Source organism: Paroedura picta, chromosome 10 (genome assembly GCF_049243985.1).
Source record: "Paroedura picta isolate Pp20150507F chromosome 10, Ppicta_v3.0, whole genome shotgun sequence".
Lineage (NCBI taxonomy): Eukaryota > Metazoa > Chordata > Lepidosauria > Squamata > Gekkonidae > Paroedura > Paroedura picta.
The window spans coordinates 10,517,930-10,659,350 of NC_135378.1; positions in this window are offsets into that span (position 1 = coordinate 10,517,930).

Here is a 141,421-nt window from a genome sequence, read left to right on the forward strand (position 1 = left end):
CACCTGTTTCAAGGTGGAGGTTGGCTTCCCCTATGACTCCTGGCGTTTTGTGATATCCCCCCTGCTTGTAACAGACATCCCCTCCTCACGAGGGGAACTCAGGTGAGCGCTTTGTGATATCCCCCCTGCTTGTAACAGACATCCCCTCATCTCTAGGGGAACTCAGGTGAGCGCTTTGTGATGTCATTTCAGTTGGTCACCTGTTTCTTGGTGGAGGTTGGCTTCCCCTGTGACTCCTGGTGTGTTGTGATATCCCCCCTGCTTGTAACAGACATCCCCACTTCTCCAAGTTTACTCAGGTGAGCGCTTTGTGATGTCATTTCAGTTGGTCACCTGTTTCATGGTGGAGGTTGGCTTCCGCTGTGACTCCTGGGGTGTTGTGATAACCCCCCTTCTTGTAACAGACATCCCCTCCTCTCCACGGGAACTCAGGTGAGCGCTTTGTGATGTCATTTCAGTTGGTCACCTGTTTCAAGGTGGAGGTTGGCTTCCCCTGTGACTCCTGGCGTGTTGTGATATCCCCCCTGCTTGTAACAGACATCCCCTCCTCACCAGGGGAACTCAGGTGAGCGCTTTGTGATATCCCCCCTGCTTGTAACAGAGTTCCCCTGCTCTCCAGGGGAACTCAGGTGAGCGCTTTGTGATGTCATTTCAGTTGGTCACCTGTTTCAAGGTTGAGATTGTGTTCCCCTGTGAATCCGGGCGTGTTGTGATATCCCTCCTGCTTTTAACAGACATCCCCTCATCTCTAGGGGAACTCAGGTGAGCGCTTTTTGATGTCATTTCAGTTGGTCACCTGTTTCAAGGTTGAGGTAGGCTTCCCCTGTGACTCCTGGTGTGTTGTGATATCCCCCCTGCTTGTAACAGACATCCCCTCCTCACCAGGGGAACTCAGGTGAGCGCTTTCTGATATCCCCCCTGCTTGTAACAGACATCCCCTGCTCTCCAGGGGAACTCAGGTGAGCGCTTTGTGATGTCATTTCAGTTGGTCACCTGTTTCAAGTTGGAGGTTGGCTTCCCCTGTGACTCCTGGTGTGTTGTGATATCCCCCCTCCTTGTAACAGACATTCCCTCTTCTCCAAGTTAACTCAGGTGAGCGCTTTGTGATGTCATTTCAGTTGGTCACCTGTTTGAAGGTGCAGGTTGGCTTGCCAGTGTGTTATGTTATCCCCCATGCCAGAAGAGACATTCCCTCATCTCTAGGGGAACCCAGGTGAGCGCTTTGTGATGTCATTTCAGTTGGTCACCTGTTTCATGGTGGAGGATGGCTTCCGCTGTGACTCCTGGTGTGTTGTGATAACCCCCCTTGTTGTAATAGACATCCCCTCCACTCCAGGGGAACTCAGGTGAGCGCTTTGTGATATCCCCCCTGCTTGTAACAGACATCCCCTCATCTCTAGGGGAACTCAGGTGAGCGCTTTGTGATGTCATTTCAGTTGGTCATCTGTTTCAAGTTGGAGGTTGGCTTCCCCTGTGACTCCTGGTGTGCTGTGATATCCCCCCTGCTTGTAACAGACATCACCTCTTCTCCAAGTTAACTCAGGTGAGCGCTTTGTGATGTCATTTTAGTTGGTCACCTGTTTCATGGTGGAGGTTGGCTTCCGCTGTGACTCCTGGGGTGTTGTGATAACCCCCCTTCTTGTAACAGACATCCCCTCCTCTCCACGGGAACTCAGGTGAGCGCTTTGTGATGTCATTTCAGTTGGTCACCTGTTTCAAGGTTGAGGTTGGCTTTCCCTGTGACTCCTGGTGTGTTGTGATATCCCCCCTGCTTGTAACAGACATCCCCTCCTCACCAGGGGAACTCAGTTGAGCGCTTTCTGATATCCCCCCTGCTTGTAACAGACTTCCCCTGCTCTCCAGGGGAACTCAGGTGAGCGCTTTGTGATGTCATTTCAGTTGGTCACCTGTTTCAAGGTGGAGGTTGGCTTCCCCTGTGATTCCTGGTGTGTTGTGATATCCCCCCTGCTTGTAACAGACATCCCCTCTTCACCAGGGGAACTCAGTTGAGCGCTTTCTGATATCCCCCCTGCTTGTAACAGACTTCCCCTGCTCTCCAGGGGAACTCAGGTGAGCGCTTCGTGATGTCATTTCAGTTGGTCACCTGTTTCATGGTGGAGGTTGGCTTCCGCTGTGACTCCTGGGGTGTTGTGATAACCCCCCTTCTTGTAACAGACATCCCCTCCTCTCCACGGGAACTCAGGTGAGCGCTTTGTGATGTCATTTCAGTTGGTAACCTGTTTCAAGGTGGAGGTTGGCTTCCCCTGTGACACGTGGCGTGTTGTGATATCCCCCCTGCTTGTAACAGACATCCCCTCCTCACCAGGGGAACTCAGGTGAGCGCTTTGTGATATCCCCCCTGCTTGTAACAGAGGTCCCCTGCTCTCCAGGGGAACTCAGGTGAGCGCTTTGTGATGTCATTTCAGTTGGTCACCTGTTTCAAGGTTGAGATTGTGTTCCCCTGTGCATCCGGGCGTGTTGTGATATCCCTCCTGCTTTTAACAGACATCCCCTCATCTCTAGGGGAACTCAGGTGAGCGCTTTTTGATGTCATTTCTGTTGGTCACCTGTTTCAAGGTTGAGGTAGGCTTCCCCTGTGACTCCTGGTGTGTTGTGATATCCCCCCTGCTTGTAACAGACATCCCCTCCTCACCAGGGGAACTCAAGTGAGCGCTTTGTGATATCCCCCCTGCTTGTAACAGAGGTCCCCTGCTCTCCAGGGGAACTCAGGTGAGCGCTTTGTGATGTCATTTCAGTTGGTCACCTGTTTCAAGGTTGAGATTGTGTTCCCCTGTGAATCCGGGCGTGTTGTGATATCCCTCCTGCTTTTAACAGACATCCCCTCATCTCTAGGGGAACTCAGGTGAGCGCTTTTTGATGTCATTTCAGTTGGTCACCTGTTTCAAGGTTCAGGTAGGCTTCCCCTGTGACTCCTGGTGTGTTGTGATATCCCCCCTGCTTGTAACAGACATCCCCTCCTCACCAGGGGAACTCAGGTGAGCGCTTTCTGATATCCCCCCTGCTTGTAACAGACATCCCCTGCTCTCCAGGGGAACTCAGGTGAGCGCTTTGTGATGTCATTTCAGTTGGTCACCTGTTTCAAGTTGGAGGTTGGCTTCCCCTGTGACTCCTGGTGTGTTGTGATATCCCCCCTGCTTGTAACAGACATTCCCTCCTCTCCACGGGAACTCAGGTGAGCGCTTTGTGATGTCATTTCAGTTGGTCACCTGTTTCAAGGCAGAGGTTGGCTTCCCCTCTAATTCCTGGTGTGTTTTGATATCCCACCTTCTTGTAATAGACATCCCCTCCTCTCCAGGGGAACTCAGGTGAGCGCTTTGTGATATCCCCCCTGCTTGTAACAGAGATCCCTTGCTCTCCAGGGAAACTCACTTCAGCGCTTTGTGATGTCATTTCAGTTGGTCACCTGTTTCAAGGTGGAGGTTGGCTTCCCCTGTGACTCCTGGTGTGTTGTGATATCCCCCCTGCTTGTAACAGACATCCCCTCCTCAGCAGGGGAACTCAGGTGAGCGCTTTGTGATATCATTTCAGTTGGTCACATGTTTCAAGGTTGAGGTTGGCGTCCCCTGTGACTCCTGGTGTGTTGTGATATCCCCCCTTCTTGTAACAGACATCCCCTCATCTCTCGGGGAACTCAGGTGAGCGCTTTGTGATGTCGTTTCTGTTGGTCACATGTTTCATGGTTGAGGTTGGCTTCCCCTGTGACTCCTGGTGTGTTGTGATATCCCCCCTACTTGTAACAGACATCCCCTCATCAGCAGGGGAACTCAGGTGAGCGCTTTGTGATATTCCCCCTACTTGTAACAGACATCCCCTCCTCACCAGGGGAACTCAGGTGAGCGCTTTGTGATATCCCTCCTGCTTGTAACAGACATCCCCTGCTCTCCAGGGAAACTCAGGTGAGCGCTTTGTGATGTCATTTCAGTTGGTCACCTGTTTCAAGGTGGAGGTTGGCTTCCCCTGTGACTCCTGGTGTGTTGTGATATCCCCCCTCCTTGTAACAGACATTCCCTCTTCTCCAAGTTAACTCAGGTGAGCGCTTTGTGATGTCATTTCAGTTGGTCACCTGTTTCAAGGTGCAGGTTGGCTTGCCAGTGTGTTATGTTATCCCCCATGCCAGAAGAGACATTCCCTCATCTCTAGGGGAACCCAGGTGAGCGCTTTGTGATGTCATTTCAGTAGGTCACCTGTTTCATGGTGGAGGATGGCTTCCGCTGTGACTCCTGGTGTGTTGTGATAACCCCCCTGCTTGTAACAGACATCCCCTCTTCTCCAGGGGAACTCAGGTGAGCGCTTTGTGATGTCATTTCAGTTGGTCATCTGTTTCAAGGTGGAGGTTGTCTTCCCCTGTGACTCCTGGTGTGTTATGATATCTCCCCTGCTTGTAACAGACATCCCCTTGTCTCCAGGTGTACTCTGGTGAGCGCTTTGTGATGTCATTTCAGTAGGTCACCTGTTTCAAGGTGGAGGTTGGCTTGCCAGTGTGTTATGTTATCCCCCATGCCAGAAGAGACATTCCCTCATCTCCAGGGGAACTGAGGTGAGTGCTTTGTGAGTTCATTGTAGTACGTCACAAGATTCCAGCTGGAGCTTGGCTTCCCCTCTGGTCTAGTGTGTTATGTGTTCCGCCATGCCAGTAAGAGACATTCCTTTGTCTCCATGGGAATAGAGTTGAGCGCTTTGTGATGTCATTTCAGTAGGTCTTAAGGTTCTAGTTGGAGGATGGCTTTCACGGTGACTTCTAGTGTGTTATGTTATCCGCCATGACACTAAGAGACATTTCCTCATCTCCAGGGGAAGTGAGTGAGTGAGTCATTTCAGTTGGTCACCTGTTTCAAGGTGCAGGTTGGCTGCCCCTGTGACTCCTGGTGTGTTGTGATATCCCCCCTGCTTGTAACAGACATCCCCACTTCTCCAAGTTTACTCAGGTGAGCGCTTTGTGATGTCATTTCAGTTGGTCACCTGTTTCATGGTGGAGGTTGGCTTCTGCTGTGACTCCTGGGGTGTTGTGATAACTCCCCTTCTTGTAACAGACATCCCCTCCTCTCCACGGGAACTCAGGTGAGCGCTTTGTGATGTCATTTCAGTTGGTCACCTGTTTCAAGATGGAGGTTGGCTTCCCCTGTGACTCCTGGCGTGTTGTGATATCCCCCCTGCTTGTAACAGACATCCCCTCCTCACCAGGGGAACTCAGGTGAGCGCTTTGTGATATCCCCCCTGCTTGTAACAGAGGTCCCCTGCTCTCAAGGGGAACTCAGGTGAGCGCTTTGTGATGTCATTTCAGTTGGTCACCTGTTTCAAGGTTGAGATTGTGTTCCCCTGTGAATCCGGGCGTGTTGTGATATCCCTCCTGCTTTTAACAGACATCCCCTCATCTCTAGGGGAACTCAGGTGAGCGCTTTTTGATGTCATTTCAGTTGGTCACCTGTTTCAAGGTTGAGGTAGGCTTCCCCTGTGACTCCTGGTGTGTTGTGATATCCCCCCTGCTTGTAACAGACATCCCCTCCTCACCAGGGGAACTCAGGTGAGCGCTTTCTGATATCCCCCCTGCTTGTAACAGACATCCCCTGCTCTCCAGGGGAACTCAGGTGAGCGCTTTGTGATGTCATTTCAGTTGGTCACCTGTTTCAAGATGGAGGTTGGCTTCCCCTGTGACTCCTGGTGTGTTGTGATATCCCCCCTCCTTGTAACAGACATTCCCTCTTCTCCAAGTTAACTCAGGTGAGCGCTTTGTGATGTCATTTCAGTTGGTCACCTGTTTCAAGGTGCAGGTTGGCTTGCCAGTGTGTTATGTTATCCCCCATGCCAGAAGAGACATTCCCTCATCTCTAGGGGAACCCAGGTGAGCGCTTTGTGATGTCATTTCAGTTGGTCACCTGTTTCATGGTGGAGGATGGCGTCCGCTGTGACTCCTGGTGTGTTGTGATAACCCCCCTGCTTGTAACAGACATCCCCTCCTCTCCAGGGGAACACAGGTAAGCGCTTTGTGATGTCATTACAGTTGGTCACCTGTTTCAAGGTGGAGGTTGGCTTCCCCTCTGACTCCTGGTGTGTTTTGATATCCCCCCTTGTTGTAATAGACATCCCCTCCACTCCAGGGGAACTCAGGTGAGCGCTTTGTGATATTCCCCCTGCTTGTAAGAAACATCCCCTCTTCTCCAGGGGAACTCAGGTGAGCGCTTTGTGATGTCATTTCAGTTGGTCATCTGTTTCAAGGTGGAGGTTGTCTTCCCCTGTGACTCCTGGTGTGTTATGATATCTCCCCTGCTTGTAACAGACATCCCCTCGTCTCCAGGTGTACTCTGGTGAGCGCTTTGTGATGTCATTTCAGTAGGTCACCTGTTTCAAGGTGGAGGTTGGCTTGCCAGTGTGTTATGTTATCCCCCATGCCAGAAGAGACATTCCCTCATCTCCAGGGGAACTGAGGTGAGTGCTTTGTGAGTTCATTGTAGTACGTCACAAGATTCCAGCTGGAGCTTGGCTTCCCCTCTGGTCTAGTGTGTTATGTGTTCTGCCATGCCTGTAAGAGACATTCCTTTGTCTCCATGGGAATAGAGTTGAGCGCTTTGTGATGTCATTTCAGTAGGTCTTAAGGTTCTAGTTGGAGGATGGCTTTCACTGTGACTTCTAGTGTGTTATGTTATCCGCCATGACACTAAGAGACATTTCCTCATCTCCAGGGGAAGTGAGTGAGTGAGTCATTTCAGTTGGTCACCTGTTTCAAGGTGAAGGTTGGCTGCCCCTGTGACTCCTGGTGTGTTGTGATATCCCCCCTGCTTGTAACAGACATCCCCACTTCTCCAAGTTTACTCAGGTGAGCGCTTTGTGATGTCATTTCAGTTGGTCACCTGTTTCATGGTGGAGGTTGGCTTCTGCTGTGACTCCTGGGGTGTTGTGATAACTCCCCTTCTTGTAACAGACATCCCCTCCTCTCCACGGGAACTCAGGTGAGCGCTTTGTGATGTCATTTCAGTTGGTCACCTGTTTCAAGGTGGAGGTTGGCTTCCCCTGTGACTCCTGGCGTGTTGTGATATCCCCCCTGCTTGTAACAGACATCCCCTCCTCACCAGGGGAACTCAGGTGAGCGCTTTGTGATATCCCCCCTGCTTGTAACAGAGGTCCCCTGCTCTCCAGGGGAACTCAGGTGAGCGCTTTGTGATGTCATTTCAGTTGGTCACCTGTTTCAAGGTTGAGATTGTGTTCCCCTGTGAATCCGGGCGTGTTGTGATATCCCTCCTGCTTTTAACAGACATCCCCTCATCTCTAGGGGAACTCAGGTGAGCGCTTTTTGATGTCATTTCAGTTGGTCACCTGTTTCAAGGTTGAGGTAGGCTTCCCCTGTGACTCCTGGTGTGTTGTGATATCCCCCCTGCTTGTAACAGACATCCCCTCCTCACCAGGGGAACTCAGGTGAGCGCTTTCTGATATCCCCCCTGCTTGTAACAGACATCCCCTGCTCTCCAGGGGAACTCAGGTGAGCGCTTTGTGATGTCATTTCAGTTGGTCACCTGTTTCAAGATGGAGGTTGGCTTCCCCTGTGACTCCTGGTGTTTTGTGATATCCCCCCCTCCTTGTAACAGACATTCCCTCTTCTCCAAGTTAACTCAGGTGAGCGCTTTGTGATGTCATTTCAGTTGGTCACCTGTTTCAAGGTGCAGGTTGGCTTGCCAGTGTGTTATGTTATCCCCCATGCCAGAAGAGACATTCCCTCATCTCTAGGGGAACCCAGGTGAGCGCTTTGTGATGTCATTTCAGTTGGTCACCTGTTTCATGGTGGAGGATGGCTTCCGCTGTGACTCCTGGTGTGTTGTGATAACCCCCCTGCTTGTAACAGACATCCCCTCCTCTCCAGGGGAACACAGGTAAGCGCTTTGTGATGTCATTACAGTTGGTCACCTGTTTCAAGGTGGAGGTTGGCTTCCCCTCTGACTCCTGGTGTGTTTTGATATCCCCCCTTGTTGTAATAGACATCCCCTCCACTCCAGGGGAACTCAGGTGAGCGCTTTGTGATATTCCCCCTGCTTGTAACAAACATCCCCTCTTCTCCAGGGGAACTCAGGTGAGCGCTTTGTGATGTCATTTCAGTTGGTCACCTGTTTCAAGTTGGAGGTTGGCTTCCCCTGTGACTCCTGGTGTGTTGTGATATCCCCCCTGCTTGTAACAGACATTCCCTCCTCTCCACGGGAACTCAGGTGAGCGCTTTGTGATGTCATTTCAGTTGGTCACCTGTTTCAAGGCAGAGGTTGGCTTCCCCTCTAATTCCTGGTGTGTTTTGATATCCCACCTTCTTGTAATAGACATCCCCTCCTCTCCAGGGGAACTCAGGTGAGCGCTTTGTGATATCCCCCCTGCTTGTAACAGAGATCCCTTGCTCTCCAGGGAAACTCACTTCAGCGCTTTGTGATGTCATTTCAGTTGGTCACCTGTTTCAAGGTGGAGGTTGGCTTCCCCTGTGACTCCTGGTGTGTTGTGATATCCCCCCTGCTTGTAACAGACATCCCCTCCTCAGCAGGGGAACTCAGGTGAGCGCTTTGTGATATCATTTCAGTTGGTCACATGTTTCAAGGTTGAGGTTGGCGTCCCCTGTGACTCCTGGTGTGTTGTGATATCCCCCCTTCTTGTAACAGACATCCCCTCATCTCTCGGGGAACTCAGGTGAGCGCTTTGTGATGTCGTTTCTGTTGGTCACATGTTTCATGGTTGAGGTTGGCTTCCCCTGTGACTCCTGGTGTGTTGTGATATCCCCCCTACTTGTAACAGACATCCCCTCATCAGCAGGGGAACTCAGGTGAGCGCTTTGTGATATTCCCCCTACTTGTAACAGACATCCCCTCCTCACCAGGGGAACTCAGGTGAGCGCTTTGTGATATCCCTCCTGCTTGTAACAGACATCCCCTGCTCTCCAGGGAAACTCAGGTGAGCGCTTTGTGATGTCATTTCAGTTGGTCACCTGTTTCAAGGTGGAGGTTGGCTTCCCCTGTGACTCCTGGTGTGTTGTGATATCCCCCCTCCTTGTAACAGACATTCCCTCTTCTCCAAGTTAACTCAGGTGAGCGCTTTGTGATGTCATTTCAGTTGGTCACCTGTTTCAAGGTGCAGGTTGGCTTGCCAGTGTGTTATGTTATCCCCCATGCCAGAAGAGACATTCCCTCATCTCTAGGGGAACCCAGGTGAGCGCTTTGTGATGTCATTTCAGTAGGTCACCTGTTTCATGGTGGAGGATGGCTTCCGCTGTGACTCCTGGTGTGTTGTGATAACCCCCCTGCTTGTAACAGACATCCCCTCTTCTCCAGGGGAACTCAGGTGAGCGCTTTGTGATGTCATTTCAGTTGGTCATCTGTTTCAAGGTGGAGGTTGTCTTCCCCTGTGACTCCTGGTGTGTTATGATATCTCCCCTGCTTGTAACAGACATCCCCTCTTCTCCAGGTGTACTCTGGTGAGCGCTTTGTGATGTCATTTCAGTAGGTCACCTGTTTCAAGGTGGAGGTTGGCTTGCCAGTGTGTTATGTTATCCCCCATGCCAGAAGAGACATTCCCTCATCTCCAGGGGAACTGAGGTGAGTGCTTTGTGAGTTCATTGTAGTACGTCACAAGATTCCAGCTGGAGCTTGGCTTCCCCTCTGGTCTAGTGTGTTATGTGTTCCGCCATGCCAGTAAGAGACATTCCTTTGTCTCCATGGGAATAGAGTTGAGCGCTTTGTGATGTCATTTCAGTAGGTCTTAAGGTTCTAGTTGGAGGATGGCTTTCACGGTGACTTCTAGTGTGTTATGTTATCCGCCATGACACTAAGAGACATTTCCTCATCTCCAGGGGAAGTGAGTGAGTGAGTCATTTCAGTTGGTAACCTGTTTCAAGGTGCAGGTTGGCTGCCCCTGTGACTCCTGGTGTGTTGTGATATCCCCCCTGCTTGTAACAGACATCCCCACTTCTCCAAGTTTACTCAGGTGAGCGCTTTGTGATGTCATTTCAGTTGGTCACCTGTTTCATGGTGGAGGTTGGCTTCTGCTGTGACTCCTGGGGTGTTGTGATAACTCCCCTTCTTGTAACAGACATCCCCTCCTCTCCACGGGAACTCAGGTGAGCGCTTTGTGATGTCATTTCAGTTGGTCACCTGTTTCAAGATGGAGGTTGGCTTCCCCTGTGACTCCTGGCGTGTTGTGATATCCCCCCTGCTTGTAACAGACATCCCCTCCTCACCAGGGGAACTCAGGTGAGCGCTTTGTGATATCCCCCCTGCTTGTAACAGAGGTCCCCTGCTCTCAAGGGGAACTCAGGTGAGCGCTTTGTGATGTCATTTCAGTTGGTCACCTGTTTCAAGGTTGAGATTGTGTTCCCCTGTGAATCCGGGCGTGTTGTGATATCCCTCCTGCTTTTAACAGACATCCCCTCATCTCTAGGGGAACTCAGGTGAGCGCTTTTTGATGTCATTTCAGTTGGTCACCTGTTTCAAGGTTGAGGTAGGCTTCCCCTGTGACTCCTGGTGTGTTGTGATATCCCCCCTGCTTGTAACAGACATCCCCTCCTCACCAGGGGAACTCAGGTGAGCGCTTTCTGATATCCCCCCTGCTTGTAACAGACATCCCCTGCTCTCCAGGGGAACTCAGGTGAGCGCTTTGTGATGTCATTTCAGTTGGTCACCTGTTTCAAGATGGAGGTTGGCTTCCCCTGTGACTCCTGGTGTGTTGTGATATCCCCCCTCCTTGTAACAGACATTCCCTCTTCTCCAAGTTAACTCAGGTGAGCGCTTTGTGATGTCATTTCAGTTGGTCACCTGTTTCAAGGTGCAGGTTGGCTTGCCAGTGTGTTATGTTATCCCCCATGCCAGAAGAGACATTCCCTCATCTCTAGGGGAACCCAGGTGAGCGCTTTGTGATGTCATTTCAGTTGGTCACCTGTTTCATGGTGGAGGATGGCTTCCGCTGTGACTCCTGGTGTGTTGTGATAACCCCCCTGCTTGTAACAGACATCCCCTCCTCTCCAGGGGAACACAGGTAAGCGCTTTGTGATGTCATTACAGTTGGTCACCTGTTTCAAGGTGGAGGTTGGCTTCCCCTCTGACTCCTGGTGTGTTTTGATATCCCCCCTTGTTGTAATAGACATCCCCTCTACTCCAGGGGAACTCAGGTGAGCGCTTTGTGATATTCCCCCTGCTTGTAACAAACATCCCCTCTTCTCCAGGGGAACTCAGGTGAGCGCTTTGTGATGTCATTTCAGTTGGTCATCTGTTTCAAGGTGGAGGTTGGCTTCCCCTCTGACTCCTGGTGTGTTTTGATATCTCCCCTGCTTGTAACAGACATCCCCTCGTCTCCAGGTGTACTCTGGTGAGCGCTTTGTGATGTCATTTCAGTAGGTCACCTGTTTCAAGGTGGAGGTTGGCTTGCCAGTGTGTTATGTTATCCCCCATGCCAGAAGAGAGATTCCCTCATCTCCAGGGGAACTGAGGTGAGTGCTATGTGATGTCATTGTAGTACGTCACAAGATTCCAGCTGGAGCTTGGCTTCCCCTCTGGTCTAGTGTGTTATGTGTTCCGCCATGCCAGTAAGAGACATTCCTTTGTCTCCATGGGAATAGAGTTGAGCGCTTTGTGATGTCATTTCAGTAGGTCTTAAGGTTCTAGTTGGAGGATGGCTTTCACTGTGACTTCTAGTGTGTTATGTTATCCGCCATGAGATTAAGAGACATTTCCTCATCTCCAGGGGAAGTGAGTGAGTGAGTCATTTCAGTTGGTCACCTGTTTCAAGGTGAAGGTTGGCTGCCCCTGTGACTCCTGGTGTGTTGTGATATCCCCCCTGCTTGTAACAGACATCCCCTCCTCAGCAGGGGAACTCAAGTGAGCGCTTTGTGATATCCCTCCTGCTTGTAAGAGACATCCCCTGCTCTCCAGGGGAACTCAGGTGAGCGCTTTGTGATGTCATTTCAGTTGGTCACCTGTTTCAAGGTGGAGGTTGGCTTCCCCTGTGACTCCTGGTGTATTGTGATATCCCCCCTGCTTGTAACAGACATCCCCTCTTCTCCAAGTTAACTCAGGTCAGTGCTTTGTGATGTCATTTTAGTTGGTCACCTGTTTCCAGGTGGAGGTTGGCTTCCCCTCTGACTCCTGGTGTGTTTTGATATCCCCCCTTCTTGTAATAGAAATCCCCTCCTCTCCAGGGGAACTCAGGTGAGCGCTTTGTGATATCCCCCCTGCTTGTAACAGAGATCCCCTGCGCTCCAGGGGAACTCACTTCAGCGCTTGTGATGTCATTTCAGTTAGTCACCTGTTTCAAGGTGGAGGTTGGCTTCCCCTGTGACTCCTGGTGTGTTGTGATATCCCCCCTGCTTGTAACAGACATCCTCTCCTCTCCTGGGGAACTCTGGTGAGCGCTTTGTGATGTCATTTCAGTTGGTCACCTGTTTCAAGGTGGAGGTTGGCTTCCCCTGTGACTCCTGGTGTGTTGTGATATCCCCCCTGCTTGTAACAGACATCCCCTCCTCAGCAGGTGAACTCAGGTGAGCGCTTTGTGATATCCCCCCTACTTGTAACAGACATCCCCTCCTCACCAGGGGAACTCAGGTGAGTGCTTTGTGATGTCATTTCAGTTGGTCACCTGTTTCAAGGTTGAGATTGTCTTCCCCTGTGAATCCGGGCGTGTTGTGATATCCCCCCTGCTTTTAACAGACATCCCATCATCTGTAGGGGAACTCAGGTACCACTTTTTGATGTCATTTCAGTTGGTCACCTGTTTCAAGGTTGAGGTTGGCTTCCCCTGTGACTCCTGGTGTGTTGTGATATCCCCCCTGCTTGTAACAGACATCCCCTCCTCACCAGGGGAACTCAGTTGAGCGCTTTCTGATATCCCCCCTGCTTGTAAAAGACTTCCCCTGCTCTCCAGGGGAACTCAGGTGAGCGCTTTGTGATGTCATTTCAGTTGGTCACCTGATTCAAGGTGGAGGTTGGCTTCCCCTGTGACTCCTGGTGTGTTGTGATATCCCCCCTGCTTGTAACAGACATCCCCTCTTCTCCAAGTTAACTCAGGTGAGCGCTTTGTGATGTCATTTCAGTTGGTCACCTGTTTCATGGTGGAGGTTGGGTTCCGCTGTGACTCCTGGTGTGTTTTGATATCCCCCCTTCTTGTAATAGACATCCCCTCCTCTCCAGGGGAACTCAGGTGAGCGCTTTGTGATATCCCCCCTGCTTGTAACAGACATCCCCTCTTCTCCAAGTTAACTCAGGTGAGCGCTTTGTGATGTCATTTCAGTTGGTCACCTGCTTTTAACAGACATCCCATCATTTCTAGGGGAACTCAGGTGAGCGCTTTTTGATGTCATTTCAGATGGTCACCTGATTCAAGGTGGAGGTTGGCTTCCCCTGTAACTCCTGGTGTGTTGTGATATCCCCCCTGCTTGTAACAGACATCCCCTCCTCACCAGGGGAACTCAGTTGAGCGCTTTCTGATGTCATTTCAGTTGGTCACCTGATTCAAGGTGGAGGTTGGCTTCCCCTGTGACTCCTGGTGTGTTGTGATATCCCCCCTGCTTGTAACAGACTTCCCCTGCTCTCCAGGGGAACTCAGGTGAGCGCTTTGTGATGTCATTTCAGTTGGTCACTTGTTTCATGGTGGAGGTTCGGTTCCGCTGTGACTCCTGGTGTGTTGTGATAACCCCCCTTCTTGTAACAGACATCCCCTCCTCTCCACGGGAACTCAGGTGAGCGCTTTGTGATATCCCCCCTGCTTGAAACAGAAACATTCCTCCTGCTTGTAACAAACATCCCCTCTTCTCCAGGGGAACTCAGGTGAGCGCTTTGTGATGTCATTTCAGTTGGTCACCTGTTTCAAGGTTAAGGTTGGCTTCCCCTGTGACTCCTGGTGTGTTGTGATATCCCCCCTGCTTGTAACAGACATCCCCTCCTCACCAGGGGAACTCAGTTGAGCGCTTTCTGATATCCCCCCTGCTTGTAACAGACTTCCCCTGCTCTCCAGGGGAACTCAGGTGAGCGCTTTGTGATGTCATTTCAGTTGGTCACCTGATTCAAGGTGGAGGTTGGCTTCCCCTGTGACTCCTGGTGTGTTGTGATATCGCCCCTACTTGTAACAGACATCCCCTCCTCTCCAGGGGAACTCAGGTGTGCGCTTTGTGATGTCATTACTCTTGGTCACCTGATTCAAGGTGGAGGTTGGCTTCCCCTGTGACTCCTGGTGTGTTGTGATAACCCCCCTTCTTGTAACAGACATCCCCTCCTCTCCACGGGAACTCAGGTGAGCGCTTTGTGATGTCATTTCAGTTGGTCACCTGTTTCAAGGTGGAGGTTGGCTTCCCCTCTGACTCCTGGTGTGTTTTGATATCCCCCCTTCTTGTAATAGACATCCCCTCCTCAGCAGGGGAACTCAGGTGAGCGCTTTGTGATATCCCCCGTGCTTGTAAAAGACATCCCCTCTTCTCCAAGTTAACTCAGGTGAGCGCTTTGTGATGTCATTTCAGTTGGTCACATGTTTCAAGGTTGAGGTTGGCTTCCCCTGTGACTCCTGGTGTGTTGTGATATCCCCCCTACTTGTAACAGACATCCCCTCCTCACCAGGGGAACTCAGGTGAGCGCTTTGTGATATCCCTCCTGCTTGTAACAGACATCCCCTGCTCTCCAGGGGAACTCAGGTGAGCGCTTTGTAATGTCATTTCAGTTGGTCACCTGTTTCAAGGTGGAGGTTGGCTTCCCCTGTGACTCCTGGTGTGTTGTGATATCCCCCCTGCTTGTAACAGACATCCCCTCTTCTCCAAGTTAACTCAGGTGAGCGCTTTGTGATGTCATTTCAGTTGGTCACCTGTTTCATTGTGGAGGATGGCTTCCGCTGTGACTCCTGGTGTGTTGTGATAACCCCCCTGCTTGTAACAGACATCCCCTCCTCTCCAGGGGAACTCAGGTGAGCGCTTTTTGATGTCATTACAGTTGGTCACCTGTTTCAAGGTGGAGGTTGGCTTCCCCTCTGACTCCTGGTGTGTTTTGATATCCCCCCTTGTTGTAATAGACATCCCCTCCACTCCAGGGGAACTCAGGTGAGCGCTTTGTGATATTCCCCCTGCTTGTAACAAACATCCCCTCTTCTCCAGGGGAACTCAGGTGAGCGCTTTGTGATGTCATTTCAGTTGGTCACCTATTTCAAGGTGGAGGTTGGCTTCCCCTGTGACTCCTGGCATGTTGTGATATCCCCCCTGCTTGTAACAGACATCCCCTCCTCACCAGGGGAACTCAGGTGAGCGCTTTGTGATATCCCCCCTGCTTGTAACAGAGGTCCCCTGCTCTCCAGGGGAACTCAGGTGAGCGCTTTGTGATGTCATTTCAGTTGGTCACCTGTTTCAAGGTTGAGATTGTGTTCCCCTGTGAATCCGGGCGTGTTGTGATATCCCTCCTGCTTTTAACAGACATCCCCTCATCTCTAGGGGAACTCAGGTGAGCGCTTTGTGATGTCATTTCAGTTGGTCACCTGTTTCATGGTGGAGGTTGGCTTACGCTGTGACTCCTGGTGTGTTCTGATAACCCCCCTTCTTGTAACAGTCATCCCCTCCTCTCCACGGGAACTCAGGTGAGCGCTTTGTGATGTCATTTCAGATGGTCACCTGTTTCAAGGTGGAGGTTGGCTTCCCCTCTGACTCCTGGTGTGTTTTGATATCCCCCCTTCTTGTAGTAGACATCCTCTCTTCTCCAAGTTAACTCAAGTGAGCGCTTTTTGATGTCATTTCAGTTGGTCACCTGTTTCAAGTTGGAGGTTGGCTTCCCCTGTGACTCCTGGTGTGTTGTGATATCCCCCCTGCTTGTAACGGACATCCCCTCCTCTCAATGGAAAGTCAAGTCAGCGCTTTGTGATGTCAATTCAGTTGGTCACCTGTTTCAAGGTGGAGGTTGGCTTCCCCTGTGACTCCTGGTGTGTTGTGATATCCCCCCTGCTTGTAACAGACATCCCCTCCTCAGCAGGGGAACTCAGGTGAGCGCTTTGTGATATCCCCCCTTGTTGTAACAGACATCCCCTCATCTCTTGGGGAACTCAGGTGAGCGCTTTGTGATGTCATTTCAGTTGGTCACATGTTTCAAGGTTGAGGTTGGCTTCCCCTGTGACTCCTGGTGTGTTGTGATATCCCCCCTACTTGTAACAGACATCCCCTCCTCACCAGGGGAACTCAGGTGAGCGCTTTGTGATATCCCTCCTGCTTGTAACAGACATCCCCTGCTCTCCAGGGGAACTCAGGTGAGCGCTTTGTAATGTCATTTCAGTTGGTCACCTGTTTCAAGGTGGAGGTTGGCTTCCCCTGTGACTCCTGGTGTGTTGTGATATCCCCCCTGCTTGTAACAGACATCCCCTCTTCTCCAAGTTAACTCAGGTGAGCGCTTTGTGATGTCATTTCAGTTGGTCACCTGTTTCATTGTGGAGGATGGCTTCCGCTGTGACTCCTGGTGTGTTGTGATAACCCCCCTGCTTGTAACAGACATCCCCTCCTCTCCAGGGGAACTCAGGTTAGCGCTTTTTGATGTCATTACAGTTGGTCACCTTTTTCAAGGTGGAGGTTGGCTTCCCCTCTGACTCCTGGTGTATTTTGATATCCCCCCTTGTTGTAATAGACATCCCCTCCACTCCAGGGGAACTCAGGTGAGCGCTTTGTGATATTCCCCCTGCTTGTAACAAACATCCCCTCTTCTCCAGGGGAACTCAGGTGAGCGCTTTGTGATGTCATTTCAGTTGGTCACCTGTTTCAAGGTGGAGGTTGGCTTCCCCTGTGACTCCTGGCATGTTGTGATATCCCCCCTGCTTGTAACAGACATCCCCTCCTCACCAGGGGAACTCAGGTGAGCGCTTTGTGATATCCCCCCTGCTTGTAACAGAGGTCCCCTGCTCTCCAGGGGAACTCAGGTGAGCGCTTTGTGATGTCATTTCAGTTGGTCACCTGTTTCAAGGTTGAGATTGTGTTCCCCTGTGAATCCGGGCGTGTTGTGATATCCCTCCTGCTTTTAACAGACATCCCCTCATCTCTAGGGGAACTCAGGTGAGCGCTTTTTGATGTCATTTCAGTTGGTCACCTGTTTCAAGGTTGAGGTAGGCTTCCCCTGTGACTCCTGGTGTGTTGTGATATCCCCCCTGCTTGTAACAGACATCCCCTCCTCACCAGGGGAACTCAGGTGAGCGCTTTCTGATATCCCCCCTGCTTGTAACAGACATCCCCTGCTCTCCAGGACAACTCAGGTGAGCGCTTTGTGATGTCATTTCAGTTGGTCACCTGTTTCAAGTTGGAGGTTGGCTTCCCCTGTGACTCCTGGTGTGTTGTGATATCCCCCCTGCTTGTAACAGACATCCCCACTTCTCCAAGTTAACTCAGGTGAGCGCTTTGTGATGTCATTTCAGTTGGTCACCTGTTTCAAGGTGGAGGTTGGCTTCCCCTGTGACTCCTGGCGTGTTGTGATATCCCCCCTGCTTGTAACAGACATCCCCTCCTCTCCAGGGGAACTCAGGTGAGCGCTTTGTGATGTCATTTCAGTTGGTCACCTGTTTCAAGTTGGAGGTTGGCTTCCCCTGTGACTCCTGGTGTGTTGTGATATCCCCCCTGCTTGTAACAGACATCCCCTCTTCTCCAAGTTAACTCAGGTGAGCGCCTTGTGATGTCATTTCAGTTGGTCACCTGTTTCATGGTGGAGGTTGGCTTCCGCTGTGACTCCTGGTGTGTTGTGATAACCCCCCTTCTTGTAACAGACATCCCCTCCTCTCCACGGGAACTCAGGTGAGCGCTTTGTGATGTCATTTCAGTTGGTCACCTGTTTCAAGGCGGAGGTTAGCTTCCCCTCTAATTCCTGGTGTGTTTTGATATCCCCCCTTCTTGTAATAGACATCCCCTCCTCTCCAGGGGAACTCAGGTGAGTGCTTTGTGATATCCCCCCTGCTTGTAACAGAGATCCCTTGCTCTCCAGGGAAACTTACTTCAGCGCTTTGTGATGTCATTTCAGTTGGTCACCTGTTTCAAGGTGGAGGTTGGCTTCCCCTGTGACTCCTGGTGTGTTGTGATATCCCCCCTGCTTGTAACAGACATCCCCTCCTCAGCAGGGGAACTCAGGTGAGCGCTTTGTGATGTCGTTTCTGTTGGTCACATGTTTCATGGTTGAGGTTGGCTTCCCCTGTGACTCCTGGTGTGTTGTGATATCCCCCCTACTTGTAACAGACATCCCCTCCTCAGCAGGGGAACTCAGGTGAGCGCTTTGTGATATTCCCCCTACTTGTAACAGACATCCCATCCTCACCAGGGGAACTCAGGTGAGCGCTTTGTGATATCCCTCCTGCTTGTAACAGACATCCCCTGCTCTCCAGGGGAACTCAGGTGAGCGCTTTGTGATGTCATTTCAGTTGGTCACCTGTTTCAAGGTGGAGGTTGGCTTCCCCTGTGACTCCTGGTGTGTTGTGATATCCCCCCTCCTTGTAACAGACATTCCCTCTTCTCCAAGTTAACTCAGGTGAGCGCTTTGTGATGTCATTTCAGTTGGTCACCTGTTTCAAGGTGCAGGTTGTCTTGCCAGTGTGTTATGTTATCCCCCATGCCAGAAGAGACATTCCCTCATCTCTAGGGGAACCCAGGTGAGCGCTTTGTGATGTCATTTCAGTAGGTCACCTGTTTCATGGTGGAGGATGGCTTCCGCTGTGACTCCTGGTGTGTTGTGATAACCCCCCTGCTTGTAACAGACATCCCCTCTTCTCCAGGGGAACTCAGGTGAGCGCTTTGTGATGTCATTTCAGTTGGTCATCTGTTTCAAGGTGGAGTTTGTCTTCCCCTGTGACTCCTGGTGTGTTATGATATCTCCCCTGCTTGTAACAGACATCCCCTCGTCTCCAGGTGTACTCTGGTGAGCGCTTTGTGATGTCATTTCAGTAGGTCACCTGTTTCAAGGTGGAGGTTGGCTTGCCAGTGTGTTATGTTATCCCCCATGCCAGAAGAGACATTCCCTCATCTCCAGGGGAACTGAGGTGAGTGCTTTGTGAGTTCATTGTAGTACGTCACAAGATTCCAGCTGGAGCTTGGCTTCCCCTCTGGTCTAGTGTGTTATGTGTTCCGCCATGCCAGTAAGAGACATTCCTTTGTCTCCATGGGAATAGAGTTGAGCGCTTTGTGATGTCATTTCAGTAGGTCTTAAGGTTCTAGTTGGAGGATGGCTTTCACTGTGACTTCTAGTGTGTTATGTTATCCGCCATGAGATTAAGAGACATTTCCTCATCTCCAGGGGAAGTGAGTGAGTGAGTCATTTCAGTTGGTCACCTGTTTCAAGGTGAAGGTTGGCTGCCCCTGTGACTCCTGGTGTGTTGTGATATCCCCCCTGCTTGTAACAGACATCCCCTCCTCAGCAGGGGAACTCAGGTGAGCGCTTTGTGATATCCCTCCTGCTTGTAAGAGACATCCCCTGCTCTCCAGGGGAACTCAGGTGAGCGCTTTGTGATGTCATTTCAGTTAGTCACCTGTTTCAAGGTGGAGGTTGGCTTCCCCTATGACTCCTGGCGTTTTGTGATATCCCCCCTGCTTGTAACAGACATCCCCTCCTCACGAGGGGAACTCAGGTGAGCGCTTTGTGATATCCCCCCTGCTTGTAACAGACATCCCCTCATCTCTAGGGGAACTCAGGTGAGCGCTTTGTGATGTCATTTCAGTTGGTCACCTGTTTCATGGTGGAGGTTGGCTTCCCCTGTGACTCCTGGTGTGTTGTGATATCCCCCCTGCTTGTAACAGACATCCCCACTTCTCCAAGTTTACTCAGGTGAGCGCTTTGTGATGTCATTTCAGTTGGTCACCTGTTTCATGGTGGAGGTTGGCTTCCGCTGTGACTCCTGGGGTGTTGTGATAACCCCCCTTCTTGTAACAGACATCCCCTCCTCTCCACGGGAACTCAGGTGAGCGCTTTGTGATGTCATTTCAGTTGGTCACCTGTTTCAAGGTGGAGGCTGGCTTCCCCTGTGACTCCTGGTGTGTTGTGATATCCCCCCTACTTGTAACAGACATCCCCTCCTCACCAGGGGAACTCAGGTGAGCGCTTTGTGATATCCCTCCTGCTTGTAACAGACATCCCCTGCTCTCCAGGGGAACTCAGGTGAGCGCTTTGTAATGTCATTTCAGTTGGTCACCTGTTTCAAGGTGGAGGTTGGCTTCCCCTGTGACTCCTGGTGTGTTGTGATATCCCCCCTGCTTGTAACAGACATCCCCTCTTCTCCAAGTTAACTCAGGTGAGCGCTTTGTGATGTCATTTCAGTTGGTCACCTGTTTCATTGTGGAGGATGGCTTCCGCTGTGACTCCTGGTGTGTTGTGATAACCCCCCTGCTTGTAACAGACATCCCCTCCTCTCCAGGGGAACTCAGGTGAGCGCTTTTTGATGTCATTACAGTTGGTCACCTGTTTCAAGGTGGAGGTTGGCTTCCCCTCTGACTCCTGGTGTGTTTTGATATCCCCCCTTGTTGTAATAGACATCCCCTCCACTCCAGGGGAACTCAGGTGAGCGCTTTGTGATATTCCCCCTGCTTGTAACAAACATCCCCTCTTCTCCAGGGGAACTCAGGTGAGCGCTTTGTGATGTCATTTCAGTTGGTCACCTGTTTCAAGGTGGAGGTTGGCTTCCCCTGTGACTCCTGGCGTGTTGTGATATCCCCCCTGCTTGTAACAGACATCCCCTCCTCACCAGGGGAACTCAGGTGAGCGCTTTGTGATATCCCCCCTGCTTGTAACAGAGGTCCCCTGCTCTCCAGGGGAACTCAGGTGAGCGCTTTGTGATGTCATTTCAGTTGGTCACCTGTTTCAAGGTTGAGATTGTGTTCCCCTGTGAATCCGGGCGTGTTGTGATATCCCTCCTGCTTTTAACAGACATCCCCTCATCTCTAGGGGAACTCAGGTGAGCGCTTTTTGATGTCATTTCAGTTGGTCACCTGTTTCAAGGTTGAGGTAGGCTTCCCCTGTGACTTCTGGTGTGTTGTGATATCCCCCCTGCTTGTAACAGACATCCCCTCCTCACCAGGGGAACTCAGGTGAGCGCTTTCTGATATCCCCCCTGCTTGTAACAGACATCCCCTGCTCTCCAGGACAACTCAGGTGAGCGCTTTGTGATGTCATTTCAGTTGGTCACCTGTTTCAAGGTGGAGGTTGGCTTCCCCTGTGACTCCTGGTGTGTTGTGATATCCCCCCTGCTTGTAACAGACATCCCCACTTCTCCAAGTTAACTCAGGTGAGCGCTTTGTGATGTCATTTCAGTTGGTCACCTGTTTCATGGTGGAGGTTGGCTTCCGCTGTGACTCCTGGGGTGTTGTGATAACCCCCCTTCTTGTAACAGACATCCCCTCCTCTCCACGGGAACTCAGGTGAGCGCTTTGTGATGTCATTTCAGTTGGTCACCTGTTTCAAGGTGGAGGTTGGCTTCCCCTGTGACTCCTGGCGTGTTGTGATATCCCCCCTGCTTGTAACAGACATCCCCTCTTCTCCAAGTTAACTCAGGTGAGCGCCTTGTGATGTCATTTCAGTTGGTCACCTGTTTCATGGTGGAGGTTGGCTTCCGCTGTGACTCCTGGTGTGTTCTGATAACCCCCCTTCTTGTAACAGACATCCCCTCCTCTCCACGGGAACTCAGGTGAGCGCTTTGTGATGTCATTTCAGTTGGTCACCTATTTCAAGGCGGAGGTTGGCTTCCCCTCTAATTCCTGGTGTGTTTTGATATCCCGCCTTCTTGTAATAGACATCCCCTCCTCTCCAGGGGAACTCAGGTGAGTGCTTTGTGATATCCCCCCTGCTTGTAACAGAGATCCCTTGCTCTCCAGGGAAACTCACTTCAGCGCTTTGTGATGTCATTTCAGTTGGTCACCTGTTTCAAGGTGGAGGTTGGCTTCCCCTGTGACTCCTGGTGTGTTGTGATATCCCCCCTGCTTGTAACAGACATCCCCTCCTCAGCAGGGGAACTCAGGTGAGCGCTTTGTGATATCATTTCAGTTGGTCACATGTTTCAAGGTTGAGGTTGGCTTCCCCTGTGACTCCTGGTGTGTTGTGATATCCCCCCTTCTTGTAACAGACATCCCCTCATCACTCGGGGAACTCAGGTGAGCGCTTTGTGATGTCGTTTCTGTTGGTCACATGTTTCATGGTTGAGGTTGGCTTCCCCTGTGACTCCTGGTGTGTTGTGATATCCCCCCTACTTGTAACAGACATCCCCTCCTCAGCAGGGGAACTCAGGTGAGCGCTTTGTGATATTCCCCCTACTTGTAACAGACATCCCATCCTCACCAGGGGAACTCAGGTGAGCGCTTTGTGATATCCCTCCTGCTTGTAACAGACATCCCCTGCTCTCCAGGGGAACTCAGGTGAGCGCTTTGTGATGTCATTTCAGTTGGTCACCTGTTTCAAGGTGGAGGTTGGCTTCCCCTGTGACTCCTGGTGTGGTTTGATATCCCCCCTCCTTGTAACAGACATTCCCTCTTCTCCAAGTTAACTCAGGTGAGCGCTTTGTGATGTCATTTCAGTTGGTCACCTGTTTCAAGGTGCAGGTTGGCTTGCCAGTGTGTTATGTTATCCCCCATGCCAGAAGAGACATTCCCTCATCTCTAGGGGAACCCAGGTGAGCGCTTTGTGATGTCATTTCAGTTGGTCACCTGTTTCAAGGTGGAGGTTGGCTTCCCCTGTGACTCCTGGCATGTTGTGATATCCCCCCTGCTTGTAACAGACATCCCCTCCTCACCAGGGGAACTCAGGTGAGCGCTTTGTGATATCCCCCCTGCTTGTAACAGAGGTCCCCTGCTCTCCAGGGGAACTCAGGTGAGCGCTTTGTGATGTCATTTCAGTTGGTCACCTGTTTCAAGGTGGAGGTTGGCTTCCCCTGTGACTCCTGGCATGTTGTGATATCCCCCCTGCTTGTAACAGACATCCCCTCCTCACCAGGGGAACTCAGGTGAGCGCTTTGTGATATCCCCCCTGCTTTTAACAGAGGTCCCCTGCTCTCCAGGGGAACTCAGGTGAGCGCTTTGTGATGTCATTTCAGTTCGTCACCTGTTTCAAGGTTGAGATTGTGTTCCCCTGTGAATCCGGGCGTGTTGTGATATCCCTCCTGCTTTTAACAGACATCCCCTCATCTCTAGGGGAACTCAGGTGAGCGCTTTTTGATGTCATTTCAGTTGGTCACCTGTTTCAAGGTTGAGGTAGGCTTCCCCTGTGACTCCTGGTGTGTTGTGATATCCCCCCTGCTTGTAACAGACATCCCCTCCTCACCCGGGGAACTCAGGTGAGCGCTTTCTGATATCCCCCCTGCTTGTAACAGACATCCCCTGCTCTCCAGGGGAACTCAGGTGAGCGCTTTGTGATGTCATTTCAGTTGGTCACCTGTTTCAAGGTGGAGGTTGGCTTCCCCTGTGACTCCTGGTGTGTTGTGATATCCCCCCTCCTTGTAACAGACATTCCCTCTTCTCCAAGTTAACTCAGGTGAGCGCTTTGTGATGTCATTTCAGTTGGTCACCTGTTTCAAGGTGCAGGTTGGCTTGCCAGAGTGTTATGTTATCCCCCATGCCAGAAGAGACATTCCCTCATCTCTAGGGGAACCCAGGTGAGCGCTTTGTGATGTCATTTCAGTTGGTCACCTGTTTCATGGTGGAGGATGGCTTCCGCTGTGACTCCTGGTGTGTTGTGATAACCCCCCTTGTTGTAATAGACATCCCCTCCACTCCAGGGGAACTCAGGTGAGCGCTTTGTGATATCCCCCCTGCTTGTAACAGACATCCCCTCATCTCTAGGGGAACTCAGGTGAGCGCTTTGTGATGTCATTTCAGTTGGTCACCTGTTTCAAGTTGGAGGTTGGCTTCCCCTGTGACTCCTGGTGTGTTGTGATATCCCCCCTGCTTGTAACAGACATCCCCTCTTCTCCAAGTTAACTCAGGTGAGCGCTTTGTGATGTCATTTTAGTTGGTCACCTGTTTCATGGTGGAGGTTGGCTTCCGCTGTGACTCCTGGGGTGTTGTGATAACCCCCCTTCTTGTAACAGACATCCCCTCCTCTCCACGGGAACTCAGGTGAGCGCTTTGTGATGTCATTTCAGTTGGTCACCTGTTTCAAGGTTGAGGTTGGCTTTCCCTGTGACTCCTGGTGTGTTGTGATATCCCCCCTGCTTGTAACAGACATCCCCTCCTCACCAGGGGAACTCAGTTGAGCGCTTTCTGATAGCCCCCCTGCTTGTAACAGACTTCCCCTGCTCTCCAGGGGAACTCAGGTGAGCGCTTTGTGATGTCATTTCAGTTGGTCACCTGTTTCAAGGTGGAGGTTGGCTTCCCCTGTGATTCCTGGTGTGTTGTGATATCCCCCCTGCTTGTAACAGACATCCCCTCTTCACCAGGGGAACTCAGTTGAGCGCTTTCTGATATCCCCCCTGCTTGTAACAGACTTCCCCTGCTCTCCAGGGGAACTCAGGTGAGCGCTTTGTGATGTCATTTCAGTTGGTCACCTGTTTCAAGTTGGAGGTTGGCTTCCCCTGTGACTCCTGGTGTGTTGTGATATCCCCCCTGCTTGTAACAGACATCCCCTCTTCTCCAAGTTAACTCAGGTGAGCGCTTTGTGATGTCATTTTAGTTGGTCACCTGTTTCATGGTGGAGGTTGGCTTCCGCTGTGACTCCTGGGGTGTTGTGATAACCCCCCTTCTTGTAACAGACATCCCCTCCTCTCCACGGGAACTCAGGTGAGCGCTTTGTGATGTCATTTCAGTTGGTCACCTGTTTCAAGGTTGAGGTTGTGTTCCCCTGTGAATCCGGGCGTGTTGTGATATCCCTCCTGCTTTTAACAGACATCCCCTCATCTCTAGGGGAACTCAGGTGAGCGCTTTTTGATGTCATTTCAGTTGGTCACCTGTTTCAAGGTTGAGGTAGGCTTCCCCTGTGACTCCTGGTGTGTTGTGATATCCCCCCTGCTTGTAACAGACATCCCCTCCTCACCCGGGGAACTCAGGTGAGCGCTTTCTGATATCCCCCCTGCTTGTAACAGACATCCCCTGCTCTCCAGGGGAACTCAGGTGAGCGCTTTGTGATGTCATTTCAGTTGGTCACCTGTTTCAAGGTGGAGGTTGGCTTCCCCTGTGACTCCTGGTGTGTTGTGATATCCCCCCTCCTTGTAACAGACATTCCCTCTTCTCCAAGTTAACTCAGGTGAGCGCTTTGTGATGTCATTTCAGTTGGTCACCTGTTTCAAGGTGCAGGTTGGCTTGCCAGAGTGTTATGTTATCCCCCATGCCAGAAGAGACATTCCCTCATCTCTAGGGGAACCCAGGTGAGCGCTTTGTGATGTCATTTCAGTTGGTCACCTGTTTCATGGTGGAGGATGGCTTCCGCTGTGACTCCTGGTGTGTTGTGATAACCCCCCTTGTTGTAATAGACATCCCCTCCACTCCAGGGGAACTCAGGTGAGCGCTTTGTGATATCCCCCCTGCTTGTAACAGACATCCCCTCATCTCTAGGGGAACTCAGGTGAGCGCTTTGTGATGTCATTTCAGTTGGTCACCTGTTTCAAGTTGGAGGTTGGCTTCCCCTGTGACTCCTGGTGTGTTGTGATATCCCCCCTGCTTGTAACAGACATCCCCTCTTCTCCAAGTTAACTCAGGTGAGCGCTTTGTGATGTCATTTTAGTTGGTCACCTGTTTCATGGTGGAGGTTGGCTTCCGCTGTGACTCCTGGGGTGTTGTGATAACCCCCCTTCTTGTAACAGACATCCCCTCCTCTCCACGGGAACTCAGGTGAGCGCTTTGTGATGTCATTTCAGTTGGTCACCTGTTTCAAGGTTGAGGTTGGCTTTCCCTGTGACTCCTGGTGTGTTGTGATATCCCCCCTGCTTGTAACAGACATCCCCTCCTCACCAGGGGAACTCAGTTGAGCGCTTTCTGATATCCCCCCTGCTTGTAACAGGCTTCCCCTGCTCTCCAGGGGAACTCAGGTGAGCGCTTTGTGATGTCATTTCAGTTGGTCACCTGTTTCAAGGTGGAGGTTGGCTTCCCCTGTGATTCCTGGTGTGTTGTGATATCCCCCCTGCTTGTAACAGACATCCCCTCTTCACCAGGGGAACTCAGTTGAGCGCTTTCTGATATCCCCCCTGCTTGTAACAGACTTCCCCTGCTCTCCAGGGGAACTCAGGTGAGCGCTTTGTGATGTCATTTCAGTTGGTCACCTGTTTCAAGTTGGAGGTTGGCTTCCCCTGTGACTCCTGGTGTGTTGTGATATCCCCCCTGCTTGTAACAGACATCCCCACTTCTCCAAGTTAACTCAGGTGAGCGCTTTGTGATGTCATTTCAGTTGGTCACCTGTTTCATGGTGGAGGTTGGCTTCCGCTGTGACTCCTGGGGTGTTGTGATAACCCCCCTTCTTGTAACAGACATCCCCTCCTCTCCACGGGAACTCAGGTGAGCGCTTTGTGATGTCATTTCAGTTGGTCAACTGTTTCAAGGTGGAGGTTGGCTTCCCCTGTGACTCCTGGCGTGTTGTGATATCCCCCCTGCTTGTAACAGACATCCCCTCCTCTCCACGGGAACTCAGGTGAGCGCTTTGTGATGTCATTTCAGTTGGTCACCTGTTTCAAGGTGGAGGTTGGCTTCCCCTGTGACTCCTGGCGTGTTGTGATATCCCCCCTGCTTGTAACAGACATCCCCTCCTCACCAGGGGAACTCAGGTGAGCGCTTTGTGATATCCCCCCTGCTTGTAACAGAGGTCCCCTGCTCTCCAGGGGAACTCAGGTGAGCGCTTTGTGATGTCATTTCAGTTGGTCACCTGTTTCAAGGTTGAGATTGTGTTCCCCTGTGAATCCGGACGTGTTGAGATATCCCTCCTGCTTTTAACAGACATCCCCTCATCTCTAGGGGAACTCAGGTGAGCGCTTTTTGATGTCATTTCAGTTGGTCACCTGTTTCAAGGTTCAGGTAGGCTTCCCCTGTGACTCCTGGTGTGTTGTGATATCCCCCCTGCTTGTAACAGACATCCCCTCCTCACCAGGGGAACTCAAGTGAGCGCTTTCTGATATCCCCCCTGCTTGTAACAGACATCCCCTGCTCTCCAGGGGAACTCAGGTGAGCGCTTTGTGATGTCATTTCAGTTGGTCACCTGTTTCAAGTTGGAGGTTGGCTTCCCCTGTGACTCCTGGTGTGTTGTGATATCCCCCCTGCTTGTAACAGGCATCCCCTCTTCTCCAAGTTAACTCAGGTGAGCGCCTTGTGATGTCATTTCAGTTGGTCACCTGTTTCATGGTGGAGGTTGGCTTCCGCTGTGACTCCTGGTGTGTTGTGATAACCCCCCTTCTTGTAACAGAAATCCCCTCCTCTCCACGGGAACTCAGGTGAACGCTTTGTGATGTCATTTCAGTTGGTCACCTGTTTCAAGGTGGAGGTTGGCTTCCCCTGTGATTCCTGGTGTGTTGTGATATCCCCCCTGCTTGTAACAGACATCCCCTCTTCACCAGGGGAACTCAGTTGAGCGCTTTCTGATATCCCCCCTGCTTGTAACAGACTTCCCCTGCTCTCCAGGGGAACTCAGGTGAGCGCTTTGTGATGTCATTTCAGTTGGTCACCTGTTTCAAGTTGGAGGTTGGCTTCCCCTGTGACTCCTGGTGTGTTGTGATATCCCCCCTGCTTGTAACAGACATCCCCACTTCTCCAAGTTAACTCAGGTGAGCGCTTTGTGATGTCATTTCAGTTGGTCACCTGTTTCATGGTGGAGGTTGGCTTCCGCTGTGACTCCTGGGGTGTTGTGATAACCCCCCTTCTTGTAACAGACATCCCCTCCTCTCCACGGGAACTCAGGTGAGCGCTTTGTGATGTCATTTCAGTTGGTCAACTGTTTCAAGGTGGAGGTTGGCTTCCCCTGTGACTCCTGGCGTGTTGTGATATCCCCCCTGCTTGTAACAGACATCCCCTCCTCTCCACGGGAACTCAGGTGAGCGCTTTGTGATGTCATTTCAGTTGGTCACCTGTTTCAAGGTGGAGGTTGGCTTCCCCTGTGACTCCTGGCGTGTTGTGATATCCCCCCTGCTTGTAACAGACATCCCCTCCTCACCAGGGGAACTCAGGTGAGCGCTTTGTGATATCCCCCCTGCTTGTAACAGAGGTCCCCTGCTCTCCAGGGGAACTCAGGTGAGCGCTTTGTGATGTCATTTCAGTTGGTCACCTGTTTCAAGGTTGAGATTGTGTTCCCCTGTGAATCCGGACGTGTTGAGATATCCCTCCTGCTTTTAACAGACATCCCCTCATCTCTAGGGGAACTCAGGTGAGCGCTTTTTGATGTCATTTCAGTTGGTCACCTGTTTCAAGGTTCAGGTAGGCTTCCCCTGTGACTCCTGGTGTGTTGTGATATCCCCCCTGCTTGTAACAGACATCCCCTCCTCACCAGGGGAACTCAAGTGAGCGCTTTCTGATATCCCCCCTGCTTGTAACAGACATCCCCTGCTCTCCAGGGGAACTCAGGTGAGCGCTTTGTGATGTCATTTCAGTTGGTCACCTGTTTCAAGTTGGAGGTTGGCTTCCCCTGTGACTCCTGGTGTGTTGTGATATCCCCCCTGCTTGTAACAGGCATCCCCTCTTCTCCAAGTTAACTCAGGTGAGCGCCTTGTGATGTCATTTCAGTTGGTCACCTGTTTCATGGTGGAGGTTGGCTTCCGCTGTGACTCCTGGTGTGTTGTGATAACCCCCCTTCTTGTAACAGAAATCCCCTCCTCTCCACGGGAACTCAGGTGAACGCTTTGTGATGTCATTTCAGTTGGTCACCTGTTTCAAGGTGGAGGTTGGCTTCCCCTGTGATTCCTGGTGTGTTGTGATATCCCCCCTGCTTGTAACAGACATCCCCTCTTCACCAGGGGAACTCAGTTGAGCGCTTTCTGATATCCCCCCTGCTTGTAACAGACTTCCCCTGCTCTCCAGGGGAACTCAGGTGAGCGCTTTGTGATGTCATTTCAGTTGGTCACCTGTTTCAAGTTGGAGGTTGGCTTCCCCTGTGACTCCTGGTGTGTTGTGATATCCCCCCTGCTTGTAACAGACATCCCCACTTCTCCAAGTTAACTCAGGTGAGCGCTTTGTGATGTCATTTCAGTTGGTCACCTGTTTCATGGTGGAGGTTGGCTTCCGCTGTGACTCCTGGGGTGTTGTGATAACCCCCCTTCTTGTAACAGACATCCCCTCCTCTCCACGGGAACTCAGGTGAGCGCTTTGTGATGTCATTTCAGTTGGTCAACTGTTTCAAGGTGGAGGTTGGCTTCCCCTGTGACTCCTGGCGTGTTGTGATATCCCCCCTGCTTGTAACAGACATCCCCTCCTCTCCACGGGAACTCAGGTGAGCGCTTTGTGATGTCATTTCAGTTGGTCACCTGTTTCAAGGTGGAGGTTGGCTTCCCCTGTGACTCCTGGCGTGTTGTGATATCCCCCCTGCTTGTAACAGACATCCCCTCCTCACCAGGGGAACTCAGGTGAGCGCTTTGTGATATCCCCCCTGCTTGTAACAGAGGTCCCCTGCTCTCCAGGGGAACTCAGGTGAGCGCTTTGTGATGTCATTTCAGTTGGTCACCTGTTTCAAGGTTGAGATTGTGTTCCCCTGTGAATCCGGACGTGTTGAGATATCCCTCCTGCTTTTAACAGACATCCCCTCATCTCTAGGGGAACTCAGGTGAGCGCTTTTTGATGTCATTTCAGTTGGTCACCTGTTTCAAGGTTCAGGTAGGCTTCCCCTGTGACTCCTGGTGTGTTGTGATATCCCCCCTGCTTGTAACAGACATCCCCTCCTCACCAGGGGAACTCAAGTGAGCGCTTTCTGATATCCCCCCTGCTTGTAACAGACATCCCCTGCTCTCCAGGGGAACTCAGGTGAGCGCTTTGTGATGTCATTTCAGTTGGTCACCTGTTTCAAGTTGGAGGTTGGCTTCCCCTGTGACTCCTGGTGTGTTGTGATATCCCCCCTGCTTGTAACAGGCATCCCCTCTTCTCCAAGTTAACTCAGGTGAGCGCCTTGTGATGTCATTTCAGTTGGTCACCTGTTTCATGGTGGAGGTTGGCTTCCGCTGTGACTCCTGGTGTGTTGTGATAACCCCCCTTCTTGTAACAGAAATCCCCTCCTCTCCACGGGAACTCAGGTGAACGCTTTGTGATGTCATTTCAGTTGGTCACCTGTTTCAAGGCGGAGGTTGGCTTCCCCTCTAATTCCTGGTGTGTTTTGATATCCCCCCTTCTTGTAATAGACATCCCCTCCTCTCCAGGGGAACTCAGGTGAGCGCTTTGTGATATCCCCCCTGCTTGTAACAGAGATCCCTTGCTCTCCAGGGAAACTCACTTCAGCGCTTTGTGATGTCATTTCAGTTGGTCACCTGTTTCAAGGTGGAGGTTGGCTTCCCCTGTGACTCCTGGTGTGTTGTGATATCCCCCCTGCTTGTAACAGACATCCCCTCCTCAGCAGGGGAACTCAGGTGAGCGCTTTGTGATATCATTTCAGTTGGTCACATGTTTCAAGGTTGAGGTTGGCTTCCCCTGTGACTCCTGGTGTGTTGTGATATCCCCCCTTCTTGTAACAGACATCCCCTCATCTCTCGGGGAACTCAGGTGAGCGCTTTGTGATGTCGTTTCTGTTGGTCACATGTTTCATGGTTGAGGTTGGCTTCCCCTGTGACTCCTGGTGTGTTGTGATATCTCCCCTACTTGTAACAGACATCCCCTCCTCAGCAGGGGAACTCAGGTGAGCGCTTTGTGATATTCCCCCTACTTGTAACAGACATCCCCTCCTCAACAGGGGAACTCAGGTGAGCGCTTTGTGATATCCCTCCTGCTTGTAACAGACATCCCCTGCTCTCCCGGGGAACTCAGGTTAGCGCTTTCTGATATCCCCCCTGCTTGTAACAGACATCCCCTGCTCTCCAGGGGAACTCAGGTGAGCGCTTTGTGATGTCATTTCAGTTGGTCACCTGTTTCAAGGTGGAGGTTGGCTTCCCCTGTGACTCCTGGTGTGTTGTGATATCCCCCCTCCTTGTAACAGACATTCCCTCTTCTCCAAGTTAACTCAGGTGAGCGCTTTGTGATGTCATTTCAGTTGGTCACCTGTTTCAAGGTGCAGGTTGGCTTGCCAGTGTGTTATGTTATCCCCCATGCCAGAAGAGACATTCCCTCATCTCTAGGGGAACCCAGGTGAGCGCTTTGTGATGTCATTTCAGTTGGTCACCTGTTTCATGGTGGAGGATGGCTTCCGCTGTGACTCCTGGTGTGTTGTGATAACCCCCCTTGTTGTAATAGACATCCCCTCCACTCCAGGGGAACTCAGGTGAGCGCTTTGTGATATCCCCCCTGCTTGTAACAGACATCCCCTCATCTCTAGGGGAACTCAGGTGAGCGCTTTGTGATGTCATTTCAGTTGGTCACCTGTTTCAAGGTGGAGGTTGGCTTCCCCTGTGACTCCTGGTGTGTTGTGATATCCCCCCTGCTTGTAACAGACATCCCCTCTTCTCCAAGTTAACTCAGGTGAGCGCTTTGTGATGTCATTTTAGTTGGTCACCTGTTTCATGGTGGAGGTTAGCTTCCGCTGTGACTCCTGGGGTGTTGTGATAACCCCCCTTCTTGTAAAAGACATCCCCTCCTCTCCACGGGAACTCAGGTGAGCGCTTTGTGATGTCATTTCAGTTGGTCACCTGTTTCAAGGTTGAGGTTGGCTTTCCCTGTGACTCCTGGTGTGTTGTGATATCCCCCCTGCTTGTAACAGACATCCCCTCCTCACCAGGGGAACTCAGTTGAGCGCTTTCTGATATCCCCCCTGCTTGTAACAGACTTCCCCTGCTCTCCAGGGGAACTCAGGTGAGCGCATTGTGATGTCATTTCAGTTGGTCACCTGTTTCAAGGTGGAGGTTGGCTTCCCCTGTGATTCCTGGTGTGTTGTGATATCCCCCCTGCTTGTAACAGACATCCCCTCTTCACCAGGGGAACTCAGTTGAGCGCTTTCTGATATCCCCCCTGCTTGTAACAGACTTCCCCTGCTCTCCAGGGGAACTCAGGTGAGCGCTTTGTGATGTCATTTCAGTTGGTCACCTGTTTCAAGTTGGAGGTTGGCTTCCCCTGTGACTCCTGGTGTGTTGTGATATCCCCCCTGCTTGTAACAGACATCCCCACTTCTCCAAGTTAACTCAGGTGAGCGCTTTGTGATGTCATTTCAGTTGGTCACCTGTTTCATGGTGGAGGTTGGCTTCCGCTGTGACTCCTGGGGTGTTGTGATAACCCCCCTTCTTGTAACAGACATCCCCTCCTCTCCACGGGAACTCAGGTGAGCGCTTTCTGATGTCATTTCAGTTGGTCAACTGTTTCAAGGTGGAGGTTGGCTTCCCCTGTGACTCCTGGCGTGTTGTGATATCCCCCCTGCTTGTAACAGACATCCCCTCCTCTCCACGGGAACTCAGGTGAGCGCTTTGTGATGTCATTTCAGTTGGTCACCTGTTTCAAGGTGGAGGTTGGCTTCCCCTGTGACTCCTGGCGTGTTGTGATATCCCCCCTGCTTGTAACAGACATCCCCTCCTAACCAGGGGAACTCAGTTGAGCGCTTTCTGATATCCCCCCTGCTTGTAACAGACTTCCCCTGCTCTCCAGGGGAACTCAGGTGAGCGCTTTGTGATGTCATTTCAGTTGGTCACCTGTTTCGAGGTGGAGGTTGGCTTCCCCTGTGATTCCTGGTGTGTTGTGATATCCCCCCTGCTTGTAACAGACATCCCCTCTTCACCAGGGGAACTCAGTTGAGCGCTTTCTGATACCCCCCCTGCTTGTAACAGACTTCCCCTGCTCTCCAGGGGAACTCAGGTGAGCGCTTTGTGATGTCATTTCAGTTGGTCACCTGTTTCAAGTTGGAGGTTGGCTTCCCCTGTGACTCCTGGTGTGTTGTGATATCCACCCTGCTTGTAACAGACATCCCCACTTCTCCAAGTTAACTCAGGTGAGCGCTTTGTGATGTCATTTCAGTTGGTCACCTGTTTCATGGTGGAGGTTGGCTTCCGCTGTGACTCCTGGGGTGTTGTGATAACCCCCCTTCTTGTAACAGACATCCCCTCCTCTCCACGGGAACTCAGGTGAGCGCTTTGTGATGTCATTTCAGTTGGTCAACTGTTTCAAGGTGGAGGTTGGCTTCCCCTGTGAATCCTGGCGTGTTGTGATATCCCCCCTGCTTGTAACAGACATCCCCTCCTCTCCACGGGAACTCAGGTGAGCGCTTTGTGATGTCATTTCAGTTGGTCACCTGTTTCAAGGTGGAGGTTGGCTTCCCCTGTGACTCCTGGCGTGTTGTGATATCCCCCCTGCTTGTAACAGACATCCCCTCCTCACCAGGGGAACTCAGGTGAGCGCTTTGTGATATCCCCCCTGCTTGTAACAGAGGTCCCCTGCTCTCCAGGAGAACTCAGGTGAGCGCTGTGTGATGTCATTTCAGTTGGTCACCTGTTTCAAGGTTGAGATTGTGTTCCCCTGTGAATCCGGGCGTGTTGTGATATCCCTCCTGCTTTTAACAGACATCCCCTCATCTCTAGGGGAACTCAGGTGAGCGCTTTTTGATGTCATTTCAGTTGGTCACCTGTTTCAAGGTTCAGGTAGGCTTCCCCTGTTACTCCTGGTGTGTTGTGATATCCCCCCTGCTTGTAACAGACATCCCCTCCTCACCAGGCGAACTCAGGTGAGCGCTTTCTGATATCCCCCCTGCTTGTAACAGACATCCCCTGCTCTCCAGGGGAACTCAGGTGAGCGCTTTGTGATGTCATTTCAGTTGGTCACCTGTTTCAAGGTGGAGGTTGGCTTCCCCTGTGACTCCTGGTGTGTTGTGATATCCCCCCTCCTTGTAACAGACATTCCCTCTTCTCCAAGTTAACTCAGGTGAGCGCTTTGTGATGTCATTTCAGTTGGTCACCTGTTTCAAGGTGCAGGTTGGCTTGCCAGTGTGTTATGTTATCCCCCATGCCAGAAGAGACATTCCCTCATCTCTAGGGGAACCCAGGTGAGCGCTTTGTGATGTCATTTCAGTTGGTCACCTGTTTCATGGTGGAGGATGGCTTCCGCTGTGACTCCTGGTGTGTTGTGATAACCCCCCTTGTTGTAATAGACATCCCCTCCACTCCAGGGGAACTCAGGTGAGCGCTTTGTGATATCCCCCCTGCTTGTAACAGACATCCCCTCATCTCTAGGGAAACTCAGGTGAGCGCTTTGTGATGTCATTTCAGTTGGTCACCTGTTTCAAGGTGGAGGTTGGCTTCCCCTGTGACTCCTGGTGTGTTGTGATATCCCCCCTGCTTGTAACAGACATCCCCTCTTCTCCAAGTTAACTCAGGTGAGCGCTTTGTGATGTCATTTCAGTTGGTCACCTGTTTCATGGTGGAGGATGGCTTCCGCTGTGACTCCTGGTGTGTTGTGATAACCCCCCTGCTTGTAACAGAGATCCCCTCCTCTCCAGGGGAACTCAGGTGAGCGCTTCGTGATGTCATTACAGTTGGTCACCTGTTTCAAGGTGGAGGTTGGCTTCCCCTCTTACTCCTGGCGTGTTGTGATATCCCCCCTGCTTGTAACAGACATCCCCTCCTCTCCACGGGAACTCAGGTGAGCGCTTTGTGATGTCATTTCAGTTGGTCACCTGTTTCAAGGTGGAGGTTGGCTTCCCCTGTGACTCCTGGCGTGTTGTGATATCCCCCCTGCTTGTAACAGACATCCCCTCCTAACCAGGGGAACTCAGTTGAGCGCTTTCTGATATCCCCCCTGCTTGTAACAGACTTCCCCTGCTCTCCAGGGGAACTCAGGTGAGCGCTTTGTGATGTCATTTCAGTTGGTCACCTGTTTCGAGGTGGAGGTTGGCTTCCCCTGTGATTCCTGGTGTGTTGTGATATCCCCCCTGCTTGTAACAGACATCCCCTCTTCACCAGGGGAACTCAGTTGAGCGCTTTCTGATACCCCCCCTGCTTGTAACAGACTTCCCCTGCTCTCCAGGGGAACTCAGGTGAGCGCTTTGTGATGTCATTTCAGTTGGTCACCTGTTTCAAGTTGGAGGTTGGCTTCCCCTGTGACTCCTGGTGTGTTGTGATATCCACCCTGCTTGTAACAGACATCCCCACTTCTCCAAGTTAACTCAGGTGAGCGCTTTGTGATGTCATTTCAGTTGGTCACCTGTTTCATGGTGGAGGTTGGCTTCCGCTGTGACTCCTGGGGTGTTGTGATAACCCCCCTTCTTGTAACAGACATCCCCTCCTCTCCACGGGAACTCAGGTGAGCGCTTTGTGATGTCATTTCAGTTGGTCAACTGTTTCAAGGTGGAGGTTGGCTTCCCCTGTGAATCCTGGCGTGTTGTGATATCCCCCCTGCTTGTAACAGACATCCCCTCCTCTCCACGGGAACTCAGGTGAGCGCTTTGTGATGTCATTTCAGTTGGTCACCTGTTTCAAGGTGGAGGTTGGCTTCCCCTGTGACTCCTGGCGTGTTGTGATATCCCCCCTGCTTGTAACAGACATCCCCTCCTCACCAGGGGAACTCAGGTGAGCGCTTTGTGATATCCCCCCTGCTTGTAACAGAGGTCCCCTGCTCTCCAGGAGAACTCAGGTGAGCGCTGTGTGATGTCATTTCAGTTGGTCACCTGTTTCAAGGTTGAGATTGTGTTCCCCTGTGAATCCGGGCGTGTTGTGATATCCCTCCTGCTTTTAACAGACATCCCCTCATCTCTAGGGGAACTCAGGTGAGCGCTTTTTGATGTCATTTCAGTTGGTCACCTGTTTCAAGGTTCAGGTAGGCTTCCCCTGTTACTCCTGGTGTGTTGTGATATCCCCCCTGCTTGTAACAGACATCCCCTCCTCACCAGGCGAACTCAGGTGAGCGCTTTCTGATATCCCCCCTGCTTGTAACAGACATCCCCTGCTCTCCAGGGGAACTCAGGTGAGCGCTTTGTGATGTCATTTCAGTTGGTCACCTGTTTCAAGGTGGAGGTTGGCTTCCCCTGTGACTCCTGGTGTGTTGTGATATCCCCCCTCCTTGTAACAGACATTCCCTCTTCTCCAAGTTAACTCAGGTGAGCGCTTTGTGATGTCATTTCAGTTGGTCACCTGTTTCAAGGTGCAGGTTGGCTTGCCAGTGTGTTATGTTATCCCCCATGCCAGAAGAGACATTCCCTCATCTCTAGGGGAACCCAGGTGAGCGCTTTGTGATGTCATTTCAGTTGGTCACCTGTTTCATGGTGGAGGATGGCTTCCGCTGTGACTCCTGGTGTGTTGTGATAACCCCCCTTGTTGTAATAGACATCCCCTCCACTCCAGGGGAACTCAGGTGAGCGCTTTGTGATATCCCCCCTGCTTGTAACAGACATCCCCTCATCTCTAGGGAAACTCAGGTGAGCGCTTTGTGATGTCATTTCAGTTGGTCACCTGTTTCAAGGTGGAGGTTGGCTTCCCCTGTGACTCCTGGTGTGTTGTGATATCCCCCCTGCTTGTAACAGACATCCCCTCTTCTCCAAGTTAACTCAGGTGAGCGCTTTGTGATGTCATTTTAGTTGGTCACCTGTTTCATGGTGGAGGTTAGCTTCCGCTGTGACTCCTGGGGTGTTGTGATAACCCCCCTTCTTGTAAAAGACATCCCCTCCTCTCCACGGGAACTCAGGTGAGCGCTTTGTGATGTCATTTCAGTTGGTCACCTGTTTCAAGGTTGAGGTTGGCTTTCCCTGTGACTCCTGGTGTGTTGTGATATCCCCCCTGCTTGTAACAGACATCCCCTCCTCACCAGGGGAACTCAGTTGAGCGCTTTCTGATATCCCCCCTGCTTGTAACAGACTTCCCCTGCTCTCCAGGGGAACTCAGGTGAGCGCTTTGTGATGTCATTTCAGTTGGTCACCTGTTTCAAGGTGGAGGTTGGCTTCCCCTGTGATTCCTGGTGTGTTGTGATATCCCCCCTGCTTGTAACAGACATCCCCTCTTCACCAGGGGAACTCAGTTGAGCGCTTTCTGATATCCCCCCTGCTTGTAACAGACTTCCCCTGCTCTCCAGGGGAACTCAGGTGAGCGCTTTGTGATGTCATTTCAGTTGGTCACCTGTTTCAAGTTGGAGGTTGGCTTCCCCTGTGACTCCTGGTGTGTTGTGATATCCCCCCTGCTTGTAACAGACATCCCCACTTCTCCAAGTTAACTCAGGTGAGCGCTTTGTGATGTCATTTCAGTTGGTCACCTGTTTCATGGTGGAGGTTGGCTTCCGCTGTGACTCCTGGGGTGTTGTGATAACCCCCCTTCTTGTAACAGACATCCCCTCCTCTCCACGGGAACTCAGGTGAGCGCTTTCTGATGTCATTTCAGTTGGTCAACTGTTTCAAGGTGGAGGTTGGCTTCCCCTGTGACTCCTGGCGTGTTGTGATATCCCCCCTGCTCGTAACAGACATCCCCTCCTCTCCACGGGAACTCAGGTGAGCGCTTTGTGATGTCATTTCAGTTGGTCACCTGTTTCAAGGTGGAGGTTGGCTTCCCCTGTGACTCCTGGCGTGTTGTGATATCCCCCCTGCTTGTAACAGACATCCCCTCCTAACCAGGGGAACTCAGTTGAGCGCTTTCTGATATCCCCCCTGCTTGTAACAGACTTCCCCTGCTCTCCAGGGGAACTCAGGTGAGCGCTTTGTGATGTCATTTCAGTTGGTCACCTGTTTCAAGGTGGAGGTTGGCTTCCCCTGTGATTCCTGGTGTGTTGTGATATCCCCCCTGCTTGTAACAGACATCCCCTCTTCACCAGGGGAACTCAGTTGAGCGCTTTCTGATACCCCCCCTGCTTGTAACAGACTTCCCCTGCTCTCCAGGGGAACTCAGGTGAGCGCTTTGTGATTTCATTTCAGTTGGTCACCTGTTTCAAGTTGGAGGTTGGCTTCCCCTGTGACTCCTGGTGTGTTGTGATATCCCCCCTGCTTGTAACAGACATCCCCACTTCTCCAAGTTAACTCAGGTGAGCGCTTTGTGATGTCATTTCAGTTGGTCACCTGTTTCATGGTGGAGGTTGGCTTCCGCTGTGACTCCTGGGGTGTTGTGATAACCCCCCTTCTTGTAACAGACATCCCCTCCTCTCCACGGGAACTCAGGTGAGCGCTTTGTGATGTCATTTCAGTTGGTCAACTGTTTCAAGGTGGAGGTTGGCTTCCCCTGTGACTCCTGGCGTGTTGTGATATCCCCCCTGCTTGTAACAGACATCCCCTCCTCACCAGGGGAACTCAGGTGAGCGCTTTGTGATATCCCCCCTGCTTGTAACAGAGGTCCCCTGCTCTCCAGGAGAACTCAGGTGAGCGCTGTGTGATGTCATTTCAGTTGGTCACCTGTTTCAAGGTTGAGATTGTGTTCCCCTGTGAATCCGGGCGTGTTGTGATATCCCTCCTGCTTTTAACAGACATCCCCTCATCTCTAGGGGAACTCAGGTGAGCGCTTTTTGATGTCATTTCAGTTGGTCACCTGTTTCAAGGTTCAGGTAGGCTTCCCCTGTTACTCCTGGTGTGTTGTGATATCCCCCCTGCTTGTAACAGACATCCCCTCCTCACCAGGCGAACTCAGGTGAGCGCTTTCTGATATCCCCCCTGCTTGTAACAGACATCCCCTGCTCTCCAGGGGAACTCAGGTGAGTGCTTTGTGATGTCATTTCAGTTGGTCACCTGTTTCAAGTTGGAGGTTGGCTTCCCCTGTGACTCCTGGTGTGTTGTGATATCCCCCCTGCTTGTAACAGACATCCCCACTTCTCCAAGTTAACTCAGGTGAGCGCTTTGTGGTGTCATTTCAGTTGGTCACCTGTTTCATGGTGGAGGTTGACTTCCGCTGTGACTCCTGGGGTGTTGTGATAACCCCCCTTCTTGTAACAGACATCCCCTCCTCTCCACGGGAACTCAGGTGAGCGCTTTGTGATGTCATTTCAGTTGGTCAACTGTTTCAAGGTGGAGGTTGGCTTCCCCTGTGACTCCTGGCGTGTTGTGATATCCCCCCTGCTTGTAACAGACATCCCCTCCTCTCCACGGGAACTCAGGTGAGCACTTTGTGATTTCATTTCAGTTGGTCACCTGTTTCAAGGTGGAGGTTGGCTTCCCCTGTGACTCCTGGCGTGTTGTGATATCCCCCCTGCTTGTAACAGACATCCCCTCCTCACCAGGGGAACTCAGGTGAGCGCTTTGTGATATCCCCCCTGCTTGTAACAGAGGTCCCCTGCTCTCCAGGAGAACTCAGGTGAGCGCTTTGTGATGTCATTTCAGTTGGTCACCTGTTTCAAGGTTGAGATTGTGTTCCCCTGTGAATCCGGGCGTGTTGTGATATCCCCCCTGCTTGTAACAGACATCCCCACTTCTCCAAGTTAACTCAGGTGAGCGCTTTGTGATGTCATTTCAGTTGGTCACCTGTTTCATGGTGGAGGTTGGCTTCCGCTGTGACTCCTGGGGTGTTGTGATAACCCCCCTTCTTGTAACAGACATCCCCTCCTCTCCACGGGAACTCAGGTGAGCGCTTTCTGATGTCATTTCAGTTGGTCAACTGTTTCAAGGTGGAGGTTGGCTTCCCCTGTGACTCCTGGCGTGTTGTGATATCCCCCCTGCTTGTAACAGACATCCCCTCCTCTCCACGGGAACTCAGGTGAGCGCTTTGTGATGTCATTTCAGTTGGTCACCTGTTTCAAGGTGGAGGTTGGCTTCCCCTGTGACTCCTGGCGTGTTGTGATATCCCCCCTGCTTGTAACAGACATCCCCTCCTAACCAGGGGAACTCAGTTGAGCGCTTTCTGATATCCCCCCTGCTTGTAACAGACTTCCCCTGCTCTCCAGGGGAACTCAGGTGAGCGCTTTGTGATGTCATTTCAGTTGGTCACCTGTTTCAAGGTGGAGGTTGGCTTCCCCTGTGATTCCTGGTGTGTTGTGATATCCCCCCTGCTTGTAACAGACATCCCCTCTTCACCAGGGGAACTCAGTTGAGCGCTTTCTGATACCCCCCCTGCTTGTAACAGACTTCCCCTGCTCTCCAGGGGAACTCAGGTGAGCGCTTTGTGATTTCATTTCAGTTGGTCACCTGTTTCAAGTTGGAGGTTGGCTTCCCCTGTGACTCCTGGTGTGTTGTGATATCCCCCCTGCTTGTAACAGACATCCCCACTTCTCCAAGTTAACTCAGGTGAGCGCTTTGTGATGTCATTTCAGTTGGTCACCTGTTTCATGGTGGAGGTTGGCTTCCGCTGTGACTCCTGGGGTGTTGTGATAACCCCCCTTCTTGTAACAGACATCCCCTCCTCTCCACGGGAACTCAGGTGAGCGCTTTGTGATGTCATTTCAGTTGGTCAACTGTTTCAAGGTGGAGGTTGGCTTCCCCTGTGACTCCTGGCGTGTTGTGATATCCCCCCTGCTTGTAACAGACATCCCCTCCTCTCCACGGGAACTCAGGTGAGCGCTTTGTGATGTCATTTCAGTTGGTCACCTGTTTCAAGGTGGAGGTTGGCTTCCCCTGTGACTCCTGGCGTGTTGTGATATCCCCCCTGCTTGTAACAGACATCCCCTCCTCACCAGGGGAACTCAGGTGAGCGCTTTGTGATATCCCCCCTGCTTGTAACAGAGGTCCCCTGCTCTCCAGGAGAACTCAGGTGAGCGCTGTGTGATGTCATTTCAGTTGGTCACCTGTTTCAAGGTTGAGATTGTGTTCCCCTGTGAATCCGGGCGTGTTGTGATATCCCTCCTGCTTTTAACAGACATCCCCTCATCTCTAGGGGAACTCAGGTGAGCGCTTTTTGATGTCATTTCAGTTGGTCACCTGTTTCAAGGTTCAGGTAGGCTTCCCCTGTTACTCCTGGTGTGTTGTGATATCCCCCCTGCTTGTAACAGACATCCCCTCCTCACCAGGCGAACTCAGGTGAGCGCTTTCTGATATCCCCCCTGCTTGTAACAGACATCCCCTGCTCTCCAGGGGAACTCAGGTGAGTGCTTTGTGATGTCATTTCAGTTGGTCACCTGTTTCAAGTTGGAGGTTGGCTTCCCCTGTGACTCCTGGTGTGTTGTGATATCCCCCCTGCTTGTAACAGACATCCCCACTTCTCCAAGTTAACTCAGGTGAGCGCTTTGTGGTGTCATTTCAGTTGGTCACCTGTTTCATGGTGGAGGTTGGCTTCCGCTGTGACTCCTGGGGTGTTGTGATAACCCCCCTTCTTGTAACAGACATCCCCTCCTCTCCACGGGAACTCAGGTGAGCGCTTTGTGATGTCATTTCAGTTGGTCAACTGTTTCAAGGTGGAGGTTGGCTTCCCCTGTGACTCCTGGCGTGTTGTGATATCCCCCCTGCTTGTAACAGACATCCCCTCCTCTCCACGGGAACTCAGGTGAGCACTTTGTGATTTCATTTCAGTTGGTCACCTGTTTCAAGGTGGAGGTTGGCTTCCCCTGTGACTCCTGGCGTGTTGTGATATCCCCCCTGCTTGTAACAGACATCCCCTCCTCACCAGGGGAACTCAGGTGAGCGCTTTGTGATATCCCCCATGCTTGTAACAGAGGTCCCCTGCTCTCCAGGAGAACTCAGGTGAGCGCTTTGTGATGTCATTTCAGTTGGTCACCTGTTTCAAGGTTGAGATTGTGTTCCCCTGTGAATCCGGGCGTGTTGTGATATCCCTCCTGCTTTTAACAGACATCCCCTCATCTCTAGGGGAACTCAGGTGAGCGCTTTTTGATGTCATTTCAGTTGGTCACCTGTTTCAAGGTTCAGGTAGGCTTCCCCTGTGACTCCTGGTGTGTTGTGATATCCCCCCTGCTTGTAACAGACATCCCCTCCTCACCAGGGGAACTCAGGTGAGCGCTTTTTGATGTCATTTCAGTTGGTCACCTGTTTCAAGGTTCAGGTAGGCTTCCCCTGTTACTCCTGGTGTGTTGTGATATCCCCCCTGCTTGTAACAGACATCCCCTCCTCACCAGGCGAACTCAGGTGAGCGCTTTCTGATATCCCCCCTGCTTGTAACAGACATCCCCTGCTCTCCAGGGGAACTCAGGTGAGTGCTTTGTGATGTCATTTCAGTTGGTCACCTGTTTCAAGTTGGAGGTTGGCTTCCCCTGTGACTCCTGGTGTGTTGTGATATCCCCCCTGCTTGTAACAGACATCCCCACTTCTCCAAGTTAACTCAGGTGAGCGCTTTGTGGTGTCATTTCAGTTGGTCACCTGTTTCATGGTGGAGGTTGGCTTCCGCTGTGACTCCTGGGGTGTTGTGATAACCCCCCTTCTTGTAACAGACATCCCCTCCTCTCCACGGGAACTCAGGTGAGCGCTTTGTGATGTCATTTCAGTTGGTCAACTGTTTCAAGGTGGAGGTTGGCTTCCCCTGTGACTCCTGGCGTGTTGTGATATCCCCCCTGCTTGTAACAGACATCCCCTCCTCTCCACGGGAACTCAGGTGAGCACTTTGTGATTTCATTTCAGTTGGTCACCTGTTTCAAGGTGGAGGTTGGCTTTCCCTGTGACTCCTGGCGTGTTGTGATATCCCCCCTGCTTGTAACAGACATCCCCTCCTCACCAGGGGAACTCAGGTGAGCGCTTTGTGATATCCCCCCTGCTTGTAACAGAGGTCCCCTGCTCTCCAGGAGAACTCAGGTGAGCGCTTTGTGATGTCATTTCAGTTGGTCACCTGTTTCAAGGTTGAGATTGTGTTCCCCTGTGAATCCGGGCGTGTTGTGATATCCCTCCTGCTTTTAACAGACATCCCCTCATCTCTAGGGGAACTCAGGTGAGCGCTTTTTGATGTCATTTCAGTTGGTCACCTGTTTCAAGGTTCAGGTAGGCTTCCCCTGTGACTCCTGGTGTGTTGTGATATCCCCCCTGCTTGTAACAGACATCCCCTCCTCACCAGGGGAACTCAGTTGAGCGCTTTCTGATATCCCCCCCTGCTTGTAACAGACATCCCCTGCTCTCCAGGGGAACTCAGGTGAGCGCTTTGTGATGTCATTTCAGTTGGTCACCTGTTTCAAGTTGGAGGTTGGCTTCCCCTGTGACTCCTGGTGTGTTGTGATATCCCCCCTGCTTGTAACAGACATCCCCTCTTCTCCAAGTTAACTCAGGTGAGCGCCTTGTGATGTCATTTCAGTTGGTCACCTGTTTCATGGTGGAGGTTGGCTTCCGCTGTGACTCCTGGTGTGTTGTGATAACCCCCCTTCTTGTAACAGACATCCCCTCCTCTCCACGGGAACTCAGGTGAGCGCTTTGTGATGTCATTTCAGTTGGTCACCTGTTTCAAGGCGGAGGTTGGCTTCCCCTCTAATTCCTGGTGTGTTTTGATATCCCCCCTTCTTGTAATAGACATCCCCTCCTCTCCAGGGGAACTCAGGTGAGTGCTTTGTGATATCCCCCTGCTTGTAACAGAGATCCCTTGCTCTCCAGGGAAACTCACTTCAGCGCTTTGTGATGTCATTTCAGTTGGTCACCTGTTTCAAGGTGGAGGTTGGCTTCCCCTGTGACTCCTGGTGTGTTGTGATATCCCCCCTGCTTGTAACAGACATCCCCTCCTCAGCAGGGGAACTCAGGTGAGCGCTTTGTGATATCATTTCAGTTGGTCACATGTTTCAAGGTTGAGGTTGGCTTCCCCTGTGACTCCTGGTGTGTTGTGATATCCCCCCTTCTTGTAACAGACATCCCCTCATCTCTCGGGGAACTCAGGTGAGCGCTTTGTGATGTCGTTTCTGTTGGTCACATGTTTCATGGTTGAGGTTGGCTTCCCCTGTGACTCCTGGTGTGTTGTGATATCCCCCCTACTTGTAACAGACATCCCCTCCTCAGCAGGGGAACTCAGGTGAGCGCTTTGTGATATTCCCCCTACTTGTAACAGACATCCCCTCCTCACCAGGGGAACTCAGGTGAGCGCTTTGTGATATCCCTCCTGCTTGTAACAGACATCCCCTGCTCTCTAGGGGAACTCAGGTGAGCGCTTTGTGATGTCATTTCAGTTGGTCACCTGTTTCAAGTTGGAGGTTGGCTTCCCCTGTGACTCCTGGTGTGTTGTGATATCCCCCCTCCTTGTAACAGACATTCCCTCTTCTCCAAGTTAACTCAGGTGAGCGCTTTGTGATGTCATTTCAGTTGGTCACCTGTTTCAAGGTGCAGGTTGGCTTGCCAGTGTGTTATGTTATCCCCAATGCCAGAAGAGACATTCCCTCATCTCTAGGGGAACCCAGGTGAGCGCTTTGTGATGTCATTTCAGTAGGTCACCTGTTTCATGGTGGAGGATGGCTTCCGCTGTGACTCCTGGTGTGTTGTGATAACCCCCCTGCTTGTAACAGACATCCCCTCTTCTCCAGGGGAACTCAGGTGAGCGCTTTGTGATGTCATTTCAGTTGGTCACCTGTTTCAAGTTGGAGGTTGTCTTCCCCTGTGACTCCTGGTGTGTTATGATATCTCCCCTGCTTGTAACAGACATCCCCTCGTCTCCAGGTGTACTCTGGTGAGCGCTTTGTGATGTCATTTCAGTAGGTCACCTGTTTCAAGGTGGAGGTTGGCTTGCCAGTGTGTTATGTTATCCCCCATGCCAGAAGAGACATTCCCTCATCTCCAGGGGAACTGAGGTGAGTGCTTTGTGAGTTCATTGTAGTACGTCACAAGATTCCAGCTGGAGCTTGGCTTCCCCTCTGGTCTAGTGTGTTATGTGTTCCGCCATGCCAGTAAGAGTCATTCCTTTGTCTCCATGGGTATAGAGTTGAGCGCTTTGTGATGTCATTTCAGTAGGTCTTAAGGTTCTAGTTGGAGGATGGCTTTCACTCTGACTTGTAGTGTGTTATGTTATCCGCCATGACATTAAGAGACATTTCCTCATCTCCAGGGGAAGTGAGTGAGTGAGTCATTTCAGTTGGTCACCTGTTTCAAGGTGAAGGTTGGCTGCCCCTGTGACTCCTGGTGTGTTGTGATATCCCCCCTGCTTGTAACAGACATCCCCTCCTCAGCAGGGGAACTCAGGTGAGCGCTTTGTGATATCCCTCCTGCTTGTAAGAGACATCCCCTGCTCTCCAGGGGAACTCAGGTGAGCGCTTTGTGATGTCATTTCAGTTAGTCACCTGTTTCAAGGTGGAGGTTGGCTTCCCCTATGACTCCTGGCGTTTTGTGATATCCCCCCTGCTTGTAACAGACATCCCCTCCTCACGAGGGGAACTCAGGTGAGCGCTTTGTGATATCCCCCCTGCTTGTAACAGACATCCCCTCATCTCTAGGGGAACTCAGGTGAGCGCTTTGTGATGTCATTTCAGTTGGTCACCTGTTTCATGGTGGAGGTTGGCTTCCCCTGTGACTCCTGGTGTGTTGTGATATCCCCCCTGCTTGTAACAGACATCCCCACTTCTCCAAGTTTACTCAGGTGAGCGCTTTGTGATGTCATTTCAGTTGGTCACCTGTTTCAAGGTTGAGGTTGGCTTCCGCTGTGACTCCTGGGGTGTTGTGATAACCCCCCTTCTTGTAACAGACATCCCCTCCTCTCCACGGGAACTCAGGTGAGCGCTTTGTGATGTCATTTCAGTTGGTCACCTGTTTCAAGGTGGAGGTTGGCTTCCCCTGTGACTCCTGGCGTGTTGTGATATCCCCCCTGCTTGTAACAGACATCCCCTCCTCACCAGGGGAACTCAGGTGAGCGCTTTGTGATATCCCCCCTGCTTGTAACAGAGGTCCCCTGCTCTCCAGGGGAACTCAGGTGAGCGCTTTGTGATGTCATTTCAGTTGGTCACCTGTTTCAAGGTTGAGATTGTGTTCCCCTGTGAATCCGGGCGTGTTGTGATATCCCTCCTGCTTTTAACAGACATCCCCTCATCTCTAGGGGAACTCAGGTGAGCGCTTTTTGATGTCATTTCAGTTGGTCACCTGTTTCAAGGTTGAGGTAGGCTTCCCCTGTGACTCCTGGTGTGTTGTGATATCCCCCCTGCTTGTAACAGACATCCCCTCCTCACCAGGAGAACTCAGGTGAGCGCTTTCTGATATCCCCCCTGCTTGTAACAGACATCCCCTGCTCTCCTGGGGAACTCAGGTGAGCGCTTTGTGATGTCATTTCAGTTGGTCACCTGTTTCAAGGTGTAGGTTGGCTTCCCCTGTGACTCCTGGTGTGTTGTGATATCCCCCCTCCTTGTAACAGACATTCCCTCTTCTCCAAGTTAACTCAGGTGAGCGCTTTGTGATGTCATTTCAGTTGGTCACCTGTTTCAAGGTGCAGGATGGCTTGCCAGTGTGTTATGTTATCCCCCATGCCAGAAGAGACATTCCCTCATCTCTAGGGGAACCCAGGTGAGCGCTTTGTGATGTCATTTCAGTTGGTCACCTGTTTCATGGTGGAGGATGGCTTCCGCTGTGACTCCTGGTGTGTTGTGATAACCCCCCTGCTTGTAACAGACATCCCCTCCTCTCCAGGGGAACTCAGGTGAGCGCTTTGTGATGTCATTACAGTTGGTCACCTGTTTCAAGGTGGACGTTGGCTTCCCCTCTGACTCCTGGTGTGTTTTGATATCCCCCCTTGTTGTAATAGACATCCCCTCCACTCCAGGGGAACTCAGGTGAGCGGTTTGTGATATTCCCCCTGCTTGTAACAAACATCCCCTCTTCTCCAGGGGAACTTAGGTGAGCGCTTTGTGATGTCATTTCAGTTGGTCACCTGTTTCAAGGTGGAGGTTGGCTTCCCCTGTGACTCCTGGTGTGTTGTGATATCCCCCCTCCTTGTAACAGACATTCCCTCTTCTCCAAGTTAACTCAGGTGAGCGCTTTGTGATGTCATTTCAGTTGGTCACCTGTTTCAAGGTGCAGGTTGGCTTGCCAGTGTGTTATGTTATCCCCCATGCCAGAAGAGACATTCCCTCATCTCTAGGGGAACCCAGGTGAGCGCTTTGTGATGTCATTTCAGTAGGTCACCTGTTTCATGGTGGAGGATGGCTTCCGCTGTGACTCCTGGTGTGTTGTGATAACCTCCCTGCTTGTAACAGACATCCCCTCTTCTCCAGGGGAACTCAGGTGAGCGCTTTGTGATGTCATTTCAGTTGGTCATCTGTTTCAAGGTGGAGGTTGTCTTCCCCTGTGACTCCTGGTGTGTTATGATATCTCCCCTGCTTGTAACAGACTTCCCCTCGTCTCCAGGTGTACTCTGGTGAGCGCTTTGTGATGTCATTTCAGTAGGTCACCTGTTTCAAGGTGGAGGTTGGCTTGCCAGTGTGTTATGTTATCCCCCATGCCAGAAGAGACATTCCCTCATCTCCAGGGGAACTGAGGTGAGTGCTTTGTGAGTTCATTGTAGTACGTCACAAGATTCCAGCTGGAGCTTGGCTTCCCCTCTGGTCTAGTGTGTTATGTGTTCCGCCATGCCAGTAAGAGACATTCCTTTGTCTCCATGGGAATAGAGTTGAGCGCTTTGTGATGTCATTTCAGTAGGTCTTAAGGTTCTAGTTGGAGGATGGCTTTCACTGTGACTTCTAGTGTGTTATGTTATCCGCCATGACATTAAGAGACATTTCCTCATCTCCAGGGGAAGTGAGTGAGTGAGTCATTTCAGTTGGTCACCTGTTTCAAGGTGAAGGTTGGCTGCCCCTGTGACTCCTGGTGTGTTGTGATATCCCCCCTGCTTGTAACAGACATCCCCTCCTCAGCAGGGGAACTCAGGTGAGCGCTTTGTGATATCCCTCCTGCTTGTAAGAGACATCCCCTGCTCTCCAGGGGAACTCAGGTGAGCGCTTTGTGATGTCATTTCAGTTAGTCACATGTTTCAAGGTGGAGGTTGGCTTCCCCTATGACTCCTGGCGTTTTGTGATATCCCCCCTGCTTGTAACAGACATCCCCTCCTCACGAGGGGAACTCAGGTGAGCGCTTTGTGATATCCCCCCTGCTTGTAACAGACGTCCCCTCATCTCTAGGGGAACTCAGGTGAGCGCTTTGTGATGTCATTTCAGTTGGTCACCTGTTTCATGGTGGAGGTTGGCTTCCCCTGTGACTCCTGGTGTGTTGTGATATCCCCCCTGCTTGTAACAGACATCCCCACTTCTCCAAGTTTACTCAGGTGAGCGCTTTGTGATGTCATTTCAGTTGGTCACCTGTTTCAAGGTTGAGGTTGGCTTCCGCTGTGACTCCTGGGGTGTTGTGATAACCCCCCTTCTTGTAACAGACATCCCCTCCTCTCCACGGGAACTCAGGTGAGCGCTTTGTGATGTCATTTCAGTTGGTCACCTGTTTCAAGGTGGAGGTTGGCTTCCCCTGTGACTCCTGGCGTGTTGTGATATCCCCCCTGCTTGTAACAGACATCCCCTCCTCACCAGGGGAACTCAGGTGAGCGCTTTGTGATATCCCCCCTGCTTGTAACAGAGGTCCCCTGCTCTCCAGGGGAACTCAGGTGAGCGCTTTGTGATGTCATTTCAGTTGGTCACCTGTTTCAAGGTTGAGATTGTGTTCCCCTGTGAATCCGGGCGTGTTGTGATATCCCTCCTGCTTTTAACAGACATCCCCTCATCTCTAGGGGAACTCAGGTGAGCGCTTTTTGATGTCATTTCAGTTGGTCACCTGTTTCAAGGTTGAGGTAGGCTTCCCCTGTGACTCCTGGTGTGTTGTGATATCCCCCCTGCTTGTAACAGACATCCCCTCCTCACCAGGAGAACTCAGGTGAGCGCTTTCTGATATCCCCCCTGCTTGTAACAGACATCCCCTGCTCTCCAGGGGAACTCAGGTGAGCGCTTTGTGATGTCATTTCAGTTGGTCACCTGTTTCAAGGTGTAGGTTGGCTTTCCCTGTGACTCCTGGTGTGTTGTGATATCCCCCCTCCTTGTAACAGACATTCCCTCTTCTCCAAGTTAACTCAGGTGAGCGCTTTGTGATGTCATTTCAGTTGGTCACCTGTTTCAAGGTGCAGGTTGGCTTGCCAGTGTGTTATGTTATCCCCCATGCCAGAAGAGACATTCCCTCATCTCTAGGGGAACCCAGGTGAGCGCTTTGTGATGTCATTTCAGTTGGTCACCTGTTTCATGGTGGAGGATGGCTTCCGCTGTGACTCCTGGTGTGTTGTGATAACCCCCCTGCTTGTAACAGACATCCCCTCCTCTCCAGGGGAACTCAGGTGAGCGCTTTGTGATGTCATTACAGTTGGTCACCTGTTTCAAGGTGGAGGTTGGCTTCCCCTCTGACTCCTGGTGTGTTTTGATATCCCCCCTTGTTGTAATAGACATCCCCTCCACTCCAGGGGAACTCAGGTGAGCGCTTTGTGATATTCCCCCTGCTTGTAACAAACATCCCCTCTTCTCCAGGGGAACTCAGGTGAGCGCTTTTTGATGTCATTTCAGTTGGTCATCTGTTTCAAGGTGGAGGTTGTCTTCCCCTGTGACTCCTGGTGTGTTATGATATCTCCCCTGCTTGTAACAGACATCCCCTCGTCTCCAGGTGTACTCTGGTGAGCGCTTTGTGATGTCATTTCAGTAGGTCACCTGTTTTAAGGTGGAGGTTGGCTTGCCAGTGTGTTATGTTATCCCCCATGCCAGAAGAGACATTCCCTCATCTCCAGGGGAACTGAGGTGAGTGCTTTGTGAGTTCATTGTAGTACGTCACAAGATTCCAGCTGGAGCTTGGCTTCCCCTCTGGTCTAGTGTGTTATGTGTTCCGCCATGCCAGTAAGAGACATTCCTTTGTCTCCATGGGAATAGAGTTGAGCGCTTTGTGATGTCATTTCAGTAGGTCTTAAGGTTCTAGTTGGAGGATGGCTTTCACTGTGACTTCTAGTGTGTTATGTTATCCGCCATGAGATTAAGAGACATTTCCTCATCTCCAGGGGAAGTGAGTGAGTGAGTCATTTCAGTTGGTCACCTGTTTCAAGGTGAAGGTTGGCTGCCCCTGTGACTCCTGGTGTGTTGTGATATCCCCCCTGCTTGTAACAGACATCCCCTCCTCACGAGGGGAACTCAGGTGAGCGCTTTGTGATATCCCTCCTGCTTGTAAGAGACATCCCCTGCTCTCCAGGGGAACTCAGGTGAGCGCTTTGTGATGTCATTTCAGTTAGTCACCTGTTTCAAGGTGGAGGTTAGCTTCCCCTGTGACTCCTGGCGTTTTGTGATATCCCCCCTGCTTGTAACAGACATCCCCTCCTCACGAGGGGAACTCAGGTGAGCGCTTTGTGATGTCATTTCAGTTGGTCACCTGTTTCAAGGTGGAGGTTGGCTTCCCCTGTGACTCCTGGTGTGTTGTGATATCCCCCCTGCTTGTAACAGACATCCCCTCTTCTCCAAGTTAACTCAGGTCAGTGCTTTGTGATGTCATTTTAGTTGGTCACCTGTTTCCAGGTGGAGGTTGGCTTCCCCTCTGACTCCTGGTGTGTTTTGATATCCCCCCTTCTTGTAATAGAAATCCCCTCCTCTCCAGGGGAACTCAGGTGAGCGCTTTGTGATATCCCCCCTGCTTGTAACAGAGATCCCCTGCCCTCCAGGGGAACTCACTTCAGCGCTTTGTGATGTCATTTCAGTTGGTCACCTGTTTCAAGGTGGAGGTTGGCTTCCCCTGTGACTCCTGGTGTGTTGTGATATCCCCCCTGCTTGTAACAGACATCCCCTCCTCTCCAGGGGAACTCTGGTGAGCGCTTTGTGATGTCATTTCAGTTGGTCACCTGTTTCAAGGTGGAGGTTGGCTTCCCCTGTGACTCCTGGTGTGTTGTGATATCCCCCCTGCTTGTAACGGACATCCCCTACTCTCAAGGGAAAGTCAAGTCAGCGCTTTGTGATGTCAATTCAGTTGGTCACCTGTTTCAAGGTGGAGGTTTGCTTCCTCTGTGACTCCTGGTGTGTTGTGATATCCCCCCTGCTTGTAACAGACATCCCCTCCTCAGCAGGGGAACTCAGGTGAGCGCTTTGTGATATCCCCCCTTCTTGTAACAGACATCCCCTCATCTCTAGGGCAACTCAGGTGAGCGCTTTGTGATGTCATTTCAGTTGGTCACCTGTTTCAAGGTTGAGGTTGGCTTCCCCTGTGACTCCTGGTGTGTTATGATATCTCCCCTGCTTGTAACAGACATCCCCTCCTCACCAGGAGAACTCAGGTGAGCGCTTTCTGATATCCCCCCTGCTTGTAACAGACATCCCCTGCTCTCCAGGGGAACTCAGGTGAGCGCTTTGTGATGTCATTTCAGTTGGTCACCTGTTTCAAGGTGGAGGTTTGCTTCCTCTGTGACTCCTGGTGTGTTGTGATATCCCCCCTGCTTGTAACAGACATCCCCTCCTCACCAGGAGAACTCAGGTGAGCGCTTTCTGATATCCCCCCTGCTTGTAACAGACATCCCCTGCTCTCCAGGGGAACTCAGGTGAGCGCTTTGTGATGTCATTTCAGTTGGTCACCTGTTTCAAGGTGTAGGTTGGCTTCCCCTGTGACTCCTGGTGTGTTGTGATATCCCCCCTCCTTGTAACAGACATTCCCTCTTCTCCAAGTTAACTCAGGTGAGCGCTTTGTGATGTCATTTCAGTTGGTCACCTGTTTCAAGGTGCAGGTTGGCTTGCCAGTGTGTTATGTTATCCCCCATGCCAGAAGAGACATTCCCTCATCTCTAGGGGAACCCAGGTGAGCGCTTTGTGATGTCATTTCAGTTGGTCACCTGTTTCATGGTGGAGGATGGCTTCCGCTGTGACTCCTGGTGTGTTGTGATAACCCCCCTGCTTGTAACAGACATCCCCTCCTCTCCAGGGGAACTCAGGTGAGCGCTTTGTGATGTCATTACAGTTGGTCACCTGTTTCAAGGTGGACGTTGGCTTCCCCTCTGACTCCTGGTGTGTTTTGATATCCCCCCTTGTTGTAATAGACATCCCCTCCACTCCAGGGGAACTCAGGTGAGCGCTTTGTGATATTCCCCCTGCTTGTAACAAACATCCCCTCTTCTCCAGGGGAACTCAGGTGAGCGCTTTGTGATGTCATTTCAGTTGGTCACCTGTTTCAAGGTGGAGGTTGGCTTCCCCTGTGACTCCTGGTGTGTTGTGATATCCCCCCTCCTTGTAACAGACATTCCCTCTTCTCCAAGTTAACTCAGGTGAGCGCTTTGTGATGTCATTTCAGTTGGTCACCTGTTTCAAGGTGCAGGTTGGCTTGCCAGTGTGTTATGTTATCCCCCATGCCAGAAGAGACATTCCCTCATCTCTAGGGGAACCCAGGTGAGCGCTTTGTGATGTCATTTCAGTAGGTCACCTGTTTCATGGTGGAGGATGGCTTCCGCTGTGACTCCTGGTGTGTTGTGATAACCTCCCTGCTTGTAACAGACATCCCCTCTTCTCCAGGGGAACTCAGGTGAGCGCTTTGTGATGTCATTTCAGTTGGTCACCTGTTTCATGGTGGAGGTTGGCTTACGCTGTGACTCCTGGTGTGTTCTGATAACCCCCCTTCTTGTAACAGACATCCCCTCCTCTCCACGGGAACTCAGGTGAGCGCTTTGTGATGTATTTCCGGTGGTCACCTGTTTCAAGGTTGAGGTTGGCTTCCCCTGTGACTCCTGGTGTGTTGTGATATCCCCCCTACTTGTAACAGACATCCCCTCCTCACCAGGGAAACTCAGGTGAGCGCTTTGTGATATCCCTCCTGCTTGTAACAGACATCCCCTGCTCTCCAGGGGAACTCAGGTGAGCGCTTTGTAATGTCATTTCAGTTGGTCACCTGTTTCAAGGTGGAGGTTGGCTTCCCCTGTGACTCCTGGTGTGTTGTGATATCCCCCCTGCTTGTAACAGACATCCCCTCTTCTCCAAGTTAACTCAGGTGAGCGCTTTGTGATGTCATTTCAGTTGGTCACCTGTTTCATTGTGGAGGATGGCTTCCGCTGTGACTCCTGGTGTGTTGTGATAACCCCCCTGCTTGTAACAGACATCCCCTCCTCTCCACGGGAACTCAGGTGAGCGCTTTGTGATGTAATTTCAGATGGTCACCTGTTTCAAGGTGGAGGTTGGCTTCCCCTCTGACTCCTGGTGTGTTTTGATATCCCCCCTTCTTTTAGTAGACATCCCCTCTTCTCCAAGTTAACTCAGGTGAGCGCTTTGTGATGTCATTTCAGTTGGTCACCTGTTTCAAGGTTGAGGTTGGCTTCCCCTGTGACTCCTGGTGTGTTGTGATATCCCCCCTACTTGTAACAGACATCCCCTCCTCACCAGGGAAACTCAGGTGAGCGCTTTGTGATATCCCTCCTGCTTGTAACAGACATCCCCTGCTCTCCAGGGGAACTCAGGTGAGCGCTTTGTAATGTCATTTCAGTTGGTCACCTGTTTCAAGGTGGAGGTTGGCTTCCCCTGTGACTCCTGGTGTGTTGTGATATCCCCCCTGCTTGTAACAGACATCCCCTCTTCTCCAAGTTAACTCAGGTGAGCGCTTTGTGATGTCATTTCAGTTGGTCACCTGTTTCATTGTGGAGGATGGCTTCCGCTGTGACTCCTGGTGTGTTGTGATAACCCCCCTGCTTGTAACAGACATCCCCTCCTCTCCAGGGGAACTCAGGTGAGCGCTTTTTGATGTCATTACAGTTGGTCACCTGTTTCAAGGTGGAGGCTGGCTTCCCCTCTGACTCCTGGTGTGTTTTGATATCCCCCCTGCTTGTAACAGACATCCCCTCCTCTCCAGGGGAACTCAGGTGAGCGCTTTTTGATGTCATTACAGTTGGTCACCTGTTTCAAGGTGGAGGCTGGCTTCTCCTCTGACTCCTGGTGTGTTTTGATATCCCCCCTTGTTGTAATAGACATCCGCTCCACTCCAGGGGAACTCAGGTGAGCGCTTTGTGATATTCCCCCTGCTTGTAACAAACATCCCCTCTTCTCCAGGGGAACTCAGGTGAGCGCTTTGTGATATTCCCCCTGCTTGTAACAAACATCCCCTCTTCTCCAGGGGAACTCAGGTGAGCGCTTTGTGATGTCATTTCAGTTGGTCACCTGATTCAAGGTGGAGGTTGGCTTCCCCTGTGACTCCTGGTGTGTTGTGATATCGCCCCTGCTTGTAACAGACAACCCCCCCTCTCCAGGGGAACTCAGGTGTGCGCTTTGTGATGTCATTACCCTTGGTCACCTGTTTCATGGTGGAGGTTCGGTTCCGCTGTGACTCCTGGTGTGTTGTGATAACCCCCCTTCTTGTAACAGACATCCCCTCCTCTCCACGGGAACTCAGGTGAGCGCTTTGTGATGTCATTTCAGTTGGTCACCTGTTTCAAGGTGGAGGTTGGCTTACCCTCTGACTCCTGGTGTGTTTTGATATCCCCCCTTCTTGTAATAGACATCCCCTCCTCTCCAGGGGAACTCAGGTGTGCGCTTTGTGATGTCATTACCCTTGGTCACCTGTTTCAAGGTGGAGGTTGGCTTCCCCTCTGACTCCTGGTGTGTTTTGATATCCCCCCTTCTTGTAATAGACATCCCCTCCTCTCCAGGGGAACTCAAGTGAGCGCTTTGTGATATCCCCCCTGCTTGTAACAGACATCCCCTCTTCTCCAAGTTAACTCAGGTGAGCGCTTTGTGATATCATTTCAGTTGGTCACCTGTTTCATGGTGGAGGTTGGCTTCCGCTGTGACTCCTGGTGTGTTGTGATAACCCCCCTGCTTGTAACAGACATCCCCTCCTCTCCAGGGGAACTCAGGTGTGCGCTTTGTGATGTCATTACCCTTGGTCACCTGTTTCAAGGTGGAGGTTGGCTTCCCCTCTGACTCCTGGTGTGTTTTGATATCCCCCCTTCTTGTAATAGACATCCCCTCCTCTCCAGGGGAACTCAGGTGAGCGTTTTGTGATATGCCCCCTGCTTGTAACAAACATCCCCTCTTCTCCAGGGGAACTCAGGTGAGCGCTTTCTGATGTCATTTCAGTTGGTCATCTCTTTCAAGGTAGAGGTTGTCTTCCTCTGTGACTCCTGGTGTGTTGTAATATCCCCCATGCTTGTAACAGACATCCCCTATTCTCCAAGTTAACTCAGGTGAGCGCTTTGTGATGTCATTTCAGTTGGTCACCTGTTTCATGGTGGAGGTTGGCTTACGCTGTGACTCCTGGTGTGTTCTGATAACCCCCCTTCTTGTAACAGACATCCCCTCCTCACCAGGGGAACTCAGGTGAGCGCTTTGTGATATCCCTCCTGCTTGTAACAGACGTCCCCTGCTCTCCAGGGGAACTCAGGTGAGTGCTTTGTAATGTCATTTCAGTTGGTCACCTGTTTCAAGGTGGAGGTTGGCTTCCCCTGTGACTCCTGGTGTGTTGTGATATCCCCCCTGCTTGTAACAGACATCCCCTCTTCTCCAAGTTAACTCAGGTGAGCGCTTTGTGATGTCATTTCAGTTGGTCACCTGTTTCATTGTGGAGGATGGCTTCCGCTGTGACTCCTGGTGTGTTGTGATAACCCCCCTGCTTGTAACAGACATCCCCTCCTCTCCAGGGGAACTCAGGTGAGCGCTTTTTGATGTCATTACAGTTGGTCACCTGTTTCAAGGTGGAGGTTGGCTTCCCCTCTGACTCCTGGTGTGTTTTGATATCCCCCCTTGTTGTAATAGACATCCGCTCCACTCCAGGGGAACTCAGGTGAGCGCTTTGTGATATTCCCTCTGCTTGTAACAAACATCCCCTCTTCTCCAGGGGAACTCAGGTGAGCGCTTTGTGATGTCATTTCAGTTGGTCACCTGATTCAAGGTGGTGGTTGGCTTCCCCTGTGACTCCTGGTGTGTTGTGATATCGCCCCTGCTTGTAACAGACAACCCCCCCTCTCCAGGGGAACTCAGGTGTGCGCTTTGTGATGTCATTAAGCTTGGTCACCTGTTTCATGGTGGAGGTTCGGTTCCGCTGTGACTCCTGGTGTGTTGTGATAACCCCCCTTCTTGTAACAGACATCCCCTCCTCTCCACGGGAACTCAGGTGAGCGCTTTGTGATGTCATTTCAGTTGGTCACCTGTTTCAAGGTGGAGGTTGGCTTACCCTCTGACTCCTGGTGTGTTTTGATATCCCCCCTTCTTGTAATAGACATCCCCTCCTCTCCAGGGGAACTCAGGTGTGCGCTTTGTGATGTCATTACCCTTGGTCACCTGTTTCAAGGTGGAGGTTGGCTTCCCCTCTGACTCCTGGTGTGTTTTGATATCCCCCCTTCTTGTAATAGACATCCCCTCCTCTCCAGGGGAACTCAAGTGAGCGCTTTGTGATATCCCCCCTGCTTGTAACAGACATCCCCTCTTCTCCAAGTTAACTCAGGTGAGCGCTTTGTGATATCATTTCAGTTTGGTCACCTGTTTCATGGTGGAGGTTGGCTTCCGCTGTGACTCCTGGTGTGTTGTGATAACCCCCCTGCTTGTAACAGACATCCCCTCCTCTCCAGGGGAACTCAGGTGTGCGCTTTGTGATGTCATTACCCTTGGTCACCTGTTTCAAGGTGGAGGTTGGCTTCCCCTCTGACTCCTGGTGTGTTTTGATATCCCCCCTTCTTGTAATAGACATCTCCTCCTCTCCAGGGGAACTCAGGTGAGCGTTTTGTGATATGCCCCCTGCTTGTAACAAACATCCCCTCTTCTCCAGGGGAACTCAGGTGAGCGCTTTCTGATGTCATTTCAGTTGGTCATCTCTTTCAAGGTAGAGGTTGTCTTCCTCTGTGACTCCTGGTGTGTTGTAATATCCCCCATGCTTGTAACAGACATCCCCTATTCTCCAAGTTAACTCAGGTGAGCGCTTTGTGATGTCATTTCAGTTGGTCACCTGTTTCATGGTGGAGGTTGGCTTACGCTGTGACTCCTGGTGTGTTCTGATAACCCCCCTTCTTGTAACAGACATCCCCTCCTCACCAGGGGAACTCAGGTGAGCGCTTTGTGATATCCCTCCTTCTTGTAACAGACGTCCCCTGCTCTCCAGGGGAACTCAGGTGAGTGCTTTGTAATGTCATTTCAGTTGGTCACCTGTTTCAAGGTGGAGGTTGGCTTCCCCTGTGACTCCTGGTGTGTTGTGATATCCCCCCTGCTTGTAACAGACATCCCCTCTTCTCCAAGTTAACTCAGGTGAGCGCTTTGTGATGTCATTTCAGTTGGTCACCTGTTTCATTGTGGAGGATGGCTTCCGCTGTGACTCCTGGTGTGTTGTGATAACCCCCCTGCTTGTAACAGACATCCCCTCCTCTCCAGGGGAACTCAGGTGAGCGCTTTTTGATGTCATTACAGTTGGTCACCTGTTTCAAGGTGGAGGTTGGCTTCCCCTCTGACTCCTGGTGTGTTTTGATATCCCCCCTTGTTGTAATAGACATCCGCTCCACTCCAGGGGAACTCAGGTGAGCGCTTTGTGATATTCCCCCTGCTTGTAACAAACATCCCCTCTTCTCCAGGGGAACTCAGGTGAGCGCTTTGTGATGTCATTTCAGTTGGTCACCTGATTCAAGGTGGAGGTTGGCTTCCCCTGTGACTCCTGGTGTGTTGTGATATCGCCCCTGCTTGTAACAGACAACCCCCCCTCTCCAGGGGAACTCAGGTGTGCGCTTTGTGATGTCATTACCCTTGGTCACCTGTTTCATGGTGGAGGTTCGGTTCCACTGTGACTCCTGGTATGTTGTGATAACCCCCCTTCTTGTAACAGACATCCCCTCCTCTCCACGGGAACTCAGGTGAGCGCTTTGTGATGTCATTTCAGTTGGTCACCTGTTTCAAGGTGGAGGTTGGCTTCCCCTCTGACTCCTGGTGTGTTGTGATATCCCCCCTGCTTGTAACAGACATCCCCTCTTCTCCAAGTTAACTCAGGTGAGCGCTTTGTGATGTCATTTCAGTTGGTCACCTGTTTCATGGTGGAGGTTGGCTTCTGCTGTAACTCCTGGTGTGTTGTGATATCCCCCCTGCTTGTAACAGAGATCCCGTGCTCTCCAGGGGAACTCAGGTCAGCGCTTTGTGATGTCATTACAGTTGGTCACCTGTTTCAAGGTGGAGGTTGGCTTCCCCTGTGACTCCTGGTGTGTTGTGATATCCCCCCTGCTTGTAACGGACATCCCCTCCTCTCAATGGAAAGTCAAGTCAGCGCTTTGTGATGTCAATTCAGTTGGTCACCTGTTTCAAGGTGGAGGTTGGCTTCCCCTGTGACTCCTGGTGTGTTGTGATATCCCCCCTGCTTGTAACAGACATCCCCTCCTCTCCAGGGGAACTCAGGTGTGCGCTTTGTGATGTCATTACCCTTGGTCACCTGTTTCAAGGTGGAGGTTGGCTTCCCCTCTGACTCCTGGTGTGTTTTGATATCCCCCCTTCTTGTAATAGACATCCCCTCCTCTCCAGGGGAACTCAGGTGAGCGTTTTGTGATATCCCCCCTGCTTGTAACAAACATCCCCTCTTCTCCAGGGGAACTCAGGTGAGCGCTTTCTGATGTCATTTCAGTTGGTCATCTCTTTCAAGGTAGAGGTTGTCTTCCTCTGTGACTCCTGGTGTGTTGTAATATCCCCCATGCTTGTAACAGACATCCCCTATTCTCCAAGTTAACTCAGGTGAGCGCTTTGTGACTCCTGGTGTGTTGTGATAACCCCCCTGCTTGTAACAGACATCCCCTCCTCTCCAGGGGAACTCAGGTGAGCGCTTTGTGATGTCATTTCAGTTGGTCACCTGTTTCATGGTGGAGGTTGGCTTACGCTGTGACTCCTGGTGTGTTCTGATAACCCCCCTTCTTGTAACAGACATCCCCTCCTCACCAGGGGAACTCAGGTGAGCGCTTTGTGATATCCCTCCTGCTTGTAACAGACATCCCCTGCTCTCCAGGGGAACTCAGGTGAGCGCTTTGTAATGTCATTTCAGTTGGTCAAGAGCTCCCGCCAGAACTTGGCAACGAACTGGGGGCCCCGATCCGTCAGCAGGCGCCCCGGGATCCCGTGCAGCCGTAGTATGTGGGTCACGAATAATGAAGCCAATTTTGCAGCTGAAGGCAAGCCAGCGCAAGGGATGAAATGGGCTTGTTTGGAAAAAGCGTCCACCACCACCCAAATGACAGTTTTCCCCTGGCTGGGAGGCAGGTCCGTGATAAAGTCCATTGTGACATCAGTCCACGGACGGGATGGGGTGGGCTGGGGCTGCAATAATCCCTTTTTCTTTCCACCAGCTGGTTTTGAAACGATGCAAGTGGGGCACCCCTGTACGTATTTTTCCACATCCTTGCGCAGAGTTGGCCACCAATAATGTCTCCGGATCAGGTGCAAGGTTTTCACAAACCCAAAATGTCCAGCGGTTTTTGCATCATGACAAAGTTTTAAAACGTCCCCGCGCGCCGCTGTGGGGACAAAAAGCCGCTCGCCTTTAAAAAACAACCCCCCTTTCTCAGTCAGGTCTGGGCGGAGGGAGTGAAATTCAGAGTCCTGTAACACCTCCTTTTGGACCCAACCCCCCGGGATGGACGTCCCAGGTTTTGCTTGGCTGCGCGTCACCGCGGCCATCCCCAGTTGGGCGGGGGTAAAAACTGTATCCACCAATGGGTCACGTTTGCTGTTGTACTGGGGCAGGCGCGACAAGGCATCCGCCAGAAAGTTCATTTTGCCTGGCAGATGCTTGAGGGAGAAGTTGAACCGGGAAAAAAACTCCGCCCACCGCATCTGTTTCGCTGAGAGCGAGCGGGGCTGCTTGAGCGCCTGGAGGTTTTTATGGTCTGTCCATACGACAAAGGGAACTGCGGACCCTTCCAACCAATGCCTCCAGGTGGATAAGGCCAATTTCACTGCAGCTGCCTCTTTCTCCCAAATCGCCCAGTTTCTTTCAGCCCCGGAGAACTTTTTTGACAAATAGGCCAGTGGATGCAACCTCCCATCTTCCCCCTCCTGTAGGATTACGGCCCCCATTGCTACATACGAAGAATCTACTTGCACGGTGAATTGCTTGGTGGGGTCGGCATGGGCCAGCACCGGCTCAGAGGTAAACAGTAGTTTCAACCTCTCAAACGCGTCCTGACACTGGGGGGTCCATTGAAGCGGCGCGCTAGGGCGACACGCTGCCTTTCCCCCCTGTTTCGTTTTTAACAAGTCAGTGAGAGGCAATGCCACCTTGGCGAAATTAGGAATGAACGTTCTATAAAAATTTGCAAATCCTAAGAAACTTTGCAATTGCCTCCTTGTGCGAGGGGGTTCCCAAGCCAACAAATCGCGCACTTTGCCCGGATCCATTTCAACCCCTGCTTGGGAAACCCGGAAGCCCAAGAATTCCACCGCATCTCGGTGGAACTCACATTTTGAAAGTTTGGCAAACAATTGGTGCTTCCGCAGACGGCGGAGCACTTCACGGACCAAATCTGCATGACTCTCAACATTTTCAGAATACACCAAAATATCATCAATGTACACCAACACCCCCTGATACAATAAATCATGCATAATTTCATTGATCATATTCATGAACACGCCCGGAGCGCCGGCGAGGCCGAACGGCATTACAGTGTACTCAAATTGCCCCAGGGGGGTGTTAAAAGCAGTCAAATATTCATGACCCTTTTTTATCCGGACCCGGTAGTAAGCCTCCCTCAAGTCCAATTTCGTGAAAACCCGTGCCCTCCCCAAGTGGCCAAGCAAGTCTTTTATCAGAGGCAGCGGGTAGGCATTACAAGTAGACACAGCATTCAGACCCCGGTAGTCCGTGCAAAGGCGCAAGGACCCGTCTTTCTTTTTCACAAAAAGGACCGGGGCCGCCAAGGGTGACGTAGCGGGTCTGATGAATCCCCGGGCAAGATTTTTGTCCAAGAACTCCCTGAGTTCAGCCATCTCCCTTGGGCTCATTGAATAGAGTTTGGCTTTCGGGAGTGACTCTCCCTTTTTTAGTTCAATGGCACAATCAGTCTTTCGGTGGGGGGGAAGTTGGTTGCACTCAGATTCCGCGAACACATCAGCAAAGTCCCGGTACTCCGGAGGGAGAGTCCCTTTCCCCACGGATCCCAACGCGGCCACTACCCCTTTGTCAGGTGGGGATCGAGGCCGCGCGTGTTGTTTGCAACCCGGGGATGTGAACTCCACGGTCCCCTTCTTCCACTTCACCGTGGGGTCATGTTCCCTCAACCAATCTAGCCCCAACACACATGGGAATGCAGAGTGGGGCGCTACCAGGGGTTGAATCTGCTCCCAGTGTTTTTTTACGTCCAAGTCCATGGGCCGCGTCTTCACCGTCGCTTCCCCCCCGGGAGCGCACTTCCCGTCTAGTTGGGTGATTGGCAGGGGTTCCCCCAAAGGTACCTTGCCCACCCCCAGAGTCTCGGCCAGTGCTGGGCTTACTAAGGACTGGGTGCACCCTGAGTCCACAATGCACCGGACTCCCACCTTCTTCCCGGATTTGGGGTTGGAGAGAGTGGCAGGTAGCAGTATCAAGGGGGAATCACTCACCACGCGTTTGCCCCTATTGGCGGCCTGCTGGCGGGGCGCCTTTACAGCAGACCGTCTTCGTTTCCCGACTGCTCCTCAGCTTGATCCTCGCCATCCGGACCGCTGCCCTCCTCTGAGTCTTCCACGGTTGATGCTGTGACCACAGGCACCAGTAGGGACTTGGCACTTTTCTTCGGGGCCGTTTTCTTGGCGGGTTGGGCTTTCGCCGGGGAGCTGCCAGTAGATTTTGCTCCGGTCACCGTCTTTGAGGGGCATTGAGCAAGGAAGTGGCCGGCTTGGCCACATCCCAGGCACAGCCCTTTCTCCATGCGCCGGGTGCGCTCAGTCGGCTCCAACTTTGCTTTCGGCTTGACTTTCGCGGGGGTAGAGGTTTTCGCTCCGGCCTTCCCCGCCATTCCCTGGAACACTGCCGCCCTCTCTAGACGATTCTCCATCTCCCCGGCCAGATGGATCCATCCGTCAACCGTGAGCGGGTCGTCTAACAGCAGGCATTTGCTGGACAAGTCGGGCGAGAGACCCCCCACGAACGCCAGCACGCGTTGGGGCTCGGTCCAGTCTGGCACCGAGGAGGCAAGCTCTTTGAATTCCCTGGCGTACTCGACCACCGACAATTTCCCTTGCTTCAGGGCTTTGAGCTTTTTCTCCGCGGTCTCCCTCTCAAATGGCTCCACATACATCTGGCGCATGGACCGCAGGAAATGGTTATAATTTCGGATGGCTCGTGGGTTGTAACGGTACAAGTCCAGGAACCACTTTGCTGCCTTGCCCTCCAGGGCTTCCCCCACAAACCGGACGCGCTCGGCGTCGTCGTTAAAAGTGAACCCCATGTCCATCATGTAGGCTTGGAGATGCACCAGGAACGTTGGAAAGGCTGTGGGGTCCCCCGAAAACTTAGCCTTGAACTTGTAGGTGTTCCGCATTTCCACTCCCCAGAGGTGAGGAGGTAGGCGTCCCGGACCCCAACCCGGCTGGGCCGGTAGTCTCCCTCCACGGCCGATGCCTCGTCCTACTCCTGCCGCCGCCCTCGCCTCCGCTGCAGCCCTTGCTGCCTCCGCCGCTCGCGCGGCCGCCGCCGCCGCCTCTCGTGCCGCCGCCGCTGCCGCCGCTTCGGCTCCCGCAACGTTCGCTGCCGCCGCCGCTGCTCCGTCCGCTGCTCCTGCACCGTCCGCCGCTCCGGCGCCTTCTGCCGCTCCGCCGCCCCCGGCGCCTTCGCGCTCCTCGTCTTCGTCTTCCCTCTGCGCTCTGGCCAGGGCCGCCGCCTCGGCCTCCGCAGCTGCTTGCATCGCAGCCGTCTCGCGTTCCCGCAGGGTGAACAGACTTCCCGATCTCCGACCACCGGGTTCGCGGGCACCTCCGCTGTGCACCTCGCGCAGCAGGCGTTGCGTGCGGCGTTGCTCCTCCGGATCCAGCCGACCCGAGAGGTCCTGCAGCCAGTTGGTCACCCTGTCCAGCTTGCACTGCAGGTCCTGTGTCTCACCGGCGGGCTCCAGCCCGTAGCTAGGCATTCCAAGATTATCCGGCCACTGCTCGTCCCCAGTTGGTCGGTCATACTTCGATAAACGCCTGCGTTCGGTGACGTGCCTTTCCAAAAAATCCTCGGGCCCAGGAGTTGCTCCTGTCACGGCCCTGAGCATGCCCGAGCTGTACGGTCCTACCCCGGCACCGTCGCCCTGGGAGAGGTCCCAATCCAGGCCCTCTCCTTGCTCAGTGAAAGTATTTCCTTCGCCCTGCATGATGGCAGGTGAAAGGAGTTGTGAGATTTGACTTAATGTCAAACGTACAAGAAACTCACAACAAACTTCTTAATAAAGAGTTTTATTGGATAGTACTATACGCAAGAGACTGAAAGTCAAATCTGACCAGAGGCCAGATTTGCCCCAGCTTATCAATACATTTCTCCCGCCCAAAACTTGACAGTTCCCAGGGGAGGGGGGCAGGAGAGAGAAGGAGAAAAAAGACATATGTGTAACATAAACAGGATTTCACTCTCACAACCTTGAGAAGGTGACAACAATCCCGCGAGCCCACAACAAGATAAGGTTAACATAACATCACTACTCACTTTTATGGCTAAAAAAACTACAAGGCTTGGAGCAAGCAGGCGCCAGGTCCAATAAAGTAATATAACTGACATGGAGGAACTCAGGCTAATTTATGACAGAGATTCTACAATCCTGACAGTGCGCTTTGTGATGTCATTACCCTTGGTCACCTGTTTCAAGGTGGAGGTTGGCTTCCCCTCTGACTCCTGGTGTGTTTTGATATCCCCCCTTCTTGTAATAGACATCCCCTCCTCTCCAGGGGAACTCAGGTGAGCGTTTTGTGATATCCCCCCTGCTTGTAACAAACATCCCCTCTTCTCCAGGGGAACTCAGGTGAGCGCTTTCTGATGTCATTTCAGTTGGTCATCTCTTTCAAGGTAGAGGTTGTCTTCCTCTGTGACTCCTGGTGTGTTGTAATATCCCCCATGCTTGTAACAGACATCCCCTATTATCCAAGTTAACTCAGGTGAGCGCTTTGTGATGTCATTTCAGTTGGTCACCTGTTTCATGGTGGAGGTTGGCTTACGCTGTGACTCCTGGTGTGTTCTGATAACCCCCCTTCTTGTAACAGACATCCCCTCCTCTCCACGGGAACTCAGGTGAGCGCTTTGTGATGTCATTTCAGATGGTCACCTGTTTCAAGGTGGAGGTTGGCTTCCCCTCTGACTCCTGGTGTGTTTTGATATCCCCCCTTCTTGTAGTAGACATCCCCTCTTCTCCAAGTTAACTCAGGTGAGCGCTTTGTGATGTCATTTCAGTTGGTCACCTGTTTCAAGTTGGAGGTTGGCTTCCCCTGTGACTCCTGGTGTGTTGTGATATCCCCCCTGCTTGTAACAGACATCCCCTCTTCTCCAAGTTAACTCAGGTGAGCGCTTTGTGATGTCATTTCAGTTGGTCACCTGTTTCATGGTGGAGGTTGGCTTCTGCTGTAACTCCTGGTGTGTTGTGATATCCCCCCTGCTTGTAACAGAGATCCCGTGCTCTCCAGGGGAACTCAGGTCAGCGCTTTGTGATGTCATTACAGTTGATCACCTGTTTCAAGGTGGAGGTTGGCTTCCCCTGTGACTCCTGGTGTGTTGTGATATCCCCCCTGCTTGTAACGGACATCCCCTCCTCTCAATGGAAAGTCAAGTCAGCGCTTTGTGATGTCAATTCAGTTGGTCACCTGTTTCAAGGTGGAGGTTGGCTTCCCCTGTGACTCCTGGTGTGTTGTGATATCCCCCCTACTTGTAACAGACATCCCCTCCTCACCAGGGGAACTCAGGTGAGCGCTTTGTGATATCCCTCCTGCTTGTAACAGACATCCCCTGCTCTCCAGGGGAACTCAGGTGAGCGCTTTGTAATGTCATTTCAGTTGGTCACCTGTTTCAAGGTGGAGGTTGGCTTCCCCTGTGACTCCTGGTGTGTTGTGATATCCCCCCTGCTTGTAACAGACATCCCCTCTTCTCCAAGTTAACTCAGGTGAGCGCTTTGTGATGTCATTTCAGTTGGTCACCTGTTTCATTGTGGAGGATGGCTTCCGCTGTGACTCCTGGTGTGTTGTGATAACCCCCCTGCTTGTAACAGACATCCCCTCCTCTCCAGGGGAACTCAGGTGAGCGCTTTTTGATGTCATTACAGTTGGTCACCTGTTTCAAGGTGGAGGTTGGCTTCCCCTCTGACTCCTGGTGTGTTTTGATATCCCCCCCTTGTTGTAATAGACATCCCCTCCACTCCAGGGGAACTCAGGTGAGCGCTTTGTGATATTCCCCCTGCTTGTAACAAACATCCCCTCTTCTCCAGGGGAACTCAGGTGAGCGCTTTGTGATGTCATTTCAGTTGGTCACCTGTTTCAAGGTTGAGGTTGGCTTCCCCTGTGACTCCTGGTGTATTGTGATATCCCCCCTGCTTGTAACAGACATCCCCTCCTCACCAGGGGAACTCAGTTGAGCGCTTTCTGATATCCCCCCTGCTTGTAACAGACTTCCCCTGCTCTCCAGGGGAACTCAGGTGAGCGCTTTGTGATGTCATTTCAGTTGGTCCCCTGATTCAAGGTGGAGGTTGGCTTCCCCTGTGACTCCTGGTGTGTTGTGATATCGCCCCTGCTTGTAACAGACAACCCCCCCTCTCCAGGGGAACTCAGGTGTGCGCTTTGTGATGTCATTACCCTTGGTCACCTGTTTCATGGTGGAGGTTCGGTTCCGCTGTGACTCCTGGTGTGTTGTGATAACCCCCCTTCTTGTAACAGACATCCCCTCCTCTCCACGGGAACTCAGGTGAGCGCTTTGTGATGTCATTTCAGTTGGTCACCTGTTTCAAGGTGGAGGTTGGCTTCCCCTCTGACTCCTGGTGTGTTTTGATATCCCCCCTTCTTGTAATAGACATCCCCTCATCTCCAGGGGAACTCAAGTGAGCGCTTTGTGATATCCCCCCTGCTTGTAACAGACATCCCCTATTCTCCAAGTTAACTCAGGTGAGCGCTTTGTGATGTCATTTCAGTTGGTCACCTGTTTCATGGTGGAGGTTGGCTTACGCTGTGACTCCTGGTGTGTTTTGATATCCCCCCTTCTTGTAGTAGACATCCCCTCCTCTCCAGCGGAACTCAGGTGAGCGCTTTGTGATGTCATTTCAGTTGGTCACCTGTTTCAAGTTGGAGGTTGGCTTCCCCTGTGACTCCTGGTGTGATATCCCCCCTGCTTGTAACAGACATCCCCTCCTCTCCACGGGAACTCAGGTGAGCGCTTTGTGATGTCATTTCAGATGGTCACCTGTTTCAAGGTGGAGGTTGGCTTCCCCTCTGACTCCTGGTGTGTTTTGATATCCCCCCTTCTTGTAGTAGACATCCCCTCCTTTCCAGGGGAACTCAGGTGAGCGCTTTGTGATGTCATTTCAGTTGGTCACCTGTTTCAAGTTGGAGGTTGGCTTCCCCTGTGACTCCTGGTGTGTTGTGATATCCCCCCTGCTTGTAACAGACATCCCCTCTTCTCCAAGTTAACTCAGGTGAGCGCTTTGTGATGTCATTTCAGTTGGTCACCTGTTTCATGGTGGAGGTTGGCTTCTGCTGTGACTCCTGGTGTGTTGTGATATCCCCCCTGCTTGTAACAGAGATCCCGTGCTCTCCATGGGAACTCAGGTCAGCGCTTTGTGATGTCATTACAGTTGGTCACCTGTTTCAAGGTGGAGGTTGGCTTCCCCTGTGTCTCCTGGTGTGTTGTGATATCCCCCGTGCTTGTAACAGACATCCCCTCCTCTCAAGGGAAAGTCAAGTCAGCGCTTTGTGATGTCAATTCAGTTGGTCACCTGTTTCAAGGTGGACGTTGGCTTCCCCTGTGACCCCTGGTGTGTTGTGATATCCCCCCTGCTTGTAACAGACATCCCCTCCTCAGCAGGGGAACTCAGGTGAGCGCTTTGTGATATCCCCCCTTGTTGTAACAGACATCCCCTCATCTCTAGGGGAACTCAGGTGAGCGCTTTGTGATGTCATTTCAGTTGGTCACCTTTTTCAAGGTGGAGGTTGGCTTCCCCTGTGACTCCTGGCGTGTTGTGATATCCCCCCTGCTTGTAACAAACATCCCCTCCTCACCAGGGGAACTCAGGTGAGCGCTTTGTGATGTCATTTCAGTTGGTCACCTGTTTCATGGTGGAGGATGGCTTCCGCTGTGACTCCTGGTGTGTTGTGATAACCTCCCTGCTTGTAACAGACATCCCCTCCTCTCCAGGGGAACTCAGGTGAGCGCTTTGTGATGTCATTACAGTTGGTCACCTGTTTCAAGGTGGAGGTTGGCTTCCCCTCTGACTCCTGGTGTGTTTTGATATCCCCCCTTGTTGTAATAGACATCCCCTCCACTCCAGGGGAACTCAGGTGAGCGCTTTGTGATATTCCCCCTGCTTGTAACAAACATCCCCTCTTCTCCAGGGGAACTCAGGTTAGCGCTTTGTGATGTCATTTCAGTTGGTCATCTGTTTCATGGTGGAGGTTGTCTTCCCATGTGACTCCTGGTGTGTTATGATATCCCCACTGCTTGTAACAGACATCCACTCGTCTCCAGGGGAACTCAGGTGAGCGCTTTGTGATGTCATTTCAGTAGGTCACCTGTTTCAAGGTGGAGGTTGGCTTGCCAGTGTGTTATGTTATCCCCCATGCCAGAAGAGACATTCCCTCATCTCCAGGGGAACTGAGGTGAGTGCTTTGTGATGTCATTGTAGTACGTCACAAGATTCCAGCTGGAGCTTGGCTTCCCCTCTGGTCTAGTGTGTTATGTGTTCCGCCATGCCAGTAAGAGACATTCCTTTGTCTCCATGGGAATAGAGTTGAGCGCTTTGTGATGTCATTTCAGTAGGTCTTAAGGTTCTAGTTGGAGGATGGCTTTCAGTCTGACTTGTAGTGTGTTATGTTATCCGCCCTGACATTAAGAGACATTTCCTCATCTCCAGGGGAAGTAAGTGAGTGAGTCATTTCAGTTGGTCACCTGTTTCAAGGTGAAGGTTGGCTTCCCCTGTGACTCCTGGTGTGTTGTGATATCCCCCCTGCTTGTAACAGACATCCCCTCTTCTCCAAGTTAACTCAGGTGAGCCCTTTGTGATGTCATTTCAGTTGGTCACCTGTTTCATGGTGGAGGTTGGCTTCCGCTGTGACTCCTGGGGTGTTGTGATAACCCCCCTTCTTGTAACAGACATCCCCTCCTCTCCACGGGAACTCAGGTGAGCGCTTTGTGATGTCATTTCAGTTGGTCACCTTTTTCAAGGTGGAGGTTGGCTTCCCCTGTGACTCCTGGCGTGTTGTGATATCCCCCCTGCTTGTAACAGAGATCCCGTGCTCTCCAGGGGAACTCAGGTCAGCGCTTTGTGATGTCATTACAGTTGGTCACCTATTTCAAGGTGGAGGTTGGCTTCCCCTGTGTCTCCTGGTGTGTTGTGATATCCCCCCTGCTTGTAACGGACATCCCCTCCTCTCAAGGGAAAGTCAAGTCAGCGCTTTGTGATGTCAATTCAGTTGGTCACCTGTTTCAAGGTGGACGTTGGCTTCCCCTGTGACCCCTGGTGTGTTGTGATATCCCCCCTGCTTGTAACAGACATCCCCTCCTCAGCAGGGGAACTCAGGTGAGCGCTTTGTGATATCCCCCCTGCTTGTAACAGACATCCCCTCTTCTCCAAGTTAACTCTGGTGAGCCCTTTGTGATGTCATTTCAGTTGGTCACCTGTTTCATGGTGGAGGTTGGCTTCCGCTGTGACTCCTGGGGTGTTGTGATAACCCCCCTTCTTGTAACAGACATCCCCTCCTCTCCACGTCAACTCAGGTGAGCGCTTTGTGATGTCATTTCAGTTGGTCACCTTTTTCAAGGTGGAGGTTGGCTTCCCCTGTGACTCCTGGCGTGTTGTGATATCCCCCCTGCTTGTAACAGACATCCCCCATGCCAGAAGAGACATTCCCTCATCTCTAGGGGAACCCAGGTGAGCGCTTTGTGATGTCATTTCAGTTGGTCACCTGTTTCATGGTGGAGGATGGCTTCCGCTGTGACTCCTGGTGTGTTGTGATAACCCCCCTGCTTGTAACAGACATCCCCTCCTCTCCAGGGGAACTCAGGTGAGCGCTTTGTGATATCCCTCCTGCTTGTAACAGACATCCCCTCTTCTCCAGGGGAACTCAGGTGAGCGCTTTGTGATGTCATTTCAGTTGGTCACCAGTTTCAAGGTGGAGGTTGGCTTCCCCTGTGACTCCTGGTGTGTTGTGATATCCCCCCTCCTTGTAACAGACATTCCCTCTTCTCCAAGTTAACTCAGGTGAGCGCTTTGTTATGTCATTTCAGTTGGTCACCTGTTTCAAGGTGCAGGTTGGCTTGCCAGTGTGTTATGTTATCCCCCATGCCAGAAGAGACATTCCCTCATCTCTAGGGGAACCCAGGTGAGCGCTTTGTGATGTCATTTCAGTTGGTCACCTGTTTCAAGGTTGAGATTGTCTTCCCCTGTGAATCCGGGCGTGTTGTGATATCCCTCCTGCTTTTAACAGACATCCCATCATCTCTAGGGGAACTCAGGTGAGCGCTTTTTGATGTCATTTCAGTTGGTCACCTGTTTCAAGGTGGACGTTGGCTTCCCCTGTGACCCCTGGTGTGTTGTGATATCCCCCCTGCTTGTAACAGACATCCCCTCCTCAGCAGGGGAACTCAGGTGAGCGCTTTGTGATATCCCCCCTGCTTGTAACAGACATCCCCTCTTCTCCAAGTTAACTCTGGTGAGCCCTTTGTGATGTCATTTCAGTTGGTCACCTGTTTCATGGTGGAGGTTGGCTTCCGCTGTGACTCCTGGGGTGTTGTGATAACCCCCCTTCTTGTAACAGACATCCCCTCCTCTCCACGTCAACTCAGGTGAGCGCTTTGTGATGTCATTTCAGTTGGTCACCTTTTTCAAGGTGGAGGTTGGCTTCCCCTGTGACTCCTGGCGTGTTGTGATATCCCCCCTGCTTGTAACAGACATCCCCCATGCCAGAAGAGACATTCCCTCATCTCTAGGGGAACCCAGGTGAGCGCTTTGTGATGTCATTTCAGTTGGTCACCTGTTTCATGGTGGAGGATGGCTTCCGCTGTGACTCCTGGTGTGTTGTGATAACCCCCCTGCTTGTAACAGACATCCCCTCCTCTCCAGGGGAACTCAGGTGAGCGCTTTGTGATATCCCTCCTGCTTGTAACAGACATCCCCTCTTCTCCAGGGGAACTCAGGTGAGCGCTTTGTGATGTCATTTCAGTTGGTCACCAGTTTCAAGGTGGAGGTTGGCTTCCCCTGTGACTCCTGGTGTGTTGTGATATCCCCCCTGCTTGTAACAGACATCTCCTCCTCTCCAAGTTAACTCAGGTGAGCGCTTTGTTATGTCATTTCAGTTGGTCACCTGTTTCAAGGTGCAGGTTGGCTTGCCAGTGTGTTATGTTATCCCCCATGCCAGAAGAGACATTCCCTCATCTCTAGGGAAACCCAGGTGAGCGCTTTGTGATGTCATTTCAGTTGGTCACCTGTTTCATGGTGGAGGATGGCTTCCGCTGTGACTCCTGGTGTGTTGTGATAACCCCCCTGCTTGTAACAGACATAACCTCCTCTCCAGGGGAACTCAGGTGAGCGCTTTGTGATGTCATTACAGTTGGTCACCTGTTTCAAGGTGGAGGTTGGCTTCCCCTCTGACTCCTGGTGTGTTTTGATATCCCCCCTTGTTGTAATAGACATCCCCTCCACTCCAGGGGAACTCAGGTGAGCGCTTTGTGATATTCCCCCTGCTTGTAACAAACATCCCCTCTTCTCCAGGGGAACTCAGGTGAGCGCTTTGTGATGTCATTTCAGTTGGTCATCTGTTTCAAGGTGGAGGTTGTCTTCCCCTGTGACTCCTGGTGTGTTATGATATCCCCCCTGCTTGTAACAGACATCCCCTCGTCTCCAGGTGTACTCTGGTGAGCGCTTTGTGATGTCATTTTAGTAGGTCACCTGTTTCAAGGTGGAGGTTGGCTTGCCAGTGTGTTATGTTATCCCCCATGCCAGAAGAGACATTCCCTCATCTCCAGGGGCACTGAGGTGAGTGCTTTGTGATGTCATTGTAGTACGTCACAAGATTCCAGCTGGAGCTTGGCTTCCCCTCTGGTCTAGTGTGTTATGTGTTCCGCCATGCCAGTAAGAGACATTCCTTTGTCTCCATGGGAATAGAGTTGAGCGCTTTGTGATGTCATTTCAGTAGGTCTTAAGGTTCTAGTTGGACGATGGCTTTCACTCTGACTTCTAGTGTGTTATGTTATCCGCCATGACATTAAGAGACATTTCCTCATCTCCAGGGGAAGTGAGTGAGTGAGTCATTTCAGTTGGTCACCTGTTTCAAGGTGAAGGTTGGCTGCCCCTGTGACTCCTGGCGTGTTGTGATATCCCCCCTGCTTGTAACAGACATCCCCTCATCTCTAGGGGAACTCAGGTGAGCGCTTTGTGATGTCATTTCAGTTGGTCACCTGTTTCAAGTTGGAGGTTGTCTTCCCCTGTAACTCCTGGTGTGTTGTGATATCCCCCCTGCTTGTAACAGACATCCCCTCCTCTCCATGGGAACTCAGGTGAACGCTTTGTGATGTCATTTCAGTTGGTCACCTGTTTCATGGTGGAGGTTGACTTCCCCTGTGACTCCTGGTGTGTTGTGATATCCCCCCTGCTTGTAACAGACATCCCCTCCTCTCCACGGGAACTCAGGTGAGCGCTTTGTGATGTCATTTCAGTTGGTCACCTGTTTCAAGGTGGAGGTTGGCTTCCCCTGTGACTCCTGGCGTGTTGTGATATCCCCCCTACTTGTAACAGACATCCCCTCCTCACCAGGGGAACTCAGTTGAGCGCTTTCTGATATCCCCTCTGCTTGTATCAGACTTCCCCTGCTCTCCAGGGGAACTCAGGTGAGCGCTTTGTGATGTCATTTCAGTTGGTAACCTGTTTCAAGTTGGAGGTTGGCTTCCCCTGAGACTCCTGGTGTGTTGTGATATCCCCCCTGCTTGTAACAGACATCCCCACTTCTCCAAGTTAACTCAGGTGAGCGCTTTGTGATGTCATTTCAGTTGGTCACCTGTTTCATGGTGGAGGTTGGCTTCCCCTATGACTCCTGGTGTGTTGTGATATCCCCCCTGCTTGTAACAGACAGACCCTCCTCACCAGGGGAACTCAGTTGAGCGCTTTCTGATATCCCCCCTGCTTGTAACAGACTTCCCCTGCTCTCCAGGGGAACTCAGGTGAGCGCTTTGTGATGTCATTTCAGTTGGTCACCTGTTTCAAGTTGGAGGTTGGCTTCCCCTGTGACTCCTGGTGTGTTGTGATATCCCCCCTGCTTGTAACAGACATCCCCTCCTCACCAGGGGAACTCAGGTGAGCGCTTTGTGATATCCCCCCTGCTTTTAACAGAGGTCCCCTGCTCTCCAGGGGAACTCAGGTGAGCGCTTTGTGATGTCATTTCAGTTGGTCACCTGTTTCAAGGTTGAGATTGTCTTCCCCTGTGAATCCGGGCGTGTTGTGATATCCCTCCTGCTTTTAACAGACATCCCATCATCTCTAGGGGAACTCAGGTGAGCGCTTTTTGATGTCATTTCAGTTGGTCACCTGTTTCAAGGTTGAGGTTGGCTTCCCCTGTGACTCCTGGTGTGTTGTGATATCCCCCCTGCTTGTAACAGACATCCCCTCCTCACCAGGGGAACTCAGGTGAGCGCTTTCTGATATCCCCCCTGCTTGTAACAGACATCCCCTGCTCTCCAGGGGAACTCAGGTGAGCGCTTTTTGATGTCATTTCAGTTGGTCACCTGTTTCAAGGTTGAGGTTGGCTTCCCCTAAGACTCCTGGTGTGTTGTGATATCCCCCCTGCTTGTAACAGACATCCCCTCCTCACCAGGGGAACTCAGTTGAGCGCTTTCTGATATCCCCTCTGCTTGTAACAGACTTCCCCTGCTCTCCAGGGGAACTCAGGTGAGCGCTTTGTGATGTCATTTCAGTTGGTCACCTGTTTCAAGTTGGAGGTTGGCTTCCCCTGTGACTCCTGGTGTGTTGTGATATCCCCCCTGCTTGTAACAGACATCCCCACTTCTCCAAGTTAACTCAGGTGAGCGCTTTGTGATGTCATTTCAGTTGGTCACCTGTTTCATGGTGGAGGTTGGCTTCCGCTGTGACTCCTGGGGTGTTGTGATAACCCCCCTTCTTGTAACAGACATCCCCTCCTCTCCACGGGAACTCAGGTGAGCGCTTTTTGATGTCATTTCAGTTGGTCACCTGTTTCAAGGTTGAGGTTGGCTTCCCCTATGACTCCTGGTGTGTTGTGATATCCCCCCTGCTTGTAACAGACATCCCCTCCTCACCAGGGGAACTCAGTTGAGCGCTTTCTGATATCCCCCCTGCTTGTAACAGACTTCCCCTGCTCTCCAGGGGAACTCAGGTGAGCGCTTTGTGATGTCATTTCAGTTGGTCACCTGTTTCAAGTTGGAGGTTGGCTTCCCCTGTGACTCCTGGTGTGTTGTGATATCCCCCCTGCTTGTAACAGACATCCCCTCTTCTCCAAGTTAACTCAGGTGAGCGCTTTGTGATGTCATTTCAGTTGGTCACCTGTTTCATGGTGGAGGTTTGCTTCCGCTGTGACTCCTGGTGTGTTGTGATATCCCCCCTGCTTGTAACAGACATCCCCTCCTCACCAGGGGAACTCAGGTGAGCGCTTTCTGATATCCCCCCTGCTTGTAACAGACATCCCCTGCTCTCCAGGGGAACTCAGATGAGCGCTTTGTGATGTCATTTCAGTTGGTCACCTGATTCAAGGTGGAGGTTGGCTTCCACTGTGACTCCTGGTGTGTTGTGATATCCCCCCTGCTTGTAATAGACATCCCCTCCTCTCCAGGGGAACTCAGGTGAGCGCTTTTTGATGTCATTTCAGTTGGTCACCTGTTTCAAGGTTGAGGTTGGCTTCCGCTGTGACTCCTGGTGTGTTGTGATATCCCCCCTGCTTGTAACAGACATCCCCTCCTCACCAGGGGAACTCAGTTGAGCGCTTTCTGATATCCCCCCTGCTTGTAACAGACTTCCCCTGCTCTCCAGGGGAACTCAGGTGAGCGCTTTGTTATGTCATTTCAATTGGTCACCTGTTTCAAGGTGGAGGTTGGCTTGCCAGTGTTTTATGTTATCCCCCATGCCAGAAGAGACATTCCCTCATCTCTAGGGGAACCCAGGTGAGCGCTTTGTGATGTCATTACAGTTGGTCACCTGTTTCAAGGTGGAGGTTGGCTTCCCCTCTGACTCCTGGTGTGTTTTGGTATCCCCCCTTGTTATAATAGACATCCCCTCCACTCCAGGGGAACTCAGGTGAGCGCTTTGTGATATTCCCCCTGCTTGTAACAAACATCCCCTCTTCTCCAGGGGAACTCAGGTGAGCGCTTTGTGATGTCATTTCAGTTGGTCATCTGTTTCAAGGTGGAGGTTGTCTTCCCCTGTGACTCCTGGTGTGTTATGATATCCCCCCTGCTTGTAACAGACATCCCCTCGTCTCCAGGTGTACTCTGGTGAGCGCTTTGTGATGTCATTTCAGTAGGTCACCTGTTTCAAGGTGGAGGTTGGCTTGCCAGTGTGTTATGTTATCCACCATGCCAGAAGAGACGTTCCCTCATCTCCAGGGGAACTGAGGTGAGTGCTTTGTGATGTCATTGTAGTACGTCACAAGATTCCAGCTGGAGCTTGGCTTCCCCTCTGGTCTAGTGTGTTATGTGTTCCGCCATGCCAGTAAGAGACATTCCTTTGTCTCCACGGGAATAGAGTTGAGCGCTTTGTGATGTCATTTCAGTAGGTCTTAAGGTTCTAGTTGGACGATGGCTTTCACTCTGACTTCTAGTGTGTTATGTTATCCGCCATGACATTAAGAGACATTTCCTCATCTCCAGGGGAAGTGAGTGAGTGAGTCATTTCAGTTGGTCACCTGTTTCAAGGTGAAGGTTGGCTGCCCCTGTGACTCCTGGCGTGTTGTGATATCCCCCCTGCTTGTAACAGACATCCCCTCATCTCTAGGGGAACTCAGGTGAGCGCTTTGTGATATCCCCCCTGCTTTTAACAGAGGTCCCCTGCTCTCCAGGGGAACTCAGGTGAGCGCTTTGTGATGTCATTTCAGTTGGTCACCTGTTTCATGGTTGAGATTGTCTTCCCCTGTGAATCCGGGCGCGTTGTGATATCCCTCCTGCTTTTAACAGACATCCCATAATCTCTAGGGGAACTCAGGTGAGCGCTTTTTGATGTCATTTCAGTTGGTCACCTGTTTCAAGGTTGAGGTTGGCTTCCCCTGTGACTCCTGGTGTGTTGTGATATCCCCCCTGCTTGTAACAGACATCCCCTCCTCACCAGGGGAACTCAGGTGAGCGCTTTCTGATATCCCCCCTGCTTGTAACAGACATCCCCTGCTCTCCAGGGGAACTCAGGTGAGCGCTTTGTGTTGTCATTTCAGTTGGTCACCTGATTCAAGGTGGAGGTTGGCTTCCCCTGTGACTCCTGGTGTGTTGTGATATCCCCCCTGCTTGTAATAGACATCCCCTGCTCTCCAGGGGAACTCAGGTGAGCGCTTTGTGTTGTCATTTCAGTTGGTCACCTGATTCAAGGTGGAGGTTGGCTTCCCCTGTGACTCCTGGTGTGTTGTGATATCCCCCCTGCTTGTAATAGACATCCCCTGCTCTCCAGGGGAACTCAGGTGAGCGCTTTGTGTTGTCATTTCAGTTGGTCACCTGTTTCATGGTGGAGGTTGGCTTCCCCTGTGACTCCTGGTGTGTTGTGATATCCCCCCTGCTTGTAATAGACATCCCCTGCTCTCCAGGGGAACTCAGGTGAGCGCTTTGTGTTGTCATTTCAGTTGGTCACCTGATTCAAGGTGGAGGTTGGCTTCCCCTGTGACTCCTGGTGTGTTGTGATATCCCCCCTGCTTGTAATAGACATCCCCTCCTCTCCAGGGGAACTAAGGTGAGCGCTTTTTGATGTCATTTCAGTTGGTCACCTGTTTCAAGGTTGAGGTTGGCTTCCCCTATGACTCCTGGTGTGTTGTGATATCCCCCCTGCTTGTAACAGACATCCCCTCCTCACCAGGGGAACTCAGTTGAGCGCTTTCTGATATCCCCCCTGCTTGTAACAGCCTTCCCCTGCTCTCCAGGGGAACTCAGGTGAGCGCTTTGTGATGTCATTTCTGTTGGTCACCTGTTTCAAGGTGGAGGTTGGCTTGCCAGTGTGTTATGTTATCCCCCATGCCAGAAGAGACATTCCCTCATCTCTAGGGGAACCCAGGTGAGCGCTTTGTGATGTCATTTCAGTTGGTCACCTGTTTCATGGTGGAGGATGGCTTCCGCTGTGACTCCTGGTGTGTTGTGATATCCCCCCTGCTTGTAACAGACATCCCCTCCTCTCCAGGGGAACTCAGGTGAGCGCTTTGTGATATCCCTCCTGCTTGTAACAGACATCCCCTGCTCTCCAGGGGAACTCAGGTGAGCGCTTTGTGATGTCATTTCAGTTGGTCACCTGTTTCAAGGTGGAGGTTGGCTTCCCCTGTGACTCCTGGTGTGTTGTGATATCCCCCCTCCTTGTAACAGACATTCCCTCTTCTCCAAGTTAACTCAGGTGAGCGCTTTGTGATGTCATTTCAGTTGGTCACCTGTTTCAAGGTGCAGGTTGGCTTGCCAGTGTGTTATGTTATCCCCCATGCCAGAAGAGACATTCCCTCATCTCTAGGGGAACCCAGGTGAGCGCTTTGTGATGTCATTTCAGTTGGTCATCTGTTTCAAGGTGGAGGTTGTCTTCCCCTGTGACTCCTGGTGTGTTATGATATCCCCCCTGCTTGTAACAGACATCCCCTCGTCTCCAGGTGTACTCTGGTGAGCGCTTTGTGATGTCATTTCAGTAGGTCACCTGTTTCAAGGTGGAGGTTGGCTTGCCAGTGTGTTATGTTATCCACCATGCCAGAAGAGACATTCCCTCATCTCCAGGGGAACTGAGGTGAGTGCTTTGTGATGTCATTGTAGTACGTCACAAGATTCCAGCTGGAGCTTGGCTTCCCCTCTGGTCTAGTGTGTTATGTGTTCCGCCATGCCAGTAAGAGACATTCCTTTGTCTCCATGGGAATAGAATTGAGCGCTTTGTGATGTCATTTCAGTAGGACTTAAGGTTCTAGTTGGACGATGGCTTTCACTCTGACTTCTAGTGTGTTATGTTATCCGCCATGACATTAAGAGACATTTCCTCATCTCCAGGGGAAGTGAGTGAGTGAGTCATTTCAGTTGGTCACCTGTTTCAAGGTGAAGGTTGGCTGCCCCTGTGACTCCTGGCGTGTTGTGATATCCCCCCTGCTTGTAACAGACATCCCCTCATCTCTAGGGGAACTCAGGTGAGCGCTTTGTGATGTCATTTCAGTTAGTCACCTGTTTCAAGTTGGAGGTTGTCTTCCCCTGTAACGCCTGGTGTGTTGTGATATCCCCCCTGCTTGTAACAGACATCCCCTCTTCTCCAAGTTAACTCAGGTGAGCGCTTTGTGATGTCATTTCAGTTGGTCACCTGTTTCATGGTGGAGGTTGGCTTCCGCTGTGACTCCTGGGGTGTTGTGATAACCCCCCTTCTTGTAACAGACATCCCCTCCTCTCCAAGTTAACTCAGGTGAGCGCTTTGTGATGTCATTTCAGTTGGTCACCTGTTTCATGGTGGAGGTTGGCTTCCCCTGTGACTCCTGGTGTGTTGTGATATCCCCCCTGCTTGTAACAGACATCCCCTCCTCTCCACGGGAACTCAGGTGAGCGCTTTGTGATGTCATTTCAGTTGGTCACCTGTTTCAAGGTGGAGGTTGGCTTCCCCTTTGACTCCTGGCGTGTTGTGATATCCCCCCTGCTTGTAACAGACATCCCCTCCTCACCAGGGGAACTCAGGTGAGCTCTTTGTGATATCCCCCCTGCTTGTAACAGAGGTCCCCTGCTCTCCAGGGGAACTCAGGTGAGCGCTTTGTGATGTCATTTCAGTTGGTCACCTGTTTCAAGGTTGAGATTGTCTTCCCCTGTGAATCCGGGCGTGTTGTGATATCCCTCCTGCTTTTAACAGACATCCCCTCATCTCTAGGGGAACTCAGGTGAGCGCTTTTTGATGTCATTTCAGTTAGTCACCTGTTTCAAGGTTGAGGTTGGCTTCCCCTGTGACTCCTGGTGTGTTGTGATATCCCCCCTGCTTGTAACAGACATCCCCTCTTCTCCAAGTTAACTCAGGTGAGCGCTTTGTGATGTCATTTCAGTTGGTCACCTGTTTCATGGTGGAGGTTGGCTTCCGCTGTGACTCCTGGGGTGTTGTGATAACCCCCCTTCTTGTAACAGACATCCCCTCCTCTCCACGGGAACTCAGGTGAGCGCTTTTTGATGTCATTTCAGTTGGTCACCTGTTTCAAGGTTGAGGTTGGCTTCCCCTATGACTCCTGGTGTGTTGTGATATCCCCCCTGCTTGTAACAGACATCCCCTCCTCACCAGGGGAACTCAGTTGAGCGCTTTCTGATATCCCCCCTGCTTGTAACAGACTTCCCCTGCTCTCCAGGGGAACTCAGGTGAGCGCTTTGTGATGTCATTTCAGTTGGTCACCTGTTTCAAGTTGGAGGTTGGCTTCCCCTGTGACTCCTGGTGTGTTGTGATATCCCCCCTGCTTGTAACAGACATCCCCTCTTCTCCAAGTTAACTCAGGTGAGCGCTTTGTGATGTCATTTCAGTTGGTCACCTGTTTCATGGTGGAGGTTGGCTTCTTCTGTGACTCCTGGTGTGTTGTGATATCCCCCCTGCTTGTAACAGACATCCCCTCCTCACCAGGGGAACTCAGTTGAGCGCTTTCTGATATCCCCCCTGCTTGTAACAGACTTCCCCTGCTCTCCAGGGGAACTCAGGTGAGCGCTTTGTGATGTCATTTCTGTTGGTCACCTGTTTCAAGGTGGAGGTTGGCTTGCCAGTGTGTTATGTTATCCCCCATGCCAGAAGAGTCATTCCCTCATCTCTAGGGGAACCCAGGTGAGCGCTTTGTGATGTCATTTCAGTTGGTCACCTGTTTCATGGTGGAGGATGGCTTCCGCTGTGACTCCTGGTGTGTTGTGATAACCCCCCTGCTTGTAACAGACATCCCCTCCTCTCCAGGGGAACTCAGTTGAGCGCTTTCTGATATCCCCCCTGCTTGTAACAGACTTCCCCTGCTCTCCAGGGGAACTCAGGTGAGCGCTTTGTGATGTCATTTCAGTTGGTCACCTGTTTCAAGTTGGAGGTTGGCTTCCCCTGTGACTCCTGGTGTGTTGTGATATCCCCCCTGCTTGTAACAGACATCCCCTCTTCTCCAAGTTAACTCAGGTGAGCGCTTTGTGATGTCATTTCAGTTGGTCACCTGTTTCATGGTGGAGGTTGGCTTCTTCTGTGACTCCTGGTGTGTTGTGATATCCCCCCTGCTTGTAACAGACATCCCCTCCTCACCAGGGGAACTCAGTTGAGCGCTTTCTGATATCCCCCCTGCTTGTAACAGACTTCCCCTGCTCTCCAGGGGAACTCAGGTGAGCGCTTTGTGATGTCATTTCTGTTGGTCACCTGTTTCAAGGTGGAGGTTGGCTTGCCAGTGTGTTATGTTATCCCCCATGCCAGAAGAGTCATTCCCTCATCTCTAGGGGAACCCAGGTGAGCGCTTTGTGATGTCATTTCAGTTGGTCACCTGTTTCATGGTGGAGGATGGCTTCCGCTGTGACTCCTGGTGTGTTGTGATAACCCCCCTGCTTGTAACAGACATCCCCTCCTCTCCAGGGGAACTCAGGTGAGCGCTTTGTGATATCCCTCCTGCTTGTAACAGACATCCCCTGCTCTCCAGGGGAACTCTGGTGAGCGCTTTGTGATGTCATTTCAGTTGGTCACCTGTTTCATGGTGGAGGTTGGCTTCCCCTCTGACTCCTGGTGTGTTTTGATATCCCCCCTTGTTGTAATAGACATCCCCTCCACTCCAGGGGAACTCAGGTGAGCGCTTTGTGATATTCCCCCTGCTTGTAACAAACATCCCCTCTTCTCCAGGGGAACTCAGGTGAGCGCTTTGTGATGTCATTTCAGTTGGTCATCTGTTTCAAGGTGGAGGTTGTCTTCCCCTGTGACTCCTGGTGTGTTATGATATCCCCCCTGCTTGTAACAGACATCCCCTCGTCTCCAGGTGTACTCTGGTGAGCGCTTTGTGATGTCATTTTAGTAGGTCACCTGTTTCAAGGTGGAGGTTGGCTTGCCAGTGTGTTATGTTATCCACCATGCCAGAAGAGACATTCCCTCATCTCCAGGGGAACTGAGGTGAGTGCTTTGTGATGTCATTGTAGTACGTCACAAGATTCCAGCTGGAGCTTGGCTTCCCCTCTGGTCTAGTGTGTTATGTGTTCCGCCATGCCAGTAAGAGACATTCCTTTGTCTCCATGGGAATAGAGTTGAGCGCTTTGTGATGTCATTTCAGTAGGTCTTAAGGTTCTAGTTGGAGGATGGCGTTGACTCTGACTTGTAGTGAGTTATGTTATCCACCCTGACATTAAGAGACATGTCCTCATCTCCAGGGGAAGTGAGTGAGTGAGTCATTTCAGTTGGTCACCTATTTCAAGGTGAAGGTTGGCTGCTCCTGTGACTCCTGGCGTGTTGTGATATCCCCCCTGCTTGTAACAGACATCCCCTCATCTCTAGGGGAACTCAGGTGAGCGCTTTGTGATGTCATTTCAGTTGGTCACCTGTTTCAAGTTGGAGGTTGTCTTCCCCTGTAACTCCTGGTGTGTTGTGATATCCCCCCTGCTTGTAACAGACATCCCCTCTTCTCCAAGTTAACTCAGGTGAGCGCTTTGTGATGTCATTTCAGTTGGTCACCTGTTTCATGGTGGAGGTTGGCTTCCGCTGTGACTCCTGGGGTGTTGTGATAACGCCCCTTCTTGTAACAGACATCCCCTCCTCTCCACGGGAACTCAGGTGAGCGCTTTGTGATGTCATTTCAGTTGGTCACCTGTTTCAAGGTGGAGGTTGGCTTCCCCTGTGACTCCTGGCGTGTTGTGATATCCCCCCTGCTTGTAACAGACATCCCCTCCTCACCAGGGGAACTCAGGTGAGCGCTTTGTGGTATCCCCCCTGCTTGTAACAGAGGTCCCCTGCTCTCCAGGGGAACTCAGGTGAGCGCTTTGTGATGTCATTTCAGTTGGTCACCTGTTTCAAGTTGGAGGTTTGCTTCCCCTGTGACTCCTGGTGTGTTGTGATATCCCCCCTGCTTGTAACAGACATCCCCTCTTCTCCAAGTTAACTCAGGTGAGCGCTTTTTGATGTCATTTCAGTTGGTAACCTGTTTCAAGGTTGAGGTTGGCTTCCCCAGTGACTCCTGGTGTGTTGTGATATCCCCCCTGCTTGTAACAGACATCCCCTCCTCACCAGGGGAACTCAGGTGAGCGCTTTGTGATGTCATTTCAGTTGATCACCTGATTCAAGGTGGAGGTTGGCTTCCCCTGTGATTCCTGGTGTGTTGTGATATCCCCCCTGCTTGTAATAGACATCCCCTCCTCTCCAGGGGAACTCAGGTGAGCGCTTTGTGATATCCCCCCTGCTTCTAACAGAGATCCCCTGCTCTCCAGGGGAACTCACTTCAGCACTTTGTGATGTCATTTCAGTTGGTCACCTGATTCAAGGTGGAGGTTGGCTTCCCCTGTGACTCCTGGCGTGTTGTGATATCCCCCCTGCTTGTAACAGACATCCCCTCCTCACCAGGGGAACTCAGGTGAGCGCTTTGTGATATCCCCCCTGCTTGTAACAGACATCCCCTGCTCTCTAGGGGAACTCAGGTGAGCGCTTTGTGATGTCATTTCAGTTGGTCACCTGTTTCAAGGTTAAGATTGTCTTCCCCTGTGAATCCGGGCGTGTTGTGATATGCCTCCTGCTTTTAACAGACATCCCCTCATCTCTAGGGGAACTCAGGTGAGCGCTTTGTGATGTCATTTCAGTTGGTCACCTGTTTCAAGGTTGAGGTTGGCTTCCCCTGTGACTCCTGGTGTGTTGTGATATCCCCCCTGCTTGTAACAGACATCCCCTCCTCACTAGGGGAACTTAGGTGAGCCCTTTCTGACATCCCCCCTGCTTGTAACAGACATCCCCTGCTCTCCAGGGGAACTCAGGTGAGCGCTTTGTGATGTCATTTCAGTTGGTCACCTGTTTCAAGTTGGAGGTTGGCTTCCCCTGTGACTCCTGGAGTGTTGTGATATCCCCCCTGCTTGTAACAGACATCCCCTCTTCTCCAAGTTAACTCAGGAGAGCGCTTTGTGATGTCATTTCAGTTGGTCACCTGTTTCATGGTGGAGGTTGGCTTCCGCTTTGACTCCTGGTGTGTTGTGGTATCCCCCCTGCTTGTAACAGACATCCCCTGCTCTCCAGGGGAACTCAGGTGAGCGCTTTGTGATGTCATTTCAGTTGGTCACCTGTTTCAAGGTTGAGATTGTCTTCCCCTGTGAATCCGGGCGTGTTCTGATATCCCTCCTGCTTTTAACAGACATCCCCTCATCTCCACGGGAACTCAGGTGAGCGCTTTGTGATGTCATTTCAGTTGGTCACCTGTTTCAAGGTGGAGGTTGGCTTCCCCTGTGACTCCTGGTGTGTTGTGGTATCCCCCCTACTTGTAACAGACATCCCCTGCTCTCCAGGGGAACTCAGGTGAGCGCTTTGTGATGTCATTACAGTTGGTCACCTGTTTCAAGGTTGAGATTGTCTTCCCCTGTGACTCCTGGTGTGTTTTGATATCCCCCCTTCTTGTAACAGACATCCCCTCCTCTCCACGGGAACTCAGGTGAGCGCTTTGTGATGTCATTTCAGTTGGTCACCTGTTTCAAGTTGGAGGTTGGCTTCCCCTCTGACTCCTGGTGTGTTTTGATATCCCCCCTGCTTATAACAGACATCCCCTCAACTCTAGGGGAACTCAGGTGAGCGCTTTGTGATGTCATTTCAGTTGGTCACCTGTTTCAAGGTGGAGGTTGGCTTCCCCTGTGACTCCTGGCGTGTTGTGATATCCCCCCTGCTTGTAACAGACATCCCCTCCTCACCAGGGGAACTCAGGTGAGCGCTTTGTGATATCCCCCCTGCTTGTAACAGACATCCCCTGCTCTCCAGGGGAACTCAGGTGAGCGCTTTGTGATGTAATTTCAGTTGGTCACCTGTTTCAAGGTTGAGGTTGGCTTCCCCTGTGACTCCCGGTGTGTTGTGATATCCCCCCTGCTTGTAACAGACATCCCCTCCTCACTAGGGGAACTGAGGTGAGCCCTTTCTGATATCCCCCCTGCTTGTAACAGACATCCCCTGCTCTCCAGGGGAACTCAGGTGAGCGCTTTGTGATGTCATTTCAGTTGGTCACCTGTTTCAAGTTGGAGGTTGGCTTCCCCTGTGACTCCTGGTGTGTTGTGATATCCCCCCTGCTTGTAACAGACATCCCCTCTTCTCCAAGTTAACTCAGGAGAGCGCTTTGTGATGTCATTTCAGTTGGTCACCTGTTTCATGGTGGAGGTTGGCTTCCGCTTTGACTCCTGGTGTGTTGTGGTATCCCCCCTGCTTGTAACAGACATCCCCTGCTCTCCAGGGGAACTCAGGTGAGCGCTTTGTGATGTCATTTCAGTTGGTCACCTGTTTCAAGGTTGAGATTGTCTTCCCCTGTGAATCCGGGCGTGTTCTGATATCCCTCCTGCTTTTAACAGACATCCCCTCATCTCCACGGGAACTCAGGTGAGCGCTTTGTGATGTCATTTCAGTTGGTCACCTGTTTCAAGGTGGAGGTTGGCTTCCCCTGTGACTCCTGGTGTGTTGTGGTATCCCCCCTACTTGTAACAGACATCCCCTGCTCTCCAGGGGAACTCAGGTGAGCGCTTTGTGATGTCATTACAGTTGGTCACCTGTTTCAAGGTTGAGATTGTCTTCCCCTGTGACTCCTGGTGTGTTTTGATATCCCCCCTTCTTGTAACAGACATCCCCTCCTCTCCACGGGAACTCAGGTGAGCGCTTTGTGATGTCATTTCAGTTGGTCACCTGTTTCAAGTTGGAGGTTGGCTTCCCCTCTGACTCCTGGTGTGTTTTGATATCCCCCCTGCTTATAACAGACATCCCCTCCTCACCAGGGGAACTCAGGTGAGCGCTTTGTGATATCCCCCCTGCTTGTAACAGACATCCCCTGCTCTCCAGGGGAACTCAGGTGAGCGCTTTGTGATGTCATTTCAGTTGGTCAACTGTTTCAAGGTTGAGGTTGGCTTCCCCTGTGACTCCCGGTGTGTTGTGATATCCCCCCTGCTTGTAACAGACATCCCGTCTTCTCAAAGTTAACTCAGGTGAGCGCTTTGTGATGTCATTTCAGTTGGTCACCTGTTTCATGGTGGAGGTTGGCTTCCGCTGTGACTCCTGGTGTGTTGTGATAACCCCCATTCTTGTAACAGACATCCCCTCCTCTCCAGGGGAACTCAGGTGAGCGCTTTGTGATGTCATTTCAGTTGGTCACCTGTTTCAAGGTGGAGGTTGGCTTCCCCTCTGACTCCTGGTGTGTTTTGATATCCCCCCTTCTTGTAATAGACATCCCCTCCTCTCCAGGGGAACTCAGGTGAGCGCTTTGTGATGTCATTTCAGTTGGTCACCTCTTTCAAGGTTGAGATTGTCTTCCCCTGTGAATCCGGGCGTGTTTTGATATCCCCCCTGCTTGTAACAGACATCCCCTCCTCACCAGGGGAACTCAGGTGAGCGCTTTCTGATATCCCTCCTGCTTTTAACAGACATCCCATCATCTCTAGGGGAACTCAGGTGAGCGCTTTTTGATGTCATTTCAGTTGGTAACCTGTTTCAAGGTTGAGGTTGGCTTCCCCAGTGACTCCTGGTGTGTTGTGATATCCCCCCTGCTTGTAACAGACATCCCCTCCTCACCAGGGGAACTCAGGTGAGCGCTTTCTGATATCCCCCCTGCTTGTAACAGACATCCCCTGCTCTCCTGGGGAACTCAGGTGAGCGCTTTGTGATGTCATTTCAGTTGATCACCTGATTCAAGGTGGAGGTTGGCTTCCCCTGTGATTCCTGGTGTGTTGTGATATCCCCCCTGCTTGTAATAGACATCCCCTCCTCTCCAGGGGAACTCAGGTGAGCGCTTTGTGATATCCCCCCTGCTTGTAACAGAGATCCCCTGCTCTCCAGGGGAACTCACTTCAGCACTTTGTGATGTCATTTCAGTTGGTCACCTGATTCAAGGTGGAGGTTGGCTTCCCCTGTGACTCCTGGCGTGTTGTGATATCCCCCCTGCTTGTAACAGACATCCCCTCCTCACCAGGGGAACTCAGGTGAGCGCTTTGTGATATCCCCCCTGCTTGTAACAGACATCCCCTGCTCTCTAGGGGAACTCAGGTGAGCGCTTTGTGATGTCATTTCAGTTGGTCACCTGTTTCAAGGTTAAGATTGTCTTCCCCTGTGAATCCGGGCGTGTTGTGATATGCCTCCTGCTTTTAACAGACATCCCCTCATCTCTAGGGGAACTCAGGTGAGCGCTTTGTGATGTCATTTCAGTTGGTCACCTGTTTCAAGGTTGAGGTTGGCTTCCCCTGTGACTCCTGGTGTGTTGTGATATCCCCCCTGCTTGTAACAGACATCCCCTCCTCACTAGGGGAACTTAGATGAGCCCTTTCTGACATCCCCCCTGCTTGTAACAGACATCCCCTGCTCTCCAGGGGAACTCAGGTGAGCGCTTTGTGATGTCATTTCAGTTGGTCACCTGTTTCAAGTTGGAGGTTGGCTTCCCCTGTGACTCCTGGAGTGTTGTGATATCCCCCCTGCTTGTAACAGACATCCCCTCTTCTCCAAGTTAACTCAGGAGAGCGCTTTGTGATGTCATTTCAGTTGGTCACCTGTTTCATGGTGGAGGTTGGCTTCCGCTTTGACTCCTGGTGTGTTGTGGTATCCCCCCTGCTTGTAACAGACATCCCCTGCTCTCCAGGGGAACTCAGGTGAGCGCTTTGTGATGTCATTTCAGTTGGTCACCTGTTTCAAGGTTGAGATTGTCTTCCCCTGTGAATCCGGGCGTGTTCTGATATCCCTCCTGCTTTTAACAGACATCCCCTCATCTCCACGGGAACTCAGGTGAGCGCTTTGTGATGTCATTTCAGTTGGTCACCTGTTTCAAGGTGGAGGTTGGCTTCCCCTGTGACTCCTGGTGTGTTGTGGTATCCCCCCTACTTGTAACAGACATCCCCTGCTCTCCAGGGGAACTCAGGTGAGCGCTTTGTGATGTCATTACAGTTGGTCACCTGTTTCAAGGTTGAGATTGTCTTCCCCTGTGACTCCTGGTGTGTTTTGATATCCCCCCTTCTTGTAACAGACATCCCCTCCTCTCCACGGGAACTCAGGTGAGCGCTTTGTGATGTCATTTCAGTTGGTCACCTGTTTCAAGTTGGAGGTTGGCTTCCCCTCTGACTCCTGGTGTGTTTTGATATCCCCCCTGCTTATAACAGACATCCCCTCAACTCTAGGGGAACTCAGGTGAGCGCTTTGTGATGTCATTTCAGTTGGTCACCTGTTTCAAGGTGGAGGTTGGCTTCCCCTGTGACTCCTGGCGTGTTGTGATATCCCCCCTGCTTGTAACAGACATCCCCTCCTCACCAGGGGAACTCAGGTGAGCGCTTTGTGATATCCCCCCTGCTTGTAACAGACATCCCCTGCTCTCCAGCGGAACTCAGGTGAGCGCTTTGTGATGTAATTTCAGTTGGTCACCTGTTTCAAGGTTGAGGTTGGCTTCCCCTGTGACTCCCGGTGTGTTGTGATATCCCCCCTGCTTGTAACAGACATCCCCTCCTCACTAGGGGAACTGAGGTGAGCCCTTTCTGATATCCCCCCTGCTTGTAACAGACATCCCCTGCTCTCCAGGGGAACTCAGGTGAGCGCTTTGTGATGTCATTTCAGTTGGTCACCTGTTTCAAGTTGGAGGTTGGCTTCCCCTGTGACTCCTGGTGTGTTGTGATATCCCCCCTGCTTGTAACAGACATCCCCTCTTCTCCAAGTTAACTCAGGAGAGCGCTTTGTGATGTCATTTCAGTTGGTCACCTGTTTCATGGTGGAGGTTGGCTTCCGCTTTGACTCCTGGTGTGTTGTGGTATCCCCCCTGCTTGTAACAGACATCCCCTGCTCTCCAGGGGAACTCAGGTGAGCGCTTTGTGATGTCATTTCAGTTGGTCACCTGTTTCAAGGTTGAGATTGTCTTCCCCTGTGAATCCGGGCGTGTTCTGATATCCCTCCTGCTTTTAACAGACATCCCCTCATCTCCACGGGAACTCAGGTGAGCGCTTTGTGATGTCATTTCAGTTGGTCACCTGTTTCAAGGTGGAGGTTGGCTTCCCCTGTGACTCCTGGTGTGTTGTGGTATCCCCCCTACTTGTAACAGACATCCCCTGCTCTCCAGGGGAACTCAGGTGAGCGCTTTGTGATGTCATTACAGTTGGTCACCTGTTTCAAGGTTGAGATTGTCTTCCCCTGTGACTCCTGGTGTGTTTTGATATCCCCCCTTCTTGTAACAGACATCCCCTCCTCTCCACGGGAACTCAGGTGAGCGCTTTGTGATGTCATTTCAGTTGGTCACCTGTTTCAAGTTGGAGGTTGGCTTCCCCTCTGACTCCTGGTGTGTTTTGATATCCCCCCTGCTTATAACAGACATCCCCTCAACTCTAGGGGAACTCAGGTGAGCGCTTTGTGATGTCATTTCAGTTGGTCACCTGTTTCAAGGTGGAGGTTGGCTTCCCCTGTGACTCCTGGCGTGTTGTGATATCCCCCCTGCTTGTAACAGACATCCCCTCCTCACCAGGGGAACTCAGGTGAGCGCTTTGTGATATCCCCCCTGCTTGTAACAGACATCCCCTGCTCTCCAGGGGAACTCAGGTGAGCGCTTTGTGATGTAATTTCAGTTGGTCACCTGTTTCAAGGTTGAGGTTGGCTTCCCCTGTGACTCCCGGTGTGTTGTGATATCCCCCCTGCTTGTAACAGACATCCCCTCCTCACTAGGGGAACTGAGGTGAGCCCTTTCTGATATCCCCCCTGCTTGTAACAGACATCCCCTGCTCTCCAGGGGAACTCAGGTGAGCGCTTTGTGATGTCATTTCAGTTGGTCACCTGTTTCAAGTTGGAGGTTGGCTTCCCCTGTGACTCCTGGTGTGTTGTGATATCCCCCCTGCTTGTAACAGACATCCCCTCTTCTCCAAGTTAACTCAGGAGAGCGCTTTGTGATGTCATTTCAGTTGGTCACCTGTTTCATGGTGGAGGTTGGCTTCCGCTTTGACTCCTGGTGTGTTGTGGTATCCCCCCTGCTTGTAACAGACATCCCCTGCTCTCCAGGGGAACTCAGGTGAGCGCTTTGTGATGTCATTTCAGTTGGTCACCTGTTTCAAGGTTGAGATTGTCTTCCCCTGTGAATCCGGGCGTGTTCTGATATCCCTCCTGCTTTTAACAGACATCCCCTCATCTCCACGGGAACTCAGGTGAGCGCTTTGTGATGTCATTTCAGTTGGTCACCTGTTTCAAGGTGGAGGTTGGCTTCCCCTGTGACTCCTGGTGTGTTGTGGTATCCCCCCTACTTGTAACAGACATCCCCTGCTCTCCAGGGGAACTCAGGTGAGCGCTTTGTGATGTCATTACAGTTGGTCACCTGTTTCAAGGTTGAGATTGTCTTCCCCTGTGACTCCTGGTGTGTTTTGATATCCCCCCTTCTTGTAACAGACATCCCCTCCTCTCCACGGGAACTCAGGTGAGCGCTTTGTGATGTCATTTCAGTTGGTCACCTGTTTCAAGTTGGAGGTTGGCTTCCCCTCTGACTCCTGGTGTGTTTTGATATCCCCCCTGCTTATAACAGACATCCCCTCCTCACCAGGGGAACTCAGGTGAGCGCTTTGTGATATCCCCCCTGCTTGTAACAGACATCCCCTGCTCTCCAGGGGAACTCAGGTGAGCGCTTTGTGATGTCATTTCAGTTGGTCAACTGTTTCAAGGTTGAGGTTGGCTTCCCCTGTGACTCCCGGTGTGTTGTGATATCCCCACTGCTTGTAACAGACATCCCGTCTTCTCAAAGTTAACTCAGGTGAGCGCTTTGTGATGTCATTTCAGTTGGTCACCTGTTTCATGGTGGAGGTTGGCTTCCGCTGTGACTCCTGGTGTGTTGTGATAACCCCCATTCTTGTAACAGACATCCCCTCCTCTCCAGGGGAACTCAGGTGAGCGCTTTGTGATGTCATTTCAGTTGGTCACCTGTTTCAAGGTGGAGGTTGGCTTCCCCTCTGACTCCTGGTGTGTTTTGATATCCCCCCTTCTTGTAATAGACATCCCCTCCTCTCCAGGGGAACTCAGGTGAGCGCTTTGTGATGTCATTACCGTTGGTCACCTGTTTCAAGGTGGAGGTTGGCTTCCCCTGTGACTTCGGGTGTGTTGTGATATCCCCCCTGCTTGTAACAGACATCCCCTCCTCAGCAGGGGAACTCAGGTGAGCGCTTTGTGATATCCCCCCTGCATGTAACAGACATCCCCTCATCTCTAGGGGAACTCTGGTGAGCGCTTTGTGATGTCATTTCAGTTGCTCACCAGTTTCAAGGTGGAGGTTGGCTTCCCCTGTGACTCCTGGTGTGTTTTGATATCCGCCCTTCTTGTTACAGACATTCCCTCCTCACCAGGGGAACTCAGGTGAGCGCTTTGTGATAGCCCCCCTGCTTGTAACAGACATCCCCTGCTCTCCAGGGGAACTCAGGTGAGCGCTTTGTGATGTCATTTCAGTTGGTCACCTGTTTCAAGGTGGAGGTTGGCTTCCGCTGTGACTCCTGGTGTGTTGTGATATCCCCCCTGCTTATAACAGACATCCCCTCATCTCTAGGGGAACTCAGGTGAGCGCTTTGTGATGTCATTTCAGTTGGTCACCTGTTTCAAGGTGGAGGTTGGCTTCCCCTGTGACTCCTGGCGTGTTGTGATATCCCCCCTGCTTGTAACAGACATCCCCTCCTCACCAGGGGAACTCAGGTGAGCGCTTTGTGATAGCCTCCCTGCTTGTAACAGACATCCCCTGCGCTCCAGGGGAACTCAGGTGAGCGCTTTGTGATGTCATTTCAGTTGGTCACCTGATTCAAGGTTGAGATTGTCTTCCCCTGTGAATCCGGGCATGTTGTGATATGCCTCCTGCTTTTAACAGACATCCCCTCATCTCTAGGGGAACTCAGGTGAGCGCTTTGTGATGTCATTTCAGTTGGTCATCTGTTTCAAGGTTGAGGTTGGCTTCCCCTGTGACTCCCGCTGTGTTGTGATATCCCCCCTGCTTGTAACAGACATCCCCTCCTCACCAGAGGAACTCAGGTGAGCCCTTTCTGATATCCCCCCTGCTTGTAACAGACATCCCCTGCTCTCCAGGGGAACTCAGGTGAGCGCTTTGTGATGTCATTTCAGTTGGTCACCTGTTTCAAGTTGGAGGTTGCCTTCCCCTGTGACTCCTGGCGTTTTGTGATATCCCCCCTGCTTGTAACAGACATCCCCTCCTCACCAGGGGAACTCAGGTGAGCCCTTTCTGATATCCCCCCTGCTTGTAACAGACATCCCATGCTCTCGAGGGGAACTCAGGTGAGCTTTTTGTGATGTCATTTCAGTTGGTCACCTGTTTCAAGGTGGAGGTTGGCTTCCGCTGTGACTCCTGGTGTGTTGTGATATCCCCCCTGCTTATAACAGACATCCCCTCAACTCTAGGGGAACTCAGGTGAGCGCTTTGTGATGTCATTTCAGTTGGTCACCTGTTCAAGGTGGAGGTTGGCTTCCCCTGTGACTCCTGGCGTGTTGTGATATCCCCCCTTCTTGTAACAGACATCCCCTCCTCACCAGGGGAACTCAGGTGAGCGCTTTGTGATAGCCCCCCTGCTTGTAACAGACATCCCCTGCTCTCCAGGGGAACTCAGGTGAGCGCTTTGTGATGTCATTTCAGTTGGTCACCTGTTTCAAGGTGGAGGTTGGCTTCCGCTGTGACTCCTGGTGTGTTGTGATATCCCCCCTGCTTATAACAGACATCCCCTCATCTCTAGGGGAACTCAGGTGAGCGCTTTGTGATGTCATTTCAGTTGGTCACCTGTTTCAAGGTGGAGGTTGGCTTCCCCTGTGACTCCTGGCGTGTTGTGATATCCCCCCTGCTTGTAACAGACATCCCCTCCTCACCAGGGGAACTCAGGTGAGCGCTTTGTGATAGCCTCCCTGCTTGTAACAGACATCCCCTGCGCTCCAGGGGAACTCAGGTGAGCGCTTTGTGATGTCATTTCAGTTGGTCACCTGTTTCAAGGTTGAGATTGTCTTCCCCTGTGAATCCGGGCATGTTGTGATATGCCTCCTGCTTTTAACAGACATCCCCTCATCTCTAGGGGAACTCAGGTGAGCGCTTTGTGATGTCATTTCAGTTGGTCACCTGTTTCAAGGTTGAGGTTGGCTTCCCCTGTGACTCCCGGTGTGTTGTGATATCCCCCCTGCTTGTAACAGACATCCCCTCCTCACCAGAGGAACTCAGGTGAGCCCTTTCTGATATCCCCCCTGCTTGTAACAGACATCCCCTGCTCTCCAGGGGAACTCAGGTGAGCGCTTTGTGATGTCATTTCAGTTGGTCACCTGTTTCAAGTTGGAGGTTGGCTTCCCCTGTGACTCCTGGCGTTTTGTGATATCCCCCCTGCTTGTAACAGACATCCCCTCCTCACCAGGGGAACTCAGGTGAGCCCTTTCTGATATCCCCCCTGCTTGTAACAGACATCCCATGCTCTCCAGGGGAACTCAGGTGAGCGCTTTGTGATGTCATTTCAGTTGGTTACCTGTTTCAAGTTGGAGGTTGGCTTCCGCTGTGACTCCTGGTGTGTTGTGATAACCCCCCTGCTTGTAACAGACATCCCCTCCTCTCCAGGGGAACTCAGGTGTGCGCTTTGTGATGTCATTACACTTGGTCACCTGTTTCAAGGTAGAGGTCGGCTTCCCCTCTGACTCCTGGTGTGTTTTGATATCCCCCCTTCTTGTAACAGACATCCCCTGCTCTCCAGGGGAACTCAGGTGAGCGCTTTGTGATGTCATTTCAGTTGGTCACCTGTTTCAAGGTGGAGGTTGGCTTCCGCTGTGACTCCTGGTGTGTTGTGATATCCCCCCTGCTTATAACAGACATCCCCTCATCTCTAGGGGAACTCAGGTGAGCGCTTTGTGATGTCATTTCAGTTGGTCACCTGTTTCAATGTGGAGGTTGGCTTCCCCTGTGACTCCTGGCGTGTTGTGATATCCCCCCTGCTTGTAACAGACATCCCCTCCTCACCAGGGGAACTCAGGTGAGCGCTTTGTGATAGCCCCCCTGCTTGTAACAGACATCCCCTGCTCTCCAGGGGAACTCAGGTGAGCGCTTTGTGATGTCATTTCGGTCACCTGTTTCAAGGTTGAGATTGTCTTCCCCTGTGAATCCGGGCGTGTTGTGATATGCCTCCTGCTTTTAACAGACATCCCCTCATCTCTAGGGTAACTCAGGTGAGCGCTTTGTGATGTCATTTCAGTTGGTCACCTGTTTCAAGGTTGAGGTTGGCTTCCCCTGTGACTCCCGGTGTGTTGTGATATCCCCCCTGCTTGTAACAGACATCCCCTCCTCACCAGAGGAACTCAGGTGAGCGCTTTCTGATATCCCCCCTGCTTGTAACAGACATCCCCTCCTCTCCAGGGGAACTCAGGTGAGCGCTTTGTGATGTCATTACCGTTGGTCACCTGTTTCAAGGTGGAGGTTGGCTTCCCCTGTGACTTCGGGTGTGTTGTGATATCCCCCCTGCTTGTAACAGACATCCCCTCCTCAGCAGGGGAACTCAGGTGAGCGCTTTGTGATATCCCCCCTGCATGTAACAGACATCCCCTCATCTCTAGGGGAACTCTGGTGAGCGCTTTGTGATGTCATTTCAGTTGCTCACCAGTTTCAAGGTGGAGGTTGGCTTCCCCTGTGACTCCTGGTGTGTTTTGATATCCGCCCTTCTTGTTACAGACATCCCCTGCTCTCCAGGGGAACTCAGGTGAGCACTTTGTGATAGCCCCCCTGCTTGTAACAGACATCCCCTGCTCTCCAGGGGAACTCAGGTGAGCGCTTTGTGATGTCATTTCAGTTGGTCACCTGTTTCAAGGTTGAGGTTGTCTTCCCCTGTGACTCCCGGTGTGTTGTGATATCCCCCCTGCTTGTAACAGACATCCCCTCCTCACCAGAGGAACTCAGGTGAGCCCTTTCTGATATCCCCCCTGCTTGTAACAGACATCCCCTGCTGTCCAGGGGAACTCAGGTGAGCGCTTTGTGATGTCATTTCAGTTGGTCACCTGTTTCAAGTTGGAGGTTGGCTTCCCCTCTGACTCCTGGTGTGTTTTGATATCCGCCCTTCTTGTAACAGACATCCCCTGCTCTCCAGGGGAACTCAGGTGAGCGCTTTGTGATGTCATTTCAGTTGGTCACCTGTTTCAAGGTGGAGGTTGGCTTCCGCTGTGACTCCTGGTGTGTTGTGATATCCCCCCTGCTTATAACAGACATCCCCTCAACTCTAGGGGAACTCAGGTGAGCGCTTTGTGATGTCATTTCAGTTGGTCACCTGTTTCAAGGTGGAGGTTGGCTTCCCCTGTGACTCCTGGCGTGTTGTGATATCCCCCCTGCTTTTAACAGACATCCCCTCCTCACCAGGGGAACTCAGGTGAGCGCTTTGTGATAGCCCCCCTGCTTGTAACAGACATCCCCTGCTCTCCAGGGGAACTCAGGTGAGCGCTTTGTGATGTTATTTCAGTTGGTCACCTGTTTCAAGGTGGAGGTTGGCTTCCGCTGTGACTCCTGGTGTGTTGTGATATCCCCCCTGCTTATAACAGACATCCCCTCATCTCTAGGGGAACTCAGGTGAGCGCTTTGTGATGTCATTTCAGTTGGTCACCTGTTTCAAGGTGGAGGTTGGCTTCCCCTGTGACTCCTGGCGTGTTGTGATATCCCCCCTGCTTGTAACAGACATCCCCTCCTCACCAGGGGAACTCAGGTGAGCGCTTTGTGATAGCCTCCCTGCTTGTAACAGACATCCCCTGCGCTCCAGGGGAACTCAGGTGAGCGCTTTGTGATGCCATTTCAGTTGGTCACCTGTTTCAAGGTTGAGATTGTCTTCCCCTGTGAATCCGGGCATGTTGTGATATGCCTCCTGCTTTTAACAGACATCCCCTCATCTCTAGGGGAACTCAGGTGAGCGCTTTGTGATGTCATTTCAGTTGGTCACCTGTTTCAAGGTTGAGGTTGGCTTCCCCTGTGACTCCCGGTGTGTTGTGATATCCCCCCTGCTTGTAACAGACATCCCCTCCTCACCAGAGGAACTCAGGTGAGCCCTTTCTGATATCCCCCCTGCTTGTAACAGACATCCCCTGCTCTCCAGGGGAACTCAGGTGAGCGCTTTGTGATGTCATTTCAGTTGGTCACCTGTTTCAAGTTGGAGGTTGGCTTCCCCTGTGACTCCTGGCGTTTTGTGATATCCCCCCTGCTTGTAACAGACATCCCCTCCTCACCAGGGGAACTCAGGTGAGCCCTTTCTGATATCCCCCCTGCTTGTAACAGACATCCCATGCTCTCCAGGGGAACTCAGGTGAGCGCTTTGTGATGTCATTTCAGTTGGTTACCTGTTTCAAGTTGGAGGTTGGCTTCCGCTGTGACTCCTGGTGTGTTGTGATAACCCCCCTGCTTGTAACAGACATCCCCTCCTCTCCAGGGGAACTCAGGTGTGCGCTTTGTGATGTCATTACACTTGGTCACCTGTTTCAAGGTAGAGGTCGGCTTCCCCTCTGACTCCTGGTGTGTTTTGATATCCCCCCTTCTTGTAACAGACATCCCCTGCTCTCCAGGGGAACTCAGGTGAGCGCTTTGTGATGTCATTTCAGTTGGTCACCTGTTTCAAGGTGGAGGTTGGCTTCCGCTGTGACTCCTGGTGTGTTGTGATATCCCCCCTGCTTATAACAGACATCCCCTCATCTCTAGGGGAACTCAGGTGAGCGCTTTGTGATGTCATTTCAGTTGGTCACCTGTTTCAATGTGGAGGTTGGCTTCCCCTGTGACTCCTGGCGTGTTGTGATATCCCCCCTGCTTGTAACAGACATCCCCTCCTCACCAGGGGAACTCAGGTGAGCGCTTTGTGATAGCCCCCCTGCTTGTAACAGACATCCCCTGCTCTCCAGGGGAACTCAGGTGAGCGCTTTGTGATGTCATTTCGGTCACCTGTTTCAAGGTTGAGATTGTCTTCCCCTGTGAATCCGGGCGTGTTGTGATATGCCTCCTGCTTTTAACAGACATCCCCTCATCTCTAGGGGAACTCAGGTGAGCGCTTTGTGATATCATTTCAGTTGGTCACCTGTTTCAAGGTTGAGGTTGGCTTCCCCTGTGACTCCCGGTGTGTTGTGATATCCCCCCTGCTTGTAACAGACATCCCCTCCTCACCAGAGGAACTCAGGTGAGCGCTTTCTGATATCCCCCCTGCTTGTAACAGACATCCCCTGCTCTCCAGGGGAACTCAGGTGAGCGCTTTGTGATGTCATTTCAGTTGGTCACCTGTTTCAAGTTGGAGGTTGGCTTCTCCTGTGACTCATGGTGTGTTGTGATATCCCCCCTGCTTGTACCAGACATTCCCTCTTCTCCAAGTTAACTCAGGTGAGCGCTTTGTGATGTCATTTCAGTTGGTCACCTGTTTCATGGTGGAGGTTGGCTTCCGCTGTGACTCCTGGTGTGTTGTGATAACCCCCCTTCTTGTAACAGACATCCCCTCCTCTCCAGGGGAACTCAGGTGAGCGCTTTGTGATGTCATTTCAGTTGGTCACCTGTTTCAAGGTGGAGGTTGGCTTCCCCTGTGACTCCTAGTGTGTTTTGATATCCCCCCTTCTTGTAATAAAGGTAAAGGTAAAGGTATCCCCTGTGCAAGCACCGAGTCATGTCTGACCCTTGGGGTGACGCCCTCTAGCGTTTTCATGGCAGACTCGATACGGGGTGGTTTGCCAGTGCCTTCCCCAGTCATCACCGTTTACCCCCCAGCAAGCTGGGTACTCATTTTACCGACCTCGGAAGGATGGAAGGCTGAGTCAACCTTGAGCCGGCTGCTGGGATTGAACTCCCAGCCTTATGGGCAAAGCTTTCAGACGGCTGCCTTACCACTCTGCGCCACAAGAGGCTCTATAAGAGGCTCCTTCTTGTAATAGACATCCCCTAATCTCTAGTGGAACTCAGGTGAGCGCTTTGTTATATCCCCCCTACTTATAACAGACATCCCCTCCTCTCCAGGGGAACTCAGGTGAGCGCTTTGTGATGTCATTTCAGTTGGTCACCTGTTTCAAGGTGGAGGCTGGCTTCCCCTGTGACTCCTGGTGTGTTGTGATATCCCCCCTGCTTGTAACAGACATCCCCTGCTCTCCAGGGGAACTCAGGTGAGCGCTTTGTGATGTCATTTCAGTTGGTCACCTGTTTCAAGGTGGAGGTTGGCTTCCGCTGTGACTCCTGGTGTGTTGTGATATCCCCCCTGCTTATAACAGACATCCCATCATCTCTAGGGGAACTCAGGTGAGCGCTTTGTGATGTCATTTCAGTTGGTCACCGTTTTCAAGGTTGAGGTTGGCTTCCCCTGTGACTCCTGGTGTGTTGTGATATCCCCCCTGCTTGTAACAGACATCCCCTCCTCACCAGGGGAACTCAGGTGAGCCCTTTCTGATATCCCCCCTGCTTGTAACAGACATCCCCTAATCTCTAGTGGAACTCAGGTGAACGATTTGTGGTGCCATTTCAGTTGGTCACCTGTTTCAAGGTGGAGGTTGGCTTCCCCTGTGACTCCTGGTGTGTTGTGATATCCCCCCTGCTTGTAACAGACATCCCCTAATCTCTAGTGGAACTCAGGTGAGCGCTTTGTTATATCCCCCCTGCTTGTAACAGACATCCCCTCATCTCTAGGGGAACTCAGGTGAGCGCTTTGTAATGTCATTTCAGTTGGTCACATGTTTCAAGGTTGAGGTTTGCTTCCCCTGTGACTCCTGGTGTGTTGTGATATCCCCCCTGCTTGTAACAGACATCCCCTCCTCTCCAGGGAAACTCAGGTGAGCGTTTGTGATATCCCCCCTGCATGTAACAGACATCCCCACCTCTCCAGGTGAACTCAGGTGAGCGCTTTGTGATGTCATTTCAGTTGATCACCTGTTTCAAGGTGGAGGTTGGCTTCCCCTGTGACTCCTGGTGTGTTGTGATATCCCCCCTGCTTGTAACAGACATCCCTTCCTCAGCAGGGGAACTCAGGTGCGCGCTTTGTGATGTCATTTCAGTTGGTCACATGTTTAAATGTTGAGGTTGGCTTCTCCTGTGACTCCTGGTGTGTTGTGATATCCCCCCTGCTTGTAACAGACATTCCCTCCTCTCCAGGGGAACTCAGGTGAGCGCTTTGTGATATCCCCCTGCTTGTAACAGAGATCCCCTGCTCTCCAGGGGAACTCAGGTCAGCGCTTTGTGATGTCATTTCAGTTGGTCACCTGTTTCAAGGTGGAGTTTGGCTTCCCCTGTGACTCCTGGTGTGTTGTGATATCCCTCCTGCTTTTAACAGACATCCCCTCATCTCTAGGGGAACTCAGGTGATCGCTTTGTGATGTCATTTCAGTTGGTCACCTGTTTCAAGGTGGAGGTTGGCTTCCCCTGTGACTCCTGGTGTGTTGTGATATCCCCCCTGCTTGTAACAGACATCCCCTCTTCTCCAAGTTAACTCAGGTGAGCGCTTTGTGATGTCATTTCAGTTGGTCACCTGTTTCATGGTGGAGGTTGGCTTCCGCTGTGACTCCTGGTGTGTTGTGATAACCCCCCTTCTTGTAACAGACATCCCCTCCTCTCCAGGGCAACTCAGGTGAGCGCTTTGTGATGTCATTTCAGTTGGTCACCTGTTTCAAGGTGGAGGTTGGCTTCCCCTCTGACTCCTGGTGTGTTTTGATATCCCCCCTTCTTGTAATAGACATCCCCTGCTCTCCAGGGGAACTCAGGTGAGCGCTTTGTGATGTCATTTCAGTTGGTCACCTGTTTCAAGGTGGAGGTTGGCTTCCGCTGTGACTCCTGGTGCGTTGTGATATCCCCCCTGCTTGTAACGGACATCCCCTCCTCTCCAGGGGAACTCTGGTGAGCGCTTTGTGATGTCATTTCAGGTGGTCACCTGTTTCAAGGTGGAGGTTGGCTTCCCCTGTGACTCCTGGTGTGTTGTGATATCCCCCCTGCTTGTAACAGACATCCCCTCCTCAGCAGGGGAACTCAGGTGAGCGCTTTGTGATATCCCCCCTGCTTGTAACAGACATCCCCTCCTCTCCAGGGTAACTCTGGTGAGCGCTTTGTGTTATCCCCCCTGCTTGTAACAGACATCCCCTCATCTCTAGGGGAACTCAGGTGAGCGCTTTGTGATGTAATTTCAGTTGGTCACATGTTTCTAGGTTGAGGTTGGCTTCCCCTGTGACTCCTGGTGTGTTGTGATATCCCCCCTGCTTGTAACAGACATCCCCTCCTCACCAGGGGAACTCAGGTGAACGCTTTGTGATATCCCCCCTGCTTGTAACAGACATCCCCTGCTCTCCAGGGGAACTCAGGTGAACGCTTTGTGATGTCATTTCAGTTGGTCACCTGTTTCAAGGTGGAGGTTGGCTTCCCCTGTGACTCCTGGTGTGTTGTGATATCCCCTCTGCTTGTAACAGACATCCCCTCTTCTCCAAGTTAACTCAGGTGAGCGCTTTGTGATGTCATTTCAGTTGGTCACCTGTTTCATGGTGGAGGTTGGCTTCCGCTGTGACTCCTGATGTGTTGTGATAACCCCCCTTCTTGTAACAGACAACCCCTCCTCTCCACGGGAACTCAGGTGAGCGCTTTGTGACGTCATTTCAGTTGGTCACCTGTTTCAAGGTGGAGGTTGGCTTCCCCTCTGACTCCTGGTGTGTTTTGATATCCCCCCTTCTTGTAATAGAAATCCCCTCCTCTCCAGGGAAACTCAGGTGAGCGCTTTGTGATATCCCCCTGCTTGTAACAGAGATCCCCTGCTCTCCAGGGGAACTCAGGTCAGCGCTTTGTGATGTCATTTCAGTTGGTCACCTGTTTCAACGTGGAGGTTGGCTTCCCCTGTGACTCCTGGTGTGTTGGGATATCCCCCCTGCTTGTAACAGACATCCCCTCCTCTCCAGGGTAACTCTGGTGAGCGCTTTGTGTCATCCCCCCTGCTTGTAACAGACATCCCCTCATCTCTAGGGGAACTCAGGTGAGCGCTTTGTGATGTCATATCAGTTGGTCACATGTTTCTAGGTTGAGGTTGGCTTCCCCTGTGACTCCTGGTGTGTTGTGATATCCCCCCTGCTTGTAACAGACATCCCCTCCTCACCAGGGGAACTCAGGTGAACGCTTTGTGTTATCCCCCCTGCTTGTAACAGACATCCCCTGCTCTCCAGGGGAACTCAGGTGAACGCTTTGTGATGTCATTTCAGTTGGTCACCTGTTTCAAGGTGGAGGTTGGCTTCCCCTGTGACTCCTGGTGTGTTGTGATATCCCCCCTGCTTGTAACAGACATCCCCTCTTCTCCAAGTTAACTCAGGTGAGCGCTTTGTGATGTCATTTCAGTTGGTCACCTGTTTCATGGTGGAGGTTGGCTTCCGCTGTGACTCCTGATGTGTTGTGATAACCCCCCTGCTTGTAACAGACATCCCCTCCTCTCCACGGGAACTCAGGTGAGCGCTTTGTGACGTCATTTGAGTTGGTCACCTGTTTCAAGGTGGAGGTTGGCTTCCCCTCTGACTCCTGGTGTGTTTTGATATCCCCCCTTCTTGTAATAGAAATCCCCTCCTCTCCAGGGAAACTCAGGTGAGCGCTTTGTGATATCCCCCTGCTTGTAACAGAGATCCCCTGCTCTCCAGGGGAACTCAGGTCAGCGCTTTGTGATGTCATTTCAGTTGGTCACCTGTTTCAACGTGGAGGTTGGCTTCCCCTGTGACTCCTGGTGTGTTGGGATATCCCCCCTGCTTGTAACAGACATCCCCTCCTCTCCAGGGTAACTCTGGTGAGCGCTTTGTGTTATCCCCCCTGCTTGTAACAGACATCCCCTCATCTCTAGGGGAACTCAGGTGAGCGCTTTGTGATGTCATTTCAGTTGGTCACATGTTTCTAGGTTGAGGTTGGCTTCCCCTGTGACTCCTGGTGTGTTGTGATATCCCCCCTGCTTGTAACAGACATCCCCTCCTCACCAGGGGAACTCAGGTGAACGCTTTGTGATATCCCCCCTGCTTGTAACAGACATCCCCTGCTCTCCAGGGGAACTCAGGTGAACGCTTTGTGATGTCATTTCAGTTGGTCACCTGTTTCAAGGTGGAGGTTGGCTTCCCCTGTGACTCCTGGTGTGTTGTGATATCCCCCCTGCTTGTAACAGACATCCCCTCTTCTCCAAGTTAACTCAGGTGAGCGCTTTGTGATGTCATTTCAGTTGGTCACCTGTTTCATGGTGGAGGTTGGCTTCCGCTGTGACTCCTGGTGTGTTGTGATATCCCCCCTGCTTGTAACAGACATCCCCTCCTCTCCAGGGGAACTCAGGTGAGCGCTTTGTGATATCCCCCCTGCTTGTAACAAACATCCCCTCTTCTCCAGGGGAACTCAGGTGAGCGCTTTGTGATGTCATTTCAGTTGGTCATCTGTTTCAAGGTGGAGGTTTTCTTCCTCTGTGACTCCTGGTGTGTTGTGATATCCCCCCTGCTTGTAACAGACATCCCCTCCTCTCCAGGGTAACTCTGGTGAGCGCTTTGTGATATCCCCCTGCTTGTAACAGACATCCCCTCCTCTCCAGTGGAACTCAGGTGAGCGCTTTGTGATGTCATTACAGTTGGTCACCTGTTTCAAGGTGGAGGTTGGCTTCCCCTCTGACTCCTGGTGTGTTTTGATATCCCCACTTCTTGTAATAGACATCCCCTCCTCTCCAGGGGAACTCAGGTGAGCGCTTTGTGATATCCCCCCTGCTTGTAACAAACATCCCCTCTTCTCCAGGGGAACTCAGGTGAGCGCTTTGTGATGTCATTTCAGTTGGTCATCTGTTTCAAGGTGGAGGTTTTCTTCCTCTGTGACTCCTGGTGTGTTGTGATATCCCCCCTGCTTGTAACAGACATCCCCTCCTCTCCAGGGTAACTCTGGTGAGCGCTTTGTGATATCCCCCTGCTTGTAACAGAGATCCCCTGCTCTCCAGGGGAACTCAGGTGAGCACTTTGTGATGTCATTTCAGTTGGTCACCTGTTTCAAGGTGGAGTTTGGCTTCCCCTCTGACTCCTGGTGTGTTTTGATATCCCCACTTCTTGTAATAGACATCCCCTCCTCTCCAGGGGAACTCAGGTGAGCGCTTTGTGATATCCCCCCTGCTTGTAACAAACATCCCCTCTTCTCCAGGGGAACTCAGGTGAGCGCTTTGTGATGTCATTTCAGTTGGTCATCTGTTTCAAGGTGGAGGTTTTCTTCCTCTGTGACTCCTGGTGTGTTGTGATATCCCCCCTGCTTGTAACAGACATCCCCTCCTCTCCAGGGTAACTCTGGTGAGCGCTTTGTGATATCCCCCTGCTTGTAACAGACATCCCCTCCTCTCCAGTGGAACTCAGGTGAGCGCTTTGTGATGTCATTACAGTTGGTCACCTGTTTCAAGGTGGAGGTTGGCTTCCCCTCTGACTCCTGGTGTGTTTTGATATCCCCACTTCTTGTAATAGACATCCCCTCCTCTCCAGGGGAACTCAGGTGAGCGCTTTGTGATATCCCCCCTGCTTGTAACAAACATCCCCTCTTCTCCAGGGGAACTCAGGTGAGCGCTTTGTGATGTCATTTCAGTTGGTCATCTGTTTCAAGGTGGAGGTTTTCTTCCTCTGTGACTCCTGGTGTGTTGTGATATCCCCCCTGCTTGTAACAGACATCCCCTCCTCTCCAGGGTAACTCTGGTGAGCGCTTTGTGATATCCCCCTGCTTGTAACAGAGATCCCCTGCTCTCCAGGGGAACTCAGGTGAGCGCTTTGTGATGTCATTACAGTTGGTCACCTGTTTCAAGGTGGAGGTTGGCTTCCCCTCTGACTCCTGGTGTGTTTTGATATCCCCCCTTCTTGTAACAGACATCCCCTCCTCTCCAGGGTAACTCTGGTGAGCGCTTTGTGTTATCCCCCCTGCTTGTAACAGACATCCCCTCATCTCTAGGGGAACTCAGGTGAGCGCTTTGTGATGTCATTTCAGTTGGTCACATGTTTCTAGGTTGATGTTGGCTTCCCCTGTGAATCCTGGTGTGTTGTGATATCCCCCCTGCTTGTAACAGACATCCCCTGCTCTCCAGGGGAACTCAGGTGAACGCTTTGTGATGTCATTTCAGTTGGTCACCTGTTTCAAGGTGGAGGTTGGCTTCCCCTGTGACTCCTGGTGTGTTGTGATATCCCCCCGGCTTGTAACAGACATCCCCTCCTCTCCAGGGGAACTCTGGTGAGCGCTTTGTGATGTCATTTCAGTTGGTCACCTGTTTCAAGGTGGAGGTTGGCTTCCCCTGTGACTCCTGGTGTGTTGTGATATCCCCCCTGCTTGTAACAGACATCCTCTCGTCTCCAGGTGTACTCTGGTGAGCGCTTTGTGATGTCATTTCAGTTAGTCACCTGTTTCAAGGTGGAGGCTGGCTTGCCAGTGTGTTATGTTATCCCCCATGCCAGAAGAGACATTCCCTCATCTCCAGGGGAACTGAGGTGAGGGCTTTGTGATGTCATTGTAGTACGTCACAAGATTCCAGCTGGAGCTTGGCTTCCCCTCTGGTCTAGTGTGTTATGTGTTCCGCCATGCCTGTAAGAGACATTCCTTTGTCTCCATGGGAATAGTGTTGAGCGCTTTGTGATGTCATTTCAGTAGGTCTTAAGGTTCTAGTTGGAGGATGGCTTTGACTCTGACTTGTAGTGTGTTATGTTATCCGCCCTGACATTAAGAGACATGTCCTCAACTCCAGGGGAAGTAAGTGAGTGAGTCATTTCAGTTGGTGAGCGCTTTGTGATGTCATTTCAGTTGGCCACATGTTTCAAGGTTGAGGTTGGCTTCCCCTGTGACTCCTGGTGTGTTGTGATATCCCCCCTGCTTGTAACAGACATCCCCTCCTCACCAGGGGAACTCAGGTGAGCGCTCTGTGATATCCCCCCTGCTTATAACAGACATCCCCTGCTCTCCAGGGGAACTCAGGTGAGCGCTTTGTGATGTCATTTCAGTTGGTCACCTGTTTCAAGGTGGAGGTTGGCTTCCCCTGTGACTCCTGGTGTGTTGTGATATCCCCCCTGCTTGTAACAGACATCCCCTCTTCTCCAAGTTAACTCAGGTGAGCGCTTTGTGATGTCATTTCAGTTGGTCACCTGATTCATGGTGGAGGTTGGCTTCCGCTGTGACTCCTAGGGTGTTGTGAAAACCCCCCTTCTTGTAACAGTCATCCCCTCCTCTCCACGGGAACTCAGGTCAGCGCTTTGTGATGTCATTTCAGTTGGTCACATGTTTCAAGGTTGAGGTTGGCTTCCCCTGTAACTCCTGGTGTGTTATGATATCCCCCCTGCTTGTAACAGACATCCCCTCCTCACCAGGGGAACTCAGGTGAGCGCTTTGTGATATCCCCCCTGCTTGTAACAGACATCCCCTGCTCTCCAGGGGAACTCAGGTGAGCGCTTTGTGATGTCATTTCAGTTGGTCACCTGTTTCAAGGTGGAGGTTGGGTTCCCCTGTGTCTCCTGGTGTGTTGTGATATCCCCCCTGGTTGTAACAGACATCCCCTCTTCTTCAAGTTAACTCAGGTGAGCGCTTTGTGATGTCACTACAATTGGTCACCTGTTTCAAGGTGGAGGTTGGCTTCCCCTCTGACTCCTGGTGTGTTGTGATATCCCCCCTGCTTGTAACAAACATCCCCTCTTCTTCAAGTTAACTCAGGTGAGCGCTTTGTGATATCCCCCCGGCTTGTAACAGACATCCCCTCCTCTCCAGGGGAACTCTGGTGAGCGCTTTGTGATGTCATTTCAGTTGGTCACCTGTTTCAAGGTGGAGGTTGGCTTCCCCTGTGACTCCTGGTGTGTTGTGATATCCCCCCTGCTTATAACAGACATCCCCTCCTCACCAGGGGAACTCAGGTGAGCCCTTTCTGATATCCCCCCTGCTTGTAACAGACATCCCCTGCTCTCTAGGGGAACTCAGGTGAGCGCTTTGTGATGTCATTTCAGTTGGTCACCTGTTTCAAGTTGGAGGTTGGCTTCCCCTGTGACTCCTGGTGTGTTGTGATATCCCCCCTGCTTGTAACAGATATCCCCTCTTCTCCAAGTTAACTCAGGTGAGCGCTTTGTGATGTCATTTCAGTTGGTCACCTGTTTCATTGTGGAGGTTGGCTTCCGCTGTGACTCCTGGTGCGTTGTGATATCCCCCCTGCTTTAACGGACATCCCCTCCTCTCCAGGGGAACTCTGGTGAGCGCTTTGTGATGTCATTTCAGTTGGTCACCTGTTTCAAGGTGGAGGTTGGCTTCCCCTGTGACTCCTGGTGTGTTGTGATATCCCCCCTGCTTGTAACAGACATCCCCTCCTCAGCAGGGGAACTCAGGTGAGCGCTTTGTGATATCCCCCCTCCTTGTAACAGACATCCCCTCATCTCTAGGGGAACTCAGGTGAGCGCTTTGTGATGTCATTACAGTTGGTCACCTGTTTCAAGGTGGAGGTTGGCTTCCCCTCTGACTCCTGGTGTTTTTTGAAATCCCCCCTTCTTGTAATAGACATCCCCTCCACTCCAGGGGAACTCAGGTGAGCGCTTTGTGATATCCCCCCTGCTTGTAACAAACATCCCCTCTTCTCCAGGGGAACTCAGTTGAGCGCTTTGTGATGTCATTTCAGTTGGTCATCTGTTTCAAGGTGGAGGTTGTCTTCCCCTGTGACTCCTGGTGTGTTATGATATCCCCCCTGCTTGTAACAAACATCCCCTCTTCTCCAGGGGAACTCAGGTGAGCGCTTTGTGATGTCATTTCAGTTGGTCATCTGTTTCAAGGTGGAGGTTGTCTTCCCCTGTGACTCCTGGTGTGTTATGATATCCCCCCTGCTTGTAACAGACATCCCCTCGTCTCCAGGTGTACTCTGGTGAGCGCTTTGTGATGTCATTTCAGTTGGTCACCTGTTTCAAGGTGGAGGCTGGCTTGCCAGTGTGTTATGTTATCCCCCATGCCAGAAGAGACATTCCCTCATCTCCAGGGGAACTGAGGTGAGTGCTTTGTGATGTCATTGTAGTACGTCACAAGATTCCAGCTGGAGCTTGGCTTCCCCTCTGGTCTAGTGTGTTATGTGTTGCGCCATGCCGGTAAGAGACATTCCTTTGTCTCCATGCGAATAGAGTTCAGCGCTTTGTGATGTCATTTCAGTAGGTCTTAAGGTTCTAGTTGGAGGATGGCTTCTAGTGTGTTATGTTATCCGCCCTGACATTAAGAGACATGTCCTCATCTCCAGGGGAAGTAAGTGAGTGAGTCATTTCAGTTGGTCACCTGTTTCAAGGTGAAGGTTGGCTGCCCCTGTGACTCCTGGTGTGTTGTGATATCCCCCCTGCTTGTAACAGACATCCCCTCTTCTCCAAGTTAACTCAGGTGAGCGCTTTGTGATGTCATTTCAGTTGGTCACCTGATTCATGGTGGAGGTTGGCTTCCGCTGTGACTCCTAGGGTGTTGTGAAAACCCCCCTTCTTGTAACAGTCATCCCCTCCTCTCCACGGGAACTCAGGTGAGCGCTTTGTGATGTCATTTCAGTTGGTCACCTGTTTCAAGGTGGAGGTTGGCTTCCCCTCTGACTCCTGGTGTGTTTTGATTTCCCCCCTTCTTGTAATAGACATCCCCTCCTCTCCAGGGGAACTCAGGTGAGCGCTTTGTGATATCCCCCCTGCTTGTAACAGACATCCCCTCATCTCTAGGGGAACTCAGGTGAGGGCTTTGTGATGTCATTTCAGTTGGCCACATGTTTCAAGGTTGAGGTTGGCTTCCCCTGTGACTCCTGGTGTGTTGTGATATCCCCCCTGCTTGTAACAGACATCCCCTCCTCACCAGGGGAACTCAGGTGAGCGCTTTGTGATATCCCCCCTGCTTCTAACAGACATCCCCTGCTCTCCAGGGGAACTCAGGTGAGCGCTTTGTGATGTCATTTCAGTTGGTCACCTGTTTCAAGATGGAGGTTGGCTTCCCCTGTGACTCCTGGTGTGTTGTGATATCCCCCCTGCTTGTAACAGACATCCCCTCTTCTCCAAGTTAACTCAGGTGAGCGCTTTGTGATGTCATTTCAGTTGGTCACCTGTTTCATGGTGGAGGTTGGCTTCCGCTGTGACTCCTGGTGTGTTGTGATAACCCCCCTGCTTGTAACAGACATCCCCTCCTCTCCAGGGGAACTCAGGTGAGCGCTTTGTGATGTCATTACAGTTGGTCACCTGTTTCAAGGTGGAGGTTGGCTTCCCCTCTGACTCCTGGTGTGTTTTGATATCCCCACTTCTTGTAATAGACATCCCCTCCTCTCCAGGGGAACTCAGGTGAGCGCTTTGTGATGTCATTTCAGTTGGTCATCTGTTTCAAGGTGGAGGTTGTCTTCCTCTGTGACTCCTGGTGTGTTGTGTTATCAACCCTGCTTGTAACAGACATCCCCTCTTCTCCAAGTTAACTCAGTTGAGCGCTTTGTGATGTCATTTCAGTTGGTCACCTGTTTCATGGTGGAGGTTGGCTTCCCCTCTGACTCCTGGTGTGTTTTGATATCCCCCCTTCTTGTAATAGAAATGCCCTCCTCTCCCGGGAAACTCAGGTGAGCGCTTTGTGATATCCCACTGCTTGTAACAGAGATCCCCTGCTCTCCAGGGGAACTCAGGTCAGCGCTTTGTGATGTCATTTCAGTTGGTCACATGTTTCAAGGTTGAGGTTGGCTTCCCCTGTAACTCCTGGTGTGTTTTGATATCCCCCCTGCTTGTAACAGACATCCCCTCCTCACCAGGGGAACTCAGGTGAACGCTTTGTGATATCCCCCCTGCTTGTAACAGACATCCCCTCATCTCTAGGGGAACTCAGGTGAGCGCTTTGTGATGTCATTTCAGTTGGTCACATGTTTCAAGGTTGAGGTTGGCTTCCCCTGTGACTCCTGGTGTGTTGTGATATCCCCCCTGCTTGTAACAGACATCCCCTCCTCACCAGGGGAACTCAGGTGAACGCTTTGTGATATCCCCCCTGCTTGTAACAGACATCCCCTGCTCTCCAGGGGAACTCAGGTGAACGCTTTGTGATGTCATTTCAGTTGGTCACCTGTTTCAAGGTGGAGGTTGGCTTCCCCTGTGACTCCTGGTGTGTTGTGATATCCCTCCTGCTTGTAACAGACATCCCCTCATCTCTATGGGAACTCAGGTCAGCGCTTTGTGATGTCATTTCACTTGGTCACATGTTTCAAGGTTGAGGTTGGCTTCCCCTGTAACTCCTGGTGTGTTATGATATCCCCCCTGCTTGTAACAGACATCCCCTCCTCACCAGGGGAACTCAGGTGAGCGCTTTGTGATGTCATTTCAGTTGGTCACCTGTTTCAAGGTGGAGGTTGGGTTCCCCTGTGTCTCCTGGTGTGTTGTGATATCCCCCCTGGTTGTAACAGACATCCCCTCTTCTTCAAGTTAACTCAGGTGAGCGCTTTGTGATGTCATTTCAGTTGGTCACCTGTTTCATGGTGGAGGTTGGCTTCCGCTGTGACTCCTGGTGTGTTGTGATATCCCCCCTGCTTGTAACAGACATCCCCTCCTCTCCAGGGGAACTCCGGTGAGCGCTTTGTGATGTCATTTCAGTTGGTAACCTGTTTCAAGGTGGAGGTTGGCTTCCCCTGTGACTCCTGGTGTGTTATGATATCCCCCCTGCTTGTAACAGACATTCCCTCCTCTCCAGGGGAACTCAGGTGAGAGCTTTGTGATATCCCCCCTGCTTGTAACAGACATCCCCTCCTCACCAGGGGAACTCAGGTGAGCGCTTTGTGATATCCCCCCTGCTTATAACAGACATCCCCTGCTCTCCAGGGGAACTCAGGTGAGCGCTTTGTGATGTCATTTCAGTTGGTCACCTGTTTCAAGGTGGAGGTTGGCTTCCCCTGTGACTCCTGGTGTGTTGTGATATCCACCCTGCTTGTAATAGACATCCCCTCCTCTCCAGGAGAACTCAGGTGAGCGCTTTGTGATATCCCCCCTGCTTGTAACAGACATCCCCTCATCTCTAGGGGAACTCAGGTGAGCGCTTTGTGATGTCATTTCAGTTGGTCACCTGTTTCAAGGTGGAGGTTGGCTTCCCCTGTGACTCCTGGTGTGCTGTGATATCCCCCCTGCTTGTAACAGACATCCCCTCTTCTCCAAGTTAACTCAGGTGAGCGCTTTGTGATGTCATTTCAGTTGGTCACCTGTTTCATGGTGGAGGTTGGCTTCCGCTGTGACTCCTGGTGTGTTGTGATAACCCCCCTGCTTGTAACAGACATCCCCTCCTCTCCAGGGGAACTCAGGTGAGCGCTTTGTGATGTCATTACAGTTGGTCACCTGTTTCAAGGTGGAGGTTGGCTTCCCCTCTGACTCCTGGTGTGTTTTGATATCCCCACTTCTTGTAATAGACATCCCCTCCTCTCGAGGGGAACTCAGGTGAGCGCTTTGTGATATCCCCCCTGCTTGTAACAAACATCCCCTCTTCTCCAGGGGAACTCAGGTGAGCGCTTTGTGATGTCATTTCAGTTGGTCATCTGTTTCAAGGTGGAGGTTGTCTTCCTCTGTGACTCCTGGTGTGTTGTGATATCCCCCCTGCTTGTAACAGACATCCCCTCTTCTCCAAGTTAACTCAGGCGAGCGCTTTGTGATGTCATTACAGTTGGTCACCTGTTTCAAGGTGGAGGTTGGCTTCCCCTCTGACTCCTGGTGTGTTGTGATATCCCCCCTGCTTGTAACAAACATCCCCTCTTCTTCAAGTTAACTCAGGTGAGCGCTTTGTGATGTCATTACAGTTGGTCACCTGTTTCAAGGTGGAGGTTGGCTTCCCCTCTGACTCCTGGTGTGTTGTGATATCCCCCCTGCTTGTAACAAACATCCCCTCTTCTCCAGGGGAACTCAGGTGAGCGCTTTGTGATGTCATTTCAGTTGGTCATCTGTTTCAAGGTGGAGGTTGTCTTCCTCTGTGACTCCTGGTGTGTTGTGATATCCCCCCTGCTTGTAACAGACATCCCCTCTTCTCCAAGTTAAAGCAGGTGAGCGCTTTGTGATGTCATTACAGTTGGTCACCTGTTTCAAGGTGGAGGTTGGCTTCCCCTCTGACTCCTGGTGTGTTTTGATATCCCCACTTCTTGTAATAGACATCCCCTCCTCTCCAGGGGAACTCAGGTGAGCGCTTTGTGATGTCATTTCAGTTGGTCATCTGTTTCAAGGTGGAGGTTGTCTTCCTCTGTGACTCCTGGTGTGTTGTGATATCAACCCTGCTTGTAACAGACATCCCCTCTTCTCCAAGTTAACTCAGTTGAGCGCTTTGTGATGTCATTTCAGTTGGTCACCTGTTTCATGGTGGAGGTTGGCTTCCGCTGTGACTCCTGATGTGTTGTGATAACCCCCCTTCTTGTAACAGACATCCCCTCCTCTCCACGGGAACTCAGGTGAGCGCTTTGTGACGTCATTTCAGTTGGTCACCTGTTTCAAGGTGGAGGTTGGCTTCCCCTCTGACTCCTGGTGTGTTTTGATATCCCCCCTTCTTGTAATAGAAATGCCCTCCTCTCCCGGGAAACTCAGGTGAGCGCTTTGTGATATCCCACTGCTTGTAACAGAGATCCCCTGCTCTCCAGGGGAACTCAGGTCAGCGCTTTGTGATGTCATTTCAGTTGGTCACCTGTTTCAACGTGGAGGTTGGCTTCCCCTGTGACTCCTGGTGTGTTGTGATATCCCCCCTGCTTGTAACAGACATCCCCTCCTCTCCAGGGTAACTCAGGTGAACGCTTTGTGATATCCCCCCTGCTTGTAACAGACATCCCCTCATCTCTAGGGGAACTCAGGTGAGCGCTTTGTGATGTCATTTCAGTTGGTCACATGTTTCAAGGTTGAGGTTGGCTACCCCTGTGACTCCTGGTGTGTTGTGATATCCCCCCTGCTTGTAACAGACATCCCCTCCTCACCAGGGGAACTCAGGTGAACGCTTTGTGATATCCCCCCTGCTTGTAACAGACATCCCCTGCTCTCCAGGGGAACTCAGGTGAACGCTTTGTGATGTCATTTCAGTTGGTCACCTGTTTCAAGGTGGAGGTTGGCTTCCCCTGTGACTCCTGGTGTGTTGTGATATCCCCCCTGCTTGTAACAGACATCCCCTCATCTCTATGGGAACTCAGGTCAGCGCTTTGTGATGTCATTTCAGTTGGTCACATGTTTCAAGGTTGAGGTTGGCTTCCCCTGTAACTCCTGGTGTTTTATGATATCCCCCCTGCTTGTAACAGACATCCCCTCCTCACCAGGGGAACTCAGGTGAGCGCTTTGTGATATCCCCCCTGCTTGTAACAGACATCCCCTGCTCTCCAGGGGAACTCAGGTGAGCGCTTTGTGATGTCATTTCAGTTGGTCACCTGTTTCAAGGTGGAGGTTGGGTTCCCCTGTGTCTCCTGGTGTGTTGTGATATCCCCCCTGGTTGTAACAGACATCCCCTCTTCTTCAAGTTAACTCAGGTGAGCGCTTTGTGATATCATTTCAGTTGGTCACCTGTTTCATGGTGGAGATTGGCTTCCGCTGTGACTCCTGGTGTGTTGTGATATCCCCCCTGCTTGTAACAGACATCCCCTCCTCTCCAGGGGAACTCCGGTGAGCGCTTTGTGATGTCATTTCAGTTGGTAACCTGTTTCAAGGTGGAGGTTGGCTTCCCCTGTGACTCCTGGTGTGTTGTGATATCCCCCCTGCTTGTAACAGACATTCCCTCCTCTCCAGGGGAACTCAGGTGAGAGCTTTGTGATATCCCCCCTGCTTGTAACAGACATCCCCTCCTCACCAGGGGAACTCAGGTGAGCGCTTCGTGATATCCCCCCTGCTTATAACAGACATCCCCTGCTCTCCAGGGGAACTCAGGTGAGCGCTTTGTGATGTCATTTCAGTTGGTCACCTGTTTCAAGGTGGAGGTTGGCTTCCCCTGTGACTCCTGGTGTGTTGTGATATCCACCCTGCTTGTAATAGACATCCCCTCCTCTCCAGGGGAACTCAGGTGAGCGCTTTGTGATATCCCCCCTGCTTGTAACAGACATCCCCTCATCTCTAGGGGAACTCAGGTGAGGGCTTTGTGATGTCATTTCAGTTGGCCACATGTTTCAAGGTTGAGGTTGGCTTCCCCTGTGACTCCTGGTGTGTTGTGATATCCCCCCTGCTTATAACAGACATCCCCTGCTCTCCAGGGGAACTCAGGTGAGCGCTTTGTGATGTCATTTCAGTTGGTCACCTGTTTCAAGGTGGAGGTTGGCTTCCCCTGTGACTCCTGGTGTGTTGTGATATCCCCCCTGCTTGTAACAGACATCCCCTCTTCTCCAAGTTAACTCAGGTGAGCGCTTTGTGATGTCATTTCAGTTGGTCACCTGTTTCATGGTGGAGGTTGGCTTCCGCTGTGACTCCGGGTGTGTTGTGATAACCCCCCTGCTTGTAACAGACATCCCCTCCTCTCCAGGGGAACTCAGGTGAGCGCTTTGTGATGTCATTACAGTTGGTCACCTGTTTCAAGGTGGAGGTTGGCTTCCCCTCTGACTCCTGGTGTGTTTTGATATCCCCACTTCTTGTAATAGACATCCCCTCCTCTCCAGGGGAACTCAGGTGAGCGCTTTGTGATATCCCCCCTGCTTGTAACAAACATCCCCTCTTCTCCAGGGGAACTCAGGTGAGCGCTTTGTGATGTCATTTCAGTTGGTCATCTGTTTCAAGGTGGAGGTTGTCTTCCTCTGTGACTCCTGGTGTGTTGTGATATCCCCCCTGCTTGTAACAAACATCCCCTCTTCTTCAAGTTAACTCAGGTGAGCGCTTTGTGATGTCATTACAGTTGGTCACCTGTTTCAAGGTGGAGGTTGGCTTCCCCTCTGACTCCTGGTGTGTTGTGATATCCCCCCTGTTTGTAACAAACATCCCCTCTTCTCCAGGGGAACTCAGGTGAGCGCTTTGTGATGTCATTTCAGTTGGTCATCTGTTTCAAGGTGGAGGTTGTCTTCCTCTGTGACTCCTGGTGTGTTGTGATATCCCCCCTGCTTGTAACAGACATCCCCTCTTCTCCAAGTTAACTCAGGTGAGCGCTTTGTGATGTCATTACAGTTGGTCACCTGTTTCAAGGTGGAGGTTGGCTTCCCCTCTGACTCCTGGTGTGTTTTGATATCCCCACTTCTTGTAATAGACATCCCCTCCTCTCCAGGGGAACTCAGGTGAGCGCTTTGTGATGTCATTTCAGTTGGTCATCTGTTTCAAGGTGGAGGTTGTCTTCCTCTGTGACTCCTGGTGTGTTGTGATATCAACCCTGCTTGTAACAGACATCCCCTCTTCTCCAAGTTAACTCAGTTGAGCGCTTTGTGATGTCATTTCAGTTGGTCACCTGTTTCATGGTGGAGGTTGGCTTCCGCTGTGACTCCTGATGTGTTGTGATAACCCCCCTTCTTGTAACAGACATCCCCTCCTCTCCACGGGAACTCAGGTGAGCGCTTTGTGACGTCATTTCAGTTGGTCACCTGTTTCAAGGTGGAGGTTGGCTTCCCCTCTGACTCCTGGTGTGTTTTGATATCCCCCCTTCTTGTAATAGAAATGCCCTCCTCTCCCGGGAAACTCAGGTGAGCGCTTTGTGATATCCCACTGCTTGTAACAGAGATCCCCTGCTCTCCAGGGGAACTCAGGTCAGCGCTTTGTGATGTCATTTCAGTTGGTCACCTGTTTCAACGTGGAGGTTGGCTTCCCCTGTGACTCCTGGTGTGTTGTGATATCCCCCCTGCTTGTAACAGACATCCCCTCCTCTCCATGGTAACTCAGGTGAACGCTTTGTGATATCCTCCCTGCTTGTAACAGACATCCCCTGCTCTCCAGGGGAACTCAGGTGAACGCTTTGTGATGTCATTTCAGTTGGTCACCTGTTTCAAGGTGGAGGTTGGCTTCCCCTGTGACTCCTGGTGTGTTGTGATATCCCCCCTGCTTGTAACAGACATCCCCTCATCTCTATGGGAACTCAGGTCAGCGCTTTGTGATGTCATTTCAGTTGGTCACATGTTTCAAGGTTGAGGTTGGCTTCCCCTGTAACTCCTGGTGTGTTATGATATCCCCCCTGCTTGTAACAGACATCCCCTCCTCACCAGGGGAACTCAGGTGAGCGCTTTGTGATATCCCCCCTGCTTGTAACAGACATCCCCTGCTCTCCAGGGGAACTCAGGTGAGCGCTTTGTGATGTCATTTCAGTTGGTCACCTGTTTCAAGGTGGAGGTTGGGTTCCCCTGTGTCTCCTGGTGTGTTGTGATATCCCCCCTGGTTGTAACAGACATCCCCTCTTCTTCAAGTTAACTCAGGTGAGCGCTTTGTGATGTCATTTCAGTTGGTCACCTGTTTCATGGTGGAGGTTGGCTTCCGCTGTGACTCCTGGTGTGTTGTGATATCCCCCCTGCTTGTAACAGACATCCCCTCCTCTCCAGGGGAACTCCGGTGAGCGCTTTGTGATGTCATTTCAGTTGGTCACCTGTTTCAAGGTGGAGGTTGGCTTCCCCTGTGACTCCTGGTGTGTTGTGATATCCCCCCTGCTTGTAACAGACATCCCCTCTTCTCCAAGTTAACTCAGGTGAGCGCTTTGTGATGTCATTTCAGTTGGTCACCTGTTTCATGGTGGAGGTTGGCTTCCGCTGTGACTCCGGGTGTGTTGTGATAACCCCCCTGCTTGTAACAGACATCCCCTCCTCTCCAGGGGAACTCAGGTGAGCGCTTTGTGATGTCATTACAGTTGGTCACCTGTTTCAAGGTGGAGGTTGGCTTCCCCTCTGACTCCTGGTGTGTTTTGATATCCCCACTTCTTGTAATAGACATCCCCTCCTCTCCAGGGGAACTCAGGTGAGCGCTTTGTGATATCCCCCCTGCTTGTAACAAACATCCCCTCTTCTCCAGGGGAACTCAGGTGAGCGCTTTGTGATGTCATTTCAGTTGGTCATCTGTTTCAAGGTGGAGGTTGTCTTCCTCTGTGACTCCTGGTGTGTTGTGATATCCCCCCTGCTTGTAACAAACATCCCCTCTTCTTCAAGTTAACTCAGGTGAGCGCTTTGTGATGTCATTACAGTTGGTCACCTGTTTCAAGGTGGAGGTTGGCTTCCCCTCTGACTCCTGGTGTGTTGTGATATCCCCCCTGCTTGTAACAAACATCCCCTCTTCTCCAGGGGAACTCAGGTGAGCGCTTTGTGATGTCATTTCAGTTGGTCATCTGTTTCAAGGTGGAGGTTGTCTTCCTCTGTGACTCCTGGTGTGTTGTGATATCCCCCCTGCTTGTAACAGACATCCCCTCTTCTCCAAGTTAACTCAGGTGAGCGCTTTGTGATGTCATTACAGTTGGTCACCTGTTTCAAGGTGGAGGTTGGCTTCCCCTCTGACTCCTGGTGTGTTTTGATATCCCCACTTCTTGTAATAGACATCCCCTCCTCTCCAGGGGAACTCAGGTGAGCGCTTTGTGATGTCATTTCAGTTGGTCATCTGTTTCAAGGTGGAGGTTGTCTTCCTCTGTGACTCCTGGTGTGTTGTGATATCAACCCTGCTTGTAACAGACATCCCCTCTTCTCCAAGTTAACTCAGTTGAGCGCTTTGTGATGTCATTTCAGTTGGTCACCTGTTTCATGGTGGAGGTTGGCTTCCGCTGTGACTCCTGATGTGTTGTGATAACCCCCCTTCTTGTAACAGACATCCCCTCCTCTCCACGGGAACTCAGGTGAGCGCTTTGTGACGTCATTTCAGTTGGTCACCTGTTTCAAGGTGGAGGTTGGCTTCCCCTCTGACTCCTGGTGTGTTTTGATATCCCCCCTTCTTGTAATAGAAATGCCCTCCTCTCCCGGGAAACTCAGGTGAGCGCTTTGTGATATCCCACTGCTTGTAACAGAGATCCCCTGCTCTCCAGGGGAACTCAGGTCAGCGCTTTGTGATGTCATTTCAGTTGGTCACCTGTTTCAACGTGGAGGTTGGCTTCCCCTGTGACTCCTGGTGTGTTGTGATATCCCCCCTGCTTGTAACAGACATCCCCTCCTCTCCAGGGTAACTCAGGTGAACGCTTTGTGATATCCCCCCTGCTTGTAACAGACATCCCCTCATCTCTAGGGGAACTCAGGTGAGCGCTTTGTGATGTCATTTCAGTTGGTCACATGTTTCAAGGTTGAGGTTGGCTTCCCCTGTGACTCCTGGTGTGTTGTGATATCCCCCCTGCTTGTAACAGACATCCCCTCCTCACCAGGGGAACTCAGGTGAACGCTTTGTGATATCCCCCCTGCTTGTAACAGACATCCCCTGCTCTCCAGGGGAACTCAGGTGAACGCTTTGTGATGTCATTTCAGTTGGTCACCTGTTTCAAGGTGGAGGTTGGCTTCCCCTGTGACTCCTGGTGTGTTGTGATATCCCCCCTGCTTGTAACAGACATCCCCTCATCTCTATGGGAACTCAGGTCAGCGCTTTGTGATGTCATTTCAGTTGGTCACATGTTTCAAGGTTGAGGTTGGCTTCCCCTGTAACTCCTGGTGTGTTATGATATCCCCCCTGCTTGTAACAGACATCCCCTCCTCACCAGGGGAACTCAGGTGAGCGCTTTGTGATATCCCCCCTGCTTGTAACAGACATCCCCTGCTCTCCAGGGGAACTCAGGTGAGCGCTTTGTGATGTCATTTCAGTTGGTCACCTGTTTCAAGGTGGAGGTTGGGTTCCCCTGTGTCTCCTGGTGTGTTGTGATATCCCCCCTGGTTGTAACAGACATCCCCTCTTCTTCAAGTTAACTCAGGTGAGCGCTTTGTGATGTCATTTCAGTTGGTCACCTGTTTCATGGTGGAGGTTGGCTTCCGCTGTGACTCCTGGTGTGTTGTGATATCCCCCCTGCTTGTAACAGACATCCCCTCCTCTCCAGGGGAACTCCGGTGAGCGCTTTGTGATGTCATTTCAGTTGGTCATCTGTTTCAAGGTGGAGGTTGTCTTCCTCTGTGACTCCTGGTGTGTTGTGATATCCCCCCTGCTTGTAACAGACATCCCCTCTTCTCCAAGTTAACTCAGGCGAGCGCTTTGTGATGTCATTACAGTTGGTCACCTGTTTCAAGGTGGAGGTTGGCTTGCCCTCTGACTCCTGGTGTGTTGTGATATCCCCCCTGCTTGTAACAAACATCCCCTCTTCTTCAAGTTAACTCAGGTGAGCGCTTTGTGATGTCATTACAGTTGGTCACCTGTTTCAAGGTGGAGGTTGGCTTCCCCTCTGACTCCTGGTGTGTTGTGATATCCCCCCTGCTTGTAACAAACATCCCCTCTTCTCCAGGGGAACTCAGGTGAGCGCTTTGTGATGTCATTTCAGTTGGTCATCTGTTTCAAGGTGGAGGTTGTCTTCCTCTGTGACTCCTGGTGTGTTGTGATATCCCCCCTGCTTGTAACAGACATCCCCTCTTCTCCAATTTAACTCAGGTGAGCGCTTTGTGATGTCATTACAGTTGGTCACCTGTTTCAAGGTGGAGGTTGGCTTCCCCTCTGACTCCTGGTGTGTTGTGATATCCCCCCTGCTTGTAACAAACATCCCCTCTTATCCAGGGGAACTCAGGTGAGCGCTTTGTGATGTCATTTCAGTTGGTCACCTGTTTCATGGTGGAGGTTGGCTTCCGCTGTGACTCCTGGTGTGTTGTGATATCCCCCCTGCTTGTAACAGACATCCCCTCCTCTCCAGGGGAACTCTGGTGAGCGCTTTGTGATGTCATTTCAGTTGGTCACCTGTTTCAAGGTGGAGGTTGGCTTCCCCTGTGACTCCTGCTGTGTTGTGATATCCCCCCTGCTTGTAACAGACATCCCTTCCTCAGCAGGGGAACTCAGGTGAGCGCTTTGTGATATCCCCCCTGCTTGTAACAGACATTCCCTCATCTCTAGGGGAACTCAGGTGAGCGCTTTGTGATGTCATTTCAGTTGGTCACCTGTTTCATGGTGGAGGTTGGCTTCCGCTGTGACTCCTGGTGTGTTGTGATATCCCCTCTGCTTGTAACAGACATCCCCTCCTCTCCAGAGGAACTCTGGTGAGCGCTTTGTGATGTCATTTCAGTTGGTCACCTGTTTCAAGGTGGAGGTTGGCTTCCCCTGTGACTCCTGCTGTGTTGTGATATCCCCCCTGCTTGTAACAGATATCCCTTCCTCAGCAGGGGAACTCAGGTGAGCGCTTTGTGATATCCCCCCTGCTTGTAACAGACATCCCCTCATCTCTAGGGGAACTCAGGTGAGCGCTTTGTGATGTCATTTCAGTTGGTCACCTGTTTCATGGTGGAGGTTGGCTTCCGCTGTGACTCCTGGTGTGTTGTGATATCCCCTCTGCTTGTAACAGACATCCCCTCCTCTCCAGAGGAACTCTGGTGAGCGCTTTGTGATGTCATTTCAGTTGGTCACCTGTTTCAAGGTGGAGGTTGGCTTCCCCTGTGACTCCTGCTGTGTTGTGATATCCCCCCTGCTTGTAACAGATATCCCTTACTCAGCAGGGGAACTCAGGTGAGCGCTTTGTGATATCCCCCCTGCTTGTAACAGACATCCCCTCATCTCTAGGGGAACTCAGGTGAGCGCTTTGTGATGTCATTTCAGTTGGTCACCTGTTTCAAGGTTGAGGTTGGCTTCCCCTGTGACTCCTGGTGTGTTGTGATATCCCCCCTGCTTGTAACAGACATCCCCTCATCTCTAGGGGATCTCTGGTGAGCGCTTTGTGATGTCATTTCAGTTGGTCACCTGTTTCAAGGTGGAGGTTGGCTTCCCCTGTGACTACTGCTGTGTTGTGATATCCCCCCTGCTTGTAACAGATATCCCTTCCTCAGTAGGGGAACTCAGGTGAGCGCTTTGTGATATCCCCCCTGCTTGTAACAGACATCCCCATATCTCTAGGGGAACTCAGGTGAGCGCTTTGTGATGTCATTTCAGTTGGTCAACTGTTTCAAGGTGGAGGTTGGCTTCCCCTGTGACTCCTGGTGTGATTTGTTATCCCCCCTGCTTGTAACAGACATCCCCTCTTCTCCAAGTTAACTCTGGTGAGCGCTTTGTGATGTCATTTCAGTTGGTCACCTGTTTCAAGGTTGAGGTTGGCTTCCCCTGTGACTCCTGGTGTGTTGTGATATCCCGCCTGCTTGTAACAGACATCCCCTCCTCTCCAGGGGAACTCAGGTGAGCGCTTTGTGATATCCCCCCTGCTTGTAACAAACATCCCCTCTTATCCAGGGGAACTCAGGTGAGCGCTTTGTGATGTCATTTCAGTTGGTCACCTGTTTCATGGTGGAGGTTGGCTTCCGCTGTGACTCCTGGTGTGTTGTGATATCCCCCCTGCTTGTAACAGACATCCCCTCCTCTCCAGGGGAACTCTGGTGAGCGCTTTGTGATGTCATTTCAGTTGGTCACCTGTTTCAAGGTGGAGGTTGGCTTCCCCTGTGACTCCTGGTGTGTTGTGATATCCCCCCTGCTTGTAACAGACATCCCCTCCTCTCCAGGGGAACTCTGGTGAGCGCTTTGTGATGTCATTTCAGTTGGTCACCTGTTTCAAGGTGGAGGTTGGCTTCCCCTGTGACTCCTGCTGTGTTGTGATATCCCCCCTGCTTGTAACAGACATCCCTTCCTCAGCAGGGGAACTCAGGTGAGCGCTTTGTGATATCCCCCCTGCTTGTAACAGACATTCCCTCATCTCTAGGGGAACTCAGGTGAGCGCTTTGTGATGTCATTTCAGTTGGTCACCTGTTTCATGGTGGAGGTTGGCTTCCGCTTTGACTCCTGGTGTGTTGTGATATCCCCTCTGCTTGTAACAGACATCCCCTCCTCTCCAGGGGAACTCTGGTGAGTGCTTTGTGATGTCATTTCAGTTGGTCACCTGTTTCAAGGTGGAGGTTGGCTTCCCCTGTGACTCCTGCTGTCTTGTGATATCCCCCCTGCTTGTAACAGATATCCCTTACTCAGCAGGGGAACTCAGGTGAGCGCTTTGTGATATCCCCCCTGCTTGTAACAGACATCCCCTCATCTCTAGGGGAACTCAGGTGAGCGCTTTGTGATGTCATTTCAGTTGGTCACCTGTTTCAAGGTTGAGGTTGGCTTCCCCTGTGACTCCTGGTGTGTTGTGATATCCCCCCTGCTTGTAACAGACATACCCTCATCTCTAGGGGATCTCTGGTGAGCGCTTTGTGATGTCATTTCAGTTGGTCACCTGTTTCAAGGTGGAGGTTGGCTTCCCCTGTGACTCCTGCTGTGTTGTGATATCCCCCGTGCTTGTAACAGATATCCCTTCCTCAGCAGGGGAACTCAGGTGAGCGCTTTGTGATATCCCCCCTGCTTGTAACAGACATCCCCATATCTCTAGGGGAACTCAGGTGAGCGCTTTGTGATGTCATTTCAGTTGGTCAACTGTTTCAAGGTGGAGGTTGGCTTCCCCTGTGACTCCTGGTGTGATTTGTTATCCCCCCTGCTTGTAACAGACATCCCCTCTTCTCCAAGTTAACTCAGGTGAGCGCTTTGTGATGTCATTTCAGTTGGTAACCTGTTTCATGGTGGAGGTTGGCTTCCGCTGTGACTCCTGGTGTGTTGTGATAACCCCCCTGCTTGTAACAGACATCCCCTCCTCTCCAGGGGAACTCAGGTGAGCGCTTTGTGATGTCATTACAGTTGGTCACCTGTTTCAAGGTGGAGGTTGGCTTCCCCTCTGACTCCTGGTGTGTTTTGATATCCCCCCTTCTTGTAATAGACATCCCCTCCTCTCCAGGGGAACTCAGGTGAACGCTTTGTGATGTCATTTCAGTTGGTCATCTGTTTCAAGTTGGAGGTTGTCTTCCTCTGCGACTCCTGGTGTGTTATGATATCCCCCCTGCTTGTAACAGACATCCCCTCGTCTCCAGGTGTACTCTGGTGAGCGCTTTGTGATGTCATTTCAGTAGGTCACCTGTTTCAAGGTGGAGGTTGGCTTGCCAGTGTGTTATGTTATCCACCATGCCAGAAGAGACATTCCCTCATGTCCAGGGGAACTGAGGTGAGTGCTTTGTGATGTCATTGTAGTACGTCACAAGATTCCAGCTGGAGCTTGGCTTCCCCTCTGGTCTAGTGTGTTATGTGTTCCGCTATGCCAATAAGAGACATTCCTTTGTCTCCATGGGAATAGAGTTGAGCGCTTTGTCATTTCAGTAGGTCTTAAGGTTCTAGTTGGAGGATGGCTTTGACTCTGACTTGTAGTGTGTTATGTTATCCGCCCTGACATCCCTCCTCTCCAGGGGAACTCAGGTGAGAGCTTTGTGATATCCCCCCTGCTTGTAACAGACATCGCCTCCTCACCAGGGGAACTCAGGTGAGCGCTTTGTGATATCCCCCCTGCTTATAACAGACATCCCCTGCTCTCCAGGGGAACTCAGGTGAGCGCTTTGTGATGTCATTTCAGTTGGTCACCTGTTTCAAGGGGGAGGTTGGCTTCCCCTGTGACTCCTGGTGTGTTGTGATATCCCCCCTGCTTGTAACAGACATCCCCTCTTCTCCAAGTTAACTCAGGTGAGCGCTTTGTGATGTCATTTCAGTTGGTCACCTGTTTCATGGTGGAGGTTGGCTTCCGCTGTGACTCCTGAGGTGTTGTGATATCCCCCCTGCTTGTAACAGAGATCCCCTGCTCTCCAGGGGAACTCAGGTGAGCGCTTTGTGATGTCATTTCAGTTGGTCACCTGTTTCAAGGTGGAGGTTGGCTTCCCCTGTGACTCCTGGTGTGTTGTGATATCCCCCCTGCTTGTAACAGACATCCCCTCCTCTCCAGCGGAACTCAGGTGAGCGCTTTGTGATGTCATTACAGTTGGTCACCTGTTTCAAGGTGGAGGTTGGCTTCCCCTCTGACTCCTGGTGTGTTTTGATATCCCCCCTTCTTGTAATAGACATCCCCTCCTCTCCCGGGGAACTCAGGTGAGCGCTTTGTGATATCCCCCCTGCTTGTAACAAACATCCCCTCTTCTCCAGGGGAACTCAGGTGAGCGCTTTGTGATGTCATTTCAGTTGGTCACCTGTTTCATGGTGGAGGTTGGCTTCCTCTGTGACTCCTGGTGTGTTGTGATATCCCCCCTGCTTGTAACAGACATCCCCTCCTCTCCAGGGGAACTCTGGTGAGCGCTTTGTGATGTCATTTCAGTTGGTCACCTGTTTCAAGGTGGAGGTTGGCTTCCCCTGTGACTCCTGGTGTGTTGTGATATCCCCCCGGCTTGTAACAGACATCCCCTCCTCTCCAGGGGAACTCTGGTGAGCGCTTTGTGATGTCATTTCAGTTGGTCACCTGTTTCAAGGTGGAGGTTGGCTTCCCCTGTGACTCCTGGTGTGTTGTGTTATCCCCCCTGCTTGTAACAGACATCCCCTCATCTCTAGGGGAACTCAGGTCAGCGCTTTGTGATGTCATTTCAGTTGGTCACATGTTTCAAGGTTGAGGTTGGCTTCCCCTGTAACTCCTGGTTTGTTGTGATATCCCCCCTGCTTGTAACAGACATCCCCTCCTCACCAGGGGAACTCAGGTGAGCGCTTTGTGATATCCCCCCTGCTTGTAACAGACATCCCCTGCTCTCCAGGGGAACTCAGGTGAGCGCTTTGTGATGTCATTTCAGTTGGTCACCTGTTTCAAGGTGGAGGTTGGCTTCCCCTGTGACTCCTGGTGTGTTGTGACATTCCCCCCTGCTTGTAACAGACATCCCCTCTTCTCCTAGTTAACTCAGGTGAGCGCTTTGTGATGTCATTTCTGTTGGTCACCTGTTTCATGGTGGAGGTTGGGTTCCGCTGTGACTCCTGGTGTGTTGTGATAACCCCCCGGCTTGTAACAGACATCCCCTCCTCTCCAGGGGAACTCAGGTGAGCGCTTTGTGATGTCATTACAGTTGGTCACCTGTTTCAAGGTGGAGGTTGGCTTACCCTCTGACTCCTGGTGTGTTTTGATATCCCCCCTTCTTGTAATAGACATCCGCTCCTCTCCAGGGGAACTCAGGTGAGCGCTTTGTGATATCCCCCCTGCTTGTAACAAACATCCTCTCTTCTCCAGGGGAACTCAGGTGAGCGCTTTGTGATGTCATTTCAGTTGGTCACCTGTTTCATGGTGGAGGTTGGCTTCCGCTGTGACTCCTGGTGTGTTGTGATATCCCCCCTGCTTGTAACAGACATCCCCTCCTCTCCAGGGGAACTCTGGTGAGCGCTTTGTGATGTCATTTCACTAGGTCACCTGTTTCAAGGTGGAGGTTGGCTTCCCCTGTGACTCCTGGTGTGTTGTGATATCCCCCCTGCTTGTAACAGACATCCCTTCCTCAGCAGGGGAACTCAGGTGAGCGCTTTGTGATATCCCTCCTGCTTGTAACAGACATCCCCTCATCTCTAGGGGAACTCAGGTGAGCGCTTTGTGATGTCATTTCAGTTGGTCACATGTTTCAAGGTTGAGGTTGGCTTCCCCTGTGACTCCTGGTGTGTTGTGATATCCCCCCTGCTTGTAACAGACATTCCCTCCTCTCCAGGGGAACTCAGGTGAGAGCTTTGTGATATCCCCCCTGCTTGTAACAGACATCCCCTCCTCACCAGGGGAACTCAGGTGAGCGCTTTGTGATATCCCCCCTGCTTATAACAGACATCCCCTGCTCTCCAGGGGAACTCAGGTGAGCGCTTTGTGATGTCATTTCAGTTGGTCACCTGTTTCAAGGGGGAGGTTGGCTTCCCCTGTGACTCCTGGTGTGTTGTGATATCCCCCCTGCTTGTAACAGACATCCCCTCTTCTCCAAGTTAACTCAGGTGAGCGCTTTGTGATGTCATTTCAGTTGGTCACCTGTTTCATGGTGGAGGTTGGCTTCCGCTGTGACTCCTGGTGTGTTGTGATAACCCCCCTGCTTGTAACAGACATCCCCTCCTCTCCAGGGGAACTCAGGTGAGCGCTTTGTGATGTCATTACAGTTGGTCACCTGTTTCAAGGTGGAGGTTGGCTTCCCCTCTGACTCCTGGTGTGTTTTGATATCCCCCCTTCTTGTAATAGACATCCCCTCCTCTCCAGGGGAACTCAGGTGAACGCTTTGTGATGTCATTTCAGTTGGTCATCTGTTTCAAGGTGGAGGTTGTCTTCCTCTGTGACTCCTGGTGTGTTGTGATATCCCCCCTGCTTGTAACAGACATCCCCTCGTCTCCAGGTGTACTCTGGTGAGCGCTTTGTGATGTCATTTCAGTAGGTCACCTGTTTCAAGGTGGAGGTTGGCTTGCCAGTGTGTTATGTTATCCCCCATGCCAGAAGAGACATTCCCTCATCTCCAGGGGAACTGAGGTGAGTGCTTTGTGATGTCATTGTAGTACGTCACAAGATTCCAGCTGGAGCTTGGCTTCCCCTCTGGTCTAGTGTGTTATGTGTTCCCCCATGCCAGTAAGAGACATTCCTTTGTCTCCATGGGAATAGAGTTGAGCGCTTTGTCATGTCATTTCAGTAGGTCTTAAGGTTCTAGTTGGAGGATGGCTTTGACTCTGACTTGTAGTGTGTTATGTTATCCGCCCTGACATTAAGAGACATTTCCTCATCTCCAGGGGATGTAAGTGAGTGAGTCATTTCAGTTGGTCACCTGTTTCAAGGTGAAGGTTGGCTTCCCCTGTGACTCCTGGTGTGTTGTGATATCCCCCCTGCTTGTAAAAGACATCCCCTCCTCTCCAGGGGAACTCAGGTGAGCGCTTTGTGATATCCCCCCTGCTTGTAACAAACATCCCCTCTTCTCCAGGGGAACTCAAGTGAGCGCTTTGTGATGTCATTTCAGTTGGTCACCTGTTTCATGGTGGAGGTTGGCTTCCTCTGTGACTCCTGGTGTGTTGTGATATCCCCCCTGCTTGTAACAGACATCCCCTCCTCTCCAGGGGAACTCTGGTGAGCGCTTTGTGATGTCATTTCAGTTGGTCACCTGTTTCAAGTTGGAGGTTGGCTTCCCCTGTGACTCCTGGTGTGTTGTGATATCCCCCCGCCTTGTAACAGACATCCCCTCCTCTCCAGGGGAACTCTGGTGAGCGCTTTGTGATGTCATTTCAGTTGGTCACCTGTTTCAAGGTGGAGGTTGGCTTCCCCTGTGACTCCTGGTGTGTTGTGTTATCCCCCCTGCTTATAGCAGACATCCCCTCATCTCTAGGGGAACTCAGGTCAGCGCTTTGTGATGTCATTTCAGTTGGTCACATGTTTCAAGGTTGAGGTTGGCTTCCCCTGTAACTCCTGGTGTGTTGTGATATCCCCCCTGCTTGTAACAGACATCCCCTCCTCACCAGGGGAACTCAGGTGAGCGCTTTGTGATATCCCCCCTGCTTGTAACAGACATCCCCTGCTCTCCAGGGGAACTCAGGTGAGCGCTTTGTGATGTCATTTCAGTTGGTCACCTGTTTCAAGGTGGAGGTTGGCTTCCCCTGTGACTCCTGGTGTGTTGTGACATTCCCCCCTGCTTGTAACAGACATCCCCTCTTCTCCAAGTTAACTCAGGTGAGCGCTTTGTGATGTCATTTCAGTTGGTCACCTGTTTCAAGGTGGAGGTTGGCTTCCGCTGTGACTCCTGGTGTGTTGTGATAACCCCCTGCTTGTAACAGACATCCCCTCCTCTCCAGGGGAACTCAGGTGAGCGCTTTGTGATATCCCCCCTGCTTGTAACAAACATCCCCTCTTCTCCAGGGGAACTCAGGTGAGCGCTTTGTGATGTCATTTCAGTTGGTCACCTGTTTCATGGTGGAGGTTGGCTTCCGCTGTGACTCCTGGTGTGTTGTGATATCCCCCCTGCTTGTAACAGACATCCCCTCCTCTCCAGGGGAACTCTGGTGAGCGCTTTGTGATGTCATTTCACTAGGTCACCTGTTTCAAGGTGGAGGTTGGCTTCCCCTGTGACTCCTGGTGTGTTGTGATATCCCCCCTGCTTGTAACAGACATCCCTTCCTCAGCAGGGGAACTCAGGTGAGCGCTTTGCGATATCCCTCCTGATTGTAACAGACATCCCCTCATCTCTAGGGGAACTCAGATGAGCGCTTTGTGATGTCATTTCAGTTGGTCACCTGTTTCAAGGTTGAGGTTGGCTTCCCCTGTGACTCCTGGTGTGTTGTGACATCCCCCCTGCTTGTAACAGACATCCCTTCCTCAGCAGGGGAACTCAGGTGAGCGCTTTGTGATATCCCTCCTGCTTGTAACAGACATCCCCTCATCTCTAGGGGAACTCAGGTGAGCGCTTTGTGATATCCCCCCTGCTTGTAACAGACATCCCCTCCTCTCCAGGGGAACTCAGGTGAGAGCTTTGTGATATCCCCCCTGCTTGTAACAGACATCCCCTCCTCACCAGGGGAACTCAGGTGAGCGCTTTGTGATATCCCCCCTGCTTATAACAGACATCCCCTGCTCTCCAGGGGAACTCAGGTGAGCGCTTTGTGATGTCATTTCAGTTGGTCACCTGTTTCAAGGTGGAGGTTGGCTTCCCCTGTGACTCCTGGTGTGTTGTGATATCCCCCCTGCTTGTAACAGACATCCCCTCTTCTCCAAGTTAACTCAGGTGAGCGCTTTGTGATGTCATTTCAGTTGGTCACCTGTTTCATGGTGGAGGTTGGCTTCCGCTGTGACTCCTGAGGTGTTGTGATAACCCCCCTTCTTGTAACAGACATCCCCTCCTCTCCACGGGAACTCAGGTGAGCGCTTTGTGATGTCATTTCAGTTGGTCACCTGTTTCAAGGTGGAGGTTGGCTTCCCCTCTGACTCCTGGTGTGTTTTGATATCCCCCCTTCTTGTAATAGACATCCCTTCCTCAGCAGGGGAACTCAGGTGAGCGCTTTGTGATATCCCTCCTGCTTGTAACAGACATCCCCTCATCTCTAGGGGAACTCAGGTGAGCGCTTTGTGATGTCATTACAGTTGGTCACCTGTTTCAAGGTGGAGGTAGGCTTCCCCTATTACTCCTGGTGTGTTGTGATATCCCCCCTGCTTGTAACAGACATCCCCTCTTCTCCAAGTTAACTCAGGTGAGCGCTTTGTGATGTCATTTCAGTTGGTCACCTGTTTCAAGGTGGAGGTTGGCTTCCCCTGTGACTCCTGGTGTGTTGTGATATCCCCCCTGCTTGTAACAGACATCCCCTCTTCTCCAAGTTAACTGAGGTGAGCGCTTTGTGATGTCATTTCAGTTGGTCACCTGTTTCATGGTGGAGGTTGGCTTCCGCTGTGACTCCTGGTGTGTTGTGATAACCCCCCTGCTTGTAACAGACATCCCCTCCTCTCCAGGGGAACTCAGGTGAGCGCTTTGTGATGTCATTACAGTTGGTCACCTGTTTCAAGGTGGAGGATGGCTTCCCCTCTGACTCCTGGTGTGTTTTGATACCCCCCCTTCTTGTAATAGACATCCCCTCTTCTCCAAATTAACTCAGGTGAGCGCTTTGTGATGTCATTTCAGTTGGTCACCTGTTTCATGGTGGAGGTTGGCTTCCGCTGTGACTCCTGGTGTGTTTTGATATCCCCCCTGCTTGTAATAGACATCCCGTCCTCTCCAGGGGAACTCAGGCGAGCGCTTTGTGATATCCCCCCTGCCTGTAACAGAGATCCCGTCCTCTCCAGGGGAACTCAAGTGAGCGCTTTGTGATATCGCTCCTGCCTGTAACAGACATTCCCTCCTCTCCTGGTGAACTCAGGTGAGCGCTTTGTGATGTCATTTCAGTTGGTCACCTTTTTCAAGGTAGAGGTTGGCTTCCCCTGTGACTCCTGGCGTGTTGTGGTATCCCCCCTGCTTATAACAGACATCCCGTCCTCTCCAAGGGAACTGAGGTGAGCACTTTGTGATATCCCCCCTACTTCTAACTGACATCCCCTGCTCTCCAGGGGAACTCAGGTGAGCGTTTTGTGATGTCATTTCAGTTGGTCACCTGTTTCAAGGTTGAGGTTGGCCTCCCCTGTGACTCCTGGTGTATTGTGATATCCCCCCTGCTTGTAACAGACATCCCCTCTTCTCCAAGTTAACTCAGGTGAGCGCTTTGTGATGTCATTTCAGTTGGTCACCTGTTTCATGGTGGAGGTTGGCTTCCGCTGTGACTCCTGGTGTGTTTTGATATCCCCCCTGCTTGTAATAGACATCCCCTGCTCTCCAGGGGAACTCAGGTGAGCGTTTTGTGATGTCATTTCAGTTGGTCACCTGTTTCAGGGTTGAGGTTGGCCTCCCCTGTGACTCCTGGTGTGTTGTGATATCCCTCCTGCTTGTAACAGACATCCCCTCCTCTCCAGGGGAACTCAGGTGAGCGCTTTGTGATGTCATTTCAGTTGGTCACCTGTTTCAAGGTTGAGGTTGGCTTCCCCTGTGACTCCTGGTGTGTTGTGATATCCCCCCTGCTTGTAACAGACATCCCCCCCTCACCAGGGGAACTCAGGTGAGCGCTTTGTGATATCCCCCCTGCTTGTAACAGAGATCCCGTCCTCTCCAGGGGAACTGAAGTGACCGCTTTGTGATATCCCCCCGGCTTATAACAGACATCCCCTCATCTCTAGGGGAACTCAGGTGAGCGCTTTGTGATGTCATTTCAGTTGGTCACCTGTTTCAAGGTGGAGGTTGGCTTCCCCTGTGACTCCTGGCGTGTTGTGATATCCCCCCTGCTTGTAACAGACATCCCCTCCTCACCAGGGGAACTCAGGTGAGCGCTTTCTGATATCCCCCCTACTTGTAACAGAGATCCCCTGCTCTCCAGGGGAATTCAGGTGAGCGCTTTGTGATGTCATTTCCGTTGGTCACCTGTTTCAAGGTGGAGGTTGGCTTCCCCTGTGACTGCTGGTGTGTTGTGATATCCCCCCCCCCCCCGCTTGTAACAGACATCCCCTCTTCTCCAAGTTAACTCAGGTGAGCGCTTTGTGATGTCATTTCAGTTGGTCACCTGTTTCAAGGTGAAGGTTGGCTTCCCCTGTGACTCCTGGTGTGTTGTGATATCCCCCCTGCTTGTAAAAGACATCCCCTCCTCTCCAGGGGAACTCAGGTGAGCGCTTTGTGATATCCCCCCTGCTTGTAACAAACATCCCCTCTTCTCCAGGGGAACTCAGGTGAGCGCTTTGTGATGTCATTTCAGTTGGTCACCTGTTTCATGGTGGAGGTTGGCTTCCTCTGTGACTCCTGGTGTGTTGTGATATCCCCCCTGCTTGTAACAGACATCCCCTCCTCTCCAGGGGAACTCTGGTGAGCGCTTTGTGATGTCATTTCAGTTGGTCACCTGTTTCAAGTTGGAGGTTGGCTTCCCCTGTGACTCCTGGTGTGTTGTGATAACCCCCCTGCTTGTAACAGACATCCCCTCCTCTCCAGGGGAACTCTGGTGAGCGCTTTGTGATGTCATTTCAGTTGGTCACCTGTTTCAAGGTGGAGGTTGGCTTCCCCTGTGACTCCTGGTGTGTTGTGTTATCCCCCCTGCTTGTAGCAGACATCCCCTCATCTCTAGGGGAACTCAGGTCAGCGCTTTGTGATGTCATTTCAGTTGGTCACATGTTTCAAGGTTGAGGTTGGCTTCCCCTGTAACTCCTGGTGTGTTGTGATATCCCCCCTGCTTGTAACAGACATCCCCTCCTCACCAGGGGAACTCAGGTGAGCGCTTTGTGATATCCCCCCTGCTTGTAACAGACATCCCCTGCTCTCCAGGGGAACTCAGGTGAGCGCTTTGTGATGTCATTTCAGTTGGTCACCTGTTTCAAGGTGGAGGTTGGCTTCCCCTGTGACTCCTGGTGTGTTGTGACATTCCCCCCTGCTTGTAACAGACATCCCCTCTTCTCCAAGTTAACTCAGGTGAGCGCTTTGTGATGTCATTTCAGTTGGTCACCTGTTTCAAGGTGGAGGTTGGCTTCCGCTGTGACTCCTGGTGTGTTGTGATAACCCCCTGCTTGTAACAGACATCCCCTCCTCTCCAGGGGAACTCAGGTGAGCGCTTTGTGATATCCCCCCTGCTTGTAACAAACATCCCCTCTTCTCCAGGGGAACTCAGGTGAGCGCTTTGTGATGTCATTTCAGTTGGTCACCTGTTTCATGGTGGAGGTTGGCTTCCGCTGTGACTCCTGGTGTGTTGTGATATCCCCCTTGCTTGTAACAGACATCCCCTCCTCTCCAGGGGAACTCTGGTGAGCGCTTTGTGATGTCATTTCACTAGGTCACCTGTTTCAAGGTGGAGGTTGGCTTCCCCTGTGACTCCTGGTGTGTTGTGATATCCCCCCTGCTTGTAACAGACATCCCTTCCTCAGCAGGGGAACTCAGGTGAGCGCTTTGCGATATCCCTCCTGATTGTAACAGACATCCCCTCATCTCTAGGGGAACTCAGATGAGCGCTTTGTGATGTCATTTCAGTTGGTCACCTGTTTCAAGGTTGAGGTTGGCTTCCCCTGTGACTCCTGGTGTGTTGTGACATCCCCCCTGCTTGTAACAGACATCCCTTCCTCAGCAGGGGAACTCAGGTGAGCGCTTTGTGATATCCCTCCTGCTTGTAACAGACATCCCCTCATCTCTAGGGGAACTCAGGTGAGCGCTTTGTGATGTCATTTCAGTTGGTCACATGTTTCAAGGTTGAGGTTGGCTTCCCCTGTGACTCCTGGTGTGTTGTGATATCCCCCCTGCTTGTAACAGACATTCCCTCCTCTCCAGGGGAACTCAGGTGAGAGCTTTGTGATATCCCCCCTGCTTGTAACAGACATCCCCTCCTCACCAGGGGAACTCAGGTGAGCGCTTTGTGATATCCCCCCTGCTTATAACAGACATCCCCTGCTCTCCAGGTGAACTCAGGTGAGCGCTTTGTGATGTCATTTCAGTTGGTCACCTGTTTCAAGGTGGAGGTTGGCTTCCCCTGTGACTCCTGGTGTGTTGTGATATCCCCCCTGCTTGTAACAGACATCCCCTCTTCTCCAAGTTAACTCAGGTGAGCGCTTTGTGATGTCATTTCAGTTGGTCACCTGTTTCATGGTGGAGGTTGGCTTCCGCTGTGACTCCTGAGGTGTTGTGATAACCCCCCTTCTTGTAACAGACATCCCCTCCTCTCCACGGGAACTCAGGTGAGCGCTTTGTGATGTCATTTCAGTTGGTCACCTGTTTCAAGGTGGAGGTTGGCTTCCCCTCTGACTCCTGGTGTGTTTTGATATCCCCCCTTCTTGTAATAGACATCCCTTCCTCAGCAGGGGAACTCAGGTGAGCGCTTTGTGATATCCCTCCTGCTTGTAACAGACATCCCCTCATCTCTAGGGGAACTCAGGTGAGCGCTTTGTGATGTCATTACAGTTGGTCACCTGTTTCAAGGTGGAGGTTGGCTTCCCCTATTACTCCTGGTGTGTTGTGATATCCCCCCTGCTTGTAACAGACATCCCCTCTTCTCCATGTTAACTCAGGTGAGCGCTTTGTGATGTCATTTCAGTTGGTCACCTGTTTCAAGGTGGAGGTTGGCTTCCCCTGTGACTCCTGGTGTGTTGTGATATCCCCCCTGCTTGTAACAGACATCCCCTCTTCTCCAAGTTAACTGAGGTGAGCGCTTTGTGATGTCATTTCAGTTGGTCACCTGTTTCATGGTGGAGGTTGGCTTCCGCTGTGACTCCTGGTGTGTTGTGATAACCCCCCTGCTTGTAACAGACATCCCCTCCTCTCCAGGGGAACTCAGGTGAGCGCTTTGTGATGTCATTACAGTTGGTCACCTGTTTCAAGGTGGAGGATGGCTTCCCCTCTGACTCCTGGTGTGTTTTGATACCCCCCCTTCTTGTAATAGACATCCCCTCCTCTCCAGGGGAACTCAGGTGAGCGCTTTGTGATGTCATTTCAGTTGGTCACCTGTTTCAAGGTGGAGGTTGGCTTCCCCTGTGACTGCTGGTGTGTTGTGATATCCCCCCCCCCGCTTGTAACAGACATCCCCTCTTCTCCAAGTTAACTCAGGTGAGCGCTTTGTGATGTCATTTCAGTTGGTCACCTGTTTCATGGTGGAGGTTGGCTTCCGCTGTGACTCCTGGTGTGTTTTGATATCCCCCCTGCTTGTAATAGACATCCCGTCCTCTCCAGGGGAACTCAGGCGAGCGCTTTGTGATATCCCCCCTGCCTGTAACAGAGATCCCGTCCTCTCCAGGGGAACTCAAGTGAGCGCTTTGTGATATCGCTCCTGCCTGTAACAGACATTCCCTCTTCTCCTGGTGAACTCAGGTGAGCGCTTTGTGATTTCATTTCAGTTGGTCACCTTTTTCAAGGTAGAGGTTGGCTTCCCCTGTGACTCCTGGCGTGTTGTGGTATCCCCCCTGCTTATAACAGACATCCCGTCCTCTCCAAGGGAACTGAGGTGAGCACTTTGTGATATCCCCCCTACTTCTAACTGACATCCCCTGCTCTCCAGGGGAACTCAGGTGAGCGTTTTGTGATGTCATTTCAGTTGGTCACCTGTTTCAGGGTTGAGGTTGGCCTCCCCTGTGACTCCTGGTGTGTTGTGATATCCCTCCTGCTTGTAACAGACATCCCCTCCTCTCCAGGAGAACTCAGGTGAGCGCTTTGTGATGTCATTTCAGTTGGTCACCTGTTTCAAGGTTGAGGTTGGCTTCCCCTGTGACTCCTGGTGTGTTGTGATATCCCCCCTGCTTGTAACAGACATCCCCCCCTCACCAGGGGAACTCAGGTGAGCGCTTTGTGATATCCCCCCTGCTTGTAACAGAGATCCCGTCCTCTCCAGGGGAACTGAAGTGACCGCTTTGTGATATCCCCCCGGCTTATAACAGACATCCCCTCATCTCTAGGGGAACTCAGGTGAGCGCTTTGTGATGTCATTTCAGTTGGTCACCTGTTTCAAGGTGGAGGTTGGCTTCCCCTGTGACTCCTGGCGTGTTGTGATATCCCCCCTGCTTGTAACAGACATCCCCTCCTCACCAGGGGAACTCAGGTGAGCGCTTTCTGATATCCCCCCTACTTGTAACAGAGATCCCCTGCTCTCCAGGGGAATTCAGGTGAGCGCTTTGTGATGTCATTTCCGTTGGTCACCTGTTTCAAGGTGGAGGTTGGCTTCCCCTGTGACTGCTGGTGTGTTGTGATATCCCCCCCCCGCTTGTAACAGACATCCCCTCTTCTCCAAGTTAACTCAGGTGAGCGCTTTGTGATGTCATTTCAGTTGGTCACCTGTTTCATGGTGGAGGTTGGCTTCCGCTGTGACTCCTGGTGTGTTTTGATATCCCCCCTGCTTGTAATAGACATCCCGTCCTCTCCAGGGGAACTCAGGCGAGCGCTTTGTGATATGCCCCCTGCCTGTAACAGACATTCCCTCCTCTCCTGGTGAACTCAGGTGAGCGCTTTGTGATGTCATTTCAGTTGGTCACCTTTTTCAAGGTAGAGGTTGGCTTCCCCTGTGACTCCTGGTGTGTTGTGGTATCCCCCCTGCTTATAACAGACATCCCGTCCTCTCCAAGGGAACTGAGGTGAGCACTTTGTGATATCCCCCCTGCTTCTAACTGACATCCCCTGCTCTCCAGGGGAACTCAGGTGAGCGTTTTGTGATGTCATTTCAGTTGGTCACCTTTTTCAAGGTAGAGGTTGGCTTCCCCTGTGACTCCTGGTGTGTTGTGGTATCCCCCCTGCTTATAACAGACATCCCGTCCTCTCCAAGGGAACTGAGGTGAGCACTTTGTGATATCCCCCCTGCTTCTAACTGACATCCCCTGCTCTCCAGGGGAACTCAGGTGAGCGCTTTGTGATGTCATTTCAGTTGGTCACCTGTTTCAAGGTTGAGGTTGGCTTCCCCTGTGACTCCTGGTGTGTTGTGATATCCCCCCTGCTTGTAACAGACATCCCCCCCTCACCAGGGGAACTCAGGTGAGCGCTTTGTGATATCCCCCCTGCTTGTAACAGACATCCCCTGCTCTCCAGGGGTATTCAGGTGAGCGTTTTGTGATGTCATTTCATTTGGTCACCTGTTTCAAGGTGGAGGTGGGCTTCCCCTGTGACTGCTGGTGTGTTGTGATATCCCCCCTGCTTGTAACAGACATCCCGTCCTCTCCAGGTGAACTCAGGTGAGCGCTTTGTGATGTCATTTCAGTTGGTCACCTGTTTCACGGTGGAGGTTGGCTCCCCCTGTGACTCCTGGTGTGTTGTGATATCCCCGCTGCTTGTAACAGACATCCCTTCATCTCTAGTGGAACTCAGGTGAGCGCTTTGTGATACCATTTCAGTTGGTCACCTGTTTCAAGGTGGAGGTTGGCTTCCCCTGTGACTCCTGGTGTGTTCTGATATCCCCCCTGCTTATAACAGACATCCCGTCCTCTCCAAGGGAACTGAGGTGAGCACTTTGTAATATCCCCCCTGCTTCTAACTGACATCCCCTGCTCTCCAGGGGAACTCAGGTGAGCGCTTTGTGATGTCATTTCAGTTGGTCACCTGTTTCAAGGTTGAGGTTGGCTTCCCCTGTGACTCCTGGCGTGTTGTGATATCCCCCCTGCTTGTAACAGACATAACCTCCTCACCAGGGGAACTCAGGTGAGCGCTTTCTGATATCCCCCCTGCTTGTAACAGAGATCCCCTGCTCTCCAGGGGAATTTAGGTGAGCGCTTTGTGATGTCATTTCAGTTGGTCACCTGTTTCAAGGTGGAGGTTGGCTTCCCCTGTGACTGCTGGTGTGTTGTGATATCCCCCCCCCCGCTTGTAACAGACATCCCCTCTTCTCCAAGTTAACTCAGGTGAGCGCTTTGTGATGTCATTTCAGTTGGTCACCTGTTTCATGGTGGAGGTTGGCTTCCGCTGTGACTCCTGGTGTGTTTTGATATCCCCCCTGCTTGTAATAGACATCCCCTGCTCTCCAGGGGAACTCAGGTGAGCGTTTTGTGATGTCATTTCAGTTGGTCACCTGTTTCAGGGTTGAGGTTGGCCTCCCCTGTGACTCCTGGTGTGTTGTGATATCCCCCCTGCTTGTAACAGACATCCCCCCCTCACCAGGGGAACTCAGGTGAGCGCATTGTGATATCCCCCTGCTTGTAACAGACATCCCCTGCTCTCCAGGGGTATTCAGGTGAGCGCTTTGTGATGTCATTTCATTTGGTCACCTGTTTCAAGGTGGAGGTTGGCTTCCCCTGTGAATGCTGGTGTGTTGTGATATCCCCCCTGCTTGTAACAGACATCCCGTCCTCTCCAGGGGAACTCAGGCGAGCGCTTTGTGATATCCCCCCTGCCTGTAACAGAGATCCCGTCCTCTCCAGGGGAACTCAAGTGACCGCTATGTGATATCCCTCGTGCTTATAACAGACATCGCGTCCTCTCCAAGGGAACTGAGGTGAGCACTTTGTGATATCCCCCCTGCTTCTAACTGACATCCCCTGCTCTCCAGGGGAACTCAGGTGAGCGCTTTGTGATGTCATTTCAGTTGGTCACCTGTTTCAAGGTGGAGATTGTCTTCCCCTGTGAATCCTGGCGTGTTGTGATATCCCCCCTACTTCTAACAGACATCCCCTCATCTCTACGGGAACTCAGGTGAGCGCTTTGTGATGTCATTTCAGTTGGTCACCTGTTTCAAGGTGGAGGTTTGCTTCCCCTGTGACTCCTGGAGTGTTGTGATATCCCCCCTGCTTGTAACAGACATCCCCTCCTCTCCATGGGAACTCAGGGGAGCGCTTTGGGATGTCATTTCAGTTGGTCACCTGTTTCAAGGTGGAGGTTGGCTTCCCCTGTGACTCCTGGTGTGTTGTGATATCCCCCATGCTTGTAACAGACATCTCCTCCTCTCCATGGGAACTCAGGTGAGTGATTTGTGATATCCCCCCTGCTTGTAACAGACATTCCCACCTCTCCAGGTGAACTCAGGTGAGCGCTTTGTGATGTCATTTCAGTTGGTCACCTGTTTCAAGGTTGAGGTTGGCCTCCCCTGTGACTCCTGGTGTGTTGTGATATACCCCTGCATGTAACAGCTACCCCTCCTCTCCAGGTGTACTCTGGTGAGCGCTTTGTGATGTCATTTCAGTAGGTCACCTGTTTCAAGGTGGAGGTTGGCTTCCCCTGTGACTCCTGGTGTGTTGTGATATCCCCCCTGCTTGTAACGGACATCCCCTCCTCTCAAGGGAAAGTTAAGTCAGCGCTTTGTGATGTCATTTCAGTTGGTCACCTGTTTCAAGGTTGAGGTTGGCCTCCCCTGTGACTCCTGGTGTGTTGTGATATACCCCTGCATGTAATAGCTACCCCTCCTCTCCAGGTGTACTCTGGTGAGCGCTTTGTGATGTCATTTCAGTAGGTCACCTGTTTCAAGGTGGAGGTTGGCTTGCCAGTGTGTTATGTTATCCCCCATGCCAGAAGAGACATTCCCTCATCTCCAGGGGAACTGAGGTGAGTGCTTTGTGATGTCATTGTAGTACGTCACAAGATTCCAGCTGGAGCTTGGCTTCCCCTCTGGTCTAGTGTGTTATGTGTTCCGCCATGCCAGTAAGAGACATTCCTTTGTCTCCCTGGGAATAGAGTTGAGCATTTTGTGATGTCATTTCAGTAGGCCTTAAGGTTCTAGTTGGAGGATGGCGTTGACTCTGACTTGTAGTGAGTTATGTTATCCACCCTGACATTAAGAGACATGTCCTCATCTCCAGGGGAAGTAAGTGAGTGAGTCATTCCAGTTGGTCACCTGTTTCAAGGTGAAGGTTGGCTGCCCCTGTGACTTCTGGTGTGTTGTGATATCCCCCCTGCTTGTAACAGACATCCCCTCCTCTCCACGGGAACTCAGGTGAGCGCTTTGTGATATCCCCCCTGCCTGTAACAGAGATCCCGTCCTCTCCAGGGGAACTCAAGTGAGTGCTTTGTGATATCCCCCCTGCTTCTAACTGACATCCCCTGCTCTCCAGGGGAACTCAGGTGAGCGCTTTGTGATGTCATTTCAGTTGGTCACCTGTTTCAAGGGGGAGGTTGGCTTCCCCTGTGACTGCTGGTGTGTTGTGATATCCCCCCCCCCGCTTGTAACAGACATCCCCTCTTCTCCAAGTTAACTCAGGTGAGCGCTTTGTGATGTCATTTCAGTTGGTCACCTGTTTCATGGTGGAGGTTGGCTTCCGCTGTGACTCCTGGTGTGTTTTGATATCCCCCCTGCTTGTAATAGACATCCCCTGCTCTCCAGGGGAACTCAGGTGAGCGTTTTGTGATGTCATTTCAGTTGGTCACCTGTTTCAGGGTTGAGGTTGGCCTCCCCTGTGACTCCTGGTGTGTTGTGATATCCCTCCTGCTTGTAACAGACATCCCCTGCTCTCCAGGGGAACTCAGGTGAGCGCTTTGTGATGTCATTTCAGTTGGTCACCTGTTTCAAGGTGGAGGTTGGCTTCCCCTGTGACTGCTGGTGTGTTGTGATATCCCCCCCGCTTGTAACAGACATCCCGTCCTCTCCAGGGGAACTCAGGCGAGCGCTTTGTGATATCCCCCCTGCCTGTAACAGAGATCCCGTCCTCTCCAGGGGAACTCAAGTGACCGCTTTGTGATATCCCCCCTGCTTCTAACTGACATCCCCTGCTCTCCAGGGGAACTCAGTTGAGCGTTTTGTGATGTCATTTCAGTTGGTCACCTGTTTCAAGGTGGAGGTTGGCTTCCCCTGTGACTCCTGGTGTGTTGTGATATCCCCCCTGCTTGTAACAGACATCCCCTCTTCTCCAGGGGAACTCAGGTGAGCGCTTTGTGATATCCCCCCTGCTTGTAACTGAGGTCCCCTGCTCTCCAGGGGAACTCAGGTGAGCGCTTTGTGATGTCATTTCAGTTGGTCACCTTTTTCAAGGTAGAGGTTGGCTTCCCCTGTGACTCCTGGCGTGTTGTGATATCCCCCCTGCTTGTAACAGACATCCCCTCCTCACCAGGGGAACTCAGGTGAGCGCTTTCTGATATCCCCCCTGCTTGTAACAGAGATCCCCTGCTCTCCAGGGGAATTCAGGTGAGCGCTTTGTGATGTCATTTCCGTTGGTCACCTGTTTCAAGGTGGAGGTTGGCTTCCCCTGTGACGGCTGGTGTGTTGTGATATCCCCCCCCGCTTGTAACAGACATCCCCTCTTCTCCAAGTTAACTCAGGTGAGCGCTTTGTGATGTCATTTCAGTTGGTCACCTGTTTCATGGTGGAGGTTGGCTTCCGCTGTGACTCCTGGTGTGTTTTGATATCCCCCCTGCTTGTAATAGACATCCCGTCCTCTCCAGGGGAACTCAGGCGAGCGCTTTGTGATATGCCCCCTGCCTGTAACAGAGATCCCGTCCTCTCCAGGGGAACTCAAGTGAGCGCTTTGTGATATCCCTCCTGCCTGTAACAGACATTCCCTCCTCTCCTGGTGAACTCAGGTGAGCGCTTTGTGATGTCATTTCAGTTGGTCACCTTTTTCAAGGTAGAGTTTGGCTTCCCCTGTGACTCCTGGTGTGTTGTGGTATCCCCCCTGCTTATAACAGACATCCCGTCCTCTCCAAGGGAACTGAGGTGAGCACTTTGTGATATCCCCCCTGCTTCTAACTGACATCCCCTGCTCTCCAGGGGAACTCAGGTGAGCGTTTTGTGATGTCATTTCAGTTGGTCACCTTTTTCAAGGTAGAGGTTGGCTTCCCCTGTGACTCCTGGTGTGTTGTGGTATCCCCCCTGCTTATAACAGACATCCCGTCCTCTCCAAGGGAACTGAGGTGAGCACTTTGTGATATCCCCCCTGCTTCTAACTGACATCCCCTGCTCTCCAGGGGAACTCAGGTGAGCGCTTTGTGATGTCATTTCAGTTGGTCACCTGTTTCAAGGTTGAGGTTGGCTTCCCCTGTGACTCCTGGTGTGTTGTGATATCCCCCCTGCTTGTAACAGACATCCCCCCCTCACCAGGGGAACTCAGGTGAGCGCTTTGTGATATCCCCCTGCTTGTAACAGACATCCCCTGCTCTCCAGGGGTATTCAGGTGAGCGCTTTGTGATGTCATTTCATTTGGTCACCTGTTTCAAGGTGGAGGTTGGCTTCCCCTGTGAATGCTGGTGTGTTGTGATATCCCCCCTGCTTGTAACAGACATCCCGTCCTCTCCAGGGGAACTCAGGCGAGCGCTTTGTGATATCCCCCCTGCCTGTAACAGAGATCCCGTCCTCTCCAGGGGAACTCAAGTGACCGCTATGTGATATCCCTCGTGCTTATAACAGACATCCCGTCCTCTCCAAGGGAACTGAGGTGAGCACTTTGTGATATCCCCCCTGCTTCTAACTGACATCCCCTGCTCTCCAGGGGAACTCAGGTGAGTGCTTTGTGATGTCATTTCAGTTGGTCACCTGTTTCAAGGTGGAGATTGTCTTCCCCTGTGAATCCTGGCGTGTTGTGATATCCCCCCCTACTTCTAACAGACATCCCCTCATCTCTACGGGAACTCAGGTGAGCGCTTTGTGATGTCATTTCAGTTGGTTACCTGTTTCAAGGTGGAGGTTTGCTTCCCCTGTGACTCCTGGAGTGTTGTGATATCCCCCCTGCTTGTAACAGACATCCCCTCCTCTCCAGGGGAACTCAGGGGAGCGCTTTGGGATGTCATTTCAGTTGGTCACCTGTTTCAAGGTGGAGGTTGGCTTCCCCTGTGACTCCTGGTGTGTTGTGATATCCCCCCTACTTGTAACAGACATCTCCTCCTCTCCATGGGAACTCAGGTGAGTGATTTGTGATATCCCCCCTGCTTGTAACAGACATTCCCACCTCTCCAGGTGAACTCAGGTGAGCGCTTTGTGATGTCATTTCAGTTGGTCACCTGTTTCACGGTGGAGGTTGGCTCACCCTTTGACTCCTGGTGTGTTGTGATATCCCCCCTGCTTGTAACAGACATCCCTTCATCTCTAGTGGAACTCAGGTGAGCGCTTTGTGATGCCATTTCAGTTGGTCACCTGTTTCAAGGTGGAGGTTGGCTTCCCCTGTGACTCCTGGTGTGTTGTGATATCCCCCCTGCTTGTAACGGACATCCCCTCCTCTCAAGGGAAAGTTAAGTCAGCGCTTTGTGATGTCATTTCAGTTGGTCACCTGTTTCAAGGTTGAGGTTGGCCTCCCCTGTGACTCCTGGTGTGTTGTGATATACCCCTGCATGTAACAGCTACCCCTCCTCTCCAGGTGTACTCTGGTGAGCGCTTTGTGATGTCATTTCAGTAGGTCACCTGTTTCAAGGTGGAGGTTGGCTTCCCCTGTGACTCCTGGTGTGTTGTGATATCCCCCCTGCTTGTAACGGACATCCCCTCCTCTCAAGGGAAAGTTAAGTCAGCGCTTTGTGATGTCATTTCAGTTGGTCACCTGTTTCAAGGTTGAGGTTGGCCTCCCCTGTGACTCCTGGTGTGTTGTGATATACCCCTGCATGTAATAGCTACCCCTCCTCTCCAGGTGTACTCTGGTGAGCGCTTTGTGATGTCATTTCAGTAGGTCACCTGTTTCAAGGTGGAGGTTGGCTTGCCAGTGTGTTATGTTATCCCCCATGCCAGAAGAGACATTCCCTCATCTCCAGGGGAACTGAGGTGAGTGCTTTGTGATGTCATTGTAGTACGTCACAAGATTCCAGCTGGAGCTTGGCTTCCCCTCTGGTCTAGTGTGTTATGTGTTCCGCCATGCCAGTAAGAGACATTCCTTTGTCTCCCTGGGAATAGAGTTGAGCATTTTGTGATGTCATTTCAGTAGGCCTTAAGGTTCTAGTTGGAGGATGGCGTTGACTCTGACTTGTAGTGAGTTATGTTATCCACCCTGACATTAAGAGACATGTCCTCATCTCCAGGGGAAGTAAGTGAGTGAGTCATTCCAGTTGGTCACCTGTTTCAAGGTGAAGGTTGGCTGCCCCTGTGACTTCTGGTGTGTTGTGATATCCCCCCTGCTTGTAACAGACATCCCCTCCTCTCCACGGGAACTCAGGTGAGCGCTTTGTGATATCCCCCCTGCCTTTAACAGAGATCCCGTCCTCTCCAGGGGAACTCAAGTGAGCGCTTTGTGATATCCCTCCTGCCTGTAACAGACATTCCCTCCTCTCCTGGTGAACTCAGGTGAGCGCTTTGTGATGTCATTTCAGTTGCTCACCTTTTTCAAGGTAGAGGTTGGCTTCCCCTGTGACTCCTGGTGTGTTGTGGTATCCCCCCTGCTTATAACAGACATCCCGTCCTCTCCAAGGGAACTGAGGTGAGCACTTTGTGATATCCCCCCTGCTTCTAACTGACATCCCCTGCTCTCCAGGGGAACTCAGGTGAGCGTTTTGTGATGTCATTTCAGTTGGTCACCTGTTTCAGGGTTGAGGTTGGCCTCCCCTGTGACTCCTGGAGTGTTGTGATATCCCTCCTGCTTGTAACAGACATCCCCTCCTCTCCAGGGGAACTCAGGTGAGCGCTTTGTGATGTCATTTCAGTTGGTCACCTGTTTCAAGGTTGAGGTTGGCTTCCCCTGTGACTCCTGGTGTGTTGTGATATCCCCCCTGCTTGTAACAGACATCCCCCCCTCACCAGGGGAACTCAGGTGAGCGCTTTGTGATATCCCCCCTGCTTGTAACAAACATCCCCTGCTCTCCAGGGGTATTCAGGTGAGCGCTTTGTGATGTCATTTCAGTTGGTCACCTGTTTCAAGGTGGAGGTTGGCTTCCCCTGTGACTGCTGGTGTGTTGTGATATCCCCCCCGCTTGTAACAGACATCCCGTCCTCTCCAGGGGAACTCAGGCGAGCGCTTTGTGATATCCCCCCTGCCTGTAACAGAGATCCCGTCCTCTCCAGGGGAACTCAAGTGACCGCTTTGTGATATCCCCCCTGCTTCTAACTGACATCCCCTGCTCTCCAGGGGAACTCAGGTGAGCGTTTTGTGATGTCATTTCAGTTGGTCACCTGTTTCAAGGTGGAGGTTGGCTTCCCCTGTGACTCCTCTTGTGTTGTGATATCCCCCCTGCTTATAAAAGACATCCCCTCATCTCTAGGGGAACTCAGGTGAGCGCTTTGTGATGTCATTTCAGTTGGTCACCTGTTTCAAGGTGGAGGTTGGCTTCCCCTGTGACTCCTGGCGTGTTGTGATATCCCCCCTGCTTGTAACAGACATCCCCTCCTCACCAGGGGAACTCAGGTGAGCGCTTTGTGATGTCATTTCCGTTGGTCACCTGTTTCAAGGTGGAGGTTGGCTTCCCCTGTGACTGCTGGTGTGTTGTGATATCCCCCCCCCCGCTTGTAACAGACATCCCCTCTTCTCCAAGTTAACTCAGATGAGCGCTTTGTGATGTCATTTCAGTTGGTCACCTGTTTCATGGTGGAGGTTGGCTTCCGCTGTGACTCCTGGTGTGTTTTGATATCCCCCCTGCTTGTAATAGACATCCCGTCCTCTCCAGGGGAACTGAGGTGAGCACTTTGTGATATCCCCCCTGCTTCTAACTGAAATCCCCTGCTCTCCAGGGGAACTCAGGTGAGCGTTTTGTGATGTCATTTCAGTTGGTCACCTTTTTCAAGGTAGAGGTTGGCTTCCCCTGTGACTCCTGGTGTGTTGTGGTATCCCCCCTGCTTATAACAG